General features: G+C 38.5%; 1 long non-coding RNA gene and 1 pseudogene across 1 annotated transcript; one reads left to right on the forward strand and one right to left on the reverse strand.

Annotated features, from left to right (window-relative positions):
* Window positions 1-8,874: 8,874 nt before the first annotated feature.
* LOC123838467 (proteasome subunit beta type-4-like) lies at window positions 8,875-73,769 on the reverse strand (annotated as a pseudogene).
* Window positions 73,770-90,785: 17,016 nt separating this feature from the next.
* Window positions 90,786-136,048, forward strand: LOC135363924 (uncharacterized). Its single transcript, XR_010410333.1, has 3 exons — window positions 90,786-91,302; window positions 129,691-130,001; window positions 134,491-136,048. It is a non-coding gene; the product is annotated as an uncharacterized LOC135363924 (long non-coding RNA).
* Window positions 136,049-144,179: the final 8,131 nt, after the last annotated feature.

Raw genomic sequence — 144,179 nt, forward strand, 5'->3', positions numbered from 1 at the left:
GATTTTATTGTTACTATTTGTATTCCAGTCTTTCTTCTACATTAATAAAATTAGAATGGAAATATTTATCTAGCTCCTTGGGCATTTCCTTACTGATTGTTACTTAAGTGTAAGTTATTTCACATTTAGCTGACCTCATTCCTTGCATCCCGTTATCCCCAATTTCATCACAGACAGTTACTTAATTGAAGTCTAGGATACATCTTGTTACTCTGTAGTGTTGTACATATAATGATGATTCCAGTGGAGTCCATCTATATTTCAGGCAATAGATTTTTTTTTTTAGAGAGGGAGAGGGTGAGAGGCAGAGGGAGAGAGAGAGTCTTAACCAGGCTCCACACTGAGTGTGGAGCCTGGTGTGTGGCTTGATCTCACAACCTTGAGATCATGACCTGAGGCAAAAAAAACAGTTGGTCATTTAACCAACTGAGCCATCCAGGTACCCCTCAGGCAATAGACTTAATAAGATATATAATGAGTAAACACTGAATAACTCTTGGGCATAACTGTGGTATCCCCCTACATCTGCTCACTTCACATTTCTTTCTCTTAACTCTTACCCTCTCATTTCTTTTTCACTCATTGTTTCTTCCTCCTTTTATTCATTTATGTTCCCCTTTGACCCCTTTGTCTTCTTCCTTTCTTCCCCTTCCCTTTTTTGCCTTTCTCCTATCCAATGCCAACAAGTGGTATTTATAAAAATAGCTGTTGGAGAGAGAAAGTAGGTCTGCTAAGAATGAACCACAAGTGAATAAATATGGCTTTTTTCTCCAATATCTGCTAAGATGGAGACACAAGAATCTTCATCAAAATTTTTTTTCAAAAGTAAAAAATAATTATAATTTCAAATCATTAGGAACTAGATAAAATCAAAGTTTATGGTCATGTATATCTTAAGATCCTTGTATCATTTAATGTAATTTTGTGTCTCAGTAGTCACCCAGAGTGTTTGATAAATATAATCTAAGTCTTATAAACTATCTACCAGTTTCAGATAAAACACACTTCTACAGCTGAGTTTCTTAGCTATTCCTAACACTGTCTCCAGATGTGTTTTCCGCCTTTTTCAATATGGCTTTTGAAAGACATATAACTTCATAATGAACATGCCCAGGGAGACCCTACCATTTGTCACAAGACTGATGTTCTATGAGGACAGAGTTATTTATTTGTGCACAGATATCCTGAAACAGTGCTCCTGCTACATCATAGTTCCTCAATCAATGTTTGTTAAGTGAAATGATGCTTAAAAGCTTATCATCCAGGAATTCTTAAACTGGAGGTACTATAGTCATCAGGGATTCACAAATCCCTGATTTGATGCAAAATTTTATTTGTAATACTTGTTGCATGTTTGTTTGTTTGTTTTCTGGAAAATGTATTCATGGTCCTCATGAGTCTCAGAAAAAACTATGATCCAGAAATTAAGTAGTGTTGCTTGTAACCCCTACCCATGCTCTTAATAGGATTTTTTTGATAGACAGACTTTATTTTTTAAAGTTTTATATTTATAGAAAATTTATAGAAAATTGGACAGAAAAGGTACAGAGATTTCCTATATCCCCTCTGCCTGCACGCATACACAGCCTCCCCAGCTACTGGAATTTTTTAGAAGTCAGGCCCAATAATGTTTAAATTTTGTTGCTTAATTAAACTGCTTTAGCATATTAGGAATCAGTCCAGTCTGAATCATTTCTGCTTTATCTTCAAAGTTTTCTCTAGAAGAGAGGCTCTCAAAATTCAAGGTGCATAAAAATCATCAAGAGATCAGAATAAAGAACAGATACTGATCCATGTAGTTTGGGAGCCCAGGGTATATCTTTCCTCATAAACTCTCAGGGAATAGAGCTCACTCGTGTGTTCTGAGTCAGAGCATCTGTATCATTGACATTGGTACCATGGGGCATTTGTTAGAGATGCCCATTCCCGGCTCCCTCCCCAGATCTTCTGAGTCAAACCTGCATTTCAATCAGATCCTGAGCAGTATGTATGTACATTGAAGTTTGAAAAACCCTGATCTAGACCAGTGCTTCTCAACCCTGACTGTACAGTGGAATTTACTCAGAGAATTTTTGAAAAATGGTGCCCAGCCCTCACTCAGACAATGAAGTTAGAATCTTCCAGGAGGAGAATGGGTGGGGGAATCTGAACATTAGTGGTTTTATTCAAGCACCCGAAATGATTCATTTTCTACCAAATGTTCAGTACGATGAATGCCCCACAACACCTGGTACCAACAATATTCAAATTCCAGAGAGGATGAAAAAAAAAAGGAACTGGAAAGTTTCACAAAATTGGGTATCCAATGACATCAGACTTCTAAATAGCCACAACATGACCAAAATAATGAAAAAGCAATGTCTTCAAAATGGAAGAAATTATTTCTAACTTAGACTTCTATACCAATCTAAATTATCAATCAAATGTGAAGGAAGAGTGAAGAATTCAAATGTAACTACCTTTCTCAGAAGCTACTAGAAGAATGCTCACTGAAAGAAAGGGATAAATTAAGGCAGAGAAAGATATGACAGTCCAACACAGGCAAGATGACATGTGGTGGGCCTGAGAGCAAACAGACCATCATGGGGTCCTGGAGAATTATCTCCAAAAAGAGAATAAATGTATAGTTACAGTTGGTTACAGGATTTAACCACAATACAAGAGGTTTTAGGCTTGAGCTGTCAACTTTGTGACTGAGTTAAGAATCTATCAACTATCTCTATCTAACTATCTATCTATCTATCTATCTATCTATCTGTCATCTATCTATCATCTATCCATATACTCACATATACAAGAAGTGTATATATATATATATATATATCAAAGTAATTTAAAAAGGCAATTGTTGCTACCAAAAAATTTTTTAAAAATGCATATTAATTTAGAATTAGTGGCTTGGTTTTTAACAATGCTTGCATGGTATAATAATACAAACACCAAATATTGATGTAACAAATAATTGTGTATCATATGAACGATGAAAGAGAAGTATGTGAGTGATTCAAGAGGGAAATCATGTTTAGAACAGATAATGTCTAAACCGAAAAACTCAAGAGACAGACTAGTAGCAGGTTATTTGGACACCTGGAGGTAAGTAACGGATGAGATATCTAACAGTAAAGGGTTTGCCTCCAAGAACAAGAATCAGGATTAGAGAGGGATTAGGAAAAATCTTTACTTCTTTGTTTCTTTTTTTAAAATATGTATATCTCATATTATGAACATGGAATTAACCTCAAGAAAAATAGATTTCAAAAGCATATGAGGCCATTAATCATAACTCACAGGATTTATTCAACATTTACTACAACATTCCATCAAATGTGTGTGGAATATGGAGAACAGTAAGCATAGACACTGCCTACAGTCATTCCACAGTGTAGCCATCATAGTGCTCTTATATAGTATCTATTATTACTGTTGCATTTATAATATATTTACCTAGAGTCCTCTGATCCCTAAGGGACCAAGAGCTCTTTGAAGAAAGGTTCTCAGTTCCTTATTTGGGTTCTCTTTTTTATACTTCACATATAGTAGGTGTTCAATAAACATGGTTTGAAAGTGATTAGCGGTTTATAAATTCAAAGCATAGCCTTAAATAAACCCAAGTATGCATTAGAGTCAACTGACAACCTTTTAAAAAATATAAAAGTCTTGTCTCTACTTTCTGAGAATCTGATTTAGGTGATATATTAAATGTGTAATTTTTAAAGATTTTATTTATTTATTTGACAGAGAGAGACACAGCAAGAGAGGGAACACAAACAGGGGGAGTGGGAGAGGGAGAAGCAGGTTTCCCTCTGAGCAGGGAGCCTAATGCGGGGCTCAATCCCAGGACCCTGGGATCATGACCTGAGCTGAAGGCAGATGTTTAATGACTGACCTACCCAGACGCCCCTTAAATGTGTATTATTTCAAAAGGGCAACACATGATTCAGAGTTGCGGTCACTCAGAAAGTGGAGCATATAGGTGCTTTAGTGGAATTTTGTGTGCTATGGGATTCAGAGGAGAGTTGTTTCAGACAGGGGAATCTGGAGGAACCATTGTTGGAAGCACATATCCCTGTAAACACATCTTTGTGTTGGTGGCTCTGGCTATTGTAATCAGTGCCTGTTGTTATTTAAAGTGGAAATTCTTAGACTTAGGTTAACCCTGAGGCCCCACTTAAAATACCATGGCTCATTTGTTAAGGGTTACATAACAGAGCATTTTCTCATCATGCTTTTTATCCAGATGGATCGCAGCAGGTTTCTCCCTCACCTCAAAATTATTTCTATATTTTTCCTTATAGCTTGATAATTTTTTCTCCTGCAAATACCAGAAAGAACATGGCTGGTGTTCAAAACTTAATGAGTGCTGGTCCTCACTCTGCCCATCTCTCACTAATGTTATAATCTCAGGCACAAGTCATTAACCACCCTGAGCCTGTGTCTTCATGTATTAAATGGAATGATGATAACTATTTGTTTTGTAGGGTTTTTATGATTATGTAATGGAGTCATGGCTGGAAAAACTTCAACAGCTGTACATTTTCACATATCTAAGGGAATTCTGTTACTATGATTATTCTTCAGTATTGTTTATCCATTTTGTCATTGCACTATCATTTATTCTTCAAACTTGGTTGCCCAGATTTGGTCTGTTGGGAGCAGGATTGTTTGATGATTCACATGAAACTAGGAAGCTAGAAATGTTTGGTGATTTCACGTAGATATTATTCATGAGAATAAACATGGATGTGGATAATGAAGGTCAAAGTTGAGAAGGCAGATTGATAATTTATCTCACTGAATTTGAACATTTTATAATTTGGGTTGCACACTATCTCTGTAAAAAAAGGAAATGAATGTGGTTGCTGGTGAAAAATATAACTTTACATTTGATACATTTTAACAGAGTTCCAAGAAATCATTTGTAAAATAAATATTCATGATACAGGAGCCTCATATACCTAGGTATAATGTTCTAGAATATTAGAAAACTGGAAAGATGTAATCTGATGGGTAGAATAAATTGCTTAGCAGGTAAATTTTATATTTACCTTTCCCTAAATTTTTTTTTGAGATTTTTTTTTATTATGTTATGTTAATCACCATGCATTACATCATTAGTTTTTGATGTAGTGTTCCATTCATTGTTTGTGTATAACACCCAGTGCTCCATTCAATACATGCCCTCTTTAATACCCATCACCAGGCTAACCCATCCCCCCACCCCACCCCCCCTAGAATCCTCAGTTTGTTTCTCAGAGTCCATAGTCTTTCATGGTTCGTCTCCCCCTCTATTTCTCCCCCTTCATTTTTCCCTTCCTACTATCTTCTTTTTTTTTTTTTTTAAACGTATAATGTATTATTTGTTTCAGAGGTACAGGTCTGTGACTCAACAGTCTTGCACAATTCACAGTGCTTACCATAGCACATACCCTCCCCAATGTCTATCACACAGCCACCTCAACCCTCCCACCCCCCACCACTCCAGCAACCCTCAGTTTGTTTCCTGAGATTAAGAATTCCTCATATCAGTGAGATCATATGATACATGTCTTTCTCTGATTGACTTATTTTGCTCACCATAATACCCTCCAGTTCCATCCACGTCATTGTAAATGGCAAGATTTCATTCCTTTTGATGACTGCATAATATTCCATTGTGTGTATATATATATATATATATATATATATATATATATATATATATACCACATCTTCTTTATCCATGCATCTGTCGATGGACATATGGGCTCTTTCCATAGTTTGGCTATTGTGGACATTGCTGCTATAAACATCGGGGTACACATACTCCTTCGGATCCCTACATTTGTATCTTTGGGGTAAATACCCAGTAGTGCAATTGCTGGATCGTATGGTAGCTCTATTTTCAACTTTTTGAGGAACTTCCATACTGTTTTCCAGAGTGGCTGCACCAGCTTGCATTCCCACCAACAGCGTAGGAAGTTTCCTCTTTCTCCGCATCCCCGCCAACATCTGTTGTTTCCTGACTTGTTAATTTTAGCCATTCTGACTGGTGTGAGGTGGCATCTCTATTAGTGTATATTTTAAATGAAATATAAAGATTTGGTGTATTATTATGAACAATATAAAGCTTTTTAAACATATAAAAAATAATAGTTCATTTCTCTATAATCTATTAGAAAAATTTCAGGGAAAATAATTTAAAGTTAAATGGCAGCATATGTTTAAACTTCCAATTATAAAACACGAGTCAATTGAAAGTACTAATTTCAGACTTTCATTAAAAAAAACCAGAAAACTCAAATTGTGATCTTTGGGGTCAAAAGAAAACACACAGTAATCAGCAGGAGCCAAATATGATGACCTATTTTTCAATGGTCATTTTTCATAACAATCATAAAAATGGCATTTTTTTCTCACAGCATACTTTAGACAAGTCATTTTTTAGGAATAATTTAGTTCTGAGATGAAAGAGAAACACTTCTCTAGAGCATCTATATTTCACCCAGGAAGGCTTGAGGATGATATCACCCTATTTTTAAAGCAAAAGTTAAAGTGTGCTATTTTGATATCACCTATTGATAGGTACTGTATTTCTCTCTCTCTTGGAAAGTCTCCCCTCACTGAAGGAAAAAGCAAAATATAATTTTATTACTTTTTAAAATTGCTATCTATAGTACTTTCATAAACATCAAAGATAAAGGAAGGCATATGGAAAGTATGAGAAAAAGAATAAGCATTACTCATGGTCATAGATGTCATCATCCAACGTGAAAGTCACTTATATATTCTGGAGTTCTCAAAAAGGACGTCTTTCTACACCATTTCAGACCACAGAGAGTTGTGCCCATTCTGAGTACTGGCCTGCACAGAAAGGTATTCCTTGGATCACATGAGTTACTCTTCTAATTGCCAGATAAGATACAGGATGACCAGTTAAATTGGAATTTCAGGTAAATAACAATTTTTTAAGTATCAGTATAACCTGGTTCTTTTTTTTTTTAACATACAGGATTTTACTAGTTTCAGGTGTACAATATAGTGATTCAATAATTCCATACATAACCCAATGCTCATAACGACAAGTGCACTCCTTAATCTCCAAAACCTATTTAACCCTTCCCCCCCATCCCCACCTCTCCTCTGGTAACTGTCAGTTTGTTTTCTATAATTAAGAGTCTGTTTATTGATTTCTCTCTCACTCTCTCTTTTTTCCCTTTGCTCATTTGTTTTGTTTCTTAAATTCCACATATGAGTGAAATCATATGGTATTTGTCTTTCTCTGACTGACTTATTTCACTTAGCATAATACTCTCTAGATCCATCCACATTGTTGTGAGTGGCAAGAGTTCATTCTTTTATATGGCTGAGTAATATTCCATTATATATATATATATATATATATATATATATATATATATATATATATATATATACCACACCTTATTTATCAATTCATCAATTGATGGACACTTGGGCTGCTTCCATAATTTGGCTTTTGTAAATAATGCTGCTATAAACATAAGGGTGCATACATCCATTCTAATTAATGTTCTTGTATTCTTTGGGTAAATAACCAGTAGGATGATTGCTGGATCATAGATAGTTCTGTTTTTAACTTTTTGAGGAATCTCCATATTGTTTTCCACAATGGCTGCCCTAGTTTGCATTCCTACAACAGCATGTGAGTGTTCCTTTTTCTCCACATCCTCACCAACGCTTGTGTCTTGTGTTGTTGATTTTAGCCATTCTGACAGATATGAGCTGCTATCTCATTATAGTTTTGATTTGCATTTCCGTGATGGTAAGTGATGATCAACATCTTTTCATGTGTTGGTTGGCCATCTGGATGTCTTCTTTGGAGAAATGTCTATTCATGTCTTCTGCCCATTTTTTAAATCAGATTATTTGTTTTTTAGGCATTTAGTTGTATAAATTTTTTATATATTTTGGATACTCTTTACTGAATATGTCATTTGCAAATATTTTCTCCCATTTTGTAAGTTGCCTTAGTTTTGTTGATTGTTTCTTTTGCTATGCAGAAGCTTTTTATTTTGATGTAGTCCCAATAGTTTATTTTTGCTTTTGTTTCCCTTGCCTCAGGAGACATAACTAGAAAGAAGTTGTTATGGCCAATGTCAAAGAAGTTACTCCCAGTGTTTTCTTCAAGGATTCTTGTGGTTTAAAAAAAATTTTTTTTTGAAGATTTTATTTATTTATTTGACAGAGAGAGACACAGTGAGAGAGGGAACACAAGCAGGGGGAGTGGGAGAGGGAGAAGCAGGCTTCCCGCGGAGCAGGGAACCTGATGCAGGGCTCGATTCCAGGACGCTGGGATCATGACCTGAGCCAAAAGCAGATGCTTAACGACTGAGTCACCCAGGTGCCCCGATTCTTGTGGTTTTAGGTATCACATTTAGTTCTTTAATCCATTTAGAATTTATTTTTGTGTATGGTGTAAGAAAGTGTTCAAATTTCTTTCTTTTGCATGTGGCTGTCCTGTTTTCCCAACACCATTTGTTGAAGAGACTTTTTCCCATTGGATAGTCTTTCCTGCTTTGTCAAAGAATAATTTACCATATAGCTGTGGGTTTATTTCTGGGTTTTTTATTCCATTCTATTGATCTATGTGTCTATTTTTTGTGCCAGTACCATACTGGTTTGATTACTACAGGTTTATAATATACTTAAGTTCAAAATTGTGATGCCTCCAACTTTGCTTTTTCTTTTTCAAGATTACTTTGCTTATTTGGGGTCTTTTGGGGTTCCATACAAATTTTAGGATTATTTTTTCTAGTTCTGTGAAGAATGCTGTTGGTATTTTGATAAGAATTGCATTAAATGTATATATTTCTTTGGATAGTATAGATATTTTATTTTACTTTACTTTATTTATTTATTTATTTTTTTCATTTCAAAGGATTGATTTATTTTACAATAGAAAAGTATACCTTTGAACCAGCCAAGTTCAAAGTTAGAAGAAGGGTACAACTGCAGTTCTGGATAATGCATCTGTATTTCATTCAAAGCCACTGATCATGTGAGCAATCTCCCAGTTAGTCTCTGCAGACAGTGGTCCCTCAATTTCAACACCTTTTTCGGTGACAGTGGCGATTTGAAACTGGTTATAAGAATGGGCATCTCGATAATACAGCACTCGCATGCAGCGTTCCACTAGCTCTCGGGCCTCAGTCTGACTCAGGACTGGCTGCTTCTCCAGAACTTCTCGCAGCAGAAGCTGAGCCAAGTATGCACCATAACCAGTGGCCAGCGAAGGGGCTTCATAAGCGACACCAAGCATGTCCACATAACCAAGGAAGCTCTCTCCATCAGCATAGCCTCCAATGACCATGGTGTTCCACAGGGGTTTCATCTTGAAGCGGTGGCTGTACATGGCCCTGGCCAGCCATGAATGAATAGCTCTAGGACTACAGCTGTGTCCATCTCCCAACAGCTCCTCTGGGGGAGAACTTGCTTCAAATACTGGAAATCTGCGTAGTCTCCAGAAGCACCCAGCATGGTGCTGTCGTTGACTCGCATAATGCGAGAGATGTTGCGGAAACGAGCCAAGGAGCCGTAGGAGCCCAGCATGTCTGCGGCAATCACCACTCCACCCTCAAACTTAACACCCAGGACCGAGGTCCCGGTCACCATGGGGTTCTGCGTGTGCGTAATCGGACCCCCGTAGGGCGCGGACGCTGGCTCCTCGGAGGCACCAGGAGTAGGCGGGATGTGGTAAAACTGCCCGGGACCCCGGACCCCCAGCCCAAAGTCTGGATAGTATAGATATTTTAACAATATTTGTTCTTTCAATCTGTGGGAATGGAATGTCTTTCCATTTCTTTGTGTCATCTTCCATTTCTTTCATCAGCATTTTATAGTTTTCAGAGTACAGGCTTTTCACCTCTTTGGTTAGGTTTATTCCTAGGTATCTTATTATTTTTGGTGCATATTTAAATGTGATCAATTTCTTTATTTCTTTTTCTGCTTCTTCATTATTGGCATATAGAAATGCAAGAGATTTCTGTATATTGATTTTGTATCCTGCAACTTTACTGAATTGATTTATCTGTTCTGGCAGTTTTTGGTGCAGTCTTTCAGGTTTTCTATATATAGTATCTATATATATTTTCTATACATAGTATCATGTCATCTGCAAATAGTGAAAGGTTTGCTTCTTTCTTACCAATTTGGATGCCTTTTATTTATTTTTGTTGTCTGATTGCTGTGGCTAGGACTTCCAGTACTATGTTGATTAAAAGTGGTGAAAATGGACATCCTTATTTTGTTCCTGAACTTAGGGAAAAAGCTCTGTTTTTTTCCCATTAAGGATGATGGTCACTGTGGATTTTTTATACATGGCCTTTATTATGTTGAGGTATATTGCCTCTAAACCTTCTTTGTTGAGGGTTTGTCTTTTTTTTCATGAGTGGATGTTGTACTTTGTCAAATGCTCTTTCTGAGTCTATTGAAATGGTCATATGGTTCTTATCCTTTCTCTTATTGATGTGATATATTATACTGATTGATTTGTGAATATTGAACCACTCATGCAAATCAGGAATAAATCCCATTTGATCATGGTGAATGATTTTTTAAATGTATTATTGGATTCAGCTTGTTGGTATATTGCTTTTTGTTTGTAACAGGTTTAAAGATTTTATTTATTTATTTGAGAGAGAGAGAGTGAGCATGGGCAGGGGCAGAGGCAGAAGCAGAGGGAGAAACAGACTTCCCACTGAGCAGGAAGCCCAATGTGGGGCTCAATCCCAGGACCCCGGGATCATGACCTGAGCAGAAGGCAGACACTTAACTGGCCGAGCCACCCAGGTACTCCTGTTAGTATATTACTGAGAACTTTTGCATCTATGTTCATCAGGGATATTGGAGTATTGCCTAGTTTTTAAAAACGGTATTATTTTTTTGTCTGAAATTCCAATTTAACTTGTAGTCCTCTATTTTATTTGTTAAATCTAATTCCATTTGGTTTAGCATTGTTTTTGTTGAAAGTAACTTGTAGGGTATCAAATATTTTCTGTGGACCTTGTCACCAGAACAAAGTTTCTATTTACACCTTCCTTTGTGCTACATTTGCCATCATAAGGTGATCCCAAATTCCAACCAACATCAATGGAAATGTAATGAGGTAGCTAGAATTCTAGTAGGGTTGATATTCCTGAGAAAATCATAAGGGGGCTTTGGGACTTCTTTCCACAATAGTGAGGGGCTGGTGTGTTTAGCATGGTTGTGAGGCCTCCTTTCCCAGAGAAAGTGGGTGAAACCATTATGTGAGAGTGTGGGCTCTCATGTGGACAGAGAGAGCACTAACATGCATGCACAATAAACCCTGGGGACAGGGATGTCCACGGAGGAGCTTTAAGAAACTCTTGCACATTGTGATGTGGTTGGTGAAACCTGTTGTCATCTTATCAATGGATCATTGTACTTTCAAGGCTTCTGGATTAAGACTGCTTTTCTTCCCCTTCTTTTACCTTTTTTTTCTATTTATTTTTATTATTGAAGTACAGTTGACAAATAACGTTGTTTTAGTTTCATGTGTATAACATGTTGATTCAACAATTCTATACATTATGCAATGCTCAGCATAAGTGTAGTCACTGTCTGTCACCATAGATGTTACATTATTGGCTATATTCCCTATGCTGTACTTTTCATCTCCATGACTTACTTATTTTCTGACTGGAAGTTTGTACATCTGAATCCCCATTAATCTATTTCACCTATGCCGCCGCCACTCCCCTCTGGCAACCACCAGTTTGTTCTCTCTATTTATGAGTCTGTTTCTGTGTTTTGGTTATTTGTTGCTGTTGTTGTTTAATGTGACACCAAGTTCAGACAGCTAACCAGGGAGAAGCCTACTTGGGGAATGAGCAGAAGAATGCCCCACCTAGGACAGTTTAACTCTTGACAGAATGATGGCAAAGATGAGGATGGGCCAGACTTAAGCTTGCTGTGCTCTTGAAGGATTACCACAATGCTAAAGAGATTCTACAATTACAAGTGCTGTGAGCATACACAGTTTGTTACAAAAGATTCTAAGCAGATGGTTTGATTTAAGCAGCATCATGTGACTTTGCTAAATTAATATGAGATGCTCTTGTTAAAATAAGCAAATTTAAATTGTTAGTTAACTCAACATCTAGAGCTTTTAATTTCTTAAGGAATTAAAATCCTTTTGTGAGACGGAATGGCATTTGGTGGCAGACAGGTCCAGATTCATTCAAAGCTTTTGGTGTATTCCAGCAAGTAAGCTTTGAAATGGGTCTTGGCTGCCTCTCTGAGACAATTAGTTCAGGCTTTGTTTTCAGTTGCCCTTTTTACTTTGGAATAATTTTAGATTTACAGAAAGGTTATAAGGATAGTTCAAAGATTTCTGCATACCCTTCCCTCAGTCCCCCCTAATCTTATATAACTATGGTGCATCACTATTATTGATATATTAATATCAAATAAACTCCAGACTTTGTTTGAATTTCACCAGTTTTTCCACTAATGACTTTTTTCTTGTTTTATTATTTTTTTTAATTTAATTTTTTTATTAACATATAATGTATTATTTGTTTCAGGGGTACAGGTCTGTGATTCATCAGTCTTACACAGTTCAGAGCGCTCACCATAGTACATACCCTCCCCAGTGTCCAACAGCCAGCCACCCCATCCCTCCCACTCCCCTCCACTCACTAATGACTTTTTTCTGTACCAGGATCCAGTCCAACCCATGATATCACACTGCATTTAGGGTTCAGGTTTTTGCTACCAAACATTGGGGAAATTTGAGGTGCATTGTGGCAGAGAAAAAAATTGGGGCCATTGAAACTATTCTATACAGTAGGCTGAAGTATAGCTGGATTCCTACTTCTCAACAAGTGAGGATGAGTTGTTTGGCCTTATGATTCTCATACTAGGCCACATCCTGAAATCACCTAAGGAGATTTAAACCATACTGATGCTTGGGTTTCACCCCAAGTATGCTGATTGGTATGGGGTGCAACCTGGGCATCCATATTTATAAAAGTTTCTCAGGTACAACAAAGCTTTAAAAACTTTCTGCTAAGCATCCCTAGGTTTAGCCTCAGGGCCAGGAATAGAGATGTCATTGAGCCAGCGTCCACTAGGGGGTAATAGAGAGCAGCTTGGTGTAGTCCACACCCCTGGGTCAAAATCTGGAGGAGGAAAATCCTGAAGACTCCTCTGAATTTCTGTTCTTCGTGAGAATTCCAGGGCTGAGGAGCAAAAAAAAAAAAAAAAAAAAAAAGATGTAGATCTAGTGTGCTTAGTCAAACCCAAATACAGCTACAGTTTGTGGACCTCAAACTTGTATTACTTGTATTTCCTACTTAACCCCAAATTTAGTGACTTAAAACAACACATACTCATTACCTTATTAGTCTGGAGGTCAGAAGTCCGAAATGGGTCTCTCTAGGCTAAAATCAAGGTCCAGTCAGCCTTTCTTTTGGAGGTTTTAGAGTGGAATCCATTTCCTTGCCTTAATCATCTTCTGAAGACCACCTGTATCCTCTGACTCCTGACACTTTTCTCATGTCACTCACTCTGCTTGCATTGTTGCATTTCCTTCTCTGACCCTGACCCTCCTACCTCCCTCTTTCACTTATAAGATCCTTATGATTTCATTGGGTTTAATCCAGAATAATCTTCTCATTTCAAGCTCATTGACTTAATCACAACTGAAAAATCCCTTTTGCCACTTAATGTGACATTCATAGGTTTCAGGGAATAATATATGGGCACCTTTGGCCGTCGGTTATTCTGTCTACCACATGGTGAATCAAAAGTGTGGCAGATTATTAAAATATTTTAAAATATTCTCAATAAGCCGTGTCTTGGGGGGTTGGAATAAGGAGGTCAGGAGGCTATAATTATATATACATAATTGCTTCTAAGCTATCAAGTTAATCTAGTCCCTGACATTTCACACACATCAGTAGGGAGGACCTGTGCCCACTTTTGCTAAGAGCCTGCATTGGTGAGGAATGGCCCTTTTTCTCAACCTGCTGAAGGCAGCTCTGGGTGGAACTTTATGCTTTTTGTGGTTTATCTGTAGCTAAAGTACCTGTCCTTACAGGTACAGGGGATTACATTGTAGTCCTGATTTAACCACTCCCAGGGGTTCTAGGAAGAACTCTGATAGGCACAACCAGGAGAAGCAGTCAGTATCTTCAGGGTCCTGGCAGAGGGGTAGTCTCCACAAGGGTGGGGGCAATAGCCACAGGAGGACCTGCAGGAGGAGCAATTCACAAAGGAATGACCCAGACAGCAAAAATAGCAGGAGTTTCCCCTCCAGGGAGGCTTAAACGTATGATGCAAGGAAGAGGGTATTTTTATTTTAATGCAAATTCTAGGATGGCTGACTTTCATGAACCAGACAACCATACAAGCTATGAAGGCTCTGAGGTTGTCAGCCGAGAGTGTGTGGGCTAAGGGTGTGTGTGTGTGTGGGTGGGTGGGTGTGTGTGTGTGTGTCGAAGGGAAGGGGATGGGAGAGCCAATCACACAGAGAACATAGGTGGAGGCTTTTAGCACCTGCGATGAATAGGATATTTAAGGGACAGGAATATATGATCAAACGGGATTTCAGGAACCTTCCATTACATAGACTGAGTGAACCACTGTATTCGTCCTAAGGAACCTGCATTAAAGATACACATAGTTCTTCAAGACTCTGGAGACTCATGACTAGGTTTTTACATACCATACCAGGCAAGACTGGGTCAAGAAAAGGCACTGGTTTTATGAGGATGACAGCTATGCTAGTGATTCTTGAGATGCATGGACAAGGAGACTATAACTATTTTTGCCCAACACCAAAGTTTAGTGACAGTCTTTACCGTAACTCTTAGGAACTCAAATTAACATACTCTGAGAGCCAGTGTTATAGGAAAACAGATAAATATTTAAGATCATTAGCATCCCAAATGCACCTGTAAATAAAAGAAACCTTGACTCAAAATGGCCTAAATGATGACATTATTTTCACACATAATAAAAAATCCAGAGGTAGAGTGGGCCCCAAGTTTTTGTTTGTTTGTGTGCTTGTCTCGCAGCTATGCTGTCACTTTAGCTTTGTTTAAAGCTGTTACAATATACCTTCCCTAGAAATAGGAGTGAGTGGAATACAATGGCTAACTTAGGTTATGTGCATATTCCTGGACCAAAAATAGTGACTCGGAATAATTCTGGGGTTGGTGTAAACTAATCAGAGACTTCCCCTGCAGCTGGGATGGGCCACATTCTCCTGAATCACATATACAAAATTGAGGTTCAGTAAAAAAAAAAAAAATGTTTGGGAGAGAATCAGACCAGTCCACCAGTAAAAACACCTCCTTGCTGCATTTTGTGCTGAATAAATTGTCCTTTGATTCCTCTTCTGTTTCAGATGCTTTATAAAGGTAAAGAATTTCTCTAAAATCCTGTTGCTACCATCACGGGTCAATTGAATCCTAGTCAAAAATTCAACTATTAGTTCTAATTTGGAAGAGGTTGAGAATACATGACATACATTATATTCACATATCATACCTCAAATTTGCCTTATTTCAACTGGAAACAACAGCTGCATTGTCAGGTTGGTGTTTTCATTAGGCACCGTTGCAAAGAGCGTTTCAAAGTAGAGTAGCCTTCCCTTGCCCAGTGAGTGCAGCTGACTGACCCCACAGTGTTATTTCATACTTCATTTAAACCAGCCACAGGGATTTCACAGTGCCAGTGTGCTTGGAGAAACTTAAAACTATAACCGAATGGGGGAAAAAAAAAATCAACCACCAAGATTCAAAGTTTTTTGTTCTTTCTAGTATTGAAGTCAAGACTCATGTCAGTAATTTTGTCTTTCAGAGATTAAGATCACGTGACCGTTTAATCACTGGGAAATGTAAGGAATAAAAGACTGGTCTCAAGTCCACTACGTGATTTTTTAAAATGCTCCTGAAAAATCAAAATTGAATGAAACTATCAATTATTCTCACTGCTTTTTTTTTTTTTTTTTTGCTCCTTGCTCTGTAGAGAGTGTGATTTGTTTTCTATTGCTGTTGTAACAAATCACCACAAATTCAGTGGTGGACAAGGACAGAGATTTGTTATCTTACAGTTCTGAAGGTTGGAAGTCTGAGATAGGTCAGTCACACTGGGCCGAAATCACAATATTGGTAGGGAGGGCCATGTTCCGTAGGAAGAATCCTAGGGCAGAATCTGTTCCCTTGGCTTTTATAGCTTCTCAGGCCTCCTGAGTTCCTGGGTACTGACCCCTTCCTCCACCTTCACAGGAAGCAATAGCGGCTAATGGCATTCTCAAGTTGCTACACTCTGAGACCCACTCTCTCGCCTCCCCCTTTCTTTTATACGGATCCTTGTGACTGCTTTTGAGCCATCTGGACAATTCAGGCTAACCTCCTTGTTCCAAACGGCTTAATTTAACCAGATCTGTAAGGTCTCTTTTGCCAGGTAAGATAATGTATTTAATTAAGGTTCTAGAAATTTGGACATGGATATCTTTTCTTTGGGAGTCATTATTCTGCCCACCACACCCTGGGTTCAACATTTTGGTATTTATCCATTTATTTGTTGATTTTTTCAATCTACCAACTCTCAACATTATGTCATTTGTTTCTGTTCGTTAAGACTTTAGATTTTTTGCCCATATGCTCTCTGGCACCAGGTAGCTCTGGGTGGAACTTTGTGCTTTTTGTGGTTTACTTGTAGCTGAAGTACCTGTACCCTGTGCAACCCAACTACCAGAAGTTTCCCACCTTCCACTTCCCACATGCTTTTCATTCTAGCTGTGATCACACTCCTGTCTCCTCCATTTATTCACATGTTGGACTTGACTTAAATTTTAAGACTCAACTCCATTTTCATCCTCTTTGGGAAAACTTTGCTGAGGTTTTCTTCTGCAAAAATTAACTTCTTTCTTTTCTGCTTTCATCCCATTGTCAACCTTATTGAATTGCCAGTTATCATTTGCATATCAAACGTGCTGAGAAATATTGGCTTCATTAAGATTAAAGTACAAATTCATCTTAAAATTACCCAAAGTATTTAGGGGCGCCTGGGTGGCTCAGTCAGTTGAGTGCCCAACTCTTGATTTCAGCTGGGTTTGTGATCTCTGGGTTGTGGGATCTAGAATATGTGTTGGGCTCTGCGCTCAGCAGGGAGTCTGCTAGAGATTCTCTCTCTCCCTCTCCCCCTGCCCTTCCCTCTGCTCTCCCTCTTTTTCTCTCTCTCTCAGATAAATAAATGAATCTTTAAAACAAAATTACCCAAAGTATTTAAAAAATAAATGTTAATGCTAGTGTCCATCAGTTTTTCAGCTCTTGTCTCTAGAACATTGAGCTTTGGAACTGTAGGTTACGGTATATGCTCTGTGTGTTGGAGTTTGAAGTCCAAATGAATATAACAATTGGAATGTAAATTTTAGACTCAGGACAGGGACTGTGTTTGGTTCAAAACTTGGCACACCAGTGCTCAACAACTATATGTTACAAGAACGAATAAATGTGTTTCTACTAGAGAGATCTCTTATGATGGAATTTGCTTTTAAATTTCTTTCTTTTTTTGTGTGGATTAAAATACAGTTAAATCATAAATAGTTCAAAGTTTCAGAGCAAAAAGTTTTCCAATACTTTTTATGTGATCTGCCATGAAAATACCTTCACACATTTATACTTTCCATTCCTTGACCATTGACTGAGGCCACAGAATGTTGTAGGTGGCAAACATGTCAGACACAGTGAGCTTCGGTAAAGACCTAGCTGGTGAGGTCCCTACTTGGTGAAGGGTACTGTTTAATTGGCTTGACCAGTCTGTCTACCAGAATCTTAAGTATTATTCTAGCACTTGTTCCAGAAATTTATTAATAGCTCTCAAGAAGACATCCCACAATAAGAGTTTAATAAAAACAACAGAGTTTTTTCATTTATTTGTTTCGTTTATTTTAGAATGAGTGGACCTGCACTTAAACAGTTTTTGTGTAGTATCATTTACTATTTCAATCTAACTAGAGATATTTATATGAGCACGAAAACACAAAATAATTTAGTCACCTTCCAAAATGTTTAAAATCTTTCTTAGTAATGTGCATATCTCATTTACCTCTGTGGGCTTTCTTCCACGAATTATCCCAATTATCTTTTTTTATGCCATTAAAGCTCTGTTTAGAACAGAGTGTCAGTCTTTCCAATGAGCAATTATGAAAATGTGATGGATAGGAAATGTTTTTCTTGGTAGGACCTAAAAACATATGGTAATGTTCTGAGGACATGAACCTCATTCAACATTTTCATTTTTTGAACCTCTATTTTGATGTTATTTGCCTTTTACACCAGCATGCAGTGTAGAGGAGATGCCAAGAGTTCACATTATTTTTCAGTTTTGCTGCCAAGCTGCATTCCTGTACAATGAAGTCAGTGGAAGGACGTTGGGCATTTTGGAAAGGTGCATTACTCATCCAAGCTGTTCACTCTGCTTTATTCCCCAAGCTGGCCTCCATTTTATTACATGGTTATTCTTAGCTCAGTGAAAATCTAGCCTTCCGCAACTCTCAACAAATTTATTTTTGTAGATCTCATGAAGAATTTCTGTATCTATAAAAGGATCTCTTTTTTTAGTGTTTTGATACAAAGGTTCATGATAGCTGTATAGACATTTACCGTGCTGAAATCCTTGATATCTAAAATGACATTCTCAATCAAGAAGGACCTTGATGGGGCATCTGGGTGGCTCAGACGATTAAGCATCTGCCTTTGGCTCAGGTCATGATCCCAGGGTCCTGGGGTCAAGCCAGGGAGCCTGCTTCTCCCCCTCCCTCTGCCTGCCGCTCCCCCTGCTTGTACTCTCTCTCTCTGTCAAATAAAATAAAATAAAATAAAATAAAATAAAATAAAATAAAATAAAATAAAATAAAATAAAATAAAATAAAATAAAAAAAGAAGGACCTTGATACACTGTTTCACTGTGATTCTTGATGCAGATCAGGTACTTAATGCATGTAAAATAAATAAATGAATTTCTCATCAACTTTTATCCATTATTTTTGTATGTATGAAAGGGTACTGAGGTTAGTCAAGGTATTTTTGTGGGAATGGAAATGGATAGGGTAGATAGGTCTTATTTTTCACATAGGAACTTTCCAAAGCAGAGGAAACACACTTGCTGGAAGTATTGACTTGCAAGAAAATTCTCCCCAGTTTTCCCAAAGACGTAAAAACTTCAGCTCTTGCCAACAAGGAATACAGTCAGATTTCAGTTCAGGGTTTACACAGTAGGAAAACTCTAGGAGCCTCAACAATGTTCTGGTGTTGGCTTAATGACTTTTAAATTAGAAGCAGTCCTTGACTTTCCCCCAGTTGTTTCTTTAAAGCTGCCTAAAAACAAAGGAATGACAACAATGGATGTGCAGTTGGGGACCAACTTGATTGAATCACTTGACAGTAAATAACTTGGCAATGACGGTCTAATGGCAGAAAACATTCAGTCAGTGTTTTAAGCCTATATAGTGCAGGGACTTAGGGAATCCATAGCAGCTGAGTAACGTGTCAAACTAACCCTTCTACTGACAAAAATGATAAACTTTAGACAAAATGTAAGAAGCAACTATTCAAAGGTACTGGAGAGTGACCACAGGAAGGCAGAAACCAGAGGGATTGCTAACCTTGAAAGACAGGAAAGCCAGAGGAAGAGATCCACAATTAAATGGCCTCCCCTAAGGTGGGGACACTGGGGAGTAAACAGAATAGAGCTCAGGCACTTCTCAGGCACTGGGCTTAGAAATTAGGGAACAAAGTTCAGGGGCTGCAAGAACAGTAAGAAAGTAACAGAAGAAATCCTGGAAATGTATGGTGATTCTTTTTCCAGCTTTGCTTAACTCATGCACATCAGTCAGACTCCAGGGCACCCCTCTGCAGCTCTCCTAGGCTTTCTCTATGTGCTGCTCGCTACTCTCCACGGTTTTGCCCTGTGAAGTGTAGCCCTAAACTCCAGCTCAGTGAGATCGCCCACTCTGGACTGTGGTCCTGACATTCTTCCAACAAACTTGTCCTTGAAACAAAGACCATTGATCCCAGAGACCATTGATCTTCTCTGCTGATTGTCTTCTTCCTACTGCTTTATTCTTTCTATTCCGCTTCTAGGGCACCAATTACATGTATGTTAGACCATGTATCATTGTTCTACAGCCTTTAGATGCTCTTTTCTTTGTAAGTACCTTGTGGGCATGTGTGCTTTAATTTGAGTAATTTCTATTAACCCATCTTCAAGTTCACTGATTCTTTCCTTGGCTTTGTCAAATCTTTTGATGAGCCATTGAAAGAATTCTTTATTTTTCCCCACTCAATCTTATTGTTTCTATCCCTTTGCTGAAATTCCCAAACTGTAAGCACAATACCTGCTTTTTCCACTAGATGGTTAACATAGTAATCATAGGTGCTTTAAATTCCCTCTCCAATAATTCCAACATCTGGGTGGTCTCCAAGTTTGGTTTAGTTGAAGGTAATGTATCTTGACAGATTTTTTTTCTTTTTGTATATGTCATAAGCTTTTACAGAATCCTAGATATTGTGTGTGGAATGGGAAGGACCGAGGTAAATAGTATTTACACTTAGAAAAGAGCTTTTCTGTTCTTCTGTCAGTCTGTTTGTGTGGGGTGTTGAGGAGTCAAGAGTTGTGCTGAGTTTGGGGTTTGTTGTTGCTCCAGTAATTTTCTTTTTTTTTTTTTAAAGATTTTATTTATTTATTTGAGAGAGAGAGAATGAGAGAGAGAGAGCACACGAGAGGGGGGAGGGTCAGAGGGAGAAGCAGACCCCCTGCTGAGCAAGGAGCCTTACATGGGACTCGATCCCAGGACTCCAGGATCATGACCTGAGCCGAAGGCAGTCGCTTAACCAACTGAGCCACCCAGGCGCCCACTCCAGTAATTTTCAACATACACAAGTATCAGTTTCCTCTAGAATCATTTTGTGCTTAGGCTGGGGGCTGAGGTGCCAGAAAGTTTTCCTAAGTGTTTGTAACGTCCGCTTACTGAATTACTACATCTCAGAGAGAATCTGTGCCCATGTTCTTGCCCTTCAGTGCTCACTAGGCTGGTGGTGGGAAGCATGGGTCTATTCTCTGCTGTCCTGCTTTATCCTCAAACTTAGGTTGATCCCATGTGCCTGAGCTCTGCAGGTGAGGCAGCCTAAACTCTCCTGTCCCCCTCATCATGTCAGTCATGCTCTGATCTCTATCTGTGGCATTTCCTATGCAGGAGATTCTCCTGCCTCTTCCCCAGCAGCAGGAAATCACTAATGATATTGGATAGGACACTTGGCCCAGGATCTTTTCTTACCCTTCACCCCAAAGTGTAGGATTTTTTTCCTTCTAACTTCTCCATAGCAACAGTGGGTTAGCTGATTTCCTTTTACCTACCTCCTATATGATGGCCAATTCTCATCCTCCCATGCCCGCCATAGGTGAGCCAGTCACACATCCCCTTTCCTGAGGGGAAGCCTGTGACTCACTGGAATTCATGCTACTCTGTTGCTCTGTGACCTCAACTCTCCAATGACTTGAAACAAAAAGAGTTATGACTTTGTAGTTTATTTTTTTCTTATTGTTAAATTGGGACAGTCTTCCCAGTATCTACAAGGTGAACAAAGTGAACTCTTTCATTAGGTGTTTGATACTGATATTTGATATTTCTTTTTGATGCTATTTAGAAGGTAATGTTTGGAATATTTTATTGGTTCTTTTTTCTGTTATATAGGAATACAACTGATTTTTCCATATTCATAATAGATTCAGAGGCTTTGCTAAATTTACATATGAATTTTAATAGATTAATCTTTGGATTTTCTAGGGACTCAACTACTGATCTTCAAATTATTTCTTTCTTTCCAATTATCATGTATCTTATTTCTTTTTCTGGTCTTATACCACTGCAAGGACCTTTGGTATGATGTCAAATACAAGTGATGATAATGCAATATTTTCAGTCTCATTGGAAAACTTTAAATACATCACCATTAAGTATAATTTTTGCTATAAAATTTCTTAGATATTATTTATGAGATTAGAGAATTATCTCTTATTCCTAGTATGTTAAGAGCTGTTCTGATGAGTTAAGAGCTTTTTCTATACCTTTTCAGACAGTTGCAAGGCTTTTTTTTTTTTTTTTATTGACTTAATGTGAAGAATAACATTACATTTTAAAATGTTAAGGCAGTTTTGCATTTTATGACTAAATCTCACTTTGTTATGATATATTATTCTTTTTATACTCTGCTGGATTCAGTTTACTCAGTTCTTGTGGGATGATTTGAATTTCAGAATTAATTTCTGTTATATATAAAGGTTTATTCATGTTCCTATGTATTTATTTTAGATCAGTATTGCTGCTATCTTTTTCTGGGAATTTAAATATTTTATCTAAATTATGAAATGTATTGACATGTAGTTGTTCATATTACTCTCAAATGTTTTATACCACTTATACCCATATATAGGTAGATATATCACTCTTTTTATCTCCAATGTTGGCAATCTGAGCCAATTCTCCCCATTTTGCCACCTCTCTCCCTCCTCGCCTCCTCTCCCCTCTCCTCTGTCCTCTCCCTTTTCTACTCTGTCATCTCTCCTCTCCTTCTAAATTAGACTTTCCAGAGACTTAGGAAATTTGTTAGTGTTTCTAAAATATAATATTTGTTTATATTTGTTGTTTTTCTCCATTGTGTATTTCTTTTTCACTTCACTGGTTTCTGCTCCAGTTTTGATTTTTTCCTTCTATCTACATCTTTGGGTTAATTGTTGTTCTTTTCCTAAATTCTTGAGATAGGTACCTAGATCCTTGATTTTTTGGCCTCATACTATTGTAATTATGTGCCTGAGGCATTTTCTTTTAAGCATTGTTTGGATGCATCCTGCATATTTAATATGTATGTTTTTTATAATTATTAATGTTAAATATTTTCTAATTTCCATTTAATTGCTTCTTACAATGCAGGATTGTCTAATAGATATTTTTTAGTGTCTAAACTCGCTTTTCTATGTATGAACACATATTTTGAATTGTTATAATTCTTCCAAATTTAAGAAATTAAGATTTTCGGGTGCCTGGGTGGCTCAGTTGGTTAAGTGACTGCCTTCAGCTCAGGTCATGATCCTGGAGTCCCAGGATCGAGTCTGGCATCGGGCTCCCTGCTCAGCAGGGGAGTCTGCTTCTCCCTCTGACCCTACCCCCTCTTGTGCTCTCCCTTACTCTCTCTCTCTCAGGTAAATAAAATGAAATCTTTTAAAAAAAAGAAATTAAGATTTTCTTTATTGAGCTTCATATGCATGATTTTGGTAAATGTTCCTTCTGTACTTGAAAATAATGTATATTCCATGCTATACAATTTCAATTCAATTCAATTTCATATATTAATGGAAATGTTCAAATTTTTTGTGCCACTTTTTGCTTTTTCTGTTGTTACTTGAATCCCCAGTTCCTGAGAGAGGTGTGCTAAAACCTCCCAGTAAGACTGTGAATTTGTCTATTTCTCTTTTTAGTTCCGTCCAATTTTATGTATCTGCATATTTGTAAATTTTAACATATTTTGAGGCTTTTTCATCATGTGCATACTAATTGAGACTTGGATGATGTAAATAGAGTTGATCATGGGCTTCAGTAACATGGACGTGCTGGTGACCTTAGCAACCTGAGTTTCATTGGCGTGGTTAGAACCAAAGGCTAACTGGAGTGCAGTCAAGAGGGAATGAAAGGAGATATGGGAATAGAGATTGTAAACAGTTATATTCAAAGATTCATTGTTGAAATCAGGACGCAGAAAGGTGATACTGGCTGGAGAAGAAGTGTGAGATCAAGGGAAGTGTGTGTGTATACTCACGTGTGCGTGTGTGTGTGTGTGTGTTTACCAAGGGAATTTCTACAGTGTGTACTGATGTAGATAAGAGCGATGATGTGGAGAGAAATTTGACAGGAAGGTGGGAAGAGGCTAATTGCAGAAGCAGGTCTTCGAGAGAGTCTGGAACCCAGTTTAGAATGATGAGTGGTTCATCCACTGTAAGGGAAAGAAGAGAAGATGGACACACCCGTGGGTAGATCGGTGAGTTTTGTGGTGGGAGCCCCACACCACACCACTTTTTGCTGTTTCTCTGTTAAAGAGGGAGGGTCATCATCTGAGAATGAAAGGAAGGATATTGGGGATTGAAAATAGAAGAGAATGTGTGGAACAGCTTAGTGAGACAACAGGACAATACATGGCTGAGAAAATGTCGTAATGTGGCAAGGCTTCAGGGAGGCCTCCCTGAGGATGGTGGTCATGAAGTAAAAGTGGGATCAGCTTCATGTCCTTCAAATAGAAAAGACTGAACAGCAGAGGAGGTATTTTTTACATCTGCAGGCAGGGCACAGGATCCTTTTCTCCTTCCTAGAAGAAAGTTCTGCTCCTTGTCTGGAGGCTTACCACACTGGGATCGCCCACGGCATGCCTCAGTTCAATGCCACTTGCCAGACCATAGGTTTTGTGACTATTATAGATGTCCTGCAGATTTGAAAACTGAATAACTCTCAGTCCTAGTTCTTAGTGTTGAAAGGTCCTGATTTTTTTTGTTTTAATAGGAAGTTAAGAAGGATAGAGCAGGTGATCTTAATAGATGCCATTTCAACCAGAAAAAGTGAGAAGACTTATTTATTATCCATCTGATAACACATTTTCTACTTTGTGAAAATATATCACATTTTTTTGCAGACTATCACATGTATTCACCATCATTTTATTTTCTATTTTGCACCTTCTTGCGTCCTTTTCAATGAATCTTTAAATACCAGTCTGATTGTGACTCTCATGGAGCTGCTGTCCCTGGACTCAATTGGCAATTCTTTTCATCCCAGGGTCATCTAAAAGTCAGCTCGCCTTCATGATGAGATAGCTCTATTTTTGTGCCAACTTAAAGTGTCTGAAAAACTAATTTATGTGATAAATTAAAGTGACAGAAAAAACACCCTAGGCACAGTCATTTCACATGGTAAAACAGATTTCTGAAATAAAACAGCTTTTATTTCTACATAGTATCCTTGGGAGGATGGGATACTGTTTGACTATTAAGTCCTTCACACATCATCAATTCCCAAGCAAGAAGGTGATAAATCTCACCACGAAACTAGTTCAGTGCACATAGGAAAAAAAAATAGAGCTGAGATGATATCAGCCTTGATCACAGACTGTAGGCATGGTCAAAAATAAATACTAAGTTTAGATGCAAATTTGGGTCAGTAAGGAAAATGTAATCCATGTGAAGAGTATGGAGGACAGAAGCCCAAATATCACCTCCCCACATGCTCCCTTGTCTACGTACCAACAAATCCGCTTTGGAGCCTTATGTTCAGTGTTTTTAAGGACACGCTTTTGCATGTATTTCATGGATTCAATATGCATACTTAGAAGCAAGCTATTGTTCACATCCTTCATAATTAACCTGTTCTTGCACAGGAATGTCTGGGCATGTTTTTCATTTTGGATCAGGTCAGAGACATCCTGTTGGAGGGACATACTCCAACTCGTGAGCTCCTGCCACAGAGACCACTCCTACTGCATAGCTTGGCATAGACTGAACCCCCAAGGCTTTCCAAAGAAGAAGCATCTGCTGGCAGTGATGCTTGGGATAGAAAGTCTGAGACCAAAACAGGGTGTTTTGGAAAGCCCAGGTTATTGATGATTTTGTGGATTTCTTTCCTTAGATAAGGCTTGAAAACTCAGGGAAACTTACCAGTGTTGGTAGAAGCAACAAATCTCTTCAAAATTCTATCCTTCAAATGTTATATTTTGAAGGGACTATATGAAGTATTCAGCAAAACAGAAAAAACAAAAACAAAAACATTACTATTAGAACTTCATTGCAGGTTATTCCTTCCTTACGACATCTTAACAGCAAAACCAAAATTCAATATAAAAATGATTTAATAAAGCCTCGAAGAAAGATCAACAAAGCCTTTCGCATTTTGCATTCAATTTATCACTACCTAAACAGGAGAATTGCCAATTATGAGGCAGGAAGATACGTTTACATTTTCTTCTAGTTGATTTCTGATATAATGGTCTCTTGCTAAAATGTAACAAGAACTGGATCTCGTAGCTCAAATTACTAGAATCAGCCTTAAAGGGAGGGAGTATAAGATAAATGCAATATTCCATCGTGGAAAGTTGGTAAAAATAAAATGAGTTCAGAAAAAAAAAATCATTCTTGAGTTTGCACTCACATCATCAAGTACAGTATTTTCCACTTCAGTTATGCAAATCTCTTCAGTACCAGCTGTGTTCTATCAGCCATGGACATCAACACAATTATTGATGATGATAACAGAATAAAATTATCCTAGCGGGGAAAATGCAAACCAAGGAAGTTGACAAAAATGAACCTATTTGTCTATAAGATCCTTAATGTGACACATACCATACTTAGTAGATCTAGATAATGAGTAACTTAGTAGATCTAGTAGTATGTGATAGGAGGGACACCATCACGATAATGATTGATTTAAAGGAAACCTTCAAGTAGATTTTTAGATATTGTGACATGAACAGCTTGGAGAGTTTCCAAAGCTATTTCATTATATTCACATGAATGTAATTGAGACACTGTTGTTCAATATTCAATTCCATCTGGGAAATATAAGAAAGAAGCATCCCTAATGGTATGTCTTATCAATTTGTTTCTGAAAATAGGCTGAACTTTTAGTAATTGTGCTGATCTGAGAGCTCGTAACTCATATAAAATGTGAAGTGGCTACTGACTGGCACTCAGATCTAAACACTGGAACAGGCACACACCGATTTTTATGAAATTTGTTCATTCATTTATTCATTCCTTAAGAATTCAGCCAACATGGCTTGATAATCTTTTCTGTTAGAAACACAATTGCAGCCACTCAAGGAAGCCCTGGGTTGTTTCAGAATGGTTCGCATTAAAATAAATTTGCAAGTGCTCCCTGATAGCAGAAGATACCAGCAAATACCTACTCTTTATTTAACGTTGTTTTCCTTCCTATGTTTTTATTCATTCTCATGTATATAAAATATACTGGTCTATACAAATGATACTTCTGATGAAATGTTTGGAGTCATCCACAATGTGACTTTTTATCAATCTGTTCAGTTCTGTTTCTCACTTTATCAGGGTGTGAAAGCACAAATACATTTTATAAGCTTATAGAGAATTCAGACCAAAACACTCACCATTTATGAGTTATGAAACCATAACAAAAATGCAATAAAATGAAAGAAAAAATATATTTGCTATTTGCCCCATCCTCCAATCCTTGACTTTTTAAAAAAAACACGTTGCCTTTATAATTAGAACAATTCCTTTTAGACTCCAGGTGTTACCGACTAGTCTAGCATGCTGTTTGGTTATTTTGCTTTGAAGTACTATTTTTCTGAATCCAAGTGTAATACTTCTTCTTTGCAGAAACTTTGGAAAATGCTGGAAAGTAAAAAAAATATATAATGATATTTCCTTCCAGCCTTTAAATACAATTTAGAAAGTTCATATTTTCCTGAAATAATTTGTACTAGAAAAATGATATAAACAAAATCCAATTAAAATGGGAACTAGGATTTCATTGCATTGAGGCTCCCAGATTTAGCAAACATAAATACATGACACCAAACTAAATTCAAATGTCAGATAACAAGAGATAATATTTTTAATATCAGTATGTCCCATGTAAACATTGCATAAGACATACATATGAGACATACAGATACTCAATGTTTTTTGTTATTTCTATAAAAATAAAATTTAACTGAGCATACTGCCTTTCATTTGGCAATCCTATGATACATAAGGAAAAAGGATGATTGTGACTTGGTTTGAATACAATATATACGAGTTATATATACTATATATATATATATATACAAGTTATATATACAATACAATATATACAAATTATATCTTGCGTTTCACCAAAAAATATAATATAGTCATAATAATGTATCAATTTTTCAAATGAATCATGTGTTCTTTTTTTTTTCTTTTTGGATATTTTTACTTCAAAATTGTATATAAACATAACAGGACATCTTCTTTACATTTTACTCCCTAAATTAAAACATTACATGAGTAGGTTTTATTAATATAAGACTGATTTTTGTCTTTTGATATTTAAATTGTTTTACTTTTAAGGACTGATAGTTCTGTTGCCTGTGTCCACTTTCTTTTCTCCAATTGTTGTTGGTCAAACCACTAACTGTTCATGACATTGTTGCTGATTTGAACAGCTTCACTATCATGTGCGTTGATTCAGGAAGACTTGCATCATTGACAAGCCTTCAATTTTACTTTTCAGTTGATTTGTTTTGTACTTAGCGTTTTGGAAATGCCCTATAATGGGCAAGAGGCTGATAAAGGTATTAATTCAATGAACAGGAAGACCAATTATTTTAATCAAGAGGTAATGGTGAGAAGGTACCTGTTTTACAAAAGGAGAAGTCACTGGTGAGTTTTTTCTTGGCATTATGATGGCTTTTGATTCCCTTCAAACCCTCGCAATCATCAACTCTAAAATTTTCATAATAATGAAAACTTACCTTCCAAGAAACCCCCTCTTACTGCCATTGTTGACTGTCTCTTGAGGATCCTTTCACAAATTTTCCAAGCATATACAAAAGTATGTGTGTGTGTGTATTTGTATGTGACATTTAGCCAGTATATCTGTGTAGGGTGGGTTGCTGGGAGCATACATATATTTGCATGTATGTGCATTTGCATTTACGTGTATGTGCATTTATGCTTTTGTTTAAATGTATACACCAAAAATGGCAGTCTCCTATACACATAGCTCTATATTTTATCTTCTTTATTAAGTAATATATCACAGATTATTCCCTATCAGTCATAAAAAGGAGGTCATACTTATTAATTGCTAGTATATCACATGAATATTTACTATTACTTATTTAAACAGTCCTCTACTGGTATATACTTAGGTATCTTGAAAAAAAACTTTGCCTATTTATAAATGATAATATAATTTATATTCTTGCACACATGTGGAAATGTATTTACATGATAATTTCCTAGAAATAAAATTGCTGGCTCTGTAAGTTAAGAATTGCTTTCAGCTGTGAATATTAGCAGACACAATACGGCTTAAACTCATGAGAGTTTAGTCTCTCCTGTCAAAGAAATCCACAGGAAGGCAGTACTGGACTGGAATGCAGCATAACATTTTCATCAGGGTTGGGGGCATCTCTTTGTCTCCTCTGTATGATCAGAGATGGTTTCCATCTGCAAGGTCACTCAGGATTCATAATGTCTGTGTAGCTCCAACCTTCATGTCCAACCTTCAGGCAAAAAGGAGCTCTGTCCAGCTGAGTCAGATCTTTTTAAGATAATTTTCTGCTATCATACAATAAACATTCCATTTGCACTCTATCACCTAGGACTTTTTCACGTTGTCATGATTAGGTCCCAGTAAGTGTTAAGTGTCTGTAGTGTCTGTCAAGTTAAGTTGTTAGGGTTATATACTGATCTCCCCCCCCACTTTTTTTTAAGAGTTTTATTTATTTGTCAGAGAGAGAGAGAGAGAGCGCACAAGCAGGGGAAGCAACAAGCAGAGGGAGAAGCAGGGTCCTGGCTGAGCAAGGAGCCCGATGCGGGACTTGATTCCAGGACCCCGGGAACATGACCTGAGCTGAAGGCAGACGCTTAACCAACTGAGCCACCCAGGCAACCCTACTTTTTTTTTTTTTTTTTTAAGATTTTATTTATTTATTTGAGAGAGAGAGCACACACGAGCTCAGGGAGGGGCAGAGGGGGAAGCACATTCCTGGCTGAACATGAAGCTGGATGCGGGCTTGATCTCAGGACCCTGGGATCATGACCTGAGCCAAAGGCAGAAGCTTAACCGACTGAGCCACCCAGGCGCCCCTATGCTGATTTCTTATAATGAGCCAGGCAATGTCCATATTAATATAGCCACTCTCTCTAGAATTAACACTGGCTTACATTCTAACCAAGAAAGTAGAGCTATGTCTATTTACAGCACCCTCACCATCATTGAGAATGATCATTTATTAAATATCCACTCATTTGATAGATGAAAATAATACCTTATTATCTTATTCTGTATTACTTAATTAGCAATGAATTTTAACATCACTTCTGTGTTTATTTTAGGTATTTGTATTCTTTCCTACTTGTTAATCCTGTTTTCATGTTGCTTATCTTTCAATGTAAGTTTCAATAGTTTTCCAAATGATTTGCTTATTAATCTTTTAAGAGCTGTGGCTGATGTATTTCCAATATTGTGCTATTCTTTTAATTTCTTTTTTTTTTTTTAAGATTTTTATTTATTTATTTGACAGAGACAGAGACAGCGAGAGCAGGAACACAAGCAGGGGGAGTGGGAGAGGGAGAAGCAGGCTTCCCACCAAGCAGGGAGCCGGATGTGGGGCTCGATCCCAGGACCCTGGGATCATGACCTGAGCCGAAGGCAGTTGCCCAACCACTGAGCCACCCAGGCGCCCCTATTCTTTTAATTTCTACAGTCCTAAAGTTTTATTATATCTAAGTAAATAAATTTATTATTTTTTGTGATGTGTTTTATTGCATATCTGCGTTCCCCATACAAAATTAACTTAAAGGTATGTTGATCTGTGTTTTCTAAATTTTTTTCAGACATAATTATTAATCCATCTGGACTCTGAATTCTATTAGGAAAATACGTTTCTAGTAGGAACAAAATTTATGTTATTAGTAGATATTAGTATTTGAAAGTACAGCAAATCAACCTAGCATTATGAAATGTCATTATTAAGCAAACCCAAAATTAAGAAAAATCTTAAATGTGGCACTCTCTTTTGTTGTTGCTCAGAGGGAGGACATACTTGTTATCCAATATTACTTATTGACCTGAATTGAATTGTGCTTTATTGGAGGCTTCAGGTTAGAAGTTCTGTCAAGGGTTAGTCTCTCTACATTGCTCATTAGTCTCTTCCTCTGTATAACATTGAGTGACATTGATGAATGACCCCAACAACCAATTGTTCTGCCGTTTCAGTCTTGAGTTAATGCCCTGCCTGAGTTCCCTGAAGTGAGCCCAGGAATGGCCAAAATAGAAATAGAGGAAAGTAAGATGTATAGAGCTACCATGAAAATCTATTTTTTTACATAGTTTTTCATTAAAGTTCACCTTAACATTTTAAATTACATATTGGCTAATTTTCATTTATTGAATAATGATGTGCAGCCAGTTTGCTAAGAACATTGCCTGGACTATCTCATGAAATATTCACCTTTGAAGACAGATAGTGTGTACTGTCTTCATAATACATATGGGAAGTTATAAAATATGCTATCATATAGTAGGAAATTATGTAAGAAAAATAGCATACATAATACATAATATAACAAAGTTGCATAATACTATCAGTTATGATTATATTTATTCTTTAAAACTGAGAAAAGTGGTTAGCATGCAGACTTAAATATTTGGAATATAAATGATATGCTTTAATTTTCTCAATTACCAAGAAAAGGAGAAATAATTCCTAAGAATAGTTTTCAGAAATGAAATAAAGATAAAGACTGATAATATTTGCAATGAAGCCAAGAACACATTCAGGATGTAGTAAATCGGACAAAGCTAGCCATAAATATTAAACTGTGTATGTACCATTATATTACTTGAGCCTCCAATTAATGTTAAATATAACATAAAAATCCACATGCAAATAAAACCCATGCTTAATAAAACCTGTGCTCTAGTTAGCTCCATCATGAAAGTGTCAGAGGACAAATCTGTTGATAGTTTGAGGATAAGAACAGAGTGCTTGAAAATAAGACAACTTAGCTTTCAAGTTTGTGAACACTGTAGACTTGGAGTATCTCCCACTGATTTGTCCAATAATGAAATTTTAATACTTTTAAGTGTCTGTACTATCTTGCGTGGTCTAAATATATGACCACTGCCATACTGGAGGAAATAATAGAATTGAGAACTCTTGAACTCAATCTCTTGGTGTGGTAGTGTTTGTAAATTAGCTTGGGCAGTTAGCAATGGCAGCCTCCTACTTTGAGTGCTTTCCCAGGTATTGACAACATCATAAAGTGTTTCTCCAACCTGGGTAATCAGCAGGTATAGATTATAGACAAGGAAATCTGAAGTATAGAGTAGGCAAGTAATTTGCATAAACTCAAAGAATAAGCAGGAGCAAGAATCAATTACAGTGAGTTGGATGATCTGACTACTCAGCCCACATTTTTAACTACGAGGCTGCACGACCTTCCTTAGGCTACCAACAACCAGGTGCAAGTGTAGAGTTCTATGAGACTCTCAAAAGTCTATAGTCACTGACTTCAAACCCCAAGACATCCATGACGGATGAGATCTGTTTGGATACTAAGGAAAAAATGAACTAAATATCTCAGTCTGATTATTTTATTTACCTAGGACTTTCCTTTCTTCTTGTTTTCCTGTATGCCTTCATGTTTAAAGTATGCTTAATCTTCAAGACCTATCTTGGACAAGATCTACCTTGACTTATTTTCAACCTTGGAAGTTTTAGAAAATGAACAATTAAAGAATACAAAATAACAAGACTTTTTATAAAAACAACTGGATGATCATTTGCCTCATTCTGTTTATTAATAGGAAATTTCCTAAAACATATCTGACTTTGTCCATGATAGGATATAAAATCATCACAAGTCAGGGTTCTAGTCAAAAGCAACTGGAACTTGGTTAAAGCACTTACAAGAGATACTTCTGTGCTTACAATTTGTGAGGGACATTTTAATGTCTTTTTATATATCTTAGTATTGTACAAGAAATCTCATAAAGTTATATGGACCAAAACTAAAACTGAGAAAAAAATCCCTTTAAGTTTTCATGTCTTCAGTTTGTAAATCATCATTATTATGGTTTAAAAATAAAGTGACTTGTTAGTAATTTCAAGACAATGGAATTGCCAATCTTTGCCTCATTCTATGGCCTTGCCACAGATCTAAATAAAGATTGGAATATAAAAAGCTTATGAGTCTCTTGTATGGCCTGGTACATATTTATTGAATCTCAGCTTGAAAACAGCATCATATTTAAACAACAACAGAGCCTGTACTTGATTTTTCCCCTCAGCCAGATGGTGCATCATCTTGGGAAATGGTGTAACCTGTCACAAAGCATAAGTGTGATCTTGTGTAAAAAAATTCTGCAAGCTTGGGACATTATCTGTAGAGGCCACATGCTGTCTCTCATTATCCCAAATAATTAAAATTTTGTATTTTCCCCAACAGCTCATCATTGAGATGAACAATTAAGAATCACTGACTAGAGTCAAGGAAGCATAAGAATTTGATGGTTAGAAAGAAATCGTTTCTGTTTTTTTTATCATATTTATACTCAGCTATCTTAAGGAAACGCTAATAAGACCCAGAGAAGGAATTTGCTCTTGAGTATACCCAAATAAAATACTGTAACAATTTGTATAGAGGAAATGTGTGCATTTGTGCGGCCACATAGATTATCTTCTTGTGGATCAGCAAAATTTATTAAACCCCCAAATTTATTTTTTTAAATGTCATTTTCTTTTAAATAGTGATGGAATTTTAAGACTAAGGGCTCTGTTCCTGGAGTCAAAAGATCACAGTTCAACTTGCATTTCTGCCATTTCTTATATGACCTGGCACAAATAATTTACACTCTATTATCAATGAAGCAAATGGTGATTTAAAAAAAAAAATCTGAACCCCAGTATTAACATGAGGATTGAATTAAACAATTTATAAAAAGTAACATTTTCTCCTATTTACCCCTTTTGTTTTCTGGTTTTTCTTAAAGTATGGAGTGAGATTGCTGAGAAATTGAACTTGGAGTAGTTTAATAACTTACCAGGTGGAACACTCCGTGTCCAGCCAGGGGAATAGGAGACCACTCTATCTTTCAAGCAAGGAAGGGTATAATTCAGGGACTCACTCAGGTGTCAGAAGGGCTGGAGGGATAAAATCTTTTTTTTTTTTTTAAGAGGGGGTAGCTTCTGGGTGGCTCAGTCAGTTAAATGTCTGACTTCTGCTCAGGTCATGATGTCAGGGTCCAAGGATCGAGCCCCACATCAGGCTCCCCATGTAGTGAGAAGTCTGCTTCTCCCTTTCCCTCGACCCCTCTTAACATATATTGCATTATTTGTTTCAGAGGTACAGATCTGTGATTCAACAGCCTTGCACAATTCACAGCGCTCACCATAGCACATACCCTCCCCAGTGTCTATCACCCAGCCCCCCCATCCCTCCCACCCCCCACCACTCCAGCAACCCTCAGTTTGTTTCCTGAGATAAAGAATTCCTCATATCAGTGAGATCATATGATACATGTCTTTCTCTGATTGACTTATTTTGCTCAGCATAACACCCTCCAGTTCCATCCATGTTGTTGCAAATGGCAAGATCTCATTCCTTTTGATGGTTGCATAATATTCCATTGTATATATATATATATATATATATATACACACACATACCACATCTTCTTTATCCATGCATCTGTTGGTGGACATCTGGGCTCTTTCCACAGTTTGGCTATTGTGGACATTGCTGCTATAAACACCAGGGTGCACATACCCCTTTGGATCCCTACATTTGTTCAATGCATTTTTTTCTGGACAAAATCTTCAACCTCTCCTCCATTCTCAGTGTTTTCCTACGTAAATCCACTCTGCCTGGGAGAGAGTGACTTTACAGAAAACCCTTCCAAGAACAGAATAAGGACATAATTGAGGCCAATGCTAACTCGGAGGACAAATGAAGGAGAGAAGCTTTGTCCTCTGTTGCCTACTTTATCCAAAACCAAAAGGTACATGAGCCACTTCCCTTCACAGCCTCCAGGAGGGCCAGGGTAACTGGCAGATATGGATGGCGGTGAAACTACCAGCAACCAAACCCACTGTGAACTGTAGCCTGGGTGGCGGACCTGGGCTCCAGGCTCTGTCCTACACACAGCCCTGCTTCCTTCTGGGCCTGATCTACTTTATCCATAAGATGAAGCTCTGGAACCGTAGGTTCTCCAAGGCAACGGAAATTCTCAAATATCAATAAATCTCTTATTCCATGGGTTCTACCAGTTCCAACTCTAAGAACTTTCAAAAAACTATTTTTCTAACTAGAAATATTTAAAAAACATTATTGAAGCATAAAAACACATACAGAAAAATGCATGTTTATAAAAGTATCGCTTGATGAATTTTCAGATGGAACACAACCATGTGACCAGTGCCCAGATCATGAAACAGAAGATCCTAGCAACCCAGACCCCACCTCATGACCCCTTCTAGTCATACCTTCCCAAACAATGCTGTAATAATATAAGCCAAGGTAGTTCTCATGAAATGTGTATTGCCAGAGGGGGGGAAAGAGGCATTTCATAATGATAAAATGTCCGATTCATCAACAGGACAGGACAATCCCAAGTGTGAACATTGTATAATAGCTTCATTGCACAGGGAGCACCAAAACCCAGTCTTCTGGTTCTACTGGACCTTTGGATTGCTCTGCATGTTGCTGATTTCAGCCTGCCCTCAGCTAAAATTCATTAAAATACAGGAACCTGATGCCATGCCATGCTCTTCTTTTACCTGATGTCTCCCATTTAAAATATGCTTTTGTTGCATTCCTGGAATTTCAGAGTGTTCTCCCCAGCATTTGTTTGTTATCTGTAGGGAAGTTGTCCTGGAAAGAACTTACTCGGTTATACCAGAAGTAAAACATTCACCAATGTTTTATATATTCCAGCAGAGAGATCTTACATATCTCTCATTATATTAACTTGCTATTTATTTGATGTATTTTAATGTTCCTAGAAATGGAATTTTTTTTGAAATTTTAATCATTGTGTAATCTGCAGTAATACCATTTTTGATTTTTTATATTGACCCTACGACCAGTGACTTTCTAAATTAACTTATTCTGGGCGCCTGGGTGGCTCAGTTGGTTAAGCCACTGCCTTCGGCTCCGGTCATGATCCTGGAGTCCCTGGATCGAGTCCCGCATCGGACTCCCTGCTCAGCAGGGAGTCTGTTTCTCCCTCTGACCCTCCCCCTTCTCATGCTCTCTCTCTCTTTCTCTCTCTCAAATAAATAAATAAAATCTTTATTTTTTTAATTTTTTATTTATTTATTTTTAAGATTTTATTTATTTGACAGAGAGAGACACAGTGAGAGAGGGAACACAAGCAGGGGGAGTGGGAGAGGGAGAAGCAGACTTCCCGCCCAGCAGGGAGCCCGATGTGGGGCTCAATCCCAGGACCCTGAGATCATGACCTGAGCTGAAGGCAGACGCTTAACGACTGAGCCACACAGATTTTTAAATAAAATCTTTAAAAAAAAAGATTAAATTAACTTATTCTAATGGGTAATAGGTAGATTATTTTGTATGTCTATATTATATCCAATCAAAGATTCTGGGAAAAATTAGAGTTTTTGTTCCTCCTTTTAATAGCTTACACCATTTGTTTATTTCTCTTGCTAGTATAAATTATAATAGAAGGGGCCATAGCAAACATCAGTTTCTCTTTCCTTTCTTGGGGTAAAAAATTTGATATTGTTCCCTCTAAGTATGACATTTGCTGTATGTTTTAAAAAGTGTTCTTTATGAGGTTAAGAAAGGTCCTTCCTATTTTCAACCTACTAAGTGCTTTTTTCTTGAATGTATATTGACTTTCTTAAAATAGTTTTTCTATATATTTTATACAAATATAAGATTTCTGGGGCACCTGGGTGGCTCAGTCAGTTAAGCATCTGCCTTTGGCTCAGGTCAGGATCCTGGGGTCCTGGGATCAAGCCCCATGTTGTTGGGTTCCCTGCTCAGTTGGGAGTCTGCTTCTCCCTCTGCTCCTCCCCCTTCTTGTGCTCTCTCTTCCTCTGCTGTCTCTCAAATAAATAAAAATATTTAAAAAATAAACAAATATAGGATTTCCCCTTTATTCAACTGTGAAAATCAGAATGGATGTTATTTCACCTGTTAAAGATCTATTTTGTTCATGGAATACCACCACTTGGTGACATCATACTTTCTATGTATTTATGCATGTATGTATGTATGTATGTATGTATCTATCTATCTATCTATCTATCATCTATCTATCTATCTATCTATCTATCTATCTATCTATCTACATCTATCATCTATCCATTATATTTGCAGTCAATTTAAGAAAACCACCAGTATTTTATATCATCTTTCAGAAACTAGAAATAGAATACGCACTTCATAACAACTTTGCTATACATTTTGGTATTTCCTTTTCTTCTGGCTTATACCATTTGTATAGAAAAGTCACTCTTGCTGTTATTTCTGTGAAGGTATTGTGTGGATGTGTGCACGTGCGTGTGTATGTATGTGCATGTGGCCCTACCTTGGCTGCCTTTACAACCTTCCCCTTGTCTTTAAGTTTGAGCAGTTTTCTTGTGATCTAGCGAGAGGTGCTTTGTTTTGAATTTATGTTGCTGGAACAGTTTAGAAATTCATGTAACAGCAGCATAATATCTTTTATAAGTTTTAGAAATTGCACTGGCCGTGATGTCTTCTTTTTTTTTTTTTTTTTGTAAAGATTTTATTTATTTATTTGAGACAGAATGAGAGAGAGAGAGAGAGCTCATGAGAGGGGGGAGGGTCAGAGGGAGAAGCAGGCTCCCCACCGAGCAGGCAGCCCGATGCGGGACTCGATCCAGGGACTCCAGGATCATGACCTGAGCCGAAGGCAGTTGCTTAACCAACTGAGCCACCCAGGCGCCCCGGCCGTGATGTCTTCTGATAGTGCTCCTGCCATATCTCTCCCACCCTTTCCTTTAGGCCTCCTTCTAAGAGTGGCAGCCTTACAAACCATGCCCCATGTGTCTCTTATGCTCCTTTTATTTATTTATTCTTGTATCTTACTTTATTTGGTTTCTTTTTACTTCAATCTGGACACTTTCTTTTAATCTACTGTTATGTGCTGAATCGTGCCCCCTCAAAATCCAAATGTTGAAGCCCTACCCCTGTAACCTCCGCATGCGACTGTATCTGGACACAGGGCCTTTGGAGAAGAGATCAAGTTAAAATGAGACCATGAGGGTGGGCCCCCATCTCATCTGACATATGAGCTTGTAAGAAGAGGACATTTGGACCCACAAAGGCCTGGTAGGGGGTGCCTACACACGGAATAGATCTGTGAGGACACAGCAAGAAGGTGACCATCTGCAAAGCAAGGAGAGAGGCCCAGACGAGACAAGACCTACTGACAATGGACTTCTAGCTCCAGAACCGTGAAAAAATGAAGGTCTGTTGTTTACTCCCAGCCCCTGGCAGCCCCAGCAAACTCGCACAGCCATGTTCTCCACTCTGCTAATTCTCTTTCTAGTCTTTCCTCTTATTAAAACTATCTGTTGAGGGCGCCTGGGTGGCTCAGTTGGTTAAGCGACTGCCTTCAGCTCAGGTCATGATCCTGGAGTCCCGGGATTGAGTCCCGCATCAAGCTCCCTGCTCGGCAGGGAGCCTGCTTCTCCCTCTGACCCTCCACCCTCTCATGCTCTCTGTCTCTCATTGTCTCTCTCTCAAATAAATAAATAAAATCTTTAAAAAAAAAACAAAAAACTATCTGTTGAATTTTTCATTTGCTACTGAATTCTTTAGATGCAGGAATTCCACTTTCAAAAAGAATTTCCAGCTTTGAGGCAAAATTCTCCATATTCTTCTGTTTTTAAAAATAGTACACCAATATTTGAAAATCTGTTAGCTGCAATATGTAGATCACTTTCAATGCTGTTTCTACATCTATAATCTTTTTTATTATTGTTCATCTTTTTGTTTCTATTTCTTGGCATAATGTATTTTTTTAAGAGTTTAATCTTGAACACTGTATGTGAAAACTTGTAGATGTTCTTCCTCAAGGGACATGCTTTTCCTGATAGCCAAATAGAAGACTGGCATAAAACCACGATGTAGTTGAAGCTTGCCCATTATCTTAGGATGCAGCCTTCTAGAAATTTCAGTTAAAATCCTGAACCCCTCTCCCTCATTGGCAGCCCTAAACTCTAATTTTCATTTTCCTAGCATCCTAAGACTGTCAAAATTTGGCTTAGATATTTATTTAGCTTTCTGCTTCTTTTCTGAGCATTTCTTCTATAATTGTTTTTTCTTTCACTTCAAGTACATCTTAGGAGTTTTCAAATACTTCAAGACTGAATTGATTTTAGAATACCTGCTCACTTCTCTGTGGGTTCCCATTCTGCTGTCATCCTGGCCTCTTGTGTTCCGGCCATGTTGGTGGGCTGCAGTACTCACCTCCCCAGCCCAAAGAGGGGGCTGCATACCACAAGGAAACACTGTATTTCTGCTTTCTGTGCTCTGTGCTGAGAATCAGCAAACCCCTGAGTGTTAAAAGCTGTGCAGAATGTCTTATTCATCTCAGTGGGTCTCCCTTTTATTTGGGATCTTGGCGTCTCAAGTCCTGACTGCCTTCTGACACATTCCAATGGTTTTTAAATTAATTTTATCCAGCTTTTGTAGTTGCTCTCAGCAAGGGTGTTGGTAGGAGATCAAATGTGCGGTCCTAGTCCAAAATGAATGTCTAGGTGTTTAAACATATACAATGTTAACTTTTGATCTTCACAACAATTTATCACCATTTCACAGCCCAGAAAAGTTAAAGAAACAAAAGGATAAATAACCTGCCAAGGTCCGGTAGCTAGTAAATTGCAGAACAGTATTCAAACAGAGACAATTGACACAAGAAGTCATGCTTCTTACCACTTCTTACCACTGTGCTATTCTTCAAGTAAGTTAAACCCAAATAATAGTGGCCTATATTATTATTTTCTATTGAAATTAAAGAGCTCTACAATTTCTTCAAAATCACATTTGTGTTTCAGCAAGACCAGAGGTGGTGGTATGTGAATAAGGGAAGGACCAGTACAAAGGAAACTGAGAAGAATCATATTTTTTTTTACCGTGCTCAAGTATAAAGCTAGCAGTGAAACAAAGTGAATACGGCTTCAGTTTGGGTTTTAAAAGCTATCCTTCACTTCTCTTTTCAATTTTTCTCATGAAATAATTTCTATCATCCAGAAAAAAAGTGGATTTATCATCAGAACTCTTGGTTCTATTCATGCAATGTTGATATGCCCATAGAGAGCACAGATTGTCCTTGTGTTTGGCCACAGATGATTCACTGGACTCTAAGGAAATCCCAAAAGGCTGTAAAATATTTTACTCATAATATTCTATGTGAATTTGCTTTATGCACGGAACCGTTTATGAAGATTTTATGGGCAATGAAATAGCAGCTATTGTTTTACTGGGTTTGAAGATACTTCCGCTTTTTTTGCAATTTAGTTTTTGAGATACTTAATAATACCAAGATCAAAGATAGTCAGGGGCATGTGAACATTTTGCAAACAATTGGCAGGTTTGGCAGACGAGAAAACTGTTGAATACATCTGCTTATCTACTGTCTTACATGTTTATAAATGCAGAGCTGCGTTGTCCACACCTGTCAGCAATGCAGATAAGCAGGATTCAGGCATTTTATACTTTAGTTGTGAAAAAAATAATCAAGACCTTTGTAGGAAGGCAGACACTTCATAATGAGGGCTAGAATTCTGTCTCTGCCACTAAGCAGCTGCAGAACTTTGAATTCTCTGAGACTCAGTTTCCTACTTCTAAAATGCAAATTAGGGTCTATTCTTTTGTGTTGTTACATAGTTTTTAAAATAAATGTTACCCTGCTCCCCTCTTCTTTATGTGTACATTATTTATTTCATTGCTTTGAAAATCGTTCTTTCTTGAGTGGTTATATATTTTTTTTGTCTCAGATATCATCCCCTAATATTTAATAGTCTTATGTAGAAAATAAGAGATAACAGAAATAATTTAGTCTGTTACCAAATGATTAGACATTAATTAATATGAGCATAGACAGAATCACAAGGATTGAGCAACCAGGGGCGCCTGGTGCCACAGTTGGTTAAGCGTCTGGTCATGATCTCAGGGTCAGGAGATCGAGCCCCGTGTGGAGCTCGGCGCTCAGTGTGGAGTCTGCTTGAGATCCTCTCTCCCTCTGCCCCTCCCACTCGTGCAGGTGCGCATGTGCTCTCTCTCTCTCTCTCAAAATAAATAAATAAATGTTAAAAACAAAAAACGAAGATTGAGCAACCACTACTTTCTCTCCCGTGCCCTCAGTTCCAGTCACACCTCATGCCCACTAGGCAATCACCTAACACCTAATGCTTGTTGTCTCCTGCTGCATGATAATGTATAGTATAATGTTGTAACCACAGCCTGATAGCCTTCAGACATTCTTGCTGAAATAGCTTCCAATTAGTGGTTACACTTGTATGTTTTATTTTCACTACATTGCATGAGATTTGAGTTACTAATATTTTAAAAGCTTTCATTCTTTTTTTTAGGCAGTTATAATTGAATTATTTATCCAAATAAATTATCGATATCGGAGGTGGGGTTTTTTTTGTTTGTTTGTTTTCATTATAACCATCTGGTTCCATTTATTATTTGTATTATTATTAACTTTATTTTTTTGCTAAGCAAAAATGCAGACTCCCTGTGTTGTATGTACAGCATCTCAATATGGAGAAACATTCAGCCAAACCCCTGACTGATGTTAACATTATTACTACTGTTACTTTGTTGATGATCATAAGGATTTTTACCGAAATTTTACCTCCTCTGTCTTGCGGAGTGGCATCATCATAGCAAGTTAATTTTATAGTAGGAGGAGTAATGACTTCAACTACTTTTAAATTTGCCATTAATTGAAACTATGCGCTAGGTAATGAGCTGTTCTCTTTACATATATTATGTTATGCTTTACTTTTTTCAAAGTGTTTGCAAGGTCGGTATTACTTCTTCATTTCAAAGATGTAGAAACAGATTCAGAGAGGGTAAGAGCCTTGTCAAGTTCATTGATAATGTCAGCAGCAACACCGGGTATAGCTTTCACAGTCACGTGTCTGACTCCGCCACAGTTCACTGCCTCTCTCACTGCATGATGTTGGATGGACTTGCTTGGTATACCTTGGATCCTCTGTAGAGACACCATAAAGCAAGAGATTTATGAGTAATGTGTGAATTATTAAATGTGTACCATCCACGTGGTGGTTAAATGATTTCTATATTGATGTAATGAGGGCAATCACGCAGGGTAACTATCCCTTCCACTACTTTCGCTTAACTTGGCCCTTCCTAAAAATTATATTGATTACATTTCTCTGATTATGAAAGTAATATATGATCGATGTGCAAAGCTGAAAACTAGGCAAACAAAAAAATATCTCACCAAAGAGAGATCATCATTACTTCATTTGGTATATTTAGTTCAACTTTGTTACTTATAATACAAAGAAGTACTTAATTTGCCATGAAATATATGAAGACACATATATGCATGTTTGTAATTAAATAACATGTGCCGTTTTGTGTCCTGCATTTCCCAGTAAATATTTCTTAGAAATGATCTTCCACTTCATCATCTTAAGAAATTATTATCATGATGTATGGATACATATCATAAAAGTGTATAAACATTTATTTAACCTTTTCAATTTGATTGGAGCATATATTTGCTTTAGAAAACTTTGATATCCTTACATATTTAGGGTCTTTCTATTTTTTCTATACTATGTTAAAATGTCTTCAGTGAAAAATCTTTGCTTAACAATGTTTGAATGCATATTTGTTTATTCTCTTAGGATAGAAGTGAGATTTTTATCTACGTGCTGATAAAAATGTTTTGTTCCATATGTCACTCAAAAATTAAGAAGTGACAACTAGATGAATAGAAAGAGAGAACTTATCTTTCAAACTCTAGTGGGAATAGATTTAATGAAGAAAACTCCATCATGAGCAACTAGATAAGATGATGTTGAGCATCTTAAAGACAAATAGGAGTAAGAAGCTGAAGCTGACAAATATTTTTATGAGGGACATTGTGAGATTCTGCTCCTGTGTCCACAAAAGTCAGGGGACGTAATAAACGAACCAAGGGGTCTCTCTTGTCCCTACTTGTGCTTTCATGGCATTTTGGTATCCTAAGGATTCTAAGTAGAACATCCAGAGGTAACATCTTGACACACAGGCTAGCTTTATAAAGCTAGGCAGTAGTAAATTTGGCTTCTCCAAGTGGGCTTTGAGTAGGAATTTGAAAGTAAGGAAGTTGAGTAGAAGAGAAATAGCAACAGAAAAAGACGGTGGGAGGGTATAAGCTGTAGCTTGTTCGAATTGGCTTTTAGGTTCATGTGAGAAAGATCTAGATGACACTTTCAGGATGTTGAATTCCTGCTACTGGATGAGTTGGAGCAATCCAGGTGGCAAACATGTGGCCTCCAACAGTGGGAGTGGAAGTTAGTAAGCACTTCACAGTATGTCCACTCTGTGTCATCCCAAATCCCTAAATTCTACTGACGTGGTGCCATTAAATGACTCTGATCTACATAATATTTATTACTGGAGGCCCAAAACTTTGGAAATGCCTGTCCTAACATTCCCTTTTAATTGCTAATACCCTTTTCCAGGCCTTCAACCAACTAAACTGTTACTAATTATTTAGTAATAACCAAACCGTTACTACACTTTCTAGTTAATAGTGCTTTCAAAATCACCCTTTATAATAGAAACGTTTTTAACTCATCACCAAAATCCTCTGCTTAAAAATCTGAGTGGCTTTACTGTATCAAATCATAAAGAGTAGGTTCCTCAGACTAGAACCTCAGGCGGGACATGACAGAGCTCCAGTGTACTTCCCACATTCTTCTTCCACAATTTTCCTTTTTTCACTTGAAAATTTCCCAACTGTGTTAGTCCTCCAGAGAAGAAGAACAGATATAGAAATAGATGGGGTTGGAGGGGGGTCAGGGGAAAGAGAGAGGATAGAGGGAGAGGGAAAAGAAGAGGGTGAGAGAGGAAGAGGGAGAGAGGGAAACAGAGAGCGAAGGTAAGGAATTGGCTCATGCAGTTGTAAAAGAGGCTGTTAAATTCAGAATCTGCATGGTAGAATGGCAAGCTGGAGACTCAAGGAAGAGCTGATGCTCCAGCTGGACTCAGGCCAGTCTGAAGGCAGAATTCCTTCTTCCTTAGGGAATCTCTGCTCTTCTCTTAAGACCTTCAACTGATTGAATGAGGCCCACCCGCCTGATTAAGGATAATCTGCTGTACTTGAAGCCTACTGATTTTAATGTTAATCTCATCTAAAATATACCTTTACATCAACATCATATTTGACCAAAATCTGAACACTGTGGGTTAACCACGTTGACCATAAAATTAACCATCACACCAACAGACACACATGTGATTTCCTAACACTTGAAGTGCTTTTGCACATCTGAAATGTGCTACCGCTAATCTCAAATCAGGAATACCTTCTTTCCAATCTTTCAAATCACGTATGTCTATGGTTATATAATCGAAAAGGTTCAATCCTGCAGCCACCTCCTTCACAAAACATTTTTTGGTCTCCCCAGTTTTATGTCATCAAATGTTTCTCTCTACTCCAATAGCATTTGCTTGTATGTTATCTGTAGATCACATCTTGAATTCTTCACTGATGTACATGTCTTTCTCCCAGCAGGGGTTATCCTGCTTGAGTGGAAGGCATTTGTTTTGTCTATCTTAATGAACAAGGGCAAGAAATTCTGTAGAGTCAGAAGTCAATAAACACAAGGTAAAGACACAAGTCCAATAACAGTCTGATCATTGAAAAAAGTCATTTCTTATTATCTTGCATTTGGAACTGCATGCAAAGATCATGACATTGTGTAATGCTCCTTGCCTGGGCTTTGGAATGGTACACTTTCTCCTGAGTTGATAAACCTCAACACCAAGCTTACTCAGGGGCCTAGTAGATTCCGATCCTGAAGGTTTTATGCTGGTGGTAAGAAGAGGCAAATGGGTCTTAGACAATGCCAGTCTCCTCTGCGTGTGAATAGAGCTGGCAGTGACTGTCTGCTCTCTGTGGGTGATGTGTGTCCGGGCTTTTTACCACAAGTGCAAGCATCAAAGTGAGTAGTCCTCAGGTGTGAGGGTGATCTGGCTGTGACATCTGTCACCCCATTGATCACCAGGGTTGATTTGGCTGATCTGGCTGGCTAAGCAGGTGTCCCCTTCCTCCCTCATGGCTCCAGGTGTATCCCTCCTGAAGCTGTCACTCAAAGAGGATGACCTTCCCAGATAGAGGAGGACTGTTCTTTGGTCAGGGGCATGCAAGTAATGGCGCTCCCCTGCTAGAACCTCCAAGCAAACTCTCAAGGTCCATTTGTAGGGGAACATAGGGTAGTCAAGCTTCCAAGACTCCAGACACATCCAAATGAGGCACTGCATGTGGCAGTCTGCCTTTCTTTAAACAAAACAAAACAAAGCAAAAAAACAAAGTGAGTATTTCTAGGTCCCATTTCTGTCTTTCTCAAGAAGAGTCACGGAATTGTCTCTAGGGCCAAGGATGAGCATTGGGAGCCAAAAACTAAACGAAAATAATATAAACCTTCTTTTGTTGCTTTCATGTTGCTTGCCTATTCTCGCTTCCCAAATAGGTAATGAGTTCGTTTATACTTTCATCTGGGCACAGTCCCCAGAGGATAAGCTTTAGCGTGTCTGTCTATATTACAGAGTCACATTTATTTATCACTCCAGACCCGCTTCTTTTTATTAACCTGTAAAAATCCTTGAGTACAAATGTTTTGGGAGGCCAAAGAGAAAGGAAACAGTGAGGAACAGAAGTACACAAAACATTTGGCTTTTTTTTTTTTTTCTGATGGAATTTTATCTTTATGTGGGAACACAAGGCTCTCCCTGAGCTTGGATTACAAATAGATAGCATGTGAATAACTCTCAAACTTTTATCATGAGGTGGGAGAGGGGGAGAACTCCAAGTGATTACACAATCTATTGATTGCTCATGACAAAGGACAGCATACCTCTCTCCTGTCCATTAAAAAAATAAATAAATATCTTTTGAAAATGAAAATGCAATAAGCCAACAATCTCATCGGATTTTTTAACATCAGGAAGAGCTAAAGTTCTTTAACTGTTTACCCTTGGAATTCTCTTGCCTCTTACCGATCCCGAATTCCATTGGCACTTTTGGGGGGATTGTCTGCCTTCCACAGAACTGTGAAAGGAGAGAGTGTTGGTGTGGTCAACCAGACCTGGGCCAGTTACTAGGTATTATTTCTGTTTTCAGGGTAGACTTCCCCACAACCCCACCGAATGATCTGGGACTTTAAGATAATTTCAAGATAGTGCTTGGGATTTAGTAGAAACTGGGTAAAAGTTGATTCAAACGCATTGACAGTGGTTTCTTATCAGACTTCGGTACTTGTCTTCACTTCAAAAATATTTTTGAAAGACTGGAGTGAAAGGGAGTAAGAAAGTTCTTTGGGATTTCTAAATACCATGTTGGCAACGGTTCATCATTTCAAAAGGCGGCTGCACAGTTGGAACTCACAGAACTGTGGGACTCTGCTAAGCCCTTCACCTTTCAGGCTTCAAAGCCAATGCAGCCATTCATTGTTAAAGCAGAAACCCTAAGTATATTTTGCCTCTTCTGTGCCTCCCTTCCATTCCCATCTGCTCTTTGCTATAAATTAAATATGCCTAATAATTTTGGCACTAAAAATAACAGCAACAAAACAAAACTATTCAACCCATCTAAATCAGATTAATCAGTCTGTTTTCAAAGTTTATTAGACTCCTTTCTTAATAACTCCTGTTTGTAGGGTGGGCAAGTTCAAGGAACTCAACAGTATATAACCTTTAATGTAAAATAAATGATGTTGGCAAGTCAACTTACTTAGGTCATAGGCAGTGTGGTAGGTGCTCTCTGTTCTTAATCAGTTTGCCCTTTGAGATGGTGTAAAAGCTCAAAAAAAATTAAAAAGACCCTTTAAAACTGAAGAACTGGATAGGCAGGACTCAAAAGATTTCCCTCTGAAATTTCCATTCTCTAGTTATTCAGTTGGAAATGAATCTAATCCCTTTGAAGGGATTTTGCAGATGGAATTAAGGTTACCACATAAGTGTTCTTAATAGAATATTTGGGATTATTCAGATGCACCAACGTAATCACAAAAGACCTGAGAAGCAGGGAATATTCTCTAGCTGGTTACAGAAGAGGGTATCAGAAGAGGTAAGCAGAGAAAAGATGGAGCCAAAGAAGATGTCAAAGGGATTTCAAGGATGAGAAGGACTCCTGGTTGGCTTTGAAAGTAGAGGATAGGAACACAGGCTGAGCCATGTGAGCTGCCTCTAGAAGCCAAGAGTGACTTCAAGCTCTTTATCCAGCTAAAAAACAGAGTGCAGTCCTACAACCCCACAGACTGAATTCTGCCAACAACCTGATGGTCATAATCCTTGGAAACATATTCATCCCCAGGAGGATCTCAACTCTGCCAGAACCTTGAGTTGTCCTTGTGCTACCCAGAGAAGAGATCCAGCTGAGCCAGGATGTGCCTGATACAGGAACTTAACTTGGAAGAATTCACCAAGAAGGAAAAGACGTCTGGCTAAACAAGCCTTGTTTCAGGCAGAAACTATAGTGAGCAGGAGGGGTGATGCTGACTTTAGCTTACTGGTTTTTATTCAAATTTGTCAGTACAAGGAGTCACATGAAACATTGCTTTTGAACCTGATAAAGAGGAAGTAACAGCAAAAATAGAGATCTGTCCATCACCTATAGGCAACAGAATATTCTGTAACTTTGATACCTGGAGTGCATAGGTGTCCAGCAGAGTCCACAGTGGCCACTGGGAATATTAAATCACAGCAAACATGGAGCAGGAAATGTCAATGCACGTTCCTCTCCTAGCCTCAGAGTCTCCGAACTCTCAGATCGCCACCTGAATGCCTGATACGCACACCATAATTCTCTCTGCCAATTGTAGCTCCCTCGAAGTACGCACCCTTTTCATAAATGGCACCATTACCTACCACATTTCTCAGACCAGAAGCCTTGAAAGAATGCTTAATTCCATTCTTTCCCTCATGCCCTCCATGACGCAGGATGCATCCAGTTCATTGATAAGTTCTGATTCTAACTGTATTGCAAACCTGTCCCTCTACTCGACGTCTCTACGGCCCCAGCCCTGGTCCTTGCAAATTCTTTGCTTGTTTGAACTCCACAACATCTTTGTATCTACTCGCTGCCCCCACTCTTTCCTCAACATGTCTCTCCAATGACTGTCACCAATTCCAAGCAGTCAACGGGCTACAGGGCAGCCAGGCATCTTTCTCAAGCATAAATTAGATCATGTCATTCCTCTGCTTGCAAACCCTCCTACAACCAGAATACAATCTCAGCGCCATGCTGAGGTCTATGAAGTCTTCAGGATCTTGCTCCCATCTTCCTCTTCACCTTTATTCTTCTCCTCTCCCCACATTTTACTCCAGCCCACTTATCCTGACCCATTTAGTCCATTGAACAACTCAGTCTTTTTCCTCTTTCAAGGCTTCGGTACTTACTGTGCTTGGAATTTTCAGGTCTCTGGTCAAATGTCACTTGCTCAGACAGTGCATCCTTGATGCTCAGCTCCAGGACATACCTCCAGGATGCATTAACTTACTTAATTTTTTTATAGCACGTTCCTTTGAAATTTTTCTGATGTTTAAATATGTTTATTCATTTTTTAATACACCTATTGATGGCCTATCTCCCTTTACCGGGCAAATACAAATTAAAAATAAGAAACTTAATTCACTCTGTTGAAAATGAAGGAAGAGACTTCCCCTCCCTCTTTTTAACGTGTCTACTTTAGAGAACTTGTAATTATAAGCTCTTTCCCTGTCTCTTTGAAATGTATGTAAATCTTTTTAAAAGCTAAATAAGCCTCCTGCGAATTTAAGACTTAGGAAGGCTTCCTTAGGGACCTGGGAGCCATCTCTTTGCAATGCAATCATCAAGGAAGGTGGAACCCTTAGTCCCTAGTTTTCTGGGAGGATAGGACCCTTACCTTTAGCTGGTGCCTGGTTCCAAGTTGCAAACTACTTCAGATCATAGAGATATGAGAAAGTTATTTTTTAAAAGGCATTAGCAAACACAGGTGACTATCCCAATTACCAAGTAAATTTAGGGTAGATTATATGACGAGTGTTGCTTTCATTTCCTCCTACTTGAGGACTAGTTATTATTTATCTTGTGAACATGCGCGTAATGGGTTTTATCTGCTTTACGGTGTAAGAGGACGCGATTTCTTTCTGTCATTGTAATGACTTTAGTGGATTGGCTGTGATGGGCATCACATTATGGTTTAATGGTTATTCAGTAATAAAAGTGCTTTCTTTCTCTTTTACTTTTATAGAGAGATTTTCTGGGGTGATAAGGAGAGTTAGTTTTAAATGATATTTTCCAGCACCCTTCACTGAAATGTAAGACCCAGAAGGGAAAGAAATTTTCTTTCATCTCTGATATGTACATGGTGCTGGGCACTCAGTAGGTGTTCCATTAATATTTGTGATGCAACTGATCAGCACAAACAGTAATACTTCAAGGAGAAGCAGGGCTGCCAGGAGGCTGGGAAGCCCCTGGAGGCCAAAGTATACTCCACAAAAGAGAATCTAGCTGGGAATGTGGATGAAGGCCAGCGGAGCAAGCAATGGGAAATGGTAGTGAGGCAGATTGCTTACTGGTCTCCTTTCAGAGCTCAGGGGAGACTTCTGGAATACTTGAGACATTGCTTTGCAAAGTCCTTCACCTAGGTGCATTAGTAGGTGGCCGCAGAGGCACCTACACCTGTGAGCATACCATTGTATACACTTCCTGAATCGCTACGTTATGCACTTGAAATTAATGCAACGTTGGGTGTCAACTGTAAGAAAATGACATGGACCAAATGGCTCCTGCCCAAGTGCAAGGAAGTTCAGTCGGCTTCCCAATCAGTGACTGTAAATGTTCTAAATGGAAAAGTGAACACACCCAGACACAGTAGAAAGAATTGTAAGATTCTCCTGAGCAGAGTTGAGGAACAGAAAAGAAGAGTCACTAAAAGGTCAAGATGACTGTATCTGACACATGCTTTGAAAGCGTAATTAAAGATGGAATTAAGTAAATTAGGGAAACAAATTGTTCATTCCTTCTTTGTTACATACAGTCACAAACATACATTTGTTTATAGTATTAGTTTATTTATAGACAGGGACAAAATTAAATGTCCTAAATTAAAAATAGAGAAAAGATGGACCGTGACCAAGCAACCTTCAGCTGTGGATTTAACTCAGTATTGAGACACCCAGACGACATTCAGTTTAGCAGTGAACCTGAACTTCAAATTACCTCTGACACTGGGCTTGTGCTGTGTAAAGGAAATCCTCAGAGAACTGCCCACATCTGCCATCCCAGATTGGGGATGGGGTTTGAGTTCAGAGAGGTGGGTAATAATGGGAAGAAAAGACGTCTAATAACTATGTAAATATTCATGGAAGATAAATGGCTCATTAAGATGAAAGCCAGGAGTGGACTGTAATCAATGTCAGATATATTTTGAGCTCCATGCAGTTCAGTGTTTGCTTTTATTAGTAGAAAAGAACAATATTTCTCTTTCACTGAAATATCCTTTCATTATTTTTTTCCACTAATACAATTGTCCTTCAAGCATCTTCCCAGGATTTGGGGGAAGGTTTTGGCAGTGTAAGATGCCCATGGGAGGAATTTAGCCAACTCCAAATGCTCTTACACAGGTACTTATTCTCCAAACTTATCAGCAGAGAACAGGGAGTGCTGGATCTAATTGAAAATGGTCTTTCTCTCCCCTAGGTTTCAGCAAAGAGGAAATTTTGAAGAGATGAGTCATGTAGCTTCGGGGAGAGAATTTAAAAGGACAATACCCGAAGGTTCTGATGTTACAAGATTGTAAAGATTTTAATTATTTATTTCAACAAAAACTGTAAATATTAGAGAAAACACTGACTTGCTGGGAGGTTGAGGAAGGTATCTGTATTATTTCTTAAGGATAATCAGTTAGACCTTGGCTAGGTTTTGCACTGATATTTAAGATGATGGGTTTGTGAGTCAAAAAAATCTGGTTATAATTCCAACTTTACCACTTGCTAAATGTGTGACTGTAGGAAAATTACTTAATTTCCCTGGACCTTAGTTTATCTCCATAAAATGGAGATCATAATACCCAAATTCCATAAAATTTATGAGGATTTGACATGATTATGTATATGGAGGATTTAGCAAAGTATCTGGCAGATAGTAAGCATTCAGAAATAATTGCTATTAGCAACTGTTATATTAATAGCTATGAATTTCACAAGCCACACACTCAGAGGCATAAAAAAAGAAAAAAGAAAAAAATAACTTCTTTACAGTTGAATTTAACTTCCCTCTCAAATCCCGATTGTCCATGATGGCGGAAAGTTTAACCTGGTCATTTGCAAACAAACTCAGACATTTCTGAATTGTCTAACTCATTTCCTGTTTAAAGTCAATGTATGACATTGTACCCTTTTTTCTCCTGAAATGGTGCTCAAGGTTCTGTGTGTTAGGAGCTTGAGACAAGGCATCTGTCTGTGCTCTTATTCTATTATTCTTGCATTTGATTGGAACTTTAGTTTTGTAGATAATAATAGGTTGAGGGTTACATTTCCTACAGATTTTCAAATTTCCCTTCCATTGTTTTCAGGCATTCAGTGCTTTCTAGTGAGAAGTGTGAGCCTAGGCTGACTCTCATTCTTTTGAAGGTGATAGCACCTTTTCCCCTCTGGACATTTTTTTGGATTTTATTTTTATCCAGGAAGTTGTGAATATTCATGGCATGTGAGGCTGTGGATATTTGGTATTCATCCTGCTTAGCATTCCTTTCAATTTGACCATTTGTGTTTACTTTCAGCCCTGGAAAATTCCCTTGCATTATTTCTTTGAAACCTCTTCTCATCCATTTTCACCATGGATAAACAATTCTGTAATTGTTAGACCATAAATCTTGGTCTAAGCATCTAATTGTTTTCTTAGAATAAATTCCTAGAAGTGAAACTCGTGAGTTGAAGTTTGTGCCTATTTTATAGCAGTTGTAAATATTAACAAATTATTCTCTTGAATGATTGGACTAATTCCCATTTCTACTTTAAGAATAAGTATGCGAATAACTTAGGTATTGGATAGGTCTTCAAACTTGGATGATATTTTAAGGACATATTTTAAGGAACTTATAATAGCTTTATCAAACCACTCATTTCCTCTCTCCCTAGTTCAGTCACACATTAAAATAATTGCTTACATGTATTTTATAAATAGCATGCAAGAATATTGTTAATTTTATGTCAACTTCTGTAAAAACAAAATGAGTCATGCTAAATATGTTTAAATTTAGATGTGTATGTTTTGGCTTAGATTATAGATGAATTAGATATAATTTGTAACCTTAGCAAGATCCAGCTGCAACTATGCTTAATATTTGCATATGTCTCCCAAGACCAAATAAGTCAGAAAACCAATTAATTAGTCCCAGTTTATAAGATATGATAAGTTTTAAATAAGCTAAGGAAAATAAAACGATCTAGTTTCAGTTATAATGACCTTGAGGGAGAAGGGCCAATTGGATCTTGCTTCCCATTCTCTGATGGTGTGACTTTTTGTTCTGTCCCTTTGTTCACACTTTACCCAATAAGTAGGATTTTTTTCTTTTTTATAAAGTGGCTGGAGTTGAGTGTTTATTTATTCAGGCAAACCAAGGACTATTTGGTACACATTTATATTTTTAAAATGACATTTCTAGAGACATAGCAAATCCTCATTGCTTATCTAAGTGTCCATGCAAAGTCATTGATGAAGAAGGATGTCTGTGAGACTTTTTTTTTTTTTTTAAGATTTTATTTATTTATTTGAGACAGAGAGAATGAGAGACAGAGAGCATGAGAGGGAGGAGGGTCAGAGGGAGAAGCAGACTCCCTGCCGAGCAGGGAGCCCGATGCGGGACTCGATCCCGGGACTCCAGGATCATGACCTGAGCCGAAGGCAGTCGCTTAACCAACTGAGCCACCCAGGCGCCCTGTGAGACTTTTTAAAAGGATGAAAAGGTGTGCAATATATAGGAGATTTACACCATGGATAGCGTTGACCTCTTAGCTACATACTCACATTGTGTCCATCCTGCTGACTTTTATAGTTCTGTATCAACGTCCTCTCTCTAACTTCTTATTAGGTTGGGTTGATGAAAGATACTAGCAGGTGTTTGCAGGGTGGTGAAGGGTGAGGTTGGGGTACCCATACCCCAGGTTCTTTTCCTGTTGAGGGTTGGCTCTTTTGCTCCATGAAATCATGACACTGTCAGGTGACCCTCTGCATCACTGCCCCTGGCATTTGCTCCCTCCTTCTGCGTACTTAGGTGTAGGTGTGATAATAGCTCTTCTCTGATTCACCATCCCTTGCTTTGCCATCCCTGATTGGTCCTTTATATGTCATTCTCTGCCCTTGACAGTGACCTTTTATTTAAGGATAAATATGCAAGGAAAAAAATTATAAAACTATAAAATATTTCTGCTTGCTATTCTTCATAAGACAGATGACCACTCCAGGGACCAATTTGGTAAAATTCAATACAAGTCTACATACATATGCTCTACAATCCAGCAATTCCCTTCCTAGGAATTTACTCATGAGTAAATTCTTACACATGTGAAGAAGATACTTGTGTGAGCAAGCATATTCATTGCAGTGCAATTTGTAATAGCAAAATAAATTCTGTTTCTCAAGGTCACAAATAAATAAAGCTTGTATTAATACAATGAAATTCTATTTGCAGTTTAAAATAAGCAAACCAGTCCTGCATATATCAAGTTGAATAAATCTCAAAAAAGAGTCATCCTAAGTGTTAAAAAAAAGTTTGCAAAATGGTATGTATTGCGTGATATCCTTTATGCAAATGTTTAAAACATGAAAAAAAGCATATGGAAATTTTTTAAGTACTTTGGGAAAAATAGGACTGAATACTACCATTATGACTTAGGAAATATTCTTTTTCCTTTCTTGAAGTTTCTGTGCTCTCCTTTTTTCTCTATAATTAACATAAATTACTATTCCTCCTCATTCCGTTCATTGTACTTTCTCCTATCACTACTACTATTTTTACATGCACATACTGTTTAAATATCAGTATTTACTTTTTTTTTTTTTTGTAAAATTGCCTCTGATTTTCAAGACAATCAGATGAATTAGCTCCATTTTTCAGCCGAGGAGTTAGACATCGTCACTGAAGCAGAGATTAAGTGACATGCCCAAGGTCACTTATCAAGTGATAGATGCAGAATGGAACACAGGTTTCTGATAATAAATCAGTATTTTCTTTAACTTGATGTTTCTGCATATTAAAGTGATGTATGCATGAGAATTCAATAAGTATATTTGTTGGCAGATAGAAGAATAATACCAATACCCAAATAATCAATGGTTATGCAACACTCTGTTCTAGGCATGGTTCTAAGTGCATTAATCCTAAGCCACTTGGTCTTCTCAGCCACTTTGCAAGAAATCTACTGTCATGATCTAAATTTAACAAATGAGGAAGCAAGTACAGATCATTTGAGAAATTGTTCACAGTCCCACAAGGAGAAGTAGCAGTGCTGGGACTTGAACCCCAGGTGGTCCTAGTGCAGAGACCACACCCCCAACCATGACATCATCCTGCCTCATAAAAAACCCTTTTTGCTCAAATCCCCCTAGTAGAACTGATAAGTGCAGTTCCCCGATGAAGCTTTCAAATTCTGATGTGATTTTAATGAAAGCACTCTCTGAGGGCTTCTTGACACTTTACATTTAGTTCCATTTTGCTGAGCTTATTTCTCTGCATACTGAGGAATGTTGCTGGCGGTACCAGAAAATGGCCCCTAAATTGTGCCATGGTGATAATTATTTCAAAATTTTCTTTCAAGTTTCGTTTTCATCATGGATGGGCATTTTCTTGCCATTTTACTTAATTGTCTTTCTTTTTTTTTTTTTTTTTAATTTATTTGACAGAGAGACACAGCAAGAGAGGGAACACAAGCAGGGGGAGTGGGAGAGGGAGAAGCAGGCTTCCCGCCAAGCAGGGAGCACGATGCGGGGCTCGATCCCAGGACCCTGGGGCCATGACCTGAGCCAAAGGCAGATGCTTAACAACTGAGCCACCCAGGTGCCCCTAATTGTCTTTCTTCTGAAGGTGTCGGTGTAACTATTCCACACGGCATGATTAAATTGTTGACCTAAATGGAGGTTTAAACAAGTTTAAAAAAAAAAGAAGGGAAAGAATATTCTAAGAGAAGCAGGATCCTTATTTGAGAATATCTTTTGATATATTTGTAAGAAAACATAATAATTCAGTGCCCAAAATAACTTTATAGAAAAGCTATGCTGCTATCTTGGGAACATTAGTTGATTATGAATTAGTTGTGATGGCTTCATTCGTGATGGGCAATACAAATTTCCCAAGCAAATGGGCCTTTGCAAAAAGTAAAAATCCAAAATTAACAGAAGGATATACAATGTTTCTTAAACTCCACATATGAATGAAATCATATGGTATTTGTCTTTCTCTGCCTGACTTATTTTGCTTAGCATTATGCTCTCTAACTCCAACCATGAAATTGCAAATGGCAAGGTTTCATTCTTTTTGATGGCTGAATATTAATATCCACATCTTCTTTAATCATTCATCAGCAGTGAACTCTTTCAATAATTTGACTATTGTTGATAATGCTGCTATAAACATCGAGGTGCATGTATCCCTTTGAATGAGTATTTTTGTACTCTTTGGGTAAATACCTAGGACTGCAATTGCTGGATGGTAGGGTAGTCCTATTTTTAACTTTTTGAGGAACCTCCATACTGTTTTCCAGAGTGGCTGCACCAGTGTGCATTTCCACCAACGGTGTAGGAGGGTTCCCCTTTCTCCACATCCTTGCCAATGCCCATTGTTCCTGAGTTGTTATTTTAGTCATTCTGATAGGTGTGAGGTGGTATCTCACTGTAGTTTTGATTTGTATTTCCCTGATGATGAGTGATGTTGAAGGAGCAAAACAAACAAACGTAGGGGAGAAAAAGAGAGGAAAATCAAGAAACAGACCCTTAACTGTAGAGAACAAACTGAGGGTTCCCAGAGGGGAGGTGGGTGAGGGTGGGGGAACTAGGTGATGGAGATTAAGGGGGGCACTTGTGATGAGCACTGGGTGTTGTATGTAAGTGATGAATCACTAAATGCTACACCCAAAATGAATATTACACTGTATGTTGACTAACTGGAATTTAAATAAAAACTTGTGAGAATAAAAAAGAGAGATATACAATGAAACAATGCCCTCTGGTCTTGATTCCTCTACAGAGGCAACTGTTATTAGTCATTTTTAGGGGTGTCTTTTCAGGTAAAATAAATGCCTTTATTTAGCTAGTCTTACTTTCTGTGTAATGTTCCTCATGTTTTTCTTTAAAATATTTAAAAATATGTCTTGGTGTTTATACATATGTATACATATGGAGATCTTTTTTTATCTACATAGCATTCCACTTACAGATGCATTCTGATTTCACTAATACCCACTGGTGGACATGTAACTCATTTTAAGTATTTTACTACTACTGGGGCACCTGGGTGGCTCAGTTGGTTAAGTGTCTGCCTTCGGCTCAGGTCATGATCTCAGGGTCCTGGGATCGAGTCCCGCATTAGGCTCCCTGCTCAGTGGGGAGCCTGCTTCTCCCTCTGCCTGCCACTCCCCCTGCTTGTGCTCTCTCTTTCTCTCTCTGACAAATAAATAAATAAAATCTTAAAAAAATTTTACTACTACCAACAAAGCTGCAATGAAGTCCATACTTGCAAGCTTATTTGTGGGATGAATTTACAGTGGAAACTCTGGCTACTTTTCTGGGTAAATAAGGAAATGAATTTCACATTTATTTTTATAATTAATTTCTGCTCATGGCTGTCACTATATGTGATCATTAAGTTACTCTTGATTACTTGTTCCTTTGCCTATTCTTTATTAAAAGAGTCTCTGAAGGATAATAATAGTAAGTTAATAAATTCGTAGCATTAAAATAAAAAAATAACTATTAAATGTGAATAGCATTTGGTTAAGTAATTTGCGTGGGAAATATACCTTGTTACAGATGTTTTACGTAGTCATGATTAAGGGGTTATTTGGATGTTGTGCCTTTTTGGTAGGACTAGAATATATAAAAGACAATTAGGATACAGTAGCAAAGAAGAGCGTGTGTCAGATGATTGGAATTGCTCACTTGATGGAGAGTCACGGGGTTTTATATTGTGGGGCCCTGAGAGATGAAGGGATAGCTGTGCGTGTGTGAAGTTTTTACAGGAAACAATGACTGAGAGCGTTTGTGGAGGTGCAGGGCTGGGAATTCAAGAGAATTCTGTCAGCATCTTGGTCACCGCTTGTAAACCTGTTTTTTCCACGGATGTAGTTGTGACCGGCATGGAGGAGGCAAGCATCTGGGGATCCAAAGGAGCCTTGCTTATCCTCCCTCTTCCCATCACCGCGCAGTGAAAGGCTTGGCGTGGGTGATGCTGGAGTTCCTTTTTCTGGTGGCTTCTGTAAGTGGCTGTGAGTTGCTAGTGTTTGTGACAATCTACTGCCTCCTCGGACATCTCTACTCCCTCTTGCTGCCAGAGAGTTGTGGCGCCTCCCTAACTGGGTAGGATAGGGAGCCAATGGTTCTTTTTCATCAGTTTGTCTCTTTGGATGCAATGGAGTTCTCCAGTGATCCAGATCATCACAAGTACAGATCACGATTATTTTTTCTTTTCAAGATTTTTATTTATTTATTTGAGAGAGAGAGAGAGAGCACAAGCGGGGGGCAGGGCTTTGGTGGCATAGTGGTGAGCACAGCTGCCTTCCAAGATGGGGACAGGGGTAGAAGGAGATGGAGAAGCAGGCTCCCCCACTGATCAGGGAACCTGACTTGGGACTCTATCTCAGGACCCCGGGATCATGATCTGAGCCAGAGGCAGATGCTTAACCAACTGAGCCACCCAGGTGCCCCCAGATCACTATTCTTGATATTTATTTCACAAAATAATATGCTAATTTCCATTTCACATTTTTCTCTATGCCCTTATAAAACCATCTGTATTGTTCTTGAGAACTCTCTGGCAAGGCTAGAGAAGTAGAAAGTGAGTTTAAAATGTATTGCCAACCACAGTTTGGTTACATTTTTACCAGAGATTTGGGGGCAAAGGGTGCTTTGAGAATGGTTGGCATTAAGCAGTGAGAGACTACACAGGTGTAACCAAAATACCAACTTCTTCCCATCTCCAACTCTGTGTCTTAATCTTTTTGAAGATTTCTTCCACCTGTTAGGTTGGAAATACATAAAAATTTGCACTGTTTAACCTCGGTGAAGGCAATTTCTATGGCAAAGTTCAAAGTAGAGATGCTTTACATGATACAAAAGTATCTATGACAAGTGTAATGAGTGTTCAAAAATAAATTTTAGTATTAATAACACCATTTTACTAGATACCATATTCTAGATAATTTATAACATTTTAATGCTTATTTGAACAACAAAAGTTAAGTATAATGTTCCTCTTGTTGCCACAGGTCTGTAGAGTGAACAGGATGAGGATTACCATGCCATGAAATATGTTTACAGGGATCGACTTCTTTTTTTTTTTTTTTTAAAGATTTTATTTATTTATTTGACAGAGAGAGACACAGCGAGAGAGGGAACAGAAGTAGGGGGAGTGGGAGAGGGAGAAGCAGGCTTCCCGCAGAGCAGGGAGCCCGATGCGGGGCTCGATCCCAGGACCCTGGGATCATGACCTGAGCTGAAGGCAGACGCTTAACCGACTGAGCCACCCAGGCGCCCCAGGGATCGACTTCTTATTTATGAAATTAGTTAAAGGAAAAAATCAGGACAACTATCAGTATCAGAAAGGGAACCGCATGCCATCTCTGACCTTGACATGTCTAATAAGAGCTGTCGAACATCTAGAAGGGGATATTTAAAATGCATATTCTTTAGTAAAATATTCTACTAAAATATTTCCTTTGATAACTTTGTCATTTTGGACAAATATATATTTTATATATATATATAATACACATTATATATATATAATCTTACATGTTTTCCTATAGCAGTTTGTTGTTAAAGCAAGGCACACTCACATGCAAATGTATGAATTATAGATAGATAGATAGATGACAGATAGATAGACCTATATATAAGCACACCATCTATTCCAATGTTTTTCTTTATTAATTTGATGTGTCAGTACATATATTGTTAAGTAGTTCTGGGAGAATGAGGATAAAAAAAGGAAACATTTATTCATTTTTTCTATTTGCCTACTTGTTGTTAGTTTCCACTTTGAATCTCATTTAATCCCAACCCAGTACTGAGACAGAATCATTAGCCTGTCATTTACTGATAAGGAAATGGACACACAGAAAAATTAACTAATTTTTACAAGACTACAAAGATAATAAGAGGCAGAGAAGAATTTGAACCCAGTGTGTCTACTGCTAAATTCCTTGGTCTTGGCCCTTTTCCATGTATGTAAAAAAAAAAAAAAAAAAAGATGACATTAGTCACGATCACCATTAATATTTTTATATCACTTATAATGTACCAGGTTTTATATTAAGTACTGTTTAGGCACTGTCTCTAATAATCTTCACATGGAAATACGACTGTACTCCTTTTATAAAAGGAGGAGGGCTGTCCAGGGAAACAAGACTGATTTCCCAAATCCATGAAGATGGAGGGGGGAGGATGAGGCAATCACTTTATGTTTACTTGCATTTCTGTTGTGGTGGCTGAGGTTACAGTTCACGGAAAACAGAAGCAGAATTAGAAGCAACTGCTCACTTCAAGCATAATGGGTTATGTTTCCATAACATTAATTTTACACTTACATTATATTTTTGTTGACCATAATATATGTTTTAAAATATTATAATTTTGTACCAAACATTTATTTCTCAAATCCCTTTGAATTCTAATAAAAAGTACTCGATGTCTTGTTATTATGCAAATTGCCCCAGGAAAGAAAAAATTACGGATGCATGCACAGCACCAGTGATCATACCACTGCCATCATTGCTATGCTTTTAAATCCATCTTTCCTATAATTTCAGGTTCTCTTTTCTCTTTAAAGTCGTAAGTGGTTGAAATTATCCATATAAACACGATGCACAGTGTTCCCTTAGGATAGTGATATAATTTCTACATGAGAATTGGAAGCTGTATATGTGAAAAAGTTAAACTTTTTGAGGACATTTCATTTCCTTTTAGTAAACTGTTTAACGCATTGGAACAAAAGATATATATTATAAATTCAGGAAGAATCTTGCCACCAATGCAATGAAATAGAACTTAAAGTCCTCTCAGGTAAGGAATTTTCAAGTTAGATCAGTACGATTAAATATTCTTTAATCACTATTCCTGGAAAATAAATAATAGATTTGCTTGTGAAATTGGGGGCCTAACACGTAAAGAGAAATACCTCAGAAAGTTGTATAAATGAATATTTAAATGTCACATTGATGAAAATATTTTACCATACTATCCCTTATCAAGTTACTAGACAGATGATGGATAAAATTGAAAGAAACCATCCACTTTTTCCTCTTTATCCTTAAGAGCTCAATAATCTTACTAGCACATGATTTTCTCACTACTCTTTCCAGAAACTCTGTGTAAATTTCCATTCTGTAGAAGCCAATCTTTTCTCTCAGAGAAACATTCTCCAGTCATTAGTAGAGTTAAGTATTGTGTATCTCTCATCAGTTTCCTTTTTTTTCTTCTTCTGAAATTCTTATGATTTGTATATTAAATTTGTGAAATCTATTCTCCAGATCTGATATCTTTGCCTTCAAATTTTCTCCCTTTTCATGTTTTTGGTCTGTACTTTGAAATAATATTCTTGCCCTCACTCTTCCAGACCTTTAATCTCAATCTCAACAGCAAGCATTCCATCCTTCCACTCATCTGAATTTTCTACTTCAAACATTTAGTTTCTATTTTAGAAAGTCTTGTTTTGACCCGAACCAGAATCTTCATAGTTGTTCTTTACCATGTCATTATTGTACGTGGTGTTGTCCGAGTCTTCAACTATCTCCTCCAGAGGCTCCCTTGACCTGGTGTCTTCCTTCACTGGCTGTTTGCCTCCCTCAGATGGGTCATTATTTCCCTTAGGTTCTCTCCAGGAACCCTCTTTGGTTGTGAAAGCACCCCCAGTGCACAAACTCTCAGAATGAATGGATGTTGAATCACCATCTACTTTTGTGGGCTGAAGGTATGCTGCTAATAGGCAAGAAGCAGGAAAAGTCCTTCCTGGTTTACTCATATTCAGCCTCAGAAGTGGGGAGAATTACAAAAGTAGTTCACCTTTTCAGCTCTGCCTTTTCTTTTGAAGACCAAGGAGACCAGGTCCATCCAGGCATGCACATGCACACCCACATACACGCACACACACAGGAGCCCAATGTTGTCGCCTGCAAATCCCCAGAGGTCTATCTACGGATTTCTGTAGGCCAAGTCCTTTCTGATCTTCCGAGTAATTTCTCTTTTACTGGGATCTCATAAGCCCAAGGCAGAAAAGCCCTTCCCAAGTCTCTTCCTAGGGATTCCTCGATCCCCAGAGCTAGAGACCTCTCTCTCATATCCAGGAATCGAGTGCTCCCACAGCCATTTGTATATCTGAAGCTGAGCCAGAGGTATTCATGTTGATAATGGAGAGAAAGAATGATGCATCCTCTGAATCTTTCCAGAATCCCTGTATTTTCTCGAAGTTCCTTCCTTACTACTTGTATTAAGATTTGTCAATAGAATAGCTGACAATGGTATCTAATTCCTATTGGCAATTCTTCATTGCTGGGGTCATCATAAATTCAGCACATATTTTTTTTCCTCTGTTGCTTCTATAAATGACCTGCTCTTGCTCAGAGTCCATTTTTCTGCTATCTATGAAGGCAGAACAAAAATGTAGAATACATAATTAAACGTTAAGTGCTTTTGGTGCTAAAAGAAATTATTTTGAGATTCTCGATCATCTTTGGAGGAGGCAGACTAATGCCTGCTCTAACCTTAGTTGAGACCATGTGTAGCTTCTGCATTTTTTTTCTAGAAATGAAGCCAGGGAGTGCTATAAAGCCTCATGGGTCCAGGTCAACACTACTCCCTTTCTTTTAAAAAAGTCTCTTTAAGAATACGAGCAGCACTGATACAAACAACGAGAGAGAGGAATATTTTTGTCTGAGATTTATTAGTACAGCTGGAAAAGAAATGGCTATAAACAAACAGCATTCCGGGTGCCTGGGTGGCTCAGTTGGTTAAACGACTGCCTTCAGCTCAGGTCATGATCCCAGGGTCCCGGGATCGAGTCCCGCATCGGGCTCCCTGCTCTGCGGGGAGCCTGCTTCTCCCTCTCCCACTCCCCCTGCTTGTGTTCCCTCTCTCGCTGTGTCTCTCTCTGTCAAATAAATAAATAAAATCTTTAAAAAAAAAAAAAGTTCTCATGTTTTAAAACAAACAAACAAACAAACAAACAAACAAAAACCAAACAGCATTCCATTAAATAGAAGGAAAAATGAGCAGGACATGGAAGAAATGGAAAAAATCCTGTTAATAATGTTATGTTGCTATGTTCTATCCTTTAATGATAATAATCTGAGGGTTCGTGTCTATTAAGCCTATTTATTAGTACTTTCTGGAGACAAGCATTGTGATCTAAATTAATGGGCATCCATATCCTAGCCCTATATTTTCACTAATTTATAGTTTACTGATTTGGAGGCACAGACATTTTATAGTCAGCACCAGGAAATATCTTGCATGGCCCCTTCTTTTTTTTAGGAAGTGAATCAATATTGTAAAATACCATATTTTCCAATTAGTTTTTCACCATCATGTAACAAGCTGGTACAGTTAAAGCTGAAGATGCCCCCACAGCACATATAATTAGCCTTCTAAGAAAGATCTGGAGAAAAACAACATGCTAAAATGTAAAGGAGGAACAAGTGCTTAAGCATCTGTTCTCATGCAGTGAAATATTTCTACTTATTAAACAAACAAACAAACAAAAAACACCCTATTTTGTTGCTAGCACATTTTAGATGTGATATTGCCATTGCTGCTTCTAATCTCAAAAAGAAAAAAAGTAGAAAAAAATATTAACAGCAAATTAATTGAAAATCCCCATAGCTCACTGAGATACACGCCATGAGTGAAGGCCTGGTGGATGAGAAGACTCAGTCTCCCACTGCCTCTGTGTGACTCCCTGTGGCACAGTCTTAGCTTGTGAGGCCCTGGGACTTACCTTGTGACATGTAGAGCAGTGACTCAAACCAATTCATCCTGGACACAAAGCACAGAGGCTGTCTGAGCCATGCAGACTTATTACAGTCCTGTCTTTGGAGAGGTTTCTCAGCACAGTTGTGTACCCATAAAGTGGGGATCTAGCGCCATAAGCTGACAAAATTTTATGAAACCAGACTTTTCATTTTTTTTCTAGGTATATTTAATCCTCCCTTTGCTATTTCCAGGAGCACAATGCCCAGACTTGAGGGCAGTCCTGGTCTTAACCTTACAAACTTCCAAGTAGGATTTTAGTACCTGCCAGTTCCAATTGCCCATTCATTTACTTAACAAATATTTAGTAAATTCCCACTTTGTGTAGGATGCAAAGCTAAGTGCAGAATTCACAGAAATGGAAGAGACAGATATAATAATCCCTGCCTCATGGAGCTTTTTGGCTAAGAGCTGTAGCGAGGTAGAAGTTATGCAAATAATTTCAGTCATGCCAAGTACTCAAAGGAGAATTATAGGTACTGTAAAAATACAAAGCAGGGGGCCAGTATAAAAAACTGGACGATTGTCTAAGAATGTGGTATTTAAGTGGCACACTCTAAGACGAGTGGGATGTAGCCAGGTGAAGATTAGGAAGAAGAGATTTTCAAGGAAATGAAACAACACCGCCAAGGCTGTAAGTAGGAGGAGCAGTCCCATTCAAGGTTCCATTGTGATGGGAGCATAGGCGATGGGAATGGCACGGGATACGGCAGGCAAGCGGTCTGTGTCAGACAAGGAGTTACAGTCTGGATGAGGATCTCAGACCATTATCAAAAGTAACAGGGTGCTACTAAATTGAGTTGAGTTCCAAGGGGAAGTGTCAGTGATTAGCATTTGAAAAGCTTTCTTCTGGTTTCTAAGCAAAGATTAGATTGGAGGGGTTGGGTTCTGTGTGTGAGAGATGCCAGTGGGAGGTTATTGCAGGAGGTAGAGTGAAGATGATGGTGCTGTTGTCTGAGGTGGTGACAGTGAAGAGAAATGGGAAAGAAACAGACCTCTTTGAGAGATATTTTGAAGTCAGAAGCATCATGATGTAGTAATTGATCAGAAGCAAGGGCTGAAGGGGTATGGGAGCCAAGAATCACTTCCACATTCCTGGCAGGAGCAACAGAGTTGATGGTGGCATCGTCTACTGCGAGAAGGCATTCTGGAGGGAAGAGAAGCAGAAGTATTTGAGGAAAGACCATGAGTTCAGTTTTAGCCGCATTAAGTTTCAAGTGTCTGGAGACTCCTCAGCAGGCATGTCAACCGTCAGGGTTACATAAAGCCTAAGCTATAGAGATAGGTTTGTCCTGAAAAGAAACATTTGACACAGACATTATATTTGGCAGAAATATTTTTGCTATTAGCATAAAGATAGTAAAGGAAGTCATAGGAGTGGATGCGCTATGATAAACTGGAAAAACTAAAATGGGAAGAATGCTGAGTGCTGAGCTCTGAAATATTCCAAACAGCTTCAATTAGTGGAGAAGAGGTAGAACAGGAAAAAAAGGGATTGAGATATTGGCCAGAGGAATGGAAGGAAAAGCCAAAAAAGTAGAGTATTTCTAGGAATACTTGTCAGTGTCAAGTTCTGCCCAGAAATTAGGTTGAATGAAAGCTGGAAAGCATCTACTGTATTGAATCACGTGGAGGCCGCCTTAATGGGGTGCTCATGGAGGGTGGGGACAGTCAGATGGTGCATGGTATGAATGGTCCAAATTGTCAGTGAGGCAAAGGGGAGTAAGAGAAATCTTTTGGGCACTTCACCATGAAAGATAGAGTTAGGGCCATATATTACAGGGCAGGGGTATGGTTGCCACCATGGGTAAGATTGGTTTTTGTTTTTATGATTGGACAAGTTTGCAATGTTCAAGTGCTAATATGAAGGTGACAGAGATGAAGCAGTTGACAATTCAGAATAGACCTTGTCTCCATTAGCAGGGGAAGGTGAAGCTACTGTAGGTTTGTATGTTTGGATGACAGGAAGTCCCACCCGTTGGCTTATCTTTTCCCTACAAAACAAGAGCCACTGTCTTCTGCCAAAAATGTGAAAAGAAAAGGAAACCATGGTGGGGGTGGTAGAACAAGGTAATTTTAGGAGATTTGCAATAGGTATTCAGGGGGGAAGAGTGATCTGACTCTAATTGGATTGTTGGATTGTTGGGGAGGTGTTGAGAGCCTAATTCTTCCTCCTGTCTTCCCCTACGTCCCCTCCTTAATAGCATTGCAATCACTGTAAAATCTAGATTCCAGAAAACATGTGATAAACTCACACTTGTGTGCAAGCAATGCATAGGATATATGACTTAGCTTACTCTTTTGCCCTGGTAACTTGTATTTTAGTAGGGGTTCATATCATATCATAAGCTGACTAATAACCTCCAGACCATGAAAATATCAGAACTGCTCAGGCTCTGGGAGATATTTGGGGTGGAGAGTATTGGCTGGAGTGTGCATAGCTCACTAACATGCAGAACATGAGCAGACCAGAAGGCTGGTGAAGCTCATTCATTGTCCTTCTGTTTCAAACCCAGGTCTGTCAACATCTATTAACACTCCCATTTTAATTCGTCTATGAGTTTACCTTGTCAGTAACTCCATAGATGGCTGGGAGACGGGCCTGATGAACCCTGATGAAATTGTGCAGAAGGAAGCCCCGGGAAACCAAGGAGCATTTACATCCTGGAGGAGAGAAAGCTCCAAAGCAGGAGGATGTAGGAATTGCTAAAGCTTGATTTGAGTTTTGTTTTTTTTTTAAGATTTTATTTATTTATTTGAGAGAGAGAGAGAATGAGAGACAGCATCACAGGGAGGAGGGTCAGAGGGAGAAGCAGACTCCCTGCCGAGCTGGGAGCCCGATGCGGGACTCGATCCCGGGACTCCAGGATCATGACCTGAGCCGAAGGCAGTCGCCCAACCAACTGAGCCACCCAGGCGCCCAAAGATTTTATTTATTTATTTGAGAGAGAGAATGAGAGACAGAGAGCATGAGAGGGAGGAGGGTCAGAGGGAGAAGCAGACTCCCTGCTGAGCAGGGAGCCTGATGCGGGACTCGATCCCGGGACTCCAGGATCATGACCTGAGCTGAAGGCAGTCGCCCAACCAACTGAGCCACCCAGGCGCCCAAAGATTTTATTTATTTATTTGAGAGTGAGAGAATGAGAGACAGAGAGCATGAGAGGGAGGAGGGTCAGAGGGAGAAGCAGACTCCCCGCCGAGCTGGGAGCCCAATGCGGGACTCGATCCCGGGACTCCAGGATCATGACCTGAGCCGAAGGCAGTCGCTTAACCGACTGAGCCACCTAGGCGCCCCTTGATTTGAGTTTTATATGCAGGATGATGTTACTTGTTATTTAAATGTTACAATCTCAGGTATGGCCTCAGGGGTCTGAAGAGAACAGTTGTGCTGTGGATTCATTGTGACCATGGGGACTGCAAAAGTATTTCTCTTAAGGTCAGTGCAGTTGCCATTGGGCCCTCCCAGCTCCCGAGAGAGGAATGCCCATGGCCCTGGGAATGGCTAAAGGGAAGGAGGCCTTTCTTCCTGCTGCTCTTACAAAATAGGATTCCAGAGTCTTCCACTCCACTTTAATCTGCGGAAGGCTCTTAGCCCAGGACCCTTGAATCTGTTTTGAAGGTTGAATTATGAAGCTGCATGAAGGTCAAGATGGGCTGCATCATGTTTAGGGACCAGTGCAAAGCGGAAATGTGGAGCCCCTCGTTCAATGATTATTATGAATTTCAAAACAGCACAGTTGGCCCTAAACCAGGCTCGGGGTCCTTCTGAATGGGGGCTGTGTGCCACTGTACTTCACATACCCGTGGACAGCCCTGGTGGGTATGTCCCTGATGGGACTGTGGTAACTTCACCATGGCTTCTTCTTCTTTCTTTTTCTGCTTCTTCTTCTTTCAAACGACACATTTGAACTGACAGATTGACTGAGGGATTTGGGTGGGGGGAGGAGGGTGGTGGGCAGTGGAGGGGCAGAGGAAGAGAGAGAACCCTAAGCAGGCTTGATGCCCAATTCAGAACCCAATGCCAGGCTTGATCTCCTGACCCCGAGATCATGACCTGAGCCAGATATCAAGAGAGGGACACTTAATTGACTGAGCCACCCAGGTGCCCCCCACCCTAGCTTCTAAATGTGGCTTTACTTATCATTAATCGGTGACCTACTGCAAGTCCCTTAGCTTACCTCCCCTCTAATTCCTCAACTGTAAAATGCAGAGGTCAAATATTGATTAAGCATCAATTTGGTTCAATTACTATGCTATTCACTATTGCTATATTGCTATAAAAACTAAAAACTCAACCATGACCCTTGTAGAGCTGAGGCAATGGAGAATAAATAAATAATTTTTAAATTAGTGATTTAAATAAAAAGATGATGAGAGCTACCATGGGGAAGTACTATGGGCTGTGATACATGTTTCCAGGTGCCTTAAGGCAATTTTAACCTGGGTTGAGCATTTATCAATTTCACATCTTTTATTAATGACATTACTTCAAATAACTGTGCTGGGCACATAATACCTGTGCTATATTAACTCCATTAATACAATTACTAAATGAAGTAGGCACTAATAATAACCTTATTTTGCAAACGAGAACATGAGGCACAGAGGTATTAGGTAACTTTTTGAAGATCTTGTAGTTAATGAATGGTGAAGCCGGTCTCCATCCCAAGCTGAGTCTTGTGGTCAGAAACTGGAGAATTTATGCCAGTGTCCTACCTCTCAGGATATAAAAATGATCACTTGGTAAAATAAATAAAATAAGGCAGCCCTCATTTAACCCTGGAGAAGGAATTTGGAGAGGTGGATTTTCTTTCTGGGTTTTCATGGACTGCCTTGTGACAAAGTCTCCTAACACATTTGTCCTTGCATTTCCTCATTTCTAAGGCAAAGCGTCATTTTCTAGGGACCGGTGTATATAAGAAAATGTAGATTGAAAGTTCTATATCTTATAGCATTTGCAAAGGGAGAAAAAAAGGTCACTGGAAACAAACACTCATTTACTATGATCTACCTGTTATATCTACCTATCTTCTATCTACCTACTTATCTACTATACATAGTTACATAAATGATACTTTAGTGTTATCTAAATCAATGTTTTTTCCTAAATATAATTACCATTTACCTAAAAATACCCAATGAATAGCTAAATTCTACTGAAGACTAATGTCAAGCTGATTTGAGTGGATTTTTTTTAACTTCTATTATTTCCCTTCTTAACTTAAAATCTTATTTTGTAGCTTATTTATATGAAAACCATTTTTCAATAGTTTCAATCTTTAAAAATACTTTTTTCTGATTTAAACCACATCATTTGAATTTTTTAAAACTTCCAGTGTTGCCTTAAAACGGCAATCTTTGAATTCCTTGCCTTGTATATTTGAACGTTTTATGCAATATTACTTAATGAAATAGTTGTTCATTCTTTAAAAATAATATTCTTGGTCTGCTCTCTTTTAGGATCATGTAAAGCTAAACATGACCCTCTTTTTCTTGTTGGTGTCCACAGACAGGGCAGTGCGTCCACTAGAGCTCAGTAGTACTTTAAAATCTGCATGTTAGGGGCGCCTGGGTGGCTCATTCAGTTGGGCATCTGCCTTCGGCTCAGGTCATGATCCCACGGTCCTGGGATGGAGCCCCGCATTGGGATGCCTGCTCAGTGGAGAGCCTGCTTCTCTCTCTGCCTCTGCCTGCCACTCCCCCTGCTTGTGCGCGCTCACTCTCTCTCTCTGTGTGTCAAATAAATAAATAAAATCTTTAAAATTTACATGTTAATTTTTTCCCATGTAATTGTTGTTGGCTTTTGACATTTGCTTGTGGCAGTAAGAGCTCATTTGCCCTGTGCTTACCATATTCAATTCCTTTCTCATCTTTGTCCAATAGTTTATGTTACACATAGGCTGAAAAATATATTGCATACCCTTTACCAAGCTGTAATACTGTACTCCATGACAGATGTATTGCTCAGTAGGAATTATAAGCATTACACACCAGGATGAATAATCTTCCCCCCCTCCCCATATTCAACATCTTTTATAAGATAGTCAAGAAAACAGAAATGCAAATCAGGAAATTTGAATCTTTTGTGATAAAAAAGACAGGGCTGTCTTTGGTATCAGAAGATAGAGAAACAAATTGTTTCCTACATTTCTGACCTGCTACCGATGTCTTTTATGAAGCAATTTTCAATGTGAAATAGAAACGGGAAAACAGTCAGAAACATGAGGTTCACGTCTGTGTTTTCTGGGCCCTGGTGTTAGATTGCTTTTTTGAATAGTTTTTATAGCCAATTTAGCAGTTTCTTATCTAGACAGCATTTTTTATTTTTAGTTTGTTGTATGATTAATCGATCCTCAGGGTCCCTGGTGTTCATCTGTAAGAAAAGAGCAAACATGCTGATTCTAGAAGAGTGGGGCTAATGGACACTTACAGGAAATACAAACAAACAGAAAATGGAAAGAATTAAATCACGTACAAACTGGGACTTTTAATAGTTTTAGCATAGATGGTTTTCTTTTATACCTTTCTTTCTGCAAATATAGCCATCAACTGATTTCCAGGTGGCTATCTTCCCAATTGCAAATCGGTTTCATTTGCAATAACAAAATATGCATTACTATATGAAACACACCAGGCAGGAAATAAATAAATAAATAAATAAATAAATAAATAAATAAATAAATAAATAAATAAAAAGAGCCGTGTATACTGAAACAACTAGTCAGAGTACAAGCAATATGAGAATCTGTGAAAAGTATAAATAGGGATCCTTAGAAATGTTGTCCTATGAATTCTAATCTTTTCTATTTGCTTCAAAGAATTGAGGATTTTGAGAATCATTTAGATTAAACACATAGTCTTTCCAGCCACAAGAAGACCTAGCAGCCTAACATCATGATTAAAATCACACATAATATTGAGTCACCGCCACATACCTTGTGGGGGTTCTCTCTATGTACATGTGTGTGTGTTTGCTCTCGTGTCCACAAAATCTGCAAACACAACCGTATATGACTCTTGACACTAAAGGAGTAATTGGAATGTAATGTATACTAATCCAGTTGCTATCATTCAGACAGGGCAGCAAATTCAAATATAAACTGACAATGACTGGGGCAAGAAAGTGTTCCAGAATGGAGATTGTTAGAAAGGATCACCTGCTAGGAAAACAGAAGCAAGTCATGTCAATACAGCTCCCAGAGTTGTGTGAGAACGAGATAAGTTTCGAAGGGACAGACATATAAATAGTGACAAAGGACCACTTATTTCCTTAAGGCAATCTTCCAAACAGGCCCAGAATATGATTTTTTTCTTCTCAGCCTGAAAATGTCAGGATCCATGGCCTTTCTCAGTGTGCGAAGAAGGACTAGAGGTATCTTTGGGAAGGGAAGCGAGAAAAAGCCAGAGGGGAGCCTTACCAGTTGGCAGGTGAGCTCTGAGATCTCCCTAGTAGAGCCGAGAGGGGTGACTGAGAAGAGTCCCTGCTGGGGTCACCAATCCTGTAGTGACACCACCCATGGAGCGTGGAGATTCCCCCAGGCGGAAGGTCCCATGCCTAGCCTGCCTAACCAACAGCCCAGGGTGTGGGGAGGGGGCTAGCCCGGACCGTCGGTTTGTGGCATCTCAACAAACGTGTCACTCTCTTGTTTAGTCTTCCCAGCTTGCTTCTTGCTCCTTTCATGAAATCTGAATGGCCGCCGTTTTTATATTAGGTATCAATTTTTAGAAAGAAAGCGGATCTTCAAAGTTATTCTGTAATAGCCAAGCAGAATATAATAATGTATTTATGAATTTTGCTTTCTGAAACTGAAGTGTAGCAGAGCATGCAATCCATTTCCTTTTTTTAAAAGGTAACATGTAAAACAGAAAATACTGTCTTTTAAAAAATTCTGCACATCGGAAAGGGCTTTATAGAATAAGAACAACTGCCAGTTTTGCGTGAACAAATCTAGTTCACCCTTTGGCTTCATGCCTGGAAAATGATCTGCCGTCCTCTTTTTCCTAGCCTCATTCAGTTTTGTCATGTTGTTTTATTTGCTTGTTTTTAACTTCCTTTTCTCACTTCTCATTTTTTTTAGAAATATTCAAAAAATATTCAAATGGACATTTGAATATTTTTTAAACAGCATACATCCTGAGCTAAGAAAATATGTCTCTATTACATCCTTCTGTTCCAGATTTTGCACGTAGCATTCCATGTAAATAGCCCAAGAATAATCCAAAGTGGAAAGATTATCCCCATTGTTCAGATGAGGGTATTTCTGGACGGGTTCATGATGGTGGTGACACACAGAACAGGCATTGGACCCCACAAAATCAGTCACAGGGTCATTTGATTACAAATCTATCTTTTCATTTAAGAACTAGACTTCCTCACAATTTTAGATGTCAATACAAAAGGTTGCAGTACTTTTTTCTAGGAGAGGCAGCTCAAAAAATTCTAAGTCATGCTACCAAAGTGAAATCTCAGGAAGAAACACATTTTATCTCTGTGCCCCATAGACTCATGTCTGTGGGTTTGCTCCCCCTGCTCCCACCACATCCCCTATGAGTGGACAACAAAAGAGCCGCATAGTACTTAGTGTAGAACAAAGCAAGACAGAAATGCCCAGGAAGATTTTAAATATTCTCACAGTTGGCTAGCGCAGTGGACGTATTGATTTCAGAAAAAAAAAAAAAAAAAAAAGACTCTACAGACCTTGACAGAATGATTGTTTGAGAAACAAACTGATGATTTCACCACCTCCTCCAGCTAAACTGTGAGACGCTGCACCACGGTCACCTGTGGGCAGGCTGTAATTGGTTCACAGAGCAATCAACAGCACAACAAAAACGACAGTTTCATCATTTCTGGGTTCAAAAGGTACCACAGGGTATGCAAGGGAATTCACCAGCAAGGGAACACAGAGGCAGAATCCATTCCTTCTCAGCACCCCCACCTTGCCTTCCGAAGGTTCTCCGAGTCTGGGGGGGAGGGGGAGGAGTTTGGAATATATAAAGCTTTAGAGGAGGAATAGAAGCAATTCTTTGTGTTCTCCTCAGTAGAAACACAATATCATTTCCCCTGATGGTTTTAATCATAAGACTAAAGGAAACCAGAGAACTTAAGCCCCATCACCCCTTTACATCCCTGCTCTTGAAGACAGAAGTCCAGCAAATCTCCCCAGGCCACGCAGCCATGGAGGAGCTCACGTGAGCCTGAGAATGAGGCACAGGCGATCTTGCCTCCAAGGGTTGCTTTCCGTGGCAGGAGAGGGACGTGCAAGTTTCCAAAAAGGAGCAGGTTTTCTCTAGGAAAGCAAGCCACTGGGTCCACCCTGTAGCCACAGTGGTGTAGAGTCAGGGACTTTCACAGGGACTGCAAGGGACACAGAGGGGATCAGAAGAGGGTGTTGCATACTCTTTGCCTGAGCTCCCAGAAAGGAACTTGAGATTTAGTTACACAAGTTGCTTTTGCACACCCAGGTCTGTGACTATGAAAACTGATCCCATGAAAGCCATTGATCTTAACCCAGGCTAAATCTATCCAGTGCTATGAATGTGTGTAAGCAATAAAATCCTGGGCTGGCAATATCTGAGCACTTTTCTACCTTGTTGCTGAATTACTGACTGCTCGCTTTGTGCCAATGTCCTCATCTATAGAAGAGGGACTTCTAGAAATCATCCTACTTCCTAGGGACAATGTGACAATTATATTACTCTGAACAAACTGTAATAATTCAATCTTCCCCTCCCCTTAGCAATTTTTCTTCTGTTTGCTTGGCACTCTAAAGCCGAGAGTCAGAACAAAGGAGAGAGGCTTGGAACATGTAGCACTGTTTTGTCTTGCCACTGGTTATCTTAAAAAGGTACTACTTATAACTTAGAATTTGATTGTCTCTGGAACTTGATACAGAGGGAAAAGAAGAAATGTAACCAAGTGGCTGGTCTGATTAGAATGATGATTAATTCTACCTGGGGCAAATGATGTATCTCTGGGTGCAGACTAGAGATGAGAATGTATCATTACTAGTCATGATATAATTTTTCTTAAAAGCATATGGAAATAAATACTTTTCTTTTTTCTCTAAGGAGGGAATAAAGTTGTCCAAGAAGCATTTGCATGACTCCATTGTTCATAAAGCTGGCAGGCATTTACTGAGCATCGACCATCTCGGGGGTGGCTGGTAAAACAGGAATCGAAGCAGACTAAAATTCCTGCCATCATGATAGGAAATAAACAAGCTAAATGAGTCAAATACAGAGTGTTTCAAAATATAAGTGACATTAAAGAAAAATAAAGTACAAAAAAAAAAGTGTGGGAAGATTGGGTTACAGCATTACCTTGGTGGCCCGAGAAGGTGACACCTGAATAAAACAGGAAAGATGTGATGGAACAGGGCATGTAGATCTCTACAGAGAAGGCTGTTCCAGGCAGGGGAACAGCCAGTGCAAAGACCTTGAGGTAACGATCTTGCATGGACTTCTCCAGCATCCTCCTTCACTGTCCCACTCCGGCAGCTCAGCACGCTGGTCCCTTAGATCCCCTTGCATGCTTCACCTCCACCACCCACACATGCTTTTCCCAGATCCACTAATTCCTCTGTTCAGACCCTTATTTCTCCAAACATTTGCACAATTTTACAAGTTCTTATTCTCTTATTCCAAAATAATAATGGTGGTTCTGCTTCCCTGATCAATCCCTGACTTTTACATAGTCTTATGCTTCAAAATTCAAAAGTCACCAAAGTGCACTGTGACCTGAGGGTTAATTTTTATCAGGGCTGGAATTGACCTGAGGTGTTTGGCTGGAGTCCCTGCATGACACGGATCTCTGGTCAAGAAGTGAAATGTACTGATTCGGTGTTTGTGACCATGGGTCTGAGGAGTTTGGGGGTGGTTTGTGCCTCTTGTCAGCCTTCTTTACTGATAATGGAGGATTTGTGATTTGTACCTGCTGTCAGTGAGACCTCCAGTGGGCTCTTGTTATTGGGCCTGCATACTTAATAAGAAATCTGGCGACCTGACCAGCGATGTATAAGAAGCCCCAGCCAAGACTCTTGGTGTTGTTCTCTGTACATGCTCCTGATTCAAGAGAGAAAAGCGTGTCTGATGTGATCCTACAGAGGGGGGACAATCGGAACTTGGGCCTGCCTCTCCAGTCTCCTTGCTGTGTGGCATCCTTTACCTATGATGTCCTTTCTTTACTTTTGCAACTAAATTGAGTTATTTTCCTGCAGTAAATGGTAAATGAGTAAGCATTGCCATTTGGAGTCCAGTGAGTCTTTTTTAGCAATGGACCCAGCCTGACTGCCCCTCCAGCACACGTGCAGTGAAATTTCTCCCTTCCATACTTGTGTCGCGGCCACTGGCTACCCTCCCTGGAGGAAACCAGTGTTATAAATGCCAAATGAGTCTTCCAACAGATATTTCATGTGTATTTAAGCAAAATCATATAAACAGTTCTTCTTATTTCATACAAATGGAAGAATTTTGTATACACTGTCTGCTCCTTGGTTATTCCAAGAAATTATATTTTAGAGAGTTTTAATTTTCTTGAAACTTATTTGATAGGAAGTTATAAGATCTGTCTTTATAGAGAGACTAAGTTTCTTAAATGCAATCCCTCCTGGTCCCAGCTTTGTAACTTTTGTCTTTTGCCTGTATAGGGAGTATGAGGTTGAGACACAACCCTGAACTTCAAAAAAAGTCCCATTACAGAAGAATGAAACTCAACCATTCTCTTACATGATACACAAAGATGAACTCAAATGGATGAAAGACCTCAATATGAGACAGGACTCTATCAAAATCCTAGAGGAGAACATAGGCAGTAACCTCTTTGACATCGGCCAACTTCTCTCAAGACACATCCCCAAAGGCAAGGGAAACAAAAGCAAAAATGAACTTTTCACACTTCATCAAGATAAAATGCTTCTGCACAGCGAAGGAAACAGTCAACAACAACAAAAAAGAGGCAACCCACAGAATGGGAGAAGATATTTGCAAATGACACTACAGACAAAGGGCTGGTATCCAAGATCTATAAAGAACTTCTCAAACTCAACACCCAAAAAACAAATAATCAAGTCAAAAAATGGGCAGAAGACATGAACGGACACTTCTCCAAAGAAGACATACAAATGGCTAACAGACACATGAAAAAAGGTTCATCATCATTAGCCATCAGGGAAATTCAAATCAAAGCCACATTGAGATATCACCATACACAGGTTAGAATGGCAAAAATTGACAAGGCAAGAAATAACAAATGTTGGAGGGTTTGTGGAGAAAGGGGAACCCTCTCACACTGTTGGTGTGGGAATGCAAGTTGGTACAGCCAATTTGGAAAACTGTGGAGGTGCCTCAAAAAATTAAAAATAGAGCTACCCTATGACCCAGCAATTGCACTCCTGGGTATTTACCCCAAAGACATAGATGTAGTGAAAAGAAGGGCCATATGCACCCCAGTGTTCATAGCAGCAATGTCCACAATAGCCAAACTGTGGAAAGAGCCGAGATGCCCTTCAACAGATGAATGGATAAAGAAGATGTGGTCCATATATACAATGGAATATTACTCAGCCATCAGAAAGGATGAATGCCCAACTTTTACATCAACATGGATGGGACGGGAGGAGATTATGCTAAGTGAAGTAAGTCAAGCAGAGAAAGTCAATTATCATATGATCTCACTTATTTGTGGAACATAAGGAATAACACAGAGGACATTAGGAGAAGGAAGGGAAAAATGAAGGGGGGGAATTGGACGGGGAGACGAACCATGAGAGACTATGGACTCTGAGAAACAAACTGAGGGTTCTAAAGGGGAGAGGCCTGGGGGGATGGGTTAGCCCGGTGCTGGGTATTAAAGAGGACATGTTCTGCATGGAGCACTGGGTGTTGCACGCAAACAATGAATCATGGATCACCACATCAAAAACTAATGATGTACTGTATGGTGACTAACATAACATAATAAATTTTTTTTTAATTAAATAAAGTAAAAAAATATTTGGAGTATTTTAAAATATCCTGTTGCTCTGGCTCCCACTCTCACTAGCCATTAACATTTGAACCTGTTTCCTCATTAGTAAAATGTGGGAGCTAGATTTGATGACATTTAAATTATAATTATTTTTCTATTATCTTTCCATTAAAATTTTCCCAACCTTCAAAAAAAAAAAAAAAAAGAAAGTCTCATTACATTGTTTTTGTTTTGTTTCCCTTTTTTTTTAAGAAGGTTTTATTCATTTACTCATGAGAGACAGGGAAAGAGAGGCAGAGGCAGAGAGAGAAGCAGGCTCCCCACAAAGCAAGGAGCCCAATGCAAGACTCAATCCCAGGACCCTGGGATCATGACCTGAGCTGAAGGCAGACGCTTAACTGACGAGCCACCGAGGAGCCCATTGTTTTGTTTTCCTAATGAATTAAAAACCTCTTCTAAACTCTCTCACCAAGATTAGGAAATTTTCAATCCTAATCCTATTTGTTGGGGAGGTACCTTGTTTTCCCCAACATGATATGAGAATTTCAAGATGTGAAAAGTGGTGGGAGGGTTTGCCCTGCATCCAGGGTGGTGGTCATGTGCTGCACAACAGAATTGTCCCATGTCCCTTGGTCCCTGGACACTCAGCATCCCCTCAAACAAGTCCTCTTCACCTGTGAGGAGAGGTCAGGCCAGTCCCTTGTTGTTACTTTGAGAGCCAGAGGCTCTCCCTATTCACCCAACCTCATAGTTAAGAGAGTTGTGTGCAAGAAGGCCATGGTCGGATTATTATTCTTACTATTATTTACCACTCTCTTGGGGAAAATATAAAAATCTGTCTTCTCTCTCTGTGATGCTCTTTCAAGTGTCGCTTCCCCACCTATGACCCTGGAACCCTTGCTTTTCTTGGAAAACCCATGCCAGTGCCCCTTGGTGAGCATGAAATACGTACCAAAGCTGGTTGGTAGCATGCCTCCCCTGCTTCACAGTCTGCCTTCAGGTGCCCATGCCTCCAGGAGGGATGTAACAGTATGTAAGCTTAAGCTGTTCTACTATTTTCATCATCACAAAGGAAATCAGTAAGAGACTTTGTTTTTGTTTTTCTGTACCTCATATTAAGTTTACTGTTCAGATGGCAGAATAATCATAAATCTAGGACTGAGCCTTGGACATCAGCCACCCTTCACACTGTGTCTCCCTCTGCTGACTTTATTATCTTGTGTTTCCAAGGTTCTGAATAGACTGCTCCAGAGGCTCTGGACTCGAACAAAATTTAAAAACATTGACTCCTGTGGTATCAGGGTTTGATTTTCTTTGAACACTGTACCCCTCTGCCCGGGCACCTTCAAGATCCCCACTCCATCCCCTTGCCCCCGAGAAATAACCAGAACAACAGAGTTGTGCAGCATTTTCTTCAAGCATTAGAAGGGTTTATTTGAAATGGTGAAAACATGTAACCTGTGAAAGAAATTCTCTCTATTTTTGGCAAGAACTTTTCCAATTTCCATTTAAATTTATCACAGTGTTTCTATATTGTTTTAAATCGACTTTAGCAGAACATGATTGCAATAGGCTGAGTAATGGCCCCCAAAATAGACAGTCTGAACCCCCTGGAATGTTATCTTGTAGGGCAAAGACTGAAGACAGGATTAAGTTAGGGATCTTGACATTGGAAGATTATCTCGTATTGCCCCGCAGGCCCTAAATACAATCACAGGTATCCTTAGAAGTAGAGGCTGGAGGGAGATTGATATCACACATGCACACACACACGCACATGCACACACACACACAGAAGGAAATGTGAAGATGGAACAGAGGGAGACTCAAAGATGCTAGCCTTGATGAACAGAGTAATGTGGCCACAAACTAAGGAATTCCAGCAGCCACCTGAAGCTGAGGGAGGCAAGGAGTCAATTTTGCCCTATAGCCTCCAGGGGATTGTGGCCCCACTGCACCTTGATTCAGTCCAGTGATGCTGATTTTAATTCTGTTGTTTGAAGGCACCAAGTTTGTAGTCATTTGTTATAGCAGCCCCAGGACAATACCACAATAATAAAATATTTTAAAAAGAGGCATTATTTAACACGTAGTCATTTTACGAGGTAAAGTTGAAGAGGAGAAAAGATCACTACTAAAGGAAAATTGTTCTCTAATATTCTAACTCTTTGTCTTATTGATGCGCCAGAGAAGCTTCCTCATATGAAGAACTAACATTTGTTGAGTGCTTACTCTGTGCTAAGTCTTGTATAACTTGTTTAGTGGGCGTTATGTTGCTTAATCCACAGCAACACCATAGGCACAGAATTGTGCCCATTGTACTTCGAAGGAGATCAGCTTCAAGTCAGGGTAAATGCATTGCTCTGGTCACACAACTCTTGGTGGCATTTCCCGAAGAGTGTTTTAGGGAATTTGTGCAAAAGCCTGTATAGAATCATCATCTACAGGGTAGCTCTCTTTTCATTCTAATGTTTTATAATTGTACAAACTTATTTTGCCTGGAAGATGCCTCACATTCTAAGATTTTATAACATGTCTTAATAATGAGGTCTCTTTAGTTTTTTCTCTGACTATTCCCAAGAGTTGCTCTGCATAAAGCTGTTTTTTTATTACAAGGTATTAACCTCAAAAACTTGGAAATGAGAATCAAATAATGAACAAAAATTAAATGTGGAGGTTCTATGTAATTCAAAGTAAAAAAACATTTTGGAGGGACAACTGAGAAAGATTTGAATAAATGAAGAGATAAACCAGATTTCTTTTTTTTTAATTTTTATTTTATTATGTTATGTTAGTCACCATACAATACATCATTAGTTTTTGATGTGGTGATCCATGATTCATTGTTTTTGTATAACACCTAGTGCTCCATGCAGTAAGTGCCCTCCTCAATACCCATCCCCGGGCTAACCCATCCCCCCACCCCCCTACCCTCTAAAACCCTCAGTTTGTTTCTCAGAGTCCATAGTCTCTCATGGCTCATCTCTCCCTCCGATTCCCACCCTTCATTTTTCCCTTCCTTCTCCTAATGTCCTCTGTGTTATTCCTTATGTTCCACAAATAAGTGAGACCATATGATAATTGACTTTCTCTGCTTGACTTACTTCACTTAGCATAATCTCCTCCCGTCCCATCCATGTTGATGTAAAAGTTGGGCATTCATCCTTTCTGATGGCTGAGTAATATTCCATTGTATATATGGACCACATCTTCTTTATCCATTCATCTGTTGAAGGGCATCTCGGCTCTTTCCACAGTTTGGCTATTGTGGACATTGCTGCTATGAACACTGGGGTGCATATGGCCCTTCTTTTCCTACATCTATGTCTTTGGGGTAAATACCCAGGAGTGTAATTGCTGGGTCATAGGGTAGCTCTATTTTTAATTTTTTGAGGCACCTCCACAGTTTTCCAAATTGGCTGTACCAACTTGCATTCCCACACCAACAGTGTGAGAGGGTTCCCCTTTCTCCACAAACCCTCCAACATTTGTTATTTCTTGCCTTGTCAATTTTTGCCATTCTAACCTGTGTATGGTGATATCTCAATGTGGCTTTGATTTGAATTTCCCTGATGGCTAATGATGATGACCCTTTTTTCATGTGTCTGTTAGCCATTTGTATGTCTTCTTTGGAGAAGTGTCTGTTCATGTCTTCTGCCCATTTTTTGACTTGATTATTTGTTTTTTGGGTGTTGAGTTTGAGAAGTTCTTTATAGATCTTGGATACCAGCCCTTTGTCTGTAGTGTCATTTGCAAATATCTTCTCCCATTCTGTGGGTTGCCTCTTTTTTGTTGTTGTTGACTGTTTCCTTTGCTGTGCAGAAGCTTTTTATCTTGATGAAGTGCCAAAAGTTCATTTTTGCTTTTGTTTCACTAGCTTTTGGAGATGTATCTTGAAAGAAGTTGCTGTGGGCGATGTCAGAGAGGTTATTGCCTATGTTCTCCTCTAGGATTTTGATGGATTCCTGTCTCACATTGAGGTCTTTCATCCATTTTGATTTTATCTTTGTGAATGGTGTTAGAGAATGGTCGAGTTTCATTCTTCTGCATGTGGCTGTCCAATTTTCCCAGCACCATTTATTGAAGACACTGTCTTTTTTCCACTGCATATTTTTTTTCAAAGTGCTGGAACAAACAATCCTAAAATTTGTATGGAATCAGAAAAGACCCCAAATCACCAGGGAAATGCTGAAAAAGAAAAACAAAGCTGGGGGCAGCACGTTGCACGTTTCAAGTTATATTACAAAGCAGTGATCACCAAGACAGCATGGTACTGGCACAAAAACAGACATATAGAACAATGGAACAGAATAGACAACCCATATATGGACCCTCAACTCTATGGTCAAATAATCTTTGACAAAGCAGGATAAACCAGATTTCTTATGGGAAGAAAGATATTGGAAATATGTGACTTTTTCAAAATCATTGTGTACTTATTAAAGGAATAAATCAACATTATAAAGAAAAGATGGACTTAAAAATCCATAAAATCTCAAAATTCTATGTCAAACAACATTAAGACATTAAGACAAGTATGATAACTTAGTAAAAAAATATTTACAAATAAAAGAAATGATTTATAGGCTTAGCATATAAATATCTTACAACTTAAAAATGATTGGCATCATGGTAAAACAATTATCAGAGGGAAAAGTAGATAATTCACAAAAGAGTACATAGAAATAAAAAAGTGCAGGCAAAATTAAGCTATTAATAAAAGAAATGCACATTAAGCCAAGATAATACTACTCCTTGTCAAAGTGACAATAACTTTAGAAATTATTTTATTAATTATAATCAACCAAATGTTCCACATATATATTATCTGTGGTTGGTTAATTTTACATTGCTTATCTGGAGATGAATTCATTCATTGATATACCTATGAACATGTTAATTAAACATCTAGCTAGAAAGAGACACCGTACATGTGATGGGATTTAATAATGAAGAAAACTGAAAATGTCCCAGCATTTAACTTTATAGCACACATTGTCATTAAGTGGGACGGACTAAACATGTGAATATCAATAAACAAGAAAATGTATGCAGAGAATTAAATGCTGGGATGAGGTGGAAGCTATGTGAGTGGCTCTCTTAGATTGGAGTCAAGGGAAGCCTTTCTGAAGAAGTAATGTTTAGGCTGAGAGCTGAATGAACAGCCCTGCATAGAAATCTGGCTGGACATTTGGATGTCTATGCGTATTAAAGAGGGCACGTATTGAATGGAGCACTGGGTGATATACGCAAACAATGAATCATGGAACACTACATCAAAAACTAATGATGTAATATATGTGATTAACATAACATAATAAAATTTAAAAAAATAATAATTCTGAAAAAAAAAAAGAAATCTGACTGGAAGTGCAGCTTTGCAGATTGGAGTGAGTTTTCCTCTCCGAGGGAAAAGTTCATGTATGGCTCTTAAGTTACAGGAAAACAATGTATTGAGAACAATGAAAAGATATTTCTCCAAAGAAGACGTATGAATGGCCAATAGGTATATGAAAAGGTGCTCAGCATTATAAATCCGAGGGAAATGCAAATCAAAATCACAAAGAGATACCATCTCACACTTGGTAGGATGGTTATTATTTTTAGAAAACAAAAGATAAAAAACAAATAAAATAAAAAACAAAAGATAGGCGATGATGGGAATTGGAGAGGAGTGAACCCTTGTGTACTGTTGGGAATGTAAATTAGTGCAGTCACTATGGAAAACAGTGTGGAGGTTTCTCAAAAAATTAAAAATAGAGCCACCACATGATCTAGTTATCCCACTTTTTGGTATTTATCCAAAGGAATTGAAATAAGGATCTCAAATAATATTTATTCAGAATAGCCAAGATATGGAAACGACCTATGTGCCCATAGTGATTGGATATAGAACATGTGGTATATACATATAATGGAATATCATTCAGCTTTACAAAAGGAGAAAATCCCGCCATTTGTGACAACATGGATGGACGTGGAGGTCATTGTGTTAAGTGAAATAAGTCAGACACTGAAAGAAAAAAACTGTATTATCTCACTTATATGTGGAATCTAAAATAGCCAAACACATAGAAGCAGAGAGTAGAATGGTTAGGAGGGGGTAGGGGGACGGGAAATGGGGAGGTGATGGTCAAAGGGTACAAAGTTTCAGTTGTACAAGATAAATAATTTTGGAGATCGAGTATGCAGGATAGAGCCCATAGCTAACAATACTATATTATATACTTAAGTTTGCTAAGAGGGTAGATCTCATGCCAAGTATTCTTAACACACAGGAAAATATAATAATATTAAGTGAAACTTTGGGAAGTGATGGATATGTCTATGTATTTGAGAGTAGTGATGGTGACAAGAGTGTAACTTAGCTGCACACTCATCAAGTTGTGTACAGTATATATGTACAGTTTTTTGCATGTCAGCCATACCTCAATAACATGTGTTTTTTTTTTTTTTAAGATTTATTTATTTATTTTAGAGAGAGAGAACACGAGTGGGGAAAGGAACAGAGAGACAGGGAGACAAGCAGACTCCCACTGAGCATGGAGCCAGATGCAGGGCTCGATCCCAGGGCCCTTAGATCATGACCTGAGCCGAAACCAAGAGTCAGACGTGTAATGGACAGAGCCACCCAGGCACCCCGGTGTTTTGTTTTTTAAAGAAGGTAACGTGCATGACAGGTTGATTGATACTTAATGAAGTCAGAGAGATAAAGAGGATCCAGATCATGTAGGGCTTGATACCAGGGGAAGATCATATTTTATATTAGATGAAATAGGAAGAAAGTAGAAGGTTTTAAGCAAGAGAATAATATGCTTAATTTACATATTTTAAAGATGACTACGCCTGCAGCATAGTGAATTGGAAAGGGATGAAGGGGGACTGAAGGCAACACTGGGAGGCTGCTGCCCACATCTAGGGAAGTGCATCAGGGTGGGTGTGGGGAGCTGTGTAAATTGCAGATGCCTTTGGGGCATTGTTCTGAAGGCACTGTTGACAGACAAGCTGAAGATTTATAGGGAAGGGAAGCAAGTACCTACATTTTTGGCTGGAGAATTCCTCAGAAGAGTATATGGGCTAGCTGACTGCAGAGCGGACAGGCTAGCAGAGATGCTCCTATGGACCAGAACAGAAGTGGGTACATTTCAGATGTGGCCAGTGTGAACAGGCTGGAGTCCTCCCTAATGCAGCTAAGTCTGTAGAATTAAGTCCTCACTCCAGGGAGAAGGAGAAGGAGGGGAAATCCATGGAGCTCAAAATGGATGAGTTTACAACTGAGCTAATGACACATATTTTCTGCCATCGGGCAGATGGAGACTTAAAACAGAGGCCGAGTTGTCGAAATCTCAGCTGACATTTTTTTAATTGCCACTCTGAGTCTGTCCTTTGAGGAACGTATTCCTGCTGAGCACTGTTATTGAATGTTTCCTCCGTGTCCTGCACTTTGGTAGCATATTTACAGATGTTATCTTACTTAATCGTTACAAAAAACTACCTGAGAGTATTCCCATTTCTTAGATGAAAATCTTGTGTCTCAGAGGGGGATATGATTTGCTTAAATTCATGCAATTTGAAGTGAGGGGGCCACATTACCACTGAGGCGGGACTGAATCAAAAGTCCCCGTTCAAAGCTTCCACGTGTGCTCCCTCATCACACCATTTCTTGTTGGGGAGTTGACTCACTGGAATTAGTGGAAGGTGTTTACTTCCTCCCCTAAAAACCCTGGGGGCTGAAGAACATTCTGTTACTAATAGCCGGATGCCTTCTGGTAAGCAATCCTGCTCTTTTCCTGTAGAAGAGAGAAAGTCTTTTTTTTTTTTTTCTACAGGAATTTAAAAGTTATAGCAATGTAGCTTCTGGGGTCAGTCACCTCTACTCCCTCTTCTCCTCTGCTATGTTTGTTCTCAGATGACAACCTTGCTTTTTAGTTGATTGAAAAAAGTGAAGAAATCTGACGAAAAATTCCACAGGCACCGACCACCACATCTACCTGCTCACGAGCATCAGTATTCTCCTTCCACTGCCTGAGAGGAGAAGTTGGGCTGAAGGGGATAAAAGGTATTGAACGTCCTCTGAGCATGGCAGAGTGAATGAGCTAAGGAAAGGCGATGGTATGTTATTTTTATGTGCGTTGTGTGATATATAACGTGTGTTTGTGTGGTGAGGCATGCGGGATGTGGTAGTGTGTGTGGAGGGGAGGGAGGCTTTGGCAGCATTAAGAGGTCATGTGAGATGAGTTATCATGAAGTCAAGGTAAGCTAGTCACTATGGTGGATTTTATTACTGCAGTGGAACTCAGATGCACAATGGCAAACGGTGTAGACAAGTTGTGTTTAGCTGAAGCTACGGCTGACTCAAGTGAGTAGAATAGTGAGAAAGAGAGGCAAGGAGCTGAGTGTGAATTCAAGGTTGCAACTATAAAAATGGACTCTGAATCATTTCTGCCCCACCCTGCAACTACTATATCCTCCTCCCCAACTGCTCTTTGTCTTGCTCTGCCCACTGCAAACACCATGGCCTCCACTATATGCCTTACGTACTAGGACTGCTCCTTACCCAGGGCCTGATACCCTGTGGGGACTCCCTCCTCTTCCTCCTCCTCCAAGTATTCTTCACTCAAATGCTACAAGCTGCCAAGGCATTTCCTGGCCTCTCCGTCTAACATCCACCCCTCCTGACACTGTATCTCTGCCTCATTTTTCCCATCAGACTCTCCCACCTGAGTATAGAGTTTTGGTTTTGTCATCATATTTATCCTGTTGATTTATTTTTTGAATGCAAGATCAATCAGACCAGGGATATTTATATTTCACTGATACATCCGCAGCCCCTCGACTAGTTCCTTGCTCTACTTTTCCTCTTACAGTCCATCTTTGCTTAACATAGCCATTTAATAAAGGGATAAATATTTGTTGAAGGAAGACATAATTGAGCAAATGGGCACATGGATGGAATTTAGGCTGAATCAAGGAGTATGACATGATAGGAATGAAGGACCACGGAAGGGTGGAGGGACCAATGGCTCACGGGGCCTTTTGGGGAGCTAAGACTTGTTGACATTGAGGTACCAGAAGGATTGAATGGGGAAAGAGGGGTGAGATCACAGAGCAGCTGCAGGATAGGTGGTGGCAAGGCATCTAGGGTGTGAATACGGGAGTGAGAGACTGGGAAGCAAAAGGTCCAAGCTCCTTAGAAGAGAGGAGGTGGAGGAACAGAGAGGAGGGCCTGTTAGATGAGAGAAGCTAAAATCTGCAAAGAAGGAGGGAAAACCAACTCAGGTCAGTAGGATAGTTATAAGGAGGGCACGAGCCTGGTAAGGCTGACAGCCTGAGGTTGCAAGCTTCTAAGAAGAGAGAGAGATAGTATGGTTTGGGAGTAGCCATAAGGAGCAGAGACAAAAAGGCCCTCCACAGATGTGTCTTCGGGGTTTCCTAAAGGAAACTTCTCAGTTTGGGGGATAAGACCTCAGGTTGGCTGCAAGTTCTATAAAAAAATAAAAAAGAAATGTGGCACGATCTGTATCCCTGCTAGCAAGAGAAGTTCATACTAGAGATGAGCTAAGAAGAAAAGAGATGAACAAAGTCCCAAATCTTTACAGTATTTTAGGCTTTAGTGAGGTTTTGTTATATTTAACAAATAACACACACATATATATTTGGTTTTGTTATAAATTTATTTCTCCAGATTTCCAATAATAAATATGTATGGCTTTTTATTGAGAAGACAACCCACAGAACATGTTTCTTCATGAATCACTGAGGCTTTATATCAAAGAATTCCTGTTTACCTTTTTAAGAAAATGTGAACCATCCAGGGATATGTGTGTAGTACTTCTAAACACCCACTCTCCTGCCATGATTTTCTTCCTTGTTTTTGTGTGAAGCTACCTCAGTGCAGCTAAATATTGGAAACCCCATTTGACTTTCCGGGGAGCTGCCAGAGGGCCACTGTGCTATCCCGTGTCACCATGCTGTCGTGTCTTGTGGCATTGGTGCTTAGATGATTTCGGGTTGAGAAAATTCCAAGGCCATTATTAAGTTCCACCTGGGACTGCTAGCTCAAGTAACACCTTCTAATGCACTTCGATTACAGTCATGTTGGTCTATTGCCCTCCTTCACCTTGGCTTCATAATCACTACCAAATAAAATATACCAAAAGTGTAAACGGGCTCTAATATTAATTAACAAACAGCAACAAGATCTGGTCCCTGCATTTTAAGCTGAGCGGCATACTAATTCAGCAATGAAGCCTACAATTAAATAAAGATATTAAGTTAATATGTACCATGAATATGCAGTATGTTATAATTAAAATAATTTTTTAAAATACCTCCTTTCATTCTGCCATCAAACTAATTGAAAACTATTCGCCTGCATTAGAACATAGATTTAAAATTGAATACCTGTTCTCGTTTTCCTCCTCATTAGTTAAACAATAATAAAAATATTTAGTTTGCAGAACACATAATTTAGGAGATCAGGGTAATCAAAATTGTCACCTGCTATGGGAGAAACTTGTCTTTCTCCTTTCAGCCTTCACCTGCTCTAAAAATACTGTGTGGTATGAAGCCTGTGGAAGGTACAAACATGTTGACTAGCTTGTGGCTGGTGGGAGAAATTTAACATTTAAATGGTGCACTCATTTCTCCACTTGAATTCTAAAAAAAAAGAAAAATTAAAGCTTTTTCAAATTTTATTTCAAAAATGTTGTGTTTGAACCTTTCATGTATTTTACATTTGCTTTTCTGATTAAAAATGAGGTGTCATGTTTATGAAAGAGAGTGTTATGGTATAATCTGAAAGGAACTTAATTGAACTTAAATTTTAAAAAGAAAAAAAAGAAAAAGAAAAGAACTAATCTATAAAAGCCTGGCTTCAGAAAATCAGTGACTTCTTCCCTTTGGATGGTCTGAAGTTTGCTGGTTTGGGTTCAGTTAATGGAGGAAGTCCAAGTTTCTCCTCTTTTAACTGACAGTGATCCTCTGTGTAGCTCCATGACAACCAGCTGGGCATTTTTTCCCTACTTGATAAATTTGAATTTGACCTCAATCATATTGCAAATTGATGTTTACTACCGAATGCAAACTGTAGAGTCTACCAAAGTCTAAGACCAGGAAGGACACTGTCCATCCAGCAAATCACATGCATGCCTTCCTGAACAAGAGAAAAATAGTCTAGCAAAGGGTATGAAAAATGGCAACTCCCAGGGAAGAGGGTAATTTTATCCACCAGAGAACTGGCAAGGAGCATTCATGGGTATTTCTCCTTAAGACTGCTCTTGTTCTACAGACAACAGCTGTCACCCAGCAGAGGGCTTCTCAGGACTGTGGAAATGAAGTGACTATCATGTCCTAAACCAGGAGAGTGGGTGGCTCACTGCCTTGGAGAGGATAATGGAGGTGCTGAATAGCATGGAGCCGGGTGGGGGAGGAAAAGTAATTTTCCCTCCACTCTTCCAGCCCTTGGCTGAGACACCCTTGTAATAAAAGACAGATCAACCAGAGAAAAACAAACAGACATTTAATAACATGCATACCTCCTGTATGCATGGGCGATATTTAGGAAACTAAATGACTCCCTGAGATGACCCAAATCACCACTTTAAATATCATCTTCAGCTAATAACAACATGTTGGGGTTAGGGAAATCAGGTATGGGAGATCTTCAGGAAAAGCACAGTAAATAAATATAAGGTTTTGTAGATTTAAGTCTCTGCCTTCCCCATTGATAACAGTTTCTAGAGAGATAATCATCCTCCTCTTCCTGGACATCAAGGGAGACACCCTTACAAATGGAGATTTCCGGGGCGCCTGGGTGGCTCAGTTGGTTAAATGACTGCCTTCAGCTCAGGTCATGATCCTGGAGTCCCTGGATCGAGTCCTGCATCGGGCTCCCTGCTCAGCGGGGAGTCTGCTTCTCCCTCTGACCCTCCTCCCTCTCATGCTCTCTGTCTCTCATTCTCTCTCTCTCAAATAAATAAATAAAATCTTTAAAAAAAATTAAAAAAAAAAACAAAAAAAACAAATGGAGATTTCCCTCCTAAATGTAAATGTGTCTTACAAAAGGGTAACTTCATTAGGTTTTCAGAGCTTTCCCTGTGTCTACTGTTTCTTAAAAATAATCAGCCTAGGGGCGCCTGGGCAGCTCAGTCAGTTAAGCATTGGACTCTTGGTTTCAGCTCAAGTCATGATCTCAGAGTCCTAGGATTGAGCCCTGCATCAGGTTCTGCACTCAGCAGGGAGTCTGTTGGAGATTCTCTCTCTCCCTCCCCCACTGCCCCTCCCCCCGCTCCTGTGAGCACTCTCTCTCTCTCTCTCAAACAAATAAATAAATCTTTAAAAAAAATAAAAATAACCCCAAATAATTCTTATGCCTCTGAAAGAATAAATATCCAACCAACGTGAAGATCTAACTGGTTTTATTAAGCAATCCATGAACTGGGCAGAATCCCATCAAGAGAGTACAAAGGAATCTGAGTTATACAAAATGGAAAGATTTTATAGGAAAGAGAGTGGGGCAAGGAAGTTACCAGCAAAAGAAAAGGAAGGATTGTTCCAGGAAAGGTTACTCTCCCTTAGGAAAAGAGCAGGGGTTCTCATTAGGTGGGTTATCTCATCTTCCCTTGGGGAGAGGGGAATGAATAGGGCCCATAGGACAGATAACCTGTCTGGTGCTGACTAGACAAGTACATTTCTGGCGGAGATTGAATCTGCAATTACATTAGGTATTAAGCCCTAGTTTGAAAGGCCTAGCATGAGGGACTCTGTTTTGGGCCTGTGGTTTTCTTTTTGACATGCCAAAGAGCCATATTTTGGGACGACGTGTTCTCCCCCCCTTCATAAGCCAGGACAAGTAAAGAATTCCTGCTCCTCCTCAGGAACTTCACAGAGATTTTGGCAGACTCTTGGAAGCCTCTAAGTATAAGCACTTGTCTTCCAAGCTTTCATACTCATGTTGGCAACATGAAGGGATCAAGCAGTAATGAGTAAGGTGAAGAGATTTGCAGCCTGAGGTCTTCCAGGATCTCTTAGTGCCCATCTGCAAGTCATCTGTTCAGTATTTGTGTATATGCTATGTTCTATAACACAGGAACCTCTGAGAAATTATTTAGGGATCTCTTCTTTTTGCTACTGCATACCTGTCAGCCAATAAAGGAAGGAAGAAATCCCTCCTCTCTTACAAGAAGGGCAGAGAAGCCACAGAGTCCTGGGCTGCTCTGATGTCTGGTAGGATCTGGCATGGGACCTGAGCACTGCAGGGCTCCATAGGCCCCCACCTCCACCAGGTCTCAGCCCTTACAGAAGCCAGGGGGCCTAAGCACAGAGGTCCCTCCCTCTCTTTTCTTACAGCATTTACCTTAGAGAAATTGTGATTGTTAATTTCTGTATCCCTTTGAGATGTACATTTCTTTTAACTTAAAAATTATTTAAAAACCTTTTGCCAATTTTACAATCCCAGACTGTCATTCTCAAGGATCTAGGAGCCATCGCTTTGAAATGTAATTCTCTGGGGGCACCTGGGTGCCTCAGTCAGTTAAGCATCCTACTCTTGGTTTCCCCTGAGGTCATGATCTCAGGGTCATGAGATTGAGCCCCGTGTTGGGCTCCATGCTGGGCGTGGAACTTGCTTAAGGTTCTCTCTCTCTCTCCTTCTGCCCCTCCCCTGCTTGTGTTCTCTCTCTTTAAAAAAAAAAAAAAAAAAAAAAAGACAGAAAGAAATGTAATTATCTGGGAACATAGTGTCCTTATGTTCTACTCTCTGTGGGAGGATAGGAGCCTAATTCAGTGGGAACCTGGCTCCAAGTTGTAAATCTACCTCCTGTCTTGTGAGTGGGAGAAGTTTACTTTTCCCTTGGGTAAAGCCAATTAGCAAACACAGGTGGTTTAAGACCACTCCCTGACCCCCTCCCACCTCTACCCCAGCTCTTAAATATTCTCCTGTTCTTTGTTTTAATAGATCTGGGTATCTAGAGCTGGTCTGAGCTCTTGTCCCTATTGCTGGTGTTAATATAGGAATAAAATCAACTTCTGTTCACATATCTTGTCCAGTGTCACTTTTCTGTACCAACACACACATAGGCCATAAGTCCTCTTGGATGATTAATGGAAGGAGGGTGGAGAATCCCCAAAGAACATATGACAGCAGCATTCTCATCAACCTCGGCCAATAGGGAATTTTTTCTTTAATTTAGAGAAATAAAGGAACCTGGCCATTCTTGCAATAGACTATGAAGGAGCAATTTACAATCTTTATGCAAATACCTTGTTGATGTATATTGAAGACATCAAAGATGGAAACTAAGACAGAGTCCAACAAAGCAGAAAGATAGATGTAGGTTTTTTAAAATATTATTTTATGTTCCTAAACTTCAGTTATAGTGGCTAATATTTTGAAATTAGCACAGCCCGTATGAAAAGTGTGAATGGGGGGAGACGAACCATGAGAGACTATGGACTCTGAGAAACAAACTGAGGGTTCTAGAGGGGAGGGGGGTGGGGGGATGGGTTAGTCTGGTGCTGGGTATTAAAGAGGGCACGTTCTGCATGGAGCACTGGGTGTTATACGCAAACAATGAATCATGGAACACTACATCAAAAACTAATGATGTAATGAATGGTGATTAACATAACATAATAAAAAAAAGAGAAAAAAAGTGTGAATGGAATGACACAGCACTTAATACAAATCAAAGCAAACTAAACATATAATTGAGGTTTTCCATCATATTCTATCAGTCTCTGCTTGTTCTGAGGTCTATACACGTCTGGGGAATCTAGTTCATGAGCTGACACAGTGGAGACTGTATGGGGGAAGCATCTTGTCGAGTCACTGTGGGATATTCATGTTCAGAAACTGAGCCCAAAAGGAGCTTAAACTGGCCCCTATCTCACCCAAGGGCACAACCAGGATCTCAGAAAGCAAATACAGAGGACAAAGCAGACAGAGTGAGAGAAGACCCCAACAAAGGAGAGAATACTCCATTTAGAAATACTTCCCATTCTTCTCCCTTGGTCCCTGGCTCTGTTGTTCAACATGCAGGTATTTGTGACTTCTGGCCTTCATTTCAAACTACTTGTTTTACATAAGGCTTTCCTGCCTTGTTTAATGATTTTTTTCCTTGAATTCTGCCTTGTCAGATACCACAACCATAACCACAGGCTTTTATGATCTGTACTTTTGTTCATCTTTTTATTTTCCATCATCATGAATTGATTTATAGTAGTTGCGTCTCTTGCATTCAGTTTTTCATTAGATTTTGACTTTTGCTGTAATTTGAAAGTCTTTTTTTTTTTTTTTTTTTGAGAGAGAGAGAAAGAGGGAGAGAAGGGGTGGGGGGAGGAGAAGAGGGAGAGAGAGAAGTAGGCTCCACACCCAGCACAGAGTCCAACGCGGGGCTCGATCTCACAACCCTAACATCATGACCTGAGCTGAAATCAAGGGTCAGATGTTTAACAGACTGAGCCACGCAGGTGTCCCTAATTTGAAAGTCTTTTAGTAGGTGAGTTTAGCATGTTTCCATTGATGGTTATAGGGATATGTTTGGTGTTGTTTCTACTATATTATTATGGTATTGCATTTTAATAGCTTTTTCAAACCTTTACTGCACAATATGATTCAGTTCTGATTTGTTTTTTGTGTTTTTTTCCTAATAATTTTTATTTTTCATTTACTTTTACATTTGGCTTTAGAAAATCATTATAGAACAACATCATTAACACAAAAGAGTATTTGCCTCCTTCAAATTACTTAGGCAGGAAAACATTGTTGGGCTAATTTAAAAATAGAAACCAGGTATTTAGATATATTTAAAGAGAAATAGGAACATTCAAGACTGAAAGTCATATAGTTTAACCTCATAAGTTAAACTTACCTAAAATGATTCGTACCCAGGAAATCAATAGCATGTTAGAGATAAATCTATATAATAATAATTTTTGATCACTCTCAGACAGTTTCTTAGTAACATAAAAGAGTATATCTATGACCACTTGAAAAAAATATTTTTTTGTCTATAAAATAGTCTTATCTGGAGATAGATCCTGAAATATATCTCTAAACCTAAAAATATCAGATTATGATATCTTGATAAAGAAATTGACCAAGAATTTTAAAAACTATACGACAAATGCTGAACTGCTAATTTTAGGATAGCTGATGGTTGCCCACTGAGGTAGGTAGAAAGATGGATCCTGTGAATATGTCATGATACATGGCAAAGGGGAATTAAGGTTACAGGTGGACTTCAAGATGCCAATCAGCTGATTTTAAGATTAAAGAGAATATCCTAGATTTTCCCTCGAGCCTTGAGCCTAATGCAATCACAAGTGTCCGTGAAAGATGGAAGAGAGGGACAGAAGAGTCGATGTCTGGTGTCCGAGTGATGCCATTGCTGGTTTTGAAGATGAAAGGAGGCTGTGAGCCAAAGAATACTGGTAGGTTCTAGAGGCTGGAAAAGGGGAAAGAACTACTCTCCCCTAGAGCACCCAGGAAAATACACAGCCCTGCCAGCACCTTGCCTGGGTCCAATTGAACCTTCTGACTTCCAGAATGGCAATATAATAAATCTGTGCTATTTTAAGCCACTAAGTCTATGGTGATTTGTTACAACAGCAAAAGGAAACTAATAACATCCATTTTTGTAAGCATATGTGTGTGTGTGTGTGTGTGTGTGTGTGTGTGTGTGTGTCCTCCTCAGAACTTACAAGTTCAATGTGATTTTTGGAGTTTCTCTTAAGAAGTGAATACACACATTCCCAGACTGGGCACTGTAACCTCATTACTCTCAATCCTCAGTAAATTCAAACACACCTTGAGGCTCAGTACATCCAAAGTGATATGAAAATATTTAACTCTAAAGGCAACTCTATAAGTAATAATTTTAAAGAGACCTTACCATATCCCATACCACATGCTCTTCTTAAATAGATGTGAATTTTCATAAAGGTGTGCTATGTATCCAAGCCATAATTTTCAAACTAGAAATTTAGACTAATAGAATTTATTGAGGAAAAATTAATGCAAGCTGAAAAGAAAGGTGTTTGACATTTTGCTGACTTTCAACATGCCTTTTGTTAGTCTCTCATAGATATGGCTAAACCATGGGATCAAATAGAGGGTAACACACTGATTTCTCAAGTGCCACTTTTTTTTTTCTGTAGGATACTCTGAAAAAAGCTCATCAACAGCTGCCTGGATTTTTCCCTGTGTTAAACTGAGTGAATAGAAGTGACTTTAAATGACAGTTTAGTTATTTATAGAGAAGCAGATGAAAGATTTATGCTCTGTTGGAATGCATCAGGTCAAGTATGAACATTTGAAATGGTAATAAACTAAAAAGTCAAGAATGCTGGCTTTTCATATCTTTTCATGCCATACTTATTGAGAACCCATAAGCCACACATTAAATATCTAAAAGTAGGCATCAAAAATATTCTAAGCAGCAGGATGTATCTGATTCTTCTTTATTAATAAAGGTAGCATAGTTTAGATAATTCTGGAGTGACAACAGGCACAAATGACAAATTTTAACTTTGGTTTAAACCTCTGTCTAGATGGAATGAATTGAATATAAGGAAGATTTTAGCACCTTGGCTTTAGTTTTTCATCGTTGTAAGTATGATAAACAGGGAGAAAAAAAGATGATGCTGGCAGGACCAGGGGCCAGGACCACCTGGCGAAAGTTTACCTGATGATAGAGAGTATCCAAAGCTGCAAAGGACATGCCAAAGAAAGCAAAGAGAGTCTTCTCCTCTTCTTCCATCCTTATATCTCTCTCTGATGATTCTCATTGACTAAATGTACCTAGAAAACAGAGAGCAAAAAAGCCTGGGAAATATATTTCCTTAAGAGACAGATAAGAGCAGGGGAAGGGCAGATAATTAATTGAGGGGAAACAGACACGTGAATGACATGCCAAGCATTGGCATAAAATACATAAGAGAAGGGATTCTGCCATTTCTCTTTCCAGGTAGGGATGCCAACATGCAGAAGAGGTAAGGTGATTTTTACACCCTATTTTATTTTCATTGACTATGGCCACATCGGAAGAGATGTCTTGGTGTATAGGTGGGGCAGTAACTATATAATCACCTATTTGGATTTGCTTGTGTAGATATATCATTTTGAGTAAACCATGTTACTAGATTTTGGCCACATCCTTTAGTTACCTTTCAAACACAGTGGTTAAAATCTCTATTAAATACTAACACATCTTATGTATTGGATGAAGAGCACTGCTACTTATTTCCAGGATTTTGCCTTGTTTTTGTCAATTAACTCATTACTAATAAGCCTATCTTTGTCATCAATTTTATTTTATTTATTTTCTTTTTTAAATTTTATTTTATTTAAATTCAATTAATTAACATATAGTGTATCATTAGTTTCAGAGGTAGAGTTCAGTTATTCAACAGTTGCATATAACGCCCAGGGCTCATTACATCACATGCCCTTCTTAATGCCCATCACCCAGTTACCCCATCCTTCCCACCCACCACCCCTCCAGCAACCCTGTTTATTTCCTATAGTTAAAAGTCTCTTATGGTTTGTCTCCCTCTCTGATTTCATCTTATTTTTCCCTCCCTTCCCCTATGATCCTCTGTTTTGTTTCTTAAATTCCCCATATGATTGAAGTCATCTGATAATTATCATAATTAAAGGGTCAATCCAACAAGAAGATCTAACAAATTGTAAATATTTATGCCCCTAACTTGGGAGCAGCCAATTATACAAACCAATAAATAACAAAATTAAAGAAATACATTGATGATAATACAATAATAGTAGGGGATTTTAACACCCCACTCACAGCAAAGGACAGATCATTTAAGCAGAAGATCAACAAGGAAACAAGGGCTTTGAATGGCACACTGCACCAGACGGACTTCACAGATATATTCAGAGCATTTCATCCTAAAACAACAAAGTACACATGCTTCTCGAGTGCATGCGGAACATTCTCCAAAATAGATCACATACTGGGTCACAAATAAAGTCTCAACTAATACCAAAAGATTGGGATTATTCTCTGCATGTTCTCAGACCACAATGCTTTAAAACCTGAACTCAATCATAAGAGAAAATTTGGAAGGAACATAAACACATGGAAGTTAAAGAGCATCCAAAAAGAATGAATGGGTCAACCAGGAAATTAAAGAAGAATTAAAAAATTCATGGAAGCAAATGAAAATGAAAACACAACAGTTCAGAACCTTTGGGATGCAGCAAAGGTGGTCCTAAGAGGGAGGTATATAGCAATACAGGCCTTTCTAAGAAACAAGAAAAGTCTCAAATACACAACCTAATGTTACTCCTAAAGGATCTGGAAAAAGAACAGCAAATAAAGCCTAAACCCAGCAGGAAAAGAGAAATAATAAAGATTAGAGCAGAAATCAATGAAATAGAAACCAGAAGAACAGTAGAACAGATCAACAAAGCTAGGCTCTGATTCTTTGAAAGAATTAATAAGATTGATAAACCCCTGGCCAGACTTATTAAAAAGAAAAGAAAAAGGACCCAAATAAATAAAATCGTGAATTAAAAAGGAGAGATCACAACCAACACCAAAGAAATACAAACAGTTATAAGAACATACTATAAGCAACTATATGCCAACATGCCAAAAAATTAGGGAATCTGGAAGAAATGGATGCATTTCTGGAAACTTATAAACTACCAAAACTGAAACAGGAAGAAATAGAAAATCTGAACAGGCCCATAACAAGCAAGGAAATTAAAGTAGTAATCAAAAATCTCCCAACAAAAAAGAGCCCAGGGCCAGATGGCTTCCCAGGGGAATTCTACCAAATATTTAAAGAAGAATTAATACCTATTCTTCTGAAGCTGTTTGTCACCAATTTTAAAGGCCAGAGAGGGTGGTAGGGAGTTAAGCTTATCATTTATTATCCAATTAAATTTTTCCACATAGTAATCTAAGTAATAAAACACTGAATAATTCAAAATTACTCTTTAAGAGTTAAGACTCGGGGTGCCTGGGTGGCTCAGTCACTAAACGTCTGCCTTCGTCTCAGGTCATGATCCCAGGGTCCTGGGATCGAGTCCCACAACAGGCTCCCTGTTCAGCAGGAAGCCTGCTTCTCCTTCTCCCACTCCCCCTGCTTGTGTTCCCTCTCTCGCTGTCTCTGTCTGTCAAATAAATAAATAAAATCTTTAAAAAACTAAAAAAATAAATAAAAGTTAAGACTCTCAAATAACAAAATAACAGAGCCATTGAAGTAGTGAAGTTACATTTTATAGGTAAGTTGGTTGTGATGTCCATTATTAAGTGAACAGTGATGGATTTTAGATATATAAAGTAGCATAGATAAATAGCATTTTGGGAATAAAAAATGAGATCGAGAACATCTTTCTTTTGTTGCAAGATGGAATGTACTTAGTAATGTTGCAAAATGGAACATACTTATTTAATGTTGAGTGTGTGTGCCCAGGGCACCTGTTAACTTCCTTCCAGTGCTTCTCAATGTCTTAATGCTGCATGAACTGTCACAGACTCTATTAACATCTCATACTTTTGGTCATGTCTATGGTAGGCAGATTACTGGCCCCACAAAAATGTCCATTCGCTAATTTCCAGAAATTTCTGATATGCTATATTACCTGGTAAACAAGACTTTACAGGTATAATTAATGTTACAGACCTAATAGGGAGATCACCCTGGCTTATCCAGATGGTCCACTTTATTCATATGTGCCCTTAAAAGCAGAGAACTTTATTTAGCTAGAGTGAGAGAGAGACAGCAGAAGGGAAACTCAGAGAGATTGGAAACAAGCAAAATTTGACATGATGCACTGTTACTGGCTCTGAGATTTAGGAAGCTTAACCAACTGAGCCACCCAGGCACCCTTAAATAAAAGCATTTTATCTATACATCTAAGTCTACCTGTGCTATCATCTGACATCTATCTCCACACATAGAGATTGAATCATATTCACTTAACATGAATGATGTTTATTTTAAGGTGGTGGAATTTTTAAGCTCACTTTATAGTGGTCTGTATGCCTTATTCTTTTTTTTAAATTTAATTTTATTATGTTATGTTAATCACCATACAATACCTCATTAGTTTTTGATGTAGTGATCCACATATACCTTATTCTTTATCGTGAAGCTGTATAACTTTTTTTGAAAGTAAAGTTCATTGCTCTAAAAAATTTAGCAGACAATGACATCAAAACAATTTTGAATTATGGTTCATTATTATTGAATGCCAGCTGTGAAGAGCACAAATTAATCATATTAAGTTCATCAAATAAAAAGAATCTACAAGCATCATAAAATTATTTTTGATGCCTCAGATGATAATAAGCATTATACTATTATAAACATAAATACTCCAAATCCTAAAATAGGTATCTCTTTATATCCAGCTTATATTCATAGATATTTTTTGTTTTCAGTGTTCCACAAATTATCTTTAACGTATTTTTTAATTACTTCTTCTTTGTTCCTGAGGAACACCGTCCCAAAGCCTTTTCTCCTTAGTTCCAGTTTGGATTGTTACTCTCTGTCATCTCAACACTAATGTTCATCATCACATCATTTCAGAATCCCCCACCCTGATAACCCCGCTTGGATGCTTCTGTTGCTTGGATTGCATTTATTCCTTTTTCCTGGTCTATCATCTATTATTAGCAAGTAACTTCCTTGTGAAATGGGGGAAAAAATTTCTATGCCCTTGCAGAACAGATGATGTTTTTGGTTTTTAAATCTTGACAATTTACACCTATTTTAGCTAGATATAAATTTTCTCTAGAATTATTCTCTTTAAGAATTTTAAAAGGAATTGTCCAATTGTTTCTAGCATCCAAAGTTATAGGCAAAAAGTCAGATGACAGTGCCTCTTACTTATGACATGTCTCATAAATTTTTAGTATTACTAAAAATTACTTACTTATGACAAATCCCAGAAATTTTTAGTATTGTTACTGTACCTTTTGGCATAATAAAAATTTTAAACTGTGTACCTAGGTGAGTTTTACAATTTTAAAATATTAAGGAAAAAAAGTTAAGAGCAGTATAACTCCATGCAAAATCTATTTCTTGAATAGTTTTCTTGAATAAATAAGTTATTAAATAATGAATCAAACAAGAAACATTGGCTCTCCTTCCTCTGATAGATGAAAGTGCATTGAGGATGAAGTATTGTCTGTTAAGCACTAGATACTGACATGGCTTAAGCCAACACTGGCCTTAACCCAGTTGACGCCATGATATATTCCATCTAAGATGTCCTTGGCACTTGGCAAAATGAGTGAAAAGCTTTGGACTGAGATGGGTTAAAATGAGCTAAAGATCTAAATCAGAACTGTCCTATATATATATATATATAACATGAGCCATATAAGTAATTTTAGGTGTCCTAGTAACATTTTTTTTTGAGAGAGAGAGCTCAAGTGGGAGTGGGAGGGGGTGGCAGCGGAGGGGGAAGGGGCAGAGGGAGAAAAAGAACCTCAAGCAGGCTCCATGCTCAGTGGAGAACCCAATACAGGGCTCGATTTCATGACCCTGAGATCATGACCTCAGCCGAAATCAAGTTGGAGGCTCAGCCAACTGAGCCACCCAGGCGCCCCATGTTCCAGTAATATTTTAAAAAGTAAAAAAGAAACAAGTGAAATTAATTTTAGAAATATATTTTGTTTAAACAAACATGTCTAAAATATTATCACTTCAACATGAAATAAAAATGAAAGCAAAATTATTAAGTAGACATTACATTCTTTCTGTTTTTTACAAAGTATTCAAAATCTAGAGTGCATTTTTTTTTTTCCAGAATGATTTTGCCAGGCTTCTTTATTTTTTTTAAGTTTGGAGATATTTTTGTGTGTTTCTAATATTTAAAGGCTGTTTAAAATTAAGATGCCATAAAACATGTAGTGTGTTTAACATTTTACAATAATGATATTTTGAGAAGATGAGAAGATGAGAAGAAATAACATTTTGTTTTATTCCATTATAGTAATTGCTATTTTCATGTTACCACAAAACTACCTAGCAATAAAACCTTCTGCTAGTTATTAAATCTATTTATTTATTTATTTATTATTTTATTTATTTATTTTAATTTTTTATCTGAGAATAGTTAATACACAATGTTACATTTGTCTCAGGTGTACAACACACTGATTCAAAATCTCTATACATTATGCTTTGCTCACACAAGTGTGATTACCATCTGTCACCGTTACAATGTCATTGACTATATTCCCTATGCTATACCTTTTATTCCCATGTTTACTCATTGGATAAAGAAAATGTGGCATATATACACAAGGGACTATTACACAGCCATAAAGGGGATGAGATCTTGCCATTTTGTAGCACCATGGATGGATCTAGACCAGAGGGTATTATGCTAAGTGAAATGTTGGAGAGGGAAAGACAAATACCATTTGATTTAATTTATATCTGGAATCTATAAAACAAAACAAATGAATAAACAAACAAAAAGCAGAATCAGACCTGCAAATACAGAGAACAAATTGAGGGTTGCCAGAGGAAAGGGGGGTTAGCAGATGGGCAAAATGGGTGAAGGGGGGTGGGAGGTATAGGAAACCAGGGTATATTTTGTCCTTACAGCACATGTTGGTCCACACTCGCCACACTTCAAGTGCTTGTAGCCCCATGTGTCAGTGAGTAACACCCAGACAAATAGCTATCATCTAAGATGGATAACAATTGTAAATTTTCTTCGCTATAATCTCTCTGCATTGTTTTTAGATTACATATAGACATCCCTTCCTCTGAAGAATTTCACTTTGTAGTTAAAATGACCACAAAAAAAGAAGAGGAAAGAGGAGGAATAGGAAGAAGAGGGTAAAGAGGAGGAGGAGGAACCCTGCTGTGGTTCTCTACACATAGAGTTTATCTGGTTCCCATCCTTCGTGTTTTTCCTACAAACTTTACCACCTGGATACTTTGTTGACCCCATTGGTTTGAAAAAATGCGTATGCTTATGAGCATAGAACCTAGTAGAAAACCAATAAAAATGTTATTGAATTTATTTACTTATGTATTACTTAACTTATCTATTACTAAGAAGGGTGAAAATAGAGCTCATGAATGTTTGCTTGTAGTTATGCCTTGGCTGAGGGGCTCAGAAGGAAGACAGGCTCTAGGGTGCTCTTCCATTAAGTCCAATTGTTATTTCTACACAGTGCAGGAGGCATCTAAAGTGAACCTAGATAATTAAGCTTATAAGAAAATTGAATGTTTTGGAACTTCTCTTGAGTGACCTGAGAAAACCCCACAGAAAAGAAGCTCTCCAACTGTGGTCCCACACCAGCCCCATCAGCATCTCTGGGGAACTTGTTAGAAATGCACCTCAGACCTTCACAACCACAGACTCCAAGGTTGAGGCAGTGATATATGGTTTGACCAGCTGTCCAGGTGCTTCCACCATGCACTCATGTTTGGGAACCACAACACAGAGCTCAGGGCAGACTTTCTAAAAATTGTTTTATTTCACCTCATACCTTCTGTTTGAAAACAGCAGTTATTAAATTTGGTTGCTTGGAAAATAGCAATGTGTGATATGTGGTAAATTTCCTTTGGGTCTCAGAATTAGTGAAAGTTTTGCCCTTGACAAAAACTAGTATATTTCTTTTTCATGATAAGAATTTTTCATAATGACTTGTACTTTGAGTTTGGCCACTGATTATCTCAGAACTAAATGTGAGATGTAAAACTAACAGCCCCTATCTGAATACAAGGATAAATAAATTAACCTCAACCCTTAGGTATGTATCACCACCTTATGAATAATAAAAGTTGAAGAAAGGTTGTAACACATCTAAATGTTTCCCATTATGCCCCAACTCATCAGATTCTGAGTTCACTTCCTTTATTGAGGTTTAAATACTGGCCTGATGAAGAGTACAGAACAATGATCTTCTTAATGAACCTGATTTAGAACATTAAAAACAGAGAGATGCCCTGTGCTTATTTCCCATTCTACTGGCCTCATTCTTTCACACGACACCATAGATTGTAATTTATAGTCTGCTTATCAAAAATGCATAACTTTAATGGCTGGAATGGAATCTATATCTGTTGTTTTAAAAAGTGCTTACAAATCACGACCACAAACATGTTAAGCCAAACCTCTACAAACCTCATACAGTCTTGTCCAAGGCCAGCAGAAAGGCTTGATAATGATTAAAATACAGATATCAGGCAGAGATAAAAAGACTGTTTCCTTGAATTCTATATTTATCCATATTTTATAAGCCAAAATTCTATGTTGATATTTGGCAGCCAGAGTAAATAAATTTCAGGGAACAAGGGAGTAACTGGAGGGCTCTTTTCTTACTGTAGTCATCATATCGTGAAAATCAATCTGAAACAGTCACGTAGACAAAAATGATTGAATTCCACATCAGATGTTGCTCAGAAAGTCTCTTAGCTGAGCTAATGAGGAAAAGACCAGAGGAGGAATGTTCTTTAATATAATGGCCACCTCCACGGTACTGTGGTCTCTGTGCGGCAGCTAATTTTGGGTTCCTTCCCCTACACCAGTACAACAGAACTGACGAATTCTCCGAAAAAGGTAGGGGGAAGGGAATGGAGAACAGGAGCCAATCTATGAAATCTGATCAGTATTTTATATTCTCTCAAATAAAACAACAAAGAATAATGTCAATAAATAACATCGTTGGTAAATCACAAGAGTATTAATGACATTTTACATGTCTTCTGTTAATATCATAATGTAATGTTATGTACCATCACTTGTTCCCCAAAAACTTTTCAAAATATGCCTTCTATGCAGTTTCTACAAGGGGCTTAGATATGTGTTTCCTTTGCTATTGATCAAAGGCCTACCAAGAAAGATTTGTTCTATGTCTGGCCCTCCTCCTGAGTGCTTGTTCATTTTCTATCTAATTCCGTGGCTCGGAGGTCATATACCTGTACCCAGAGCTGTACTGTGGTCCCACAGATATGGTTACCCAATGCTTCAATGAAAAATGTTTGGGGATATTCTCTTTAACCTATTTGGTATATCCAAGAAGGCTGCCCTCATAATATGTATAATAAACAGCAGCTGATTTAATTATAGGTGGTATCAGGAGATAAATTAGTACCATCTCTTTAGCTCAACCTCAAGAAGATAAAAACAAACAACAAAAAACTGCTAAGACTTGTTCACAGAATCTCTCCACTATTTTTTTTTCCTGGAAGTTTAGGGATGCTAAGCACATGCATTTGATGAACAGTTGATTCATTGGCATTAAATAGGGATATTTCCTGGAAAAATCCCTTCCCCGAGTAAAATGTATCACCATTTATGAGTACAATGAACTACTTGATAGGAGTATTTGTATGGAGGATACACTTGATAAGGAAATCCTGTGATTTGTGACAACACACATAGTCAGAGGACCTTATGCTAAGTGAGATAAACGGACACCAAAGGACAAATATTGCACGATATCCCTTACGTGAGATCTAAAATAGGCAAACTCATAGAACCAGAGAGTAGAATAGTAGTTACCAGGCGTTGGGGGAGAGGAAAATGGACAGGGGTTGGTCAAAGGGTACAAAATTTCAGTTATGAAGATGAATCAGTTCTGGAAATCAGCCATACAACCCAAGGCCTATAATTAATGATACTGTATTGAAAACTTAAAATTTTGTTAAGGGGATAGATCTTATGTGAAGAAAAAATTTTACCACAACAGAAATTTTGTCCATTAAAATATAAAATTAAATACAATAAAAGGGATGGGGGCAACTTTTGGAGGTGATAAATATGTCTACAGCATTGAGCGGTGATGGTTTCAGGGATGTATGCTTATCACCAAACTCATCAAGTTGAATACAATAAATATTCATGGCTTTTGGATGTCAATCATACCTCAATAAAGTGCTTTTTTTTTTAAAGCATCTGAAATAGAGTTCTGAAAGTAGGTGTTTTTAGAGAAGGTTGTTCTTAGATTTCCCCACATTCCCATGCTCTTCCATTTCTGTCATGTTTCTGTCTAGCACCCTTCTCTACCACCCCAGATGCTTGCAGATGTTCACACACAGTATGAAGACCATGCACCCTGCTTTTTGCAATTAGAGTTTCCAGCTTCCAAATATTCATGTCTTTCTTTGGTTTTGGCCTGCTCTATTTACAACCCCCCTCTTTTTTTTTTTTACAAATTCCGGCTTAGGCGCATAAGCCACTAATTTCTAAGGTTTGGATATTACCCACACACCATGAAATTAATTGTAAGGACCCACTATGTTTCAACAAGCCCATCTGTTTCATTCAAAACAACCAGTGTCCGCCATTCTGACTCTTACCCCAGCCCCTCTCATTGTCTGGCTCACTCCTGGGGACAGCTTCTCATCAGAAATTCCTTCTTATCTCTGATTTTCCTGATTTTTAGTAGAAGTATATGCTAGGAACTCAGATGCCTGTCATTTTAAAGGAACCAGTCAACTTACAATACAATAGCATGTATTTGAAAATAGACTAATTTGATTCCATCGATATAAAATGAGAGAAAAACAGATCTCTTCGCTGATATTACCTATGACTTTAGAGTGTGGTAAAAATATGAACTAAATAGTTCACCATAGATCTCTCAAAACTGTAAGACATTGTTAAAGTCAGAAGACCTCTAAGAGTGGAGGTGAGAGATTTTCATAAATAATACTAGTTTTTAAAATATCTGTCGTGTGTATGGGCCTTGTGGTACCTTTACATATATCATGCCAAGTGATTCCCACAAGAAACCTGCGTTACTTTGACCTTACAAAAAAGGAATATGAGACATCCAGAAGCCAGTTGGCTAGCCTAGGGTTCACGGCTAGTCATACCCCAACACAGTGGTCAAAAATAGGAAGGTGGACAAGCACTTTGTTCCTGGGGGCTCCCACTTGATTTGTATCCAGAAGGTCATACTGTTGATAAGCACCTTAATGTCCGGGATGACAATTTACTCATGTTCTTATACATGGCAGTTCCTAGGTGTTCAATAAATTCTTGCTTAATTTAATAAGATATTAGAATTTCAAAAATGAGTCAAAATACACATTCAAATGAAGAAGTCATCCTTTGGGTTGCAAATTGTTTTTAGCAACACAGCAATTGTTCTCCAAATTTAAGAAATGTATCTTGGTAATCTGTAACATATTTTTTAAAAAAATCCTGCCATGGTAGTTATCTTTACTCTTTGATAAAAGGTTTGAATCTTGTAAATAATCAAAATTTACTGGTAACCAAGTCTCATGAATAAGATTTTTGTCAAAGATAAGTAATGCCATTTGGGGTTAAAAACTAAAAAAAAAAAAAGTTTATACATTAATTAAATGGGCTTCTTGCACGCTTTATTAATATGTTCTGAGGTAATTTCCCAAGGAAGTTATTAAAACATTCTGAGCCATGTCCTATGTAAATCCTGTAATATATAGTGACTTTCTTTTTCTGCTTCCTGCTGCTAAGACCCTCTCAGAGACGTTATTATTTTAGTGTTCAGATTTATTTTCCCCTAAATACTGATGTTCATTTTAATCTAAATATTTCTGTTCAAAGAGGAAGACCTCCACAATGTGATTGGATGGAATCCTTTCTAGAGTCCTAAGAATAGAGGTTCTACTTATAGAGGACACTTTACCATGGCTATTGTTCAACACCCCAGCAAAAGTGGCCAGCATATTATACAGATGAAATCTTATTGTTTTACTCTGGGACAAGATAAAGATTTTAAACACACACATACACACACATGCACACACGCACAGCTCTTTCGTCAAGCTTGAGTGTATAAACAATTAAGTGTATAAACTGAAGCTGTGTGCACGTGTAGGAATAGACACAAATCCCAGTGGGATTTATAATGTGATAGACTAGACTTAATTATTTAGCCAGGAAAAGTGAATGTCATATTTTCAACCCAAGTTAAAATTTTTAATCCAAGTTAAATAAATCCAACATTTATCTATCTTTCTAGTTGAAGTGCAATTTATATATAATAGTGCTAAGAAGGTGTTTACCAGCTTAAATTCAACCAGCTGCCAAGAGGTCTCTGATAATGGCGAAGTGGGAGTTTGAAAACTAGCCCCTTTTCCTGAATACCATATTTCCCATTAACTGTATAAATATAGAAAACCACCTTGGTTCCTTGAAAGTCATGAGTTGGAAAGGGGGTCTTTCTGGCAGGGATAGAGAGATTTTTATGAAAACTTTGGAAATAACTTCTGCAAAAGATATGGTGAGTGAAAGGCGTCAGCCTGTGATATTTACACATTATTCAGCGCCAATTAGCAACAGCAGAACCACTATATCTCTAGCTATGAATATAAAGTATTAATCTCATTTCTTTCTCTAAGTCTTTGTGTGAGATCTCCTTAGTTGAATGAGATTGAACAGCACTGTAGAGCAAATATTGATGGTTAATTAGCATTTCTCTGTAGAGTTTCTCTGGAGACCTTTTTGAAATAGCATTTACTAATGTACCATCATCTACACATGAAGCCTGACCAAAAACAGTCTGACCCTAGGACTCCACTCTGGAAAGTTTAGCACATTTCCAAGTGTAAGCATGAAGGATTCAAAATGGTTAATTGAAATTGAGATTTGGTCATATAGCTCCTTCATGTTGGCCCTAATAATATCCTTTCATATTCACTTCCCACTTGCTAGCCAAAAATACCCATGGATATGGCCAAGGCAGTGGTACAGAAAAACACGTACATGTTTATCTTCACATATATCATCCAAAAGCCCAGTTAAAGCATGTATGTGATAGAGATGTTTACATTTGAAACTTTTAAAAAATTATTTTATATCAAAATGACATCTATTTTCTGAACAACTCTTGGATATGTAGAATAAATTCCCTGTAAAATATCTATTTTTTAAGCTCAGATTTTAAAAGCAGCTTTCTGCCAAACGGACTGCCTTCTGTTGATCTTGAAGTATGTGTGATAAACACAGGACTCTTTCAGATCCAGCTATTATTGCAAAAATGATTGAGCACAGGGGGGTTCTGAAAGCAATCACATCCACTGGGCAATAAAAGCAGAAGATGAGACACATAAGATGGATAATATAGGACCTGAGAATGATGCTGGCTTTTCCAAATGGTAAGGTAGTTGGATGGGGTATATTTTCCTTATCTAATTCTTTCAAAAACATGCTGTTTTTCTGATCAGTATGGCTCTTTTCAAAAAATACAAAACATTATTTCCTTCTCATCAAACACTTATCAAAATGGTCAGAAGATTCTTGAATTACTGCTCTTATTTTAAAACAGTAAGTACTTCCTTCCCTGAGACTCATAATATATTCTGAACCTTAGTTATTAGTACATGTAGCAGTAGAAATGTCATAGGAATAATTCAAATGTATGCTCTTAAAAAGATTTGTATCGGGCGCCTGGGTGGCTCAGATGGTTAAGCGTCTGCCTTCGGCTCAGGTCATGATCCCAGGGTCCTGGGATAGAGTCCCACATTGAGGGATCCTGCTTCTCCCTCTCCCTCTGCCTCTCCCCCTGTTCCTGTGCTCTCTCTCTCTCTCTCTGTATCTCCCTGTCTCAAATGAATAAATAAAAAATCTTTTAAAAAAAAAAAAAGAAGATTTGTGTCACTGAGAAAGGCACATATGAAGCACCAAAACACAATAAGAACTTAAGTGAGGCAAGTGTTCACACGTTTTTCTTTCCAGATACAATGGGTTGTCATAGGTACGTAATCTTTGGGAAAAAAAACCAAAAACACAGAGTGATCTATCTACTTCATAAAATTTTATGTCTACACACATACCTCTAGGTTTCAAAGGTAGAAAATGAATTTAAAAAAATGAGATATTCAGTGACATTCAGCTACGAGGTCCATCAAAATCAATTATATACACTAAATGTGGGGTTGAATTATTTTTTTTTTATTATTGGGACTTCATAAAGTTCAAAACTTTGTGCTTGTGGGGTGACTGGATGGCTCAGTCGCTTAAGCACCTGCCTTCAGCTCAGGTCATGACCCCAGGGTCCTGGGATCAAGCCCCATGTTGGGCTCCCTCCTTAGGAGGGGAGTCTGCTTCTCCCTCTTCCTCTCCCTCTGTCCCTGCTCCTGTACTCTCTCCTCACTCTCTCAAATAAATAAATAAAATATTTTTTAAAAATTAAAAACAAAACAAAATTAAAAAAAAAAAAACTTTGTGCTTGTGATGCCTCAGTCCATTTGCTCAGAGAGAGAGAGAAAAAAAAAGAAAATCCCATCTATATTTTTGAGGATGCAGTGATTTTTATTTTTTTATTTTTGTTTTTTTTTTTAATGATTTTATTTATTTATTTGACAGAGAGACACATAGCGAGAGCAGGAACACAAGCAGGGGGAGTGGGAGAGGGAGAAGCACGCTTCCCGCTGAGCAGAGAGCCCGATGTGGGGCTCGATCCCAGGACCCTGGGATCATGACCTGAGCCGAAGGCAGACGCTTAATGACTGAGCCACCCAGGCGCCTTGAGGATGCAGTGATTTTTAAATCCTCCTTTTTTTTTTTTAACTTGATGGTTTTACCTTTCTCTCTCTTCAAACAAACAGATTATCTTTTAATCAAATAAATATACTAATTTGTTAAATTTTATCTAGTAACATATGTGTTAAAGCTTAAAATACCTGAACGGATTCCTTTTTCTTTGTAAAGAAATTTTTATTTAATTTCTGCTATCACTCCCGGGAGTTGGCAACAAGATCATTAAGGAATGAGTAAATACAGTCAGTTGGGGAAATAAACATACCAGAAAAGGCAAAAGCCAAAATGTGAAAATAAACAGCTTGGTTCGTTTTGCTTTTATACACTTGGTGCAAAAATGGCCATCCAAATCAGTTGATGAGCTGTCAGCCAAGAACAGCCGATGCTCAAGCCGGTAACCATCACACACACGGTCAAGAGCATTCAGACCTCGGCACCTCTCACCAGCGGGGGGCTTTGTGCGGCCCCAGACTGTCAGCAGTAGGAGAGCCATCCAGACACGCCTAGCGAGCTAAGTCTAATGACCTGCCTTAGAGACAGTAGGTGACATTTCTTTTCCTCTCCTTAGTCTTCTGCTCTCTGCCACCAATTACTATAGACTCAAATGAGAACACCGAGGTTACATTGACTTAATGAGGTGCCACCGTATGATTTTTACTTGGCTGCAATGACAGTGTGGGAGATTTCTTGTTTTTCCCTTGGTCTCTAGTCATAGCAGCTTTTGTCATGAAGTGGCCATCGTGATCCTTGGTATGAAGTGACAGGGAGTACTGTCAAGAAGCAAAACCGTGGCCACCGCATGGTTTGGGGTAAGGACTGAAGCTGTTTCTTGTGTACAGCAGTGTTGGATGCTGTTTCCTTCAAAATGGTGGAAGGGTGAGGCGTGGGCGAATTGAAGAAAAATAAATAGCTCTTTTTTAATTTTTTTTAAAGATTTTATTTATTTATTTGACAGAGACACAGTGAGAGAGGGAACACAAGCCGGGGGAGTGGGAGAGGGAGAAGCAGGCTTCCCAGCGAGCAGGGAGCCTGATGTGGGGCTCGATCCCAGCACCCTGGGATCATTACCTGAGCCGAAGGCAGACACTTAACAACAGAACCACCCAGGCGCCCCCAAAAATAAATAGCTCTTTCAGTGTTAACCCTACTGGGACAAGTTTAACAGAAATAACTAGATCCATACACTAAGAAATGAAATAGAAACCTAAGACCAAATACATACAATTAATTGTAAAAGCCATCTTTGGCAAGATGGACATTTAAGTTTGCACCAAATATTCACTTTAGACTGTCTTATTTAAGAACATCTGGGGCCAACAAATAGTGAATTTGTCCTCAGTCTCCCTTTCTTTTTCTTTTCCCCAAAAGTTGAAGGAACCAGTCAAATTCTTAATTCAATGGCAAAGGAATACTTTTAAAATTCCCATTTAATCTGGGTCTTGTTCCGCACTGTAGACTACAGACTCTGCATTTTGTTATGATGTTAGACCAATCAGAGTGAGTCACTTTATAATTATTTTTTATTTGTTAATGTTAGTGAAATACACATTGTCCATAATTATTAGAAAATGTGCCATTTGCATAGTGGGAAGCCCATCCACATTGACAGCCATAGGATTTAGAGGAACCCAAATTTCTGTTTGCCAGAGGAAAGCATGAACTGTTCATCATTCCAAAGTCTAAAATCGAAACATCTATTGGGTACTACCCAATTTTTCTAGATAGCTTTTCTTTTAAGCCCTAGAATTCCAGAACTAGAATCTTCTTTTTTTTTTTCAGAGCTAGAATCTTATCCACTGCTGAAGCATAACATGGACTGTGCCTATCTCAAATTTCTTGAGGATTAATTGAGAACATGAATATAAAATACCTCCTATCATGTATAGTACATGATAGACAATCAAGAAACATCAGCTATTATTATTTATGAAATGCTTAAATTATGCCTGTCCTTCAAAGAAACTATGTTTCATAAAATATTTGTTAGGGGAAGATTAATATACATAAAAGCTTTCTTCTTTTTTTTTTTTGAAATTGCTGAAAATCCATGCGAAGTCAGAAAGCAAATCAAGATAAGCCATATAATGTCTCTAAGAAATCTGATTTAATAAAAATCATGACAAGTGTGAAGCTCTGCAGAGCGGCAGGCTTGATTCCCATGCTTTTTATCATGTGGCTTGGTTTGTAATTTGCATAACCTACTAACTGCAAAGCCCTGTAGTGACTCCCAACAATGCAGGCATGTATATTTTATGAAATATTTTGTTAACTAATTGTTTTTCTTGTTTTATTCTGATATATATATTAGATTGTGAACTCACAATGGAAGTAGTCAGGGTTCACTTTTTTCCTGAACAACTACAGGGCTTGATACCAGCTGACCCACGACGCAGGACGTATCTCTGACAGCAGCTGAGAATGGAGACTTTCTCCATCGAAAACATTGAGGCTGAAGTCTGCTCCTGGGAACTTTTAATTTCAAAACCTCCTTAGTGTGGAAATTTTTGTTTCCAAAATGAGCATTTTCCCTTTGAAAAGAGATATTTATTGAGGATAAAAATAGCGTAATATTTTACCCCAAATAGTGTAAATATTTTTATTTTTTGTGAAGATATACTTTTCTTTGATGTGGACTGGGTGTGTGCATGCCTTTACTCTGCTTACTTGAAATAAGGGTTGATTGGCCCTAAACACACAAATATCTTGAAACCAATTTTTCCAATATGACACAAAGGCACAAAATATTTTGTAAACAATTTTACAGAATGAAGTATAGCTACATTGTAATCATTTTAAATCATCACCTAGAAATGATTATAGGTGTGACCGATATCTGGAGACCAGTCTTCTTGGTAAAAGAAAAAATATATTTACCTCTTACCATTATCAAATATAGCATCAGATGTATAATTATTATTTTAATTCTGTATAAAATTAATTCATATACACATTTTAAAACCCAAATAGTAGGGGCGCCTGGGTGGCTCGGTCGTTAAGCGTCTACCTTTGGCTCAGATCATGATGCCAGGGTCCTGAGATGGAACACCGCTTCGGGCTCCCCACTGAGAGGGGGAGTCTGCTTCTCCCTCTTCCTCTGCCTCTCCCCTCCCCTCTCATTCATGCTCTCTCCCTCGATGGCTCTCTCTCTCTCTCTCTCAAATAAATAAAATCTTAAAAAAAAAAAAACAACAAATAGCTACAAGACTTAAGACTAAAAACGGCAATACTCATCCTAGCACTTCCAACCTTTGATTTCTGCTACCCAAGGACAATCATTTTTAACTTTCAGCTGGAATCATTCATCTCTAGTCTATACAACGTAGGCTTACTGGGAAGCATAGTTCTAGGTGACATTTCCTGATTTTTCTCTTGAGAGTCCCTATCTCATCATCAAATACACATGTGATGAACCTGGTGTTCCTCTGATCTTCTCAATGTTGTGATAGGAGTCTGACTAAATCAATAATCACGGTTCACATTAGAATACTCCTGTGATGTATGTAAATCATTGTTCATGTTACCCTCTGATCATTTTCCTCTTTCTAATTTTCTCTCCCCTCTTCCTGAAATTTCTTTCAGTCGGTTGTTGGACATATACTTATATCATTATTCTGCTTTACTTTTGGTGATTTTTTTTTCCTACTTTGTTCCATAACTTTCCTCACGTATTTTAAATCTTTAGATTTGTTCTGCTTAATTCATTTCATATTTATCATTCTACTCATTCAGGAAATACTGATGTAGCCCCTTCTATGTGTAACCGTTCATCTAGGTCCTGGGCTACTTCAGTGAAGAAAACGAATAGGAACCTCTGTGCCAATAGAGCTTACTTTCTAGATGGAGACAGAACAAAAACTATGGGAAAGATGTTACACATCAAGTGACAAGTCCTAAGAAAAAATAAAAGTAGAAAAAGGGATATGTAGTCTCCAGAGTGGAGAAGGTTGGAATTTCAGTCAAGGTGGTGACGAGAGGCTTCACTGGAAGGGATGGAGGGAATGGTAAGGCGGATCTCCAGGTGAGGAGCTTTCTAAGCCGTGGAAAACCAATTCTCTCGGATTGTTTATATCCTGATAATCTCACATATTGATTTAACAATTTAAATATTAAATATATATTTTGTTTTCTGGAACTTGTGTTTTATTCCTCAGATTTGCTTGTCATTTTATAGTGCTTTTTATCATACTCATATTTTTCTATCCCCTTATTTTATTTCTTTAAATATATTAAACTCATTTATTTTATATCCTGTGTTGGGTAATTTCAGCATCTGAAATTCCTGCTGGTCTAGTTATACTAAGGTTTATTTCTCTTGCTTATGGGACCTTATTTCCTTGAATATTTCCTTGAATATTTCATCCTTCCTTCCTCCTTTGCCCTCCTTCCTCCCTTCTTCCATTCCTCCCTCCCCTGCCTCCTCTTTTCCTTCCTTCTTTCTTTCTTTCTTTCTTTCCATTTCACTCTCTCATTACTAGGAGCTCATATTTCTTGAAAACATATCTACAGGAATTCTTTGAACCCTACTTTGAAGTTTAGTTTTCAATACTTTAGACACCTCAGGGTATTGCTAGCTCAGGACTACTTTATTTTTTCACTTACTCTTTTATTTTTTATTTATTTTCATTTTATCATGTAAAAACACTAACATGATATCTGCCCTCTCAACAGATTTGTAAACGTACACTTATTGTTATCTATAGGCACAATATTGTGCAGCAGATCTGTAGAACTCATTCATCAGGCATAACTGAAACTTTATATATAAACTTTATTGTAAGTGGAATCACGCAATAGGACTACCCTGAATTAAATTCTTGGCTTGAGTCATTCAGGAACACCCAGATACTGTAAACTTGAGCTGCAAAACCATGTGAGAAAAACCTGTGGTTATAAATTATATTGGGAAAATATAACCCTTCCATTCATTCATTCATTGACAAAGCTCTTAATAAGTAAAGTCACATTTTGTGGTTTTATTTGTTTGCTTGCTTATTTCTTGTAGCCTCCTGGGAGGTGTGTGCCTGATGAAAGGATGAATGGGTGGGTGGGTGGGGTAGTGGTATGGGGAGGGAGAAGGTTACTTCTGGTTTATCCTTACACTGAAAATGTAGCCTGCTACATCCCCATCTGGACTTTTCTCCCTTCCCCATATCTCATGAGGCCATAAGGATTGAAATTCTAGTTCATCCAGTATAGCAAATACCCCCAAAGAGAAAGCTGACATCAGTCTTCAGTCTCCTCTCTGGGTTACTGCCTATGTCTCGCTTTTGACTTTGCTTATTTGCCAGATCATCAGTACTGTTAAATATATATATATTTGAAAATATTTTATTTAGCGTTTATAGTTGTTTTACTCGGGAGTTACCGCCAAACTTCTGAAAATAAAAGTTGCCCCCTTTTTAATGCACAACTTACATTAGTATTACTTCTTTGGATTTACATAGCATTGCATATTATATTTTGTCAATGTTCTTATTCATTTTTTAATATATGTATATCCCCTTTGCTCAACTGAAAATGTTTTTATTTAGCCCTCACTCTTAAATGACAGGCAACTGGGTATAATAAATTTGTTTACCTGTTTTTATTCTCTGAAGTTATTCATTTTTCCTCCTGTGACACCTATGATTGCTATTGAGACATCTGTTAGTGGCTTAACTGACAATCTCTTATAAGTAAATTTTCTTATTTCTCCAACAGCTTTTAAGATTGTTTCCTTATATTTCATATTTTAACATCTGGTTACAATGTGTCTAGTTGTAGATTAGAGTTTACTTCCAACCTGAGGATTCACACCGTCCTACAATTCTGGAAAATTCTCTACAATTACTTCTTCTGTATTACCTTTGCTCTTTTTCTCTCATTCTTTTCTTCTAAATGTTTTGGTACATAAATGTTGCAGCATCTATATCTAACCTCCAGATTCTTATCTATGTTTTAAAAAAAATTCTTCTATCTCCACTCTGCGTTATATGTGAGTACGCTAGTATTAGTTTTGAATTCATTAAATTAACTTATTCTTTGGCTGAGTAGGGTATAAAACTTCCCTTGTTCACTTCTCTTTTTCTCACATTATTTGCATTTTTTTATTTTAAGATTTCTTTTATTAATTCTCACCTCTTGTTTGAAGTAACAGCTGGTTTAGGCCCCCTTTCCCCATCCCCATACTGCAAACTCTTACGACTCCGGCTAAAGGCTTCCTCTGGCCAGGGGAATTTATTCAGCCCCCATTCAGGACAAGCAAAAACTGCAGGATGTCAACACCCCCCCCGCCGGGGGTGAGGGGCAATGCTTAACCCATAACAAATGGAGCTTGAGAAGTGTATACATCAAATTCCTTGCCTCTCAGGATAGATAGCTGGGGCATGTTCAAATCATCTCCCAGAAGCCCTCAGGCATACTGAATGTTAAGGCTTGTAATGGTACCTGATCACTGACTCTCCATCTTTTGGTTTCCCTGCCTCACTCTCCCCCTCCTGAACGACTGGTGCTTTCAAGAATCATCTTCCAAATAAATAGCCTTCAATCAGATTCTAATCTTAGGGTCGGCATCAGGGAAAACGAAGCTAGGACACTCCTTCCAATGTCTGTTTGTTTTAATTTTCACTTGGACAGCCTCAAACATACTCAGTTTAAATACTTCGCTTAATTCATAAATGTGCAAGATATATGAATTTTGTTCATAGGAAATGGCTACTCCAATTGTAGCTGGTAGTCTCACTTTAGTAGAAGAGATTTTGTTTTGTTTTATTTTGTCTTCTCTTCTTTTAATTCCTCTTTCCACTCAGGGTCCATTCCTTTCTCTTTGCTGATTTGGAGTCATTGCTGTTGGGAATTGTTAGAGAAATGTCTGATACTTCTGTTTCTTACCCACCATGCTTTATATCTTGTTTTATATTTTTCATCTCTTCATTCCATCTTGATGCCTTCTGGGAGAATTTTCTCAGCATAGATTTCTAAGTCACCAGTTTATTTTTTTATCCACTCAGATCTCCATTCCTTGATTGTTTTATTTCAATGATTATTTTTCATGTTAAGTATATGTCCTTCATAAGCCCTGTCACTGTTACTCTTAGCTTCATAAGGGCCTTTATTGTTCTTCTTTAAAATTGTCCTGGCTGTTTAATCAGGTCCACTTCCTGTGGTGTAGGGTCTTATTTCTTACTGATACGATTCTCTGTCTCTGTCTCTAACTCTGTCACTCTCTTTCTTTCCCTCTGTCTCTAACTCTGTCTCTCTCTTTCTCTCTCTCTCTCTTTCTTATCCTCTCTCTTTTTTTCCCTCTGTCTCTCTCTCTTTCCCTCTGTCTCTATCTCTGTCTCTCTTTCCCTCTGTCTATATCTCTGTCTCTCTCTTTCTTTCCCTCTGTCTCTCTCTTTCCCTCTCTTTCTTTCCTTCTTTTTCTAACTCTGTCTCTCTCTTTCTCTCTCTCTCTCTTTCCCTCTGTCTCTCTCTCTCTATCTCTCTCTTTTTCTCTCACTCTTTCCCTCTGTTTCTAACTCTGTCTCTCTCTTTCTCTCTCTTCTTTCCCTCTGTCTCTCTCTCTTTATTTCCCTCTGTCTCTATCTCTGTCCCTCTCTTTCTTTCCCTTTCTAGCACACTGATCCCTCCCTTTCTTAACACTGAGCTTCAGTTTATTCCTCTGAAATTCTCCCTTGCCTATGCTTGAAATGGTGACCTTGGAGGGAAAACTGAAACGGAGCCTTTGTGTTAATTTGTGGGTCCAGCAGAGTAGACCTCCTCCTCACTCTATTTAGGAACTCTGGGCTTCACTGTGTGCAACTTTTGTTTTCCTTCCTCTCCTGCTCCCTTTCCTTATCACCTCCCCTCTCTGGCCCAGGCACTGGTCTGCTTTGGGGGCACTACCTTCCATTACAGTTGTTGAAGGAGTCAGGGCAGAAAGCTCAAGAAATTATAAAACCATCAGTACCCATTGCTCCCCTCAGTACTGACACCACCCCATGTTTTTCTTCTGCTTTTTGATGACATTGCTAATGTCACCCAATGGCAGAGCTGAAGCCAAACCTGGGATTAGAGCTTCAAGGTGATGGGTGCCTTTGACCAAGACTCTTTTGTGCCTATCTGTGGTTGGCCCAGCCTCCAGCATTTCCCAAAGTTAACACGCATAGTGGTACAGATGACAGCTTAAGTATACATGTTTCACCCAGAAATGTCATTAGGGTTGCCATTCCACCCAGGTGGCCACTTCTTGGCACAGTTGTCCAAGGGTGAAGAGACATGACCACCTCACACTGCCTCCTTCCTCTAGGTCTCTCTTTGTCCCCAACCTCTCCTCTATGTCCCCTGCTTCACTCCTCCAGTCTACCAATTTTCCCCTATGTTGGACCCTATGTGCTTTCCGTCTCCTGGAGCTTTTTCATAGTTGTGCTCTAGTGGTTAAAGTAAGACCTCACATTAATTCCACTTTACTCAGTGAAGGACTCAAAACCCAAGCTGGATTCACAACCTAGAATTGGAAGCCAAATTTCCACTGGGAAAAAAGTGCTTAAGGGAAACAAATGGCCATTTCCTCTCTTGAAAATAATTGGGAACCAAGTGAATAAAAGGTAATTCAAGCATAAGATTTCATCTAACAATTTTTTAAGTGACTAAAAAATTTAATTCGTCTTAGAGTACTTTATCAGACCTCTATTGGTTAAAGTCTTTCTATTTTTAAAAACTAGTTCATTCAGTTAATTAATACTTCTGGATAAAAATGATGGATAATCTCTTTTGTGTAACTCTAAAGAAAAAATGACAGAAAATTATAGAAAGCTAAATTTAGTATAAGTTCAAAAATCCATTTGCAAAAACTAAACTATAGTAATAAAGTGCTAGCACTAAATATACTTTTACCATAAAAAACTGCTTTATTTGGAAATTATAATTTTTTTAAAGATTTTATTTATTTATTTTACAGAGAGAGAGATAGCGAGAGCAGACACACAAGCAGGAGGAGTGGGAGAGGGAGAAGCAGGCTTCCCGCCGAGCAGGCAGCCTGATGTGGGGCTCTATCCCAGGACTCTGGGATCACGACCTGAGCCGAAGGCAGATGCTTAACGACTGAGCCACCCAGGAGCCACTGGAAATTATAATTTAAACAAAATAAAAATGATTAGGGGCACCTCAGTGGCTCAGTCAGTTGAACATCAGGCTCTTGATTTCGGCTCAGGTCATGATCTCAGGGTCCTGGGTTTGAGGTCTGCATTGGCCTCCACCCTCAGCAGGGAGTCTGCTAGAGATTCTCTCTCCCTCTCCCTCTGCCCCTCCCCCTGCTCACACACTGTCTTTCTATAAAATAAATAAGTCTTTTTAAAAAATGATTAAAGTGGCTTTATTTCCAAAATATTCTGAATCAAATAAAATCTAGAAACTTGAGTTTTTACAAAACTATAAATTCTGTAATACATGCAATTCTAACCAGAAATGGAGATAAGGGAGAGCTTAGAATCATTCTCACCAAAAATACTTTCCCTCAGTGTGACCACTCTTACTCTTCTAGTGGTTTGATCTTTAAATAATTCAATTATGTTGGGGTGAAGAAAAGAAATTTGAGGACCTAAAGTGGTGAAGAAGAAAAAAAAAAGAAAAAAATTACTCGGGGCAGAGGGGTGTGGATTTATACATTGTAAATGATAAGATGGAATGAGAGAAAAATTAGCACACTCATCCTTTGTCTTCCCCCAACAAAATACTCAGATAACAGTTGCTCTTCATGTGAAAAGAGAACATAGAATCTTCTGAGGGGTACATGGATGGCTCAGTTGTTTAAGCATCCAACTCTTGATCTCAGCTCCAGTTGTGATCTCAGTGTGGTGAGATCAAGCCCCGCGTAAAGCTCTGTGCTCAGTGGGGAGTCTGCTTGAGATTCTCTTTCTCCCTCTCCTTCTGCTCCTCTCCTGCTCACGCATGCACATTCTCTCAAATTAATAAATAAATCTTTAAAAAAAAAAAAGAATTTTCCAAAGGCCTAAATCCTAAATTGGCTGCCTAAGCCTTTATAGGGCATTGCAATTCTATTCACACTTCAAATCACTTTGGCTGATTTTGGATGATTCTGATACAATTAGTATTATAAAAAGTGATATCAACTTAACTTTGAACAGTCATCTTTGGGCATGCCCTAAAGTTCTTTTCAGCTTGACCAAACTGTAGACAGGCTTCCTCATGCCTCTAAGCACCTGACCTCCCTCTCTTCCCAGCCCTTATAGAATCCAGGGTGCCTAGCCACAAAGCTATGTCTCTCTCCCTTTTCTTAGAGTATTTACTTTAGAAAAGTTAAAACTTCAAACTTTCTTTGCCCCTTTGAAATGTAAATATTTGTAAATGCCTTTTGCTGGTTTTATAACCCAAGAATATTTTTATCAAGAGCCTAGGCATCATGCCTTTGAAATATAATCATCAAGGAAGACAATGCCCTCACCTCCTTAACTCTGTGGATGGGTGGAAGGGTAATTTCCATGGGCATCTAGCTCAATGTTGTAAAACTACCTCCTGTCATAAGGATAAGAGAAAGTTTATTTTTCCTTTGGGCAAAGCCAATTAACCAATACAGATGGCCTACAATCCTCCTACCCCCGCTCTTAAATACTTTCCCACACTTTGTTTCAATGGTGTTGAGCTCAGACTGAGTTCTACCATATATCATTACTCTGAACTCTCTCTCTTATTGCAATAATTTTGAATACATTTTTCTTGCCTGATTAATTTTGTCTGCTGCAATTTTCGCTTTGACAGGAAATATTATGGGAAAACCAAGTTTGGCCTCAGCATTTTCAGGGATTATTTTGTGCTGCATTTAAGGGTGAGGAGTTGATTGCCAAATGCTTAAAAATATAACTTTGTAAGAATTCAGAATTGGGGCAAATAATTATAGTGGTCTGTTATTTTCTGTGTAATAATTATAGGACAAACAAGAAGTTAGGATATTTAGAATCCAAAGTCATTCCCAAATTAAATGACCAAGGGGAAATTATTTAACCATTTTTGGCCTCAGTTTTCTCGTTTATAAAATGAAGAATTTTGACAAATTCATTTCCAATTCTAATATTCTAGGATTATTTGGTCATATTTTTGTCTTAAAGACTTGGTTTTATCCTAACTAAAAAGCAATCTTCCTCTTCTATCCGGATATAATCGTTAGACTACATGGTATCTTTAGTTAGAAACACAGATTCACGATGCAATGAGTTCACTGCAATGAGTCTATACAACATTAGTTCATTTCAATGAGCCCATACATCATCAGTGGCCAATTAACAACTCTTTAAATGGCATTTTTAAATGAATAACAGAATTGGTGCCAAGGAGAACAGCTACCTCATGAACACTCCAGCTGTTAATTTTTATCTTAGTTGTATTGCAGCCCAATATTCCAATGATTTCCCTTCTCTTATTTCTAATTAATCAACATTTGTGGAAAGGCTAATGTCAAACTAATTGTAGGAAAAAATGATGTGAGCTCCTCATCTTTCTTGTCCATGTTGCACCTTCATTTTCTATAAAATCCTTCTGAATATTTTTCAGTGTTCTTTCATCCTGCTTTTGTCAGGCAACTATTATTGATAAACCAATATTCCAGAGGGAAGAAAAAATGTTTTCTCCCTAAATTCTCATAAGTAAATTATTTCCATTTGAAAATATGATATTTATCAACTCTGTGGGGACATGGTGTTGTTTTTTCATATTTGTTGGTATTTTCATTTGGTGGGTCTGTGGGCCCATGGAGACCACCTGGAGTGTCACCCCTGCTCCCCACTCATAGTGGTCAAGACACCTTATTAATATGGAATAACATTCTAAAAGGGATGGCATGTAGAAGCCTCAGATTTATCAAATCTTAGAGCTAGTGTAGCTTTTGTAGATCATCCAGTCCAATGATCTTCTTTTACCAATGAGAATTTTGAGAGATTTAATTTGTGCCATTCAGTTTATACTTCTACCATTTGAACTACTCTTTTGATTTACTTTGAAGTTACTGTTTGGTTACTGTTCTCAGTACATTGCTGATGCTTTGACTGTGAGTGATTGATCCAACGTTAATGAAAATCTTAAGTGGAAAAAACAATCTACTTTTACAAGTTGTGTCACCTCCATCCTCTTGTTTCATGGGCTTCCCCATTCTGCTATTCTTTCTTTCTTTCTTTCAAATTATGAATTTTATTTTTTGGACCTAAGGTCAACAGAATTGGATTAACCATGATTCTTGGTTTGTGACCCAGTATCACCATTGTTCATTGAAAAGAGCCAAAATGTTTTTATGTGTTTGTTTCAAAATATTTTTTGTCTGTTTTAATAATTTAATAAAACACCTTTGAATCCACCACCAGACAGGAGTTGACATTATCTCATTGTATGGTCTTCCTTCCCATTTCTCTGCCTGCTCTAGCCAAGCTCAATATAGTGATTCATGTGTGGTTATCCCTCCCTTCCTCCTTTTGCTCCCTCCCTCCATTCCTTCTTTCCTTTTTTTTCTATATAGTTATTTTCATAGGGAATTTTTTATGTGTTGTCTTCACCAATTTTCCTTTATTTTTTAACAGCTTGATTGAGATATAACTCAAATGCCACACAATACACCCATGTAAAGTATATCATTCAAGAGCTTTTAGTATATTCAGAAGGTTCCTCATCCACAACGACAATCAATTTTAATATATTTCATTACCCCAAGAAACCTGGCCTCTTGGCTCTCATTTCCTAATCTTTCCATTCCCTCCCCACTCCTCCAAACCTAGGCAACCATGAATCTAGTTTCTGTCTTTCTTAATTTGCCTCTTCTGGACATTTCATATAATGGAATCATACAACATGTGGTCCTTTGTTTCAGGTTTTCTTTACTTAACATTCTGTTTATTCATGGTTCATACATATTGTAGCATATATCAGTAGTTTATTTTATGACTGAATAACATTCCACTGTATTGACATTTTACTTATTTATCCATCAGTTGATTGATATGTGAGTTGTTTCCACTTTTTGGCTGTTATGAACAATGTGGATATTAAATTCATGTACAAGTTTTTGTGTGGTCTCACATGTTCATTTTTCTTTGTTATATACCTAGAAGCGGGACTGTTGGACTGTATGACCATATGGTAACTATATGATTAATAGTTTCAGAAATACCAGGCTGTTTCTCAAAGTGACTGCACCATTTTACCCCCAGCAAAAGTGTATGATGTTTCAAAGGAAGGAAGGAAGGAAGGAAGGACTGCTACATTTTATTTGAAGTTGGAATTTTCTTTGTATTCTTTTGTGATTGGGTGAGCTTTTTATTTTTATTTATTTTTTGTTGGAAAGAGATCCTTCACACTTGGAATTTAAAGTAAAAATGTAATATCTCATTGACTATAAATATGAACCATGTCTCGTGTCACATCATTAAACACCCTTGTGGCAACAGTTTGTGGTGAATTTCAATTTTACCAATCCACATCTAATACAATGCAGTTTATGATAACTAAAACAAAAGAAATGTCTCTATATCTGGAAGTAAAAAGACTAAGTCCAAGCCCTAGCTAGAACTGCCATCTATTAGTTCTATAATTTTGGACGAATTATCTAACTTCTTTCCACCCAAGTATTTTGTCTGAAAATGTACATAACAACATCTTTCCTATCTACTTTTTAAAAAAATTTTTATTAACATATAATGTATTATTTGTTTCAGGGGTACAGGTCTCTGATTCATCTGTCTTACACAATTCAAAGTGCTAACCATAGTACTTACCCTCCCCAGTATCCATCACCCAACCACCCCATCCCTCCCACCCCCCTCCACTCCAGAACCCTCAGTTTGTTTCCTGAGATTAAGAATCTCTTATGGTTTGTCTCCCTCTCTGGTTTCATCTTGTTTCATTTTTCCCTCCCTTCCCCTATGATCCTCTGTCTGTTTCTCAAATTCCTCATATCAGTGAGATCATATGATACTTGTCCTTCTCTGATGGACTTATTTTGCTTAGCATAATACCCTCTACTTCCATCCACATTGTTGCAAAAAAGTTCCATCTTTTTTGATGGCTGCATAATATTCCATTGTATATATACACCACATCTTCTTTATCCATTCATCTGTCGATGGACATCTAGGCTCTTTCCATATTTTGGCTATTGTGGACATTGTCGCTATAAACATCGGGGTGAAAATACCCCTTTGGATCACTACATTTGTATCTTTGGTGTAAATACCCAGTAGTACAATTGCTGGGTCATAAGGTAGCTTTATTTTCAACTTTTTGAGGAACCTCCATACTGTTTTTCAGAGTGGCTGCACCAACTTGCATTCCCACCAACAGTGTAGGAGGGTTCCCCTTTCGCCACATCCTCGCCAACATCTATCATTTCCTGACTTGTTCATTTTAGCCATTCTGACTGGTGTGAGGTGGTATCTCATTGAGGTTTTGATTTAGATTTCCCTGATACCGAGTGATGTTGAGCACTTTTTCATGTGTCTGTTGGCCATTTGGATGTCTTCTTTGCAGAAATGTCTATTCATGTCTTCTGCCCATTTCTTGATTGGATTATTTGTTCTTTGGGTGTTGAGTTTGATAAGTTATTTATAGATTTTGGATCTATGTCTATCTATGTCATTTGCAAATATCTTCTCCCATTCTGTCAGTTGTCTTTTGGTTTTGTTGACTGTTTCCTTTGCTTTGCAAAAGCTTTTTATCTTGATGAGGTCCCAATAGTTCATTTTTGCCCTTGCTTCCCTTGCTTTGGCGATGTTTCTATGAAGAAGTTGCTGCGGCTGAGGTCAAAGAGGTTGCTGCCTGTGTTCTCCTTTAGGATTTTGATGGACTCCTGTCTCACATTGAGGTCTTTCAACCATTTTGAGTCTATCTTTGTGTCTGGTGTAAGCAAATGGTCCAGTTTCATTCTTCTGCATGTGGCTGTCCAATTTTCCCAACACCATTTGTTGGAGAGACTGTCTTTTTTCCATTGGACATTCTTTCCTGCTTTGTCAAAGATTAGTTGACCATAGAGTTGAGGGTCCATTTCTGGGCTCTCTATTCTGTTCCACTGATCTATGTGTCTGTTTTTGTGCCAGTACCATACTGTCTTGATGACGACAGCTTTGTAATAGAGCTGGAAGTCTGGAATTGTAATGCTGCCAGCTTTACTTTTCTTTTTCAACATTCCTCTGGCTACTTGGGGTCTTTTCTGGTTCCATACAAATTTTAGGATTATTTGTTCCATTTCTTTGAAAAAAGTGGATGGCATTTTGATAGGGATTGCATTAAATGTGTAGATTATTCTAGGTAGCATTGACATTTTCACAATATTTGTTCTTCCAGTCCATGAGCATGGAACGTTTTTCCATTTCTTTGTGTCTTCCTTGATTTCTTTCATGAGTATTCTATAATTTTCTGAGTATAGATCTTTGCCTCTTTGGTTAGATTTATTCCTAGGTATCTCATGGTTTTGGGTGTAATTGTAAATGGGATCAACTCCTTAATTTCTCTTTCTTCTGTCTTGTTGTTGGTGTATAGAAATGCAACCAATTTCTGTGCATTGATTTTATATCCTGCCACTTTATGAATTCCTGTATGAGTTCTAACAGTTTTGAGGTGGAGTCTTTTGGGTTTTTTTCACATAAAGTATCATATCATCTGCAAAGAGTGAGAGTTTGACTTCTTCTTTGCCAATTCAGATGCCTTCTATTTCTTTTTGTTGTCTGATTGCTGAGGCTAGGGCTTCTAGTACTATGTTGAACAGCAGTGGTGATAGTGGACATCCCTGCCACGTTCCTGACCTTAGGGGGAAAGCTCTCAGCTTTTCCCCATTGAGGATGATATTCGCTGTGGGTTTTTCATAGATGGCTTTTATGATATTGAGGTATGTACCCTCTATCCCTACACTGTGAAGAGTTTTAATCAAGAAAGGATGCTGTACTTTGTCAAAAGCTTTTTCTGCATCTATTGAGAGGATCATATGGTTCTTGTTCTTTCTTTTATTAATGTATTGTATCACATTTATTGTTTTGTGGATGTTAAAACATAACTTTTCTGTTTGTAAATGCAACTTGTTACCATAACATACTTAAAAGTCTTCTGCATAGTGAGATGATCCCACACCCCAGGAGAATGTAATTTTCCATCTCCTGTGCAGACAGCACACCAGAGCCTCAAGCAGGCTGAGACAAAGGACTAATATCACATGACCAAAATATAAATTCACTGTGATATTGTGTTAAAGATTGTGAATAGTCAATACTCTTCTAGCTCAGGTACAGTGGAACATGATTGAGAAGTTGGAGTGTGGGGCCTTTCAAGCAGGTTGCCTGGAATTTCCTTGCTCCACTATTCACTTTTGGCAAATTACGTAATCTCTCCATGCTTTGCTTTCTCTTCCTCTTCTGTAGAAGGGTGACAGCAACAATCTCTTCATGGACGTTTGAGCATTGAATATGAGATCACACCTGCAAAATACCTGGTACTTCATTGAATCAGCAATTAATTTCCACCTTTGGTTCAAATTCCAATTTGAAAATTACAGTTGATTGCTCTGACATAGCCTTTGAAAGGCTGAAAACTGGATGATTTTGATAATCTAACGTGCCCCAATTTCTACATGGGTAGAAGGCCCAACATGCACCCTAGGCAAAATTCAGAGCCACATAATTTGCGTGATCCCCAACAAAATTTCTCTTGAAATCTCCTCACTTTCTTTTGGTTCTGTGACCTTCTATCCTCTCAGATGTCTGCCAAGTCATTACTCTCTGATAATCTTTGTTGTTTTCCAATATTGGGCTAAGCACGGTACATGAGTTTTAAAAGAATAAAATGTCTCCTCTTTCCTCTTTGGGAAGAGATAATGTTGGCTATGCTGATAAAAGATCAATAGCTCTGAAAGAACTAAATAATAACTGAAGACAATAGAAAAGATGTCACCAGACAAGCATGACTGATATCCAAATCCCCTTTTAATTTGGTCCCTATATTAATTTGTCTCAACTACATAATGAAAGTTTCCACAGAAATGCCCCCTGTGACCTTTTCTATTAAAGTGATCCTCTTGACACCTCCTTTGAGTACCTAAAACTCCATGGAGAACAAATTGAAAACCACTTCCTTTAGGGAGGAAGCACATGTCTCATCTTTACATGCTCTGTCTTACTCAGTTCCAGAGAGTATTACTGCATAGATGGTTTGTGACCACCTAGAAGAGAAGCAAGGAACCCCCCCCCACCAAGACTAGTGTGTGTCCATTAAATACAAGACAATGCCCAGACCCAGCTAGATGTTCAAAAATGTATAATGGATTGATTCCTAGAAAAAAACCTCCTTCTATATGACTTCTTATACTAGGACAAAAAGGGGAAGAAATAGAAATTTTGTAACCTGATCAACAAGGCATTTAAGAAAATGTGCCGTTTTCCCTAATTAGTCCATTGGAGAATAAAGACAGGAGAGAAGGTGAGATATGTGAATTTGTAGTTGGTAGAATAATCATAGCTGAAGATTCTTGATTAATGGGTGTGCATTCACCTTTAAGGAAGCATCTAATGAGATCACAGCATTCTGTCTTCTGTCCTCTTCTTTTAGGAGATGTATTATTGACTTACAAATAGGGAGCACACTTGTCAAATGTATGGATGATCCAAGATGAAGATGGGATGATAATTCATTGTATAAAAGGATAAATACCCCCCCACACACCAAATTCTCAACAAACTGGACTAGAAGTCAGCATTCACCACATGAAGTTGAACAGGAATGGGCATAAAACCATTGCAGTTCTCAGTTTGAACTGTACCAATATGAAAGGGAGATAGTACCTGTCTTCAAAGTAGTTAGTGTAAAAAAATAAGTTTCTGATTGACAGCAAAATTAATATGAGAAAACTGCGATGTGGCTGCCAGACACATTAATGGTTTCTTAAATTATATAAATAGAAACCTAAAGTCTAGGCAAGTCATCAAAGTCTGGTGCATCCAAATCACCTTGGATGTTTGCTTAAGTGCAAATTCCAGGTTCCCAACATCTACTGAATACACACAAGGGTCTGTCTGGATGTTGTGCCCTGGAGTCTGACTCTAACAGTCTCCAGAGGTGATTTCCATGCCGGTGCCCACTTCAGAGGATTCGTGTCGAGAATAAATGGCACAATATATATAAAAGCACAGTGTTAGCAGAGTGTAAGTGCTCAATAAATGGTAGCTTTAAGTCTTCTTTATGGTCATTTTATCAGTTATATTGATTATTAGTTCTATTGAAAAATTCTTTATCTGGATCAAACTTACCAATTCATCTTGTATGTGAGACCTTTCCTTCCTTTTTTTTTTCTCTCCCTGCCTTTCAGTCTTCTAGCCTTCGAATATTTCCTTTTTTTCCTTTCCACATATATTAATTAGAACTTACCTATGTACATGGTTTTATCCTTGGCCATGTGGAGACTTAAAAAACATGGGTCCTGCCCTCAGATGATATCCACCTGCTAGGGGAGGTTTAACCTATATATGAATAACCATACAAGAATTGAAGTGCCCTGGAGCATGGGGAAGCTTTCTGGAACTGCTTGTGCTCCAAAGAAGGCGAGGAGCAATAAGGAGTATCATAGATAAGTGTATGACTCCTGCATTCTCTTAATGGAGGACATTTTCTGCAACCAGGAGATCCTTGCCAGAGGAAATAGAGATCCTCTTGGCAAACGCAAGCCATGTTCAGTTCTCTTCACCAGCTCCCAAACCCCACTCTCTACCCACCCCTCTTTATCCTCACACCAAAACCATTGATCTTGTTCCAAAAGAAGATAACACCCTAGAAATTCTCCTCAACATTGTTGGGAATTATTTCATGCTCCCCCAGCTTCAAAAGCTTAGCCAGCGCTTTGCAAACTTTAATATGCCTAGGAATCACCTGTGCATCTCAGTTAAAGAGATTCCAGTTCACTGGGTCTGGGTTGGAGCCTGAGAATCTACATTTCTAACAAGCTCCTGTTAGAAAAGTTGTAATAATTGATAAACACAAATTAAATATTAATATTAATGAACCATCAGCTAAGAGTTAAAATGCTGCCTTGACAAGCAAGTAGAATAAACATTCAGATGTCAAGAACTTATCAAGAGCAAGACTTCTAGACTAAATTCTTTTTTCTTAATTGAAGTATAGTTGACACACAATGTTTCAGGTATATCACATAGCGATTTAACAAGTCTATACATTATGCTATGGCTATGCTCACCACAGGGGTAGCCACCATCTGTCACCATAAAACATTATTACAACGCCATGGACCATATGCCCTATGCTGTACCTGTTATGTGCATTCCTAAGGCTTCAGTGAAATATTTTAAGTGTGAGATGGAAAAGTTGCATATTTAGCATTGCCTGGGAAATGTTGCCACAGGTTTGTTTTTTACTTTCTTCCAAGATATTATTGAAGCTGTGTTTAATTGCATTTCTGCTGCTACCAAAACACTTTTTTCATGCTACAAAGATTCATGAATCTCCCATTATGTGTATTTATTAGGTGACAGTTCTTGCTGACAATGCCAGAGAATAAAATGCTTCCAGAGGAAACAAGAGATCCAGGTGTCTGCTTTTGGTTTATGTGATGTCAGGTCATCACATTGTACACTGGGGAGTGTTCCCTTTTTGTGTGAAAGGGTCAGATTCCAGATTGTCATCTTATTTTAAAGAATGTGAAGAAAATAAGTGATTCAAAAAATTAAAAATAAATCATTCGGATCATAATATATTCTCTATTTAAGATAGATGATGAAATGAAGAAATGTACCATGCAAATGAGAAGCAGCTTTAGCCAGGAAATATTCTGCCTTATCAACAGCTAATTGTTATTTGAATGTTTATTAGTAAAATGAGAAACTCAAATCTGGACGATGTTGGAAGAAAAAAAAAAATGGATTCTATTTTCACCAGACAGAAATCTTAAAGTTTCTATATTTTTATGATGTATACCAAAAAAGTACAGCTTTTAAAATATTTGTATTTCTAGTATTACAAAATATAAATGTATGTTTAAATCAAAGATCACTATGATAAAAGAAGTGATGGATATGAGTTGGAATGACCAAATTAGCAAATTTTATGTTCTAGATCTCATCTCTCTCTGACAGTATCAGAAATAAAATCATAATAAGGACACAAAGGACTCAGATAATAGATTAATAATGCTTCCAACTTGGAATAATAAAGCCAACACTCAAAACTTCTAAAATTCAGTCAATAGACATTATTGTGCATAGTGGACATACATTACATGGAAAAAGAGTGTATCTTTTTATCTTTATATCTCAAAAATATCGCTCAGTTCCTGGTACATGGGCAACTTTTAATAAATGTTTGTTCAATGAGTGCATGACTGCATGAATGCCTGAAAATTCTAGGAGTTACAGAAAAATATGAATGATGTACAGCAGAGGTTGGCAAACTTTTTTTATAAAGAGGGAGATAGTAAATATCTTAGGTGTGCAGGTCATACATTCTCTTTCATAACTCAACTTGGCCATTGTAGTGAAATCACCCATAAATGACAAGTAAAGGAATAGGTATGGCTGGTATTCCAATAAAACTTTATTAACAAAATCAAGCTACATGTAGTAGGTTGTAATTTATTGACCCTAAGATAGAGTAAGATTGATCATTGTCTTCACGAAGGTGCAACGAGTGAAAGGAAATAGAAAAACAAATATTAAAAACAACTTGAATAGTTTGGAATAGTTCCTTCCAACTAGGATGGTGCAGGTGGTATTCAACTCATACTCCTTTGGAGAAAAATGAAAAGCTGGATTGAAAAACAAAAATAAAAGCAAAGATTGCAGAACAAGGAGTGCAGCCAACATTTGGGGTCACAAGACTCAGAATGAGGGAAATGCATCTGGTGAGCTGTAAATTCCCACTGGCCTTTCCTGGTATTTACCAATTCAAATGGTAGGCAGTGTCCCACGGCTGCGCTATCAAAGTAGAGTGCAGTACCTGTTTGTAAGCTGTTACTATCAGGATGTGTTGAGAGAGTTACAGTATGTGTCAAATTTAGAAAAGTGTAAAATGAGTAATTTTTGGTCCATTTTATCTAATAACTTTTAAAAATGGTCCTGTAGTTTTATGTCTTTTATTCATTAAATCTTCTCAGGAATTCATCCTTACTGTATTTTACAAAGGTATCATCTAAAGACAGATAAGACATTTTTAGCAAGTAAAATTTGAGTTCTTGATGGTGACACAATCCTTCCAGGAATGCAGTATTGCTTTTATTTTTAAGATTTATTTATTTATTAGAGAGAGAGAGAGCAGGGGAGAGGCAGAGGGAAAGGGAAAGAGAATCACGGAAACAGACTCCCCGCTGAGCATGAAGCCCTAGCCGGGTCTCCATCCCAAGACCCTGAGATCATGACCTGAGCCTAAATCGAGAGTCGGTCGTTTAACCACCCAGACACCCCAGTATTGCTTTTGATTTACTGTTTTTCTAGGTAGAGGCAGTTCAAATGGTTTGCATTTGGTCTTTCTCCATAATAACCCTTACTCCACAGATCAGGGAGCCAGTGTGGGGATTCTGCCTACTGTTAAGTATGTCTATTCCAAGTATGCATTCTGTAACTTGGGAAGTAACCACAGATAGAATACTGGAATCAGTGTCAATTAAGAGCCAGTATCTAGTAGTCCCAGAAAGAAGCAATTTCCTTTTCCCTAATGCACAGTTACCCTGGTTAAAAGCCATAGGTCCCTTTGGGAGAAGATTGGGAGAAAAATTACCAGGATAAAATTTCAGTAGTGTAGTGGGGTCCTCTTTTGAGGGGATCTGGCCTTCCCTACATTGAAGGTGGTGGGTCTATAAACTGGCTCATGCCTGGGAATTGATTCAGGGGTTATGACCCTGTTTTTATGATTTGAGTTAGACTTATATTTACTTTATCTAGAAGTTGTCCGCTTATACAGATCAAGTTAAAAAAAAAATAGTAGGCTTACTATTTATTTCACTTTTAGGAACACCATGGTTAACTAGCCAACACCACAGGTCTGTGCAAGTCACATGATCCTGATTGCTGTTTTAACTCTGCTGTCCTTTAAGGTAAGTACATCCACCTGGTCTTTGACTGTTGAGTGCTGCCGCTTGGTCCTGCCATCCTGGGGTCCAATTACATCCACTGAATTTAAATTTTCCAATTTAGTGACTATGAGTCCCTCTGTAAGATCTGGCCTTCAGAGAAGAGCTTTCACAAGGATGCTGGGAATCCCCTCACAAATTTATTGTTCAAAGTATTGGTGAAGGTGTATGTCTTGAACCTCGCATTTGAGTAAGTATGCCTTAAATGACAAATCTACCCTAACATTCCAATCTTCCTAAGCTTTTGAAACATTTCCTGAACATTAAACCAAGGGAGGTCAGACATTTCCAGTTTGCTCACAGTGGGCCATCTTTTGATGCCTGGTTTTGTATATTAGAGCCCCTTCTTATTCCCCAAGCTACAACATTAAATCATTAAATGTAGAATCTTTGTTTAGAGAGCCCATAATTCTGCCTGATTCAACTTTATGTTCTTTCTACTATTATTCCACTTCCTTTAATGTCCATTTTCAGATACGTTCCCCTGATTTCTGTTTTAGAAATTAGAAAACTCTTTGTTTTGGAGTGTAGCACACCTCCTTTTGCATTATACTTTTCACCTCACCTCTAGGGGCCCTCTGGGACTTGAGTCAAATTACCAGCCTAGAAGCAAAGATGGGTGGTGGCCGTGGGTTCTGAGAAGACCAGACTACATGTCTTCCACAGCACCTGTTACGGTTTCCTCAGGCAATGCAGGGTTAATCTCAGACAGGTGAAACCCCATCCCTGTGGGTGGGGATGACTCTGTTATTGTGTTTGGGGAGGACACCCTGCTGGAGTGGGGGAGCCAAGTCCACTGGGAGCAGGGAGGACTTTTCCACTGGCAAAGAAGACACATCATAATTTAGGGGCTTCTCAGAGTCCATAGTCTCTGATGGTTCATCTCCCCCTCCAATTTCCCCTCCTTTATTTTTCCCGTCCTACTATCTTCTTTTTTTTTTTTTTAATATATAATGTATTATTTGTTTCAGAGGTACAGGTCTGTGATTCAACAGTCTTACACAATTCATAAAATAAAATTTAAAAAAAAAGAATTTAGGGGCTTACTGTCCCCAGCTTCATCATTGCCTCCCATCCCAACTTCCAGGATCCCATTCTTTCCCAATGCCCTCACATTAGCAGTAGACACTCTGTGAGGCTTAGAGTTCAACTTGCCTTGTAATTCATCCATTTGCAGGATGAGGGTCTATGTTTGTTGTTCAGCAATTGCAGTTGTAGGGCTTTTGGAGATGAGGGTCTCCTTCAGGGGACCCCTATAAGCTCTTAACTCATTTATATAGTATGTGACCTGGAATTCAAATTCCTGAGCTCATCCTTTTCTCTCTTCCTTTCTTGTCTTTCTTTTTTTTTTTTATTTTTTAGGATTTTATTTATTTATTATTTATTTATTTATATTTATTTATTTTAGAGAGAGCGCACACTCATGAGTGGGGGGGAGGGGCAGAGAGGAGGGAGAGACTCTCAAGCAGACTCTGCACTGAGTGTTGAGCCCATGCAGAATTTGATCTCAGGACCCTGAGAACATGACCTGAGCCAAAACCAAGAGTCGGATGCTCAACCGAATGAGCCACTCAGGTGACCCTGAGCTCATCCTTTTCTTTTACCACTTTGTCTGAGGACATTAGGAGCAATCAACCAACATCATTACATTCTTTAGTTCTCCAAAAGTGTTCTAAAGTATCATATACAGAGTTACTTAGCTTTTTTCTTTTTATAAGTAGTTGATTAGAAGTATGCAATACAGATCTTTTGTGTATCTTTACACAGAATGACCTTAATTCAATATGACAGTGTCCTCATAAAAAGGTGAAATTTGGACATGGAAACACATACATGGGGAGAAAGCCCTATAAAGATAAAGGTAGAGATTGGGGTGATGCTTCTACAAGCCAAAGAATACCAAAGATTGCTAGCAAACCATCAGAAGCTAGGTAAATTCTTCCTCAGAGCCCTCAGAAGGAACCAACTCTGATGATTCCTTGATCTTGTACAACAAACTTCAGAACTGTGAGATAATAAATTTCTGCAGTTTAAGCCACCTAGTTTGTGGTACTTTGTTATGGTAGCCCTAGTAAACAACTACAGTGTAGGAGTGAAAAATGCCATTCCTATTTCTAGCTTTTGTTTCCTGGACCTATGTACTCTGGTTAAGGGAGAACAACATCATGTATTAGTTGTTGGTTTAGTGCATTTGCTGAAGTTTCTATAACAGCACTTTACCCCTATTATGTATTTTCTCTTATTATGGGTCCAGTAGACCATCCCTCCATATTATCAGGTTAACTGCTGTGATGGTTAATTTCATGTGTCAACTTGACTGGATCATGGGATGCCCAGATGTCTGGTTAGATGTTATTTCTGAGTGTTTCTGTGAGAGCGTTTCTGAAAGATTTGCATTTGAATCTAATGCTGAGTGGAGAGTATCAGTCCCCTGTGTACATCATATAAACTCAAGTTTGCATAACTTCGATAATGCTGTTCCTTCCTCTTAGAAGGTACGCTTTCACATCCTCTAAGGTCTAGCTTAGTCATTTTGTTCCAAGAAGTCTTTCATAAATCACTGCTTTCTGCATCCCCTGTGATCAGGCTAAGTGCCTCACTGTGTCTCCATAAGGCTTGGACAATCATCAACAACTAATAGGGGCTCAACAAATGCATTTAGAGTTCAGCTGAATTGGAAATTATCCATGATGTTAGCAACTTAGTGAAATATAATTATTTGTCCCAATTATTATAGTTTGACAGACTTTATTTTGTATATATAAAGGGTTATGTATCCACTAGATGTTGCTAGAAAATAGACATTATCACTGTTTCAGAAAATACTGCACAAGAAACCAGACACTAATTAAACCTAAAGTCATTTCTGAAATTTTAATTATCATTGACATATATCTAGGTAACTAGAAGTTATTAAACATAACTCGAGATTTAAAATTGTGTTTATTTCATGTACTTCTAATAAGTTTTCTATATATTTTATAATAATTCAGATTTTTTTTTAAAGATTTTATTTACTTATTTGACAGAGAGAGACACAGCAAGAGAGGGAACACAAGCAGGGGGAGTGGGAGAGGGAGAAGCAGGCTTCCCGCCAAGCAGGGAGCCCGATGTGGGGTTCGATCCCAGGAGCCTGGGATCATGACCTGAGCAGAAGGCAGACACTTAACGACTGAGCCACCCAGGTGCCCCAATAATTCAGATTTTTGAAGAGTGTGGTAGACTCTTTTCAAACATGGCATCAGAGGATGGAGCCAAGTGCCCAGAAGGTAGAGCCAAAAGCTGAAAAAATACAATGAACAAAGGAATCACTCCCAGAAAATAGAAATTGTCACAACCCTACTCCCTGGAGAAGGAGCTCCGTGATATGCTCCCAGATGGGTTTCAGAATTAATTAAGACCAGTGACTGTCTGCTGCTTATAGTCTCCTGTACATTGAGTGTTGAGGGCTTGAGGGGCTGATGACAAGTTTTTTTTTGTTCACAGATGTCTAGATCAAGAGTTGCTACCCCTGAGGAGCCTTAACCACATTCAGACATGATTAAAATTGCAAAGATTTGGAGACTGAGCCTGATATCAAAACAAAGATAAGACTTTGGGGGAAGGTTTAAGAGTTTTTTCATGAAAGAAGAATGTGAATAAATTATTGTAGGTGGAGAGTGGACTTTGGAAAATTCTTTCAAGATGGCCACAGTAATTAACCCATCCATCTATGCAAATCCTTTGTCATGTGACTTTTCCATGTCTTCCATCAAGCGGTGGAGTCTGTTTTCCCATCTCTTTAAATATGGGATGACCTTGTGACTTACAGTGATCAACAGAATGCAGTGGAGTGATGTTGTATGTGTAACTTCTCAAGCTAGTCCTTCAGGGGCCCTGTAGCTTCCACTTTTGCTGTGGAAAAAAACCAGTATACCCTACTGGTAAATGGTACCCAATTCACAGCACCAACTGCTGGCAAGGTGAGTGGGGCCATTTTGTACCTTTCACCCCAGTCAAGTTATCAGATGAAAACAGCTAATGAGTGTTCCCAGGGGATAGCTGCAGAAGATCAGCCCAGTTTGCTAACCCCTAAAATTGTAAGACATAATCAATCTTTGCTGTTGTTAGTTCCTATGTTTTGAGCTGGTTTGTTACACGATATTAGAAAATTGGAAAAAAAAAAAACACATTTACCTAAATTTTTAAAATAAGAAAATGAATTTGTTGGGGCACCTGGGTGGCTCAGTCATTAAGCGTCTGGTCATGATCCCAGAGTACTGGGATCGAGCCCCGCATCAGGCTCCCTGCTCAGCAGGAAGCCTGCTTCTCCCTCTCCCACTCTCCCTGCTTGTGTTCCCTCTCTCACTGTGTCTCTCTGTCAAATAAATAAAATCTTAAAAAAAAAAAAAGAAAATGAATACTTTTAGATGATTTTATACAATCAAGAGTTATTGGTGACAATTTTATATCAATATTTGGTAACTGAACAAAGTAAGAACTCAATAAATATTTATTGAATACTAAATCAATGTAGGCAGCTTCAATCCTCAAATCAAGAATCAACTTATTTTTTTTTTGTAGTAAAGATTCTATGTATATTATTAAGGTTAAATTACTGTTCATCTTTACCAATTACTAAGCATCATAGTATATCAGTTTATTATTTGTGCATTTTCCTTCATTTTTCACTTTTTTAGAAGCTGAAAGACAACAGTGATGATGGAAAAGAAGAAAAAACTGATAAAGATCACAATTGTCATTTTGTTCACATAATGTCTTAAGATAATAAAATATCTTTCAGAGGTTTTTTTATAAGTCCCAAGTATGTTTTCATTTAAATGAGAGGATTAGAAATAAATACTGTGGAGCTCATTTGTTGAAGTTTAGTTAGCATTTGATTCAGACTTTCAATTTTCAGCTTCTCTCCTTTCTGGTCATACAAGTAGATAACCAAGCTTCTCCTAACTTATGTATTCTCATCTGTAAGGTGGGAACAGTGATATATGTCTCAGTGGATTATTGCATTTCGTAGACATTGAAGTGCTCAAAAGTGCTATTATTAATTCTCATTCTAGAAGGTTCTTTGCCTTAAATTACAATCTTTAGCATTATATGTAAGGTAGCTTGATTTAATAGGAAAATGTAGGCTACGTGACATAAAATACAGGTTAGCCCACTCAGATACCCAACCCAACCTCTTCGGTATGGCCTTCCTCAACTCTTGAGATTGGGAACCTGGAAAATTCACTTCGTGGAGTATTTTTCAGCTAAGTATGGCCACATGATTCACTTCTGTGCAAAGAGTGAGGCACGAGCGTAAGTGCGGAAGTACCACCATCTTCTCTCCCATCCGTAAGGTAGATGTGATGATAGGAATTGGAGCAGCTGCCATGCAACCCCGAGGGAAAGGGAACAAAATCAAACCCATGACCCCGTGCTAACAACCTCCTACCTTTAGATTTATTGCTATATGAGAAAAAGAATGTCTCTAATTTCTTGAAGGTCACAATTTAATTGAATTCTCCCTCACAAGTGAATGCAAGCCCCACCTGAGACATCCTTTGGTGCAGAATGGATACAATTCCATTTTATTCCTTACTAGTTGTGTGACAGGAACAAAAACAAAGTGTGGGAGCAAGGGTTGGTGAGGGAGGGGTCCAGCTATTGATACAACCCAAGAACAAACACGTCAAACACCCAAGAGTGTTTCTGGCATATAATAGGCTGTGAGTGGCAAAAATCACAGGTAAGAATCATTTCCCTTGGGGCACCTGGGTGGCTCAGTCGTTAAGCGTCTGCCTTCGGCTCAGGTCATGATCCCAGAGTCCTGGGATCGAGCCCCGCATTGGGCTCCCTGCTCCGCGGGAGGCCTGCTTCTCCCTCTCCCACTCCCCCTGCTTGTGTTCCTGCTCTTGCTATCTCTCTCTCTGTCAAATAAATAAATAAAATCTTTAAAAAAAAAAAAAGAATCATTTCCCTTATCTTATGGCTGTGAGTTGTTGAGAAATCACGGAATTACTTCCCTATGAACATTTTGTCTTGAAGAGAACACGTTGGGCAATTCAGCAGTCTGAACAGAAAATAAAAGTTATTGAGCATATTAAGCACTAAGCAAATGTCAACTCTCTCTCCTTTAGGTTGTGTGCTTACAGGTAGTTTCCAAACCAACCAAATAACTTTCAAAAGCTAATTACAGCTTGAAACTAAGAGGAGGCTTGATATTGAAAGTATTTTTTTTAAGTCAGTTTAAAATGTACCATGTCTACTGACAGATGTGGTTCATATTCAGTGGTCTTATTTTAAAATAAATAAATATAGCAAGAACTACTCTGCTAAGCATATACATTTCATCACATTCTGGATACTGAGCTGCTTACCGTCAAAAAATAACCCAAGTTTAAGAAAGTGTTTTACTAAAAACTGGCTTACAGGATTTTTTTTTCTTTTTACCTCTATATGAAAAATCCCAAATAACATTGGACAATGCAGTCCCTTGGAATATATGATCTCACAGTGTTTTACAAAAATAAAGTCCTGACACATTGTATTTTAAGAGTAAGAGTGGGTGAGACATGAAAGAAAATAAAAAACTTGTGTCTCTTTTGGGTTAGAATTTGTTCACTTCTGTATAAATAATTAAAAAGAATCTCTCCCTCTTTTGAATTTACTTGTGGCCAATTAGGTAATCTGGACCAAACCTCCTGCTGAAAAGTACAAAACATAAAGGATAAAATATATATATTAAAATAAAATCTTACAAACATCAAACAAGTCGTAAGGATTTACCAGGACACCTTGTCAGTGAGAAAATAGGGAAGCAGCCTCATAAAGCAGCAACTTCTATCCTGAGAGAATATGACCATCTTGACCAACTTAAACTTTTATTTTGATAGCTCTGTGCAGAGAGAGAGCCAGATCAAAGGCTAGAGCGGACAGAAGAGCGGGTATCCGGTAGAAGACTCATTCCCACAATCTGGAGCCTGAGAGGTCTACTCTCTCAAAATAAAGATGAGTGAGACATGATGCATCTGCTCCAGAACCCACATGCCTGAATGTCCAAGGAACCTCAGCATGTTGCTTTGAGGTGGTCCCTGACTGGTATCCTCCGTGGAGGAAAATGCTAAATCTGGAATCTCAAATTATTCATCTATTTCCCCCAAATACATTTGCTGACAAAGATAAGATACTGTATAACAGAAAAATTTGACAAAAAATAATAAGATAAATTAAAAAATAGATAGATAAAAACCCAGATGTGCAAACACATCAGACATCTGAATATATAACAGACCACGAAACCTATGCTTACTATGTTTAAAGAAATAAAAGTGATAAAATTGAAAATATTAGTAGAAAGCACAAAGCTATAAAAGATATCATTAAATTTGAAGAAATAAATAAAGCAGCTGAGATTTAAAAGTCAATGAATTATGAGGGGGGGTGGGGGACTATACTTAAAACACTACTGGCCTAATGAACACTTGCTACAGACACAGGGCATAGGTGGAATTTATGGGAGTGCTTCTTTCTCAAACAATTAAATAAAATATTATTAATCACAGTGAAACATAATTTTATATGATATATCATCCACGGCGGACACTTCTAGACCCCTTCATCTCCCTTTCGTTTTTCATTTTATCTTTAGTTACTCCATCAGTGGGATCGGGAAGATTTGTTCACTTTCGGATGAGAGGACCGAGGAAGAGTGCATTAAGTCTCTTTCAAAAATTATCATTACTTTTTACTTTAATTTCACTTTTAAGAATTCAAAGTTGCTTTGAAAATTCATCTGTATTATATAGCTTGCTTGATTGGGTGAAACTTGAGATTAGCTCTTAAATATATCTTTTCCCCACATATGAATAAAAATTGTGTTTACAGTTTGTAAGTAAGTACTAAAATTGATGGAGAGACGTTGATTCTCAGCCAGGTGGACAGCACATCACTGGGTGATATTTGTATGTCTTAGGAAATAGATACATGTGTATCTGAGCTGTTTGTTAAGGGTGGGTGAAACTGTTGTGAAGTGAAATGCATGGTGGGTGATACGGCATCACGGTGGTTTTCTGAGTTGAAGCCTACAGTCTGGGATTTATGAAGACATAGACTTCAGAAACCAAAGGATAAAGAACTATTTCCATCAGCATGTAAGGACACCATTATCTGCATCCTAAGTGATAAAGATGGAGACACCAAGAAAATGCATTAGTTTTGTAAATCAAAATTGTGTCTGAGCAAAAGAATATGCCTCTTTGGAGGTACAGCAACAGCCCTATTTTTTTTTTATATTTTATTTATTTATTTGATAGAGAGAGACACAGCAAGAGAGGGAACACAAGCAGGGGGAGTGGGAGAGGGTGAAGCAGGCTTCCCGCTGAGCAGGGAGCCTGATGCGGGGCTCATCCCAGGAGTCTGGGATCATGACCTGAGCCGAAGGCAGATGCTTAACAACTAAGCCACCCAGGTGCCCCCAGCAACAACTCTATTTAAAGAAAAGAAGATAAAGTCTAGTTAGAAAAGAGCCTCCTGGGCGCCTGGGTGGCTCAGTTGGTTAAGCGACTGCCTTTGGCTCGGGTCATGATCCTGGAGTCCCTGGATCGAGTCCCGCTTCGGGCTCCCTGCTCGGCAGGGAGTCTGCTTCTCCCTCTGACCCTTCCCCCTCTCATGTGCTCGCTCTCTCTCATTATCTCTCTCTCAAATAAATAAATAAAATCTTTAAAAGAAAAAAAGAAAAGAAAAGAGCCTCCTGCTCACATGGGGGGCAGGGGTGACAAAAAAAGAATCAGTCAAATGTCCAGGAAAAAAAAGTGACTCGGGGCGCCTGGGTGGCTCAGTCGTTAAGCGTCTGCCTTCAGCTCAGGTCATGATCCCAGGGTCCTGGGATCGAGCCCCACATCGGGCTCCCTGCTCCACGGGAAGCCTGCTTCTCCCTCTCCCATTTCCCCTGCTTGTGTTCCCTCTCTCGCTGTGTCTCTCTCTGTCAAATAAATAAATAAAATCTTAAAAAAAAAAAAGTGACTCAAAAAGAGTATGTTACAATGGGTTTAAGGAAGAGAGAAAATCAGGGGTGGACAGAGAGGGGCTTGCCAGCATGCACCTGTCCAAAGTGTGACATTGAAACGTATATCCTAGGGAAGTGAAGCTCTGTAATGTTTCTCCAGTTTTTGTGTACTGTTTAGTTCTATTAAATACATCTTCATTCAATTAAGCACATTTAATAGGACACAGTTTTAGATGCTTAGTTGTATGTAGTCTTTTGACTAATACATCTGAAACGAGTCTGCTCATCAATAGCAAAGATGTCAAGTTCAGTTTTACTCCCCAAGCATTTCCCAGTTTTCACTGCCTATTTCACAAATGGAAAGGTTTCAAGAGCCTTCTCTGTGACTCTGTTAGCACCTTAGCCCTGCCAATAATTTGAATCAAACAAATTTCAAGGGATTGGGACAGCTATGGTGTGATAATGGGAACTTAAAAAAAAAAAAAAAACAGTACAAATGACAGAATCACAAACTTACAGATGGAGAACAGGCTAGTGGTTTGCAGAGGTGGGAGGTGGGATGGAGGGGGTGGCCTTAGGAAAGAACAGCACAGGGAATCTGCGATGTAGATTTCTGTCTCTTGCCTGTGGTGGTAGACACATGAACTTACACGTGTGCAGAGAACAGAAAACATGCACAAATGAGTGCCTGTAAAACCGGTGAAATCAGGGGTACCTGGGTGGCTCAGTTGGTTAAGCGACTGCCTTCGGCTCGGGTCATGATCCTGGAGTCCCAAGATCAAGTCCCGCATCTGGCTCCCTGCTCAGCAGAGAGTCTGCTTCTCCCTCTGACCCTCCCCCCTCTCATGCTCTCTCTCTATCTCATTCTCTCTCAAATAAATAAATAAAATCTTAAAAAAAAAACAAACGGTGAAATCTGGGACACCTGGATGGCTCAGTCTGTTAAGCATCTGCCTTCGCCTCAGATCATGATCCCAGGGTCCTGGGATGGAGCTCCGTGCCAGGTTCCCTGATCAGCAGGGAGCCTACTTCTCCCTCTGCCTGATGCTCCCCCTGCTTGTGCTCTCTCTCTCTCTTTCTGACAAATAAATAAATAAAATCTTAAAAAAAAATAAAAGACTAAGGCTTGACAGAGCTCCGAGAAAGAAGGTAAGCATGGAAACTTACTTTGTTGCCTGGCTCAGAAAGAAGTGTCCTTTGCATGTGCTGGATCTGTATGACATTTCATTTACTGAGTCCAAGCTCTGACAAAGTTTCCACCAAAATGGTAGGCTTTTGTTTTCTAGAGGATAATGAGGGGACCCCATGTTCCAATGTAGAGGTAAAGGCGTGTCCATATCTGTCCCTACTCATCTCCTCCCCCATCCACCAACAAAAAGCAGAGTGTTTAATATCAGGGAGACAGTGATTCACATCCTTCTACATCACTTAGTACCCATTTCTTAGGTGGGGGGAAAAAAGTATAAACCCTCGTCTATTTGAAATGCTAGAAGCATTAAGCACATTATCTTTTTCTTCCAAATGGTTTTTGCATGAAAAGAATATTATTATTTTTGCCTCTGATAATTTTTGGAACAAGTCATCAGTTGGTAGATGTTAACTTTTATTCTTAACTAAAAGAAGAGACATTTCTGCATCATGAGATATCTTGAATAGATTAAATTGCTTTGGGGGAAAATAGCTGCAATGAAACTTTAAAAGTTGCTTAATATGGAGGGTTTTAAAAAAAAAAGATGTCCACACTTATTGTTTATTCAGAGAGATTTCTGTAGATATTTGCCCCCAGAAAAATTTTTCAATAGTTCCCTTTGGATTGGAGTATAATAAACACATTAGTGTCCTTTTTTTTTTTTTCATTACATGTTTCCTTGAAAGGTTTTAGCGATTTTTTTTCCCCCTAAGGAAATATCAGCTTAAAGAAGATTGTAGTTAGAGGCATTTTAATAGTACTGCGTTTTTTTTTCCTCCTATAAAAGAGATGAATGACATGAGTGAAGTGATAACCACTGGTACTTTACTTGACAAAATATTTAACGTTGGCTGAGGTAAACGAGGAAAACTAAAAGGATGGCAGTCGTTTAAAGCCAGAATGTGAGATTCCTGTTAGCCCACGGCAATGCCCCAAAGCTTCGTGCCACACCCTGCAGTTAGAAATCGGTCTTCATACCGAACAGACCTGTGTGGCAGGTGCCACAACCAGGCTGTAGTTTGAAGTGGAGGGGAGCCCATCTCTCCTCTCCGTTACAGTGAGCGTGGAGAGCGTGGCCGGTGGAATCAGAACACATTTCAGCTCTCCTTCAGTGCCTGAACCTCAGCTACCTCAGGCCAACGAGTAACCATGAAAATGAACAACAACAACGTGGATGGCTGTCAAACACCTGTCTGTGCCAGTCTTTATAATAAACACTTGATATGCATCGGTTCTCCCACTCTTCACCGTGGTTGCATGTAACCTCCCTCTCCCTTTCTGATAGGAAGGCTCAAAAGGACCGGGTAACTTGCCCCAGGCACGCAGCTTCTCAGTCGCCCAGTGGCATAACCAGCATTTTCTCTGATGCCTTTATGAAGGTACAATGACGTTCAGAGATCTGTCAGGGAGTTCCACAGCTCCAGGTCAATGAGTGGACCTCCGTTTAAGGGACAAGAAGGAATGTGAGGTTGTGGGATGCCAGAGATCAGCCAGGAGAGGAGTGGAGCAAAGATGTTCATGGCCCTCTGCGTGAGATCATCCCGACTGTAAGGCCAAGAGCTCGTGTGGCGACCCTTGTTTTCTGGCAGTGTAAAATCAAGTCCCAACGTGGGGTAGCTTAATCCTGCAGACCAGAGCCAAAGTGGTCATACCTGCCCAAGGAAAAGGCTTAAGTGGATTCTCACTTCCATGGCATCCAAAACGAGCCTCACTGAGCTGGAAATCTTACCTCTGTATGTAAGTTCTCTTATCGACATTGATCATCTTCTCAAAATAAATCAGGTTTGTCAAGACAAGAAGAAAGATTTGCTCCCTTGAAAATTGTTTTGTATTTTTTTTTTTACGCAATGGTCAATCAAGTTGGGCCACAAGAGAAGACACAAGAGCAACTCAGGAAAGAAGCAAAGTTTATGACACTCACAGGTCCCAGAATCGAGAGACCCTGTGTGTCAGTTTGCAGGGTCACATAAGAAATGTATCAGGGTGGTCAGGATCCAGAAGCCGGGCTCTGGAAGGGTGCCTAGGCTGTAAGATTTACTGGGGTTTCCAGGGAAAGGCAAAGCAGGGCAGGGGAAAGTGTTGAGAACTGACTAGTTTGAATAATTTCAGCAAGCTTTGAGCTATAGGGGGAGTCTCTAGTTGCTGGTACCCTGGCCCTGGGATGATGCAGATGGCGGAATATGGCCTCCTGGGTGTGTGGGCAGATAGAAGAGGTGTGGCTTTGGACTGGTCAGTTTGCAGATGAAAGACATGCTCTGGCTGAGCCCTTCGTTATCTTGAAGAATTGGCTAGCCCCAAGGGCCAGTCCTTCCTGGCCAGAAATGTTTCTTAAAATGTCAAAACATCATAAGATACAGAAAATAAAACCATATATATTTATATGGTATACATAATAAAATTTATATATATTTATTTTTTACATATGTATATATGGGAAATGCAAAATAAACAGCCCATTGTAAAGCGGCACCTGGTGCCCACAATGCTTCATTTTGCCTCCCATGTCTTGGATTTCCAAAGGCGAACACCCTCCAAGCTCATTGTCTTGCCTTCTTCATCCCAGAGCAGCTGGCGTCAAGTTTGACTGTAAAGTCTCATAAAATTTCTAAATACTCAGAGTCCTGGAACCCATTCCCAGAGATTCTGATTTAATATGCCTGCCTAAAGATCTGGAAGCCTGAGATGTTAGCAACTACGCAGACCCCGTGCCCTGGGGACAAACTCCTCTGCCCCTGGCCGGAGAAATGTACACACACACATTCACACTCAGACACACGCTCACACTTGAACCTGAAAACTTCCAGTCCCACCAGCTTTTGGGAAACTTTCCCAAGCCTCTCTCCACCCTGGATTAAACCACTGCAATTTGTCACAGCCAAGACCTTTAAAAAAAAAACACACACATTCTGGATGGGGACCACACTCCCAGTGCCTGGCATCTTCTACTTTTGGCTCAACAATATGAGATGTGTAACTCTTCTCAAATATGGCATTCAAAACTCAGAACATAAAACCTGGCAAACTTGCTGGGATGGGGAGGGAGACTGCTTACATTGCCCCCAGGTTCCTGCATCAAAAAGACCAGAGTGCAGTAGAGAGAGAAAGACATTTAGGCAGTGCCACACTGAGTCCTTAGGAGAATGGGTGGTCAACCACAGGCCCCTGAAGTGTCTTGACACTGGACAAGATTTGTTTCAACCCCACAAACGCAAGACCTATCATTGAAATGGTGGGGACTTTCAGGGACATCAGCAGAAAATTGCCCTTCGAATTCCAAATCTCAGTTACACTGGCAAGATAGAAATGGAGGGAAAATTTGAAAACGCTCTACGGAATTGCCAATAGTATGGCTGAATGGTGGTCCCCAAAAAGATATGTCCACATCCTAATCCACAGAACTTATGTATATTCTTTTGTGTGGCCAAAGATGGGCTTCATTAAGAATTTGGAGAGGGGGAGCTTATCTTGGACTCTCCAGGTGGGCTTTAACTCCAATGACAAGCGTCCTCATAAGACGGAGGCAGAGGGAGATCTGACAAATAGAGGAGAAGTGATGTGAAGAAGGAGGTCGAGGTCGGGATGATACATCCACAAGCTCAGGACTGCTCGCAGAGAGCAGACACTTGCCAAAGTCAAGGAACGGAACCTCCCCAGGGGCCTCTGGAGGGAGCGAGGCCCTGCTGACAACTCGACTTTAGCCAAATGACACCCATTTCAGAACTTTGCCTCCAGAACTGGAGGATAATAAATTTGTGTTAAGCCATGTTTGTTAGAGCAGCCATGGGAAACTAAGACACCAACCAACAAGGAAGTTACAGATTTGGAAAGACAGTCTAAGCAGACCAGGTGGGCTTAAGATGCTAACCCAGCCATAAACTATCTGCGGGACTGTCTCAGTTTCCTCGACTGTAGAAAGGGGCTAGTAGGATTTTCTTCACACTGTTGTTGTGAAGATCACATAAGATAACTGGAAAAGTGTCGAATAGTAGACTTATAATAAATAAAAGATGTCAGTATGAGTCCTAGTTACCAAACATTGTTGGACAGAGAGACTCTACATCCCCACATGTTTTCTACACTCAGAAGGTGTGTTTTATTTCAAAGAACATTGCAAGAAGCACCTATGTAAAGGCATTCTGTCCCCATAACTATGCCTAGTAGAATGCCCTGGATTGCACAGTGGTAAAAATTTA

Source organism: Mirounga angustirostris, unplaced genomic scaffold, assembly GCF_029215605.1.
Source record: "Mirounga angustirostris isolate CCGP_5_RB_7025 unplaced genomic scaffold, mMirAng1.0.hap1 SCAF_3, whole genome shotgun sequence".
Lineage (NCBI taxonomy): Eukaryota > Metazoa > Chordata > Mammalia > Carnivora > Phocidae > Mirounga > Mirounga angustirostris.